Genomic DNA, 144179 nt, shown 5'->3' with positions numbered 1-144179 from the left:
CATGGTCAGACTGCTTTCTAGACTTCACGATCACATCATCCACATACACCTCGATTTCCTGGTGTATCATATTATGGAATATTGTTGTCATCGCCCTCATGTAGGTTGCCCCAGCATTCTTCAAGCCAAATGGCATGACCTAATAGCAGTACGTTCCCCACGACGTGATGAATGCCGTCTTTTCTCCATCTTCCTCGTCCATTAAGATCTGATGATAACCCGCATAACAATCTACAAAAGAACCAATCTCATGTTTGGCGCAATTATCAATCAAGATATGGATGTTCGGCAATAGGAAATTGTATTTTGGACTCGCCTTGTTGAGATCCCGATAATCGACACACACCCTGGTCTTGCCATCCTTCTTCGGCACAGGCACAACATTGGCTAACCAAGTGGGATACCGGGTGACCAGAATGACTTTGGCATCGTTGGTGACCTCTTCTTTGATCTTTACACTCACATCCGTTTTGAACTTTCTCAGCTTCTGTTTAATAGGAGGGAATGTCGGGTCAGTGGGCAACTTGTGAACCAATCAGTGCTTAGACCCGGCATGTCGTCATATGACCATGCAAAAACATCTTTGTATTCGAACAATGCTTTAATTATCTCCCCCCTGAGTTAAGGTTCCAGATGGACACTTATTTTAGTTTCACAGACATTATCTTGGTCCCCTAGATTAACTACTTCGGTATCATTCATATTAGGTTTGGGCTTTTTCTCAAAATGACTTAGTTCCTTACTAATTTCTTCATAGGCCTCATCATCATCAAATTCCAACTCGTCATCACACTCAATTTCTTGTATTATTATTTCAAAGTTAGATTGGCTTTTAAAACTGGGCTGGAGATTCCTCATGCATGTCATGTCATTGATATGAGCATAAAAAGAACTGTACAAAAGAAGAAAACAAAAATAAAATTAGAAGACATGAAGGGAAAAGAACAATTGCTTTTCATTGAATATAAAGATAACAGGGTTTTAACACATCCAACTGGACGGAACATAATATCTGAATTACAGACCCTAGAATAATCCAGACAACTAAAAGAAAATCAAAATTCCACTACCAAGACTCCATTCGGATAGGAAGAGGAGTAGTTTCCCAGTTGTTGACTTTTGCACGTGGACCCACGTATTTCACATCTGCCCTGCTGGGCCCTTCCCCAGCCTGAACCATGTTAACCTCGGCGAATAACCTTTTGAAGCCCTTCTCCAAGTCACCATTGGCACCAATCAGTGATCCAGGAACTTTTGACAACAGTTGCTTTCTGATACCCGGTCTGACAAATGATTTGGACAGATGCGGGATTGGCTTTGGCAATGCCCATGCTTTCTGTTTCATTTTTCTAGCTCTTCTCACATCTGCAACGGTAGGATTGAACCCCATACCAAAAGTATCCAGATTCTTTGGAAGAGTAGCTGGTTGCACGATACCTTGCAGAGATCCACCCAAACCATTGCCCGGTACGAAACCATTTTTCAGCATTTCAACAGCTACCATAACTGATGCAGCAGCCATATTTGGAGTTGGAGCGCACTTTCCTTCCGTAATTTTCTCTACCGATACTGTGTCGAAAACCTGATAGATCCAGGGTCATCCCAACAATAGATTGTACGAAACAGCCACATCGAGCACCTGGAATTCCATAGTAAATTCAACTGGCCCTATTGTGAGCTCAAGCACTATGTCCCCGACTGAATCTTTACCCCCACCGTCGAATCCCCGAACGCAAATACTATTCTTGTGAATTCTTTCATCCTCCACTTGCAGCTTGTTCAATGTGGAGAGAGGAAAAATGTTCGCGCTGGACCCATTGTCAACCAGTACCCGAGTAACCACGGAATCTTCGCATTTCACCGTCAGATAGAGGGCACTATTGTGCTCGGTACCCTCCACGAGCAACTCATCATCAGATAAAGTGACTCTATTTACCTCAAATATCATGTTAGCTATCTTTTCCAAGTGGTTTACTGAGATTTTGTCAGGAAAGTGAGCCTCGTTCAAGATCTTCATCAAAGCTCGACGGTGCTTGTCGGAATAGATCAATAATGACAATAATGAAATCTGAGCTGGTGTTTTCTCCAACTGCTCCACAATGGAATAGTCCTGCACTTTCATTTTTCTCAAGAACTCCTCTGCTTCTTCCTTAGTCACCGCTTTCTTCACCAACACTGGATTATCTTTTGAGGTCTTAGCTTTTCTCAACTCTTCGGGGGCAAAGCATCTCCCTGATCGAGTCAAACCATGAGTCTCACACACTTCTTCTTTAACCACTTTCCCTTTGTAAGTCATGGTCACTCGTTCATAATTCCATGGGAATGCCTTACTGTCAACTATCGGTAATTGAGTTACCGGTTTGATAATGACAGGATCAGTAGGGGCGCCCTTCACAACTACCACAGGCTTGTTCATCACTCTCGGCACAACCACTTTTGCTTTTTCATGTTTTCCTACAACGTTACTTGGGGACCCCCTCTTGACCTCCACAGATGGTTCATTATTTTCCCTTTTCAACTTGATCACAGACTTCTCACTTGTTGACTTTTCAAATGGCCTGGCTTCACTATCCCGAATCATCATGACGGTTTGCGAAGGCTTCTTAGGCTCCCATCCCTTATGTATTATCTCAATCATATTTGTTTCATGATGGGCTGGCAAGGGATTCTGATTGATATTGGGCGCCTCCAGAGCTTGGACCTCAATCCGATTGGTGTCAATGAGTTCTTAAATGGCTATTTTCAATTTCCAACATTTCTCTGTATCATGTCCCGGGGCCCCTGAACAATACTCATAGCTCACCGAGCGGTCAAGATTTCTGGGAGGGGGATTCAGCAATTTAGCCTCGATCGGATTCAACATACCCAACTGTCTTAGTCTGTGGAATAGGCTAGCATACGATTCTCCCAATGGAGTGAAAGTCCTTTGCTTCTGCAACCTCTCATTCTTAAAGGCTTGGTTGGGTCGAAAACCCGTTCCAGGAGGAATTCTGTGTGCTTTTGAGGGTGGGTAGTTATTTTGTAGCGCTTGGTATGGGTTTTGTGGAGCTGGCGCATGCCATTGTGAGTGAGCGGGCGGCTGGGTATAGGTTTGTGCATGATGGACAACAAAATGGGGATCTGGTGGTGGGTAATAGTGTTGTGGTGGGTTATATGGAGTTTGGGGGTAAGTTTGGAGATAGGGTCGCGGATGGTTGTAGTAACGGTGAAGGTTCCTGGATCCAACCCAAGCTCCCGACTCAATTGTCGCAACATCCTCCTTCTTCTTCTTCCCGAGCACACCCCAGTACCGTTTTGAATAACCTGAGTGGTCGCCTTGATTGCTGAATAACTCATGATCTTGTTGGACTTGAGTCCCTTTTCAACCATACCTCCCATTTTCATGACTTCATTAAAGGACTTACCTACTGCTGACACCAAGTGACCGAAATAAGTGGGTTCCAAGGCCTGCAAGAAATAATCAATCATCTTGCTTTCTTTCATCGGAGGGTCAACCCTCACTGCTTGATCTCTCCAATGGAATCCATATTCCCTGAAGCTCTCGCCGGGCTTCTTCTCAAGCTTTGTCAACAATAGACGATCCGGGATAATTTTGAGGTTGTACTGAAAATGGCAGGCGAAGGCTTGGGCCAAATCGTCCCATGTGTACCACCTGTTGTGATCTTGTCTGGTATACCATTCTAAAGCCGATCCACTCAAACTTTGGCTGAAATATGCTATCAGCAATTCCTCTCTTCCACCTGCTCCTCTCATCTTGCTACAAAATCCTCTTAAGTGTGCTACCGGGTCACCATGCCCATCGTACAGATCAAACTTGGGCTTTTTGAACCCTGCTGGAAACTGAACATCTGGGAACAGACATAAATCCTTATAGGCCACACTCACTTGACCTCCCAGCCCTCTCATATCTCGGAATGATTGCTCTAAGATTTTGACCTTTCTGATCATCTCTTCATGCTCGGGATTTTTGGGCGGTTTCTCGGTCTCTGTCGGGATATCAAGATGAGGGGTGTAAGGATATGGTTATGGAACTTTGAAAGTGGGTTCAGGGAGATAGTGCTGGTTGTCGTGAGTTTGGAACAGGGGTTTACTGGAATATCGGTGTAATAAAGCAAGTGGAGGTGCCACAAAAATAGGTGTAATTGGTAGAGGACAGTATGGGACTTGTTTGGGTGGTGGAGCTTGAGAAGTATGGGAAGTGGCGCCATGGCATTGTTGGTAGAGAGGAAAGGCTGGAGATGAGTTCATAGTGGGAGGCTCCGGAGGTTGGGCTGATGGTGGGATATAAGCAGGGTTGGCGGGATAAACTAGTGGTGGATGCCCCTTCGCTCAGGCTTGGTACATTTCAGCCATCTGCTGCTTCAGCTTATACATTTCTTCCCTCATCGCATTAACGTCCATTTCTTCCACCTCTTTTGATGGGTCGACAATACTTGTTTCCGGTTCCTGGTCGACTATATTCAGCCTGTATTTCGATCGGGTGTTATAGGAGTGAGTTTCCAGAATGCCAGTCAACTAACCACATGCCTGGGCTTAATACATCAAACAACAACCTTGTTACTGATTAGGGTTTAACAGATTGGTAACCGCACATTGGGCATGAATGACCTAAACAGTTAACCGTCTCTATTATGTATTTGATCAGTTGCATGCGTCATTCCGGCCTTTTCTTACTTTTGATTGCAAACCTCCCCCTTTTCTTTCTTTTTCTTTTCCTTCCTTTTGTTCTCTCTTTGTCTTTATTCTCTCTTGATTTTTACTTTCTCTCTTTTCTTTCTTGTTTTTCCACTCTTTCTTTCTCTCTTTTATTTGGTTACGGTCGAATCCTATGGAGATTGCCTACGTATCATGACCCCTCACGAATCAGACTAAGCGTAGTTCTTGGGGATAAGTGTGAAATAAAATAAAAGCATTTTGGGATTTTCCGTTTTCATATATAAAAATGCTATTACAAAGACTAAAACTAACAGACTCGAGATACAGACCCAAAAACGAACAACCCACATACTCTGATAACAGAAATACAGACTCCAAAACAACTGGCAGACTTTAACGGAAAGAAAATATAGACTCAAGAAATCATGAATACATCAATGCCTCAATTGTCCCAGGGACCCGCGGGGTGTCATTCGGCTTTGCTGCGGGCCGACTCGCTAAATCCCTTTGAAGGTGGTAGAGATCTTCCATTACCCGGCGAACAAAAATCATCACAGTAGCGAAGAACATAGATCTCGTCATATCCTCACAGCTACTGCACTTCATTGTGATATAGTTGGCGACCCTTTTGACTCGCTCTCTTATGATGCCCTTCTCTTGCAACAAACGCCCAATTTGTTCGGTTCTGGCTTCCAAAGTTTGTTCGGCTACCTGGTTCTGCTCTTGGAGTTGTTGCAAGTCCCTTTCTAGCCGTGCCATTAAGGCATAACAATGTTTTATTTCAGCCTTAAAATTTTTGGCTTGTTTAGCCATTTCACCCTCGAGGTTGCCAATTGTCTTTTCCCAACCCGTGACCCCTTTTTCATATCTTTCTTTCATATGTTGAACGAAAGTTGCACGCCCTTCGACGCTTTTAGCCAACCTTGCCCGTGCTTTTGCTAGTTCAAACTCAGCTTTCTGCAGGTCATCTTCATAGTCATGTACCTTTTGAGTGAGGTTGTAAATGAGCCTCTCATCTTTCCTGCTTCGGCCTGGGTTCTCGGCTTCAATTTTCAACTGTCAAACCTGAGCTCTGATGGCTTCATTTTCTCGCACCAATCTTCTCCTTTCACCTTCGGCCTCTTGTTCCTACCAATCATTTTTGAAGGTGACATTTCTTAGTTCTTCTCGTAGACCATGGATGATGGCCTTATATTCCATTTCCTTCTCCCCCCAAGCTAACCTCTATTGAATTTTATCATCAAAGTCTTGAACATGAGGCATTTTGGCGGTCCTCTCGGGCTCTGGCTCGTTGTTTACATAAGACATTTTCTCAAACCAAGCAACATAATTTGGATCTACTTTTCCCTTGGCGATGTCTGGTACCTGGGTGCCATTTTTTAGATAATGACAGCTACTCCAATCCTGCTGAACTACAGCCTCAGGCAATGCAGCTTCTGGAAGTAACTCTATGACCCGGGTGCTTAGATCTTCATCTTAAGGCACAATCTGATACTTTCCTAATTTCCTCAAGACCCTATGCGGTGCATATGGTTGAATACTCCTTAAACCCATTATCCTTAGGTATCCTTGGGTAGCAGTCATATAGATGGCCTCTATCTTCGGAAGCCATCCTATAGTCCACTCGACCTGACCTGCGTCAAGAACTTTCAAATGAGAAACCCATGCTTCAAATCCTTCTGGTGTGTTGTAATCTTTTATCCTCTCCTAGTAACTAATGATGAAGTTGTTTGGGCTCGAACCGTAACTCATGAATCTGGGATGGTGGTGAAGATGCTCGATCAACCACATTTGCAGAATGATACTGCAACCTTCAAAAAATTGAGCCCCTACTTTGCATAAAGTCAATGCTCGATAGATATATGCCAGCACCAACGGGGCAAGTGTATGATTTTCCTTGGTAGTAAGGATTTGTGCAATTCTAGCCATACGAATATCCACCGCCCCTTTCTCATTTGGAAAAACCATGATCCCCAAGAATGCCACAATAAATGTGAACCGACGATGAACTTGCCAAAGGCCCTTCTTTTTTTTATTGCTTAGACCATTTTCGTGCATTTCAAAACTAGCAGAATGCCCGAACCTGAAGTATAAGAAATGGAAAGCACAACACTCGTTGCTCACACGTTCCTTATTTGTCTGTTTACTATTATTCAAGAGGTTAAAGAACATGTGCACCGATGAAGCCCTTGGAAATATAAGTTGTTGCTTCCTCAAGTCCCGTACGAATTCAATGTACCCGGCTATCTCCTCCAAAGTAGGGGTGATCTCAAAATCTGAGAAACGAAAGACATTATGGACAGGATCCCAGAAAGTTACCAAAGCTTTGCCCAGATCTTCCCGAGGTTTGATTTCAAAGATGTCTATAAGAGCACCCAAGTGCTTTTTCACCCATTTCTGACCATCTTTCTCTAGATCATTCCACCGCATACGCAAGTGTAGCCGAGCCTATTCCCTGACCACTTCGGGTGGTTCCTGGATGGTATTCATTTGTTCCCTGCAGAAGATTAAGGTTAAGGTTGACTCGAGTTGACCCTTTTGTAAACAGTTTTTGAAGAAGAAAAGAAAAATGAAAAAAAGAAGAAGAAAAGAACCATAATTTCTTCCCTTATATGCCAACTTTAGCCAAATGGCTGTTTTTGCAAATGCGGCCCCTTCCCAATTTTATGCGAATTTTGAGGCCGAGGGGAATTATTTTATGACCCCTCATAAACTTGTCCATTCTTTTATGAAAATAGCCTTTCGACAACTAAAAAATACTCTGAGGCTATCTTGGCAAGAACGGTTTAAGGCATTGCCGAAGCTGGATCGGCTTATTTTGACCAAAAATCAAGATCGCGTTCACTCGACCACCGACTCTCTTTTCTTGTTTTTCTTTTTTTTTTCAAAAATAAGGCCGAACCTTATGTAGGTTGTCTACGTATCCCACATCCGGTGAGAATCAGACCTGTGTAGTTCGGTCAGTTTTGACACATTTGGAAGAACACAGTGTTTGACACTTTTGAAATAAATTTTGCTAAAAAGTTTAGGCAGAACTTCGGGAAATTTTTTCAAATACCGGGGTTTTCTTTAGAATCGGGCTTTATTTCCTTCCCTACATCACTCTTGGTTTTTCTTTTTGCATTATTTTCCCTAGCCGGTCAGCATGCAAGCCAAAACAAATAAATGTTCACATAGCACATAGAATGCATCAAGATGGTCTGTTATTTCGGGCACACCTGTCCTAGACGGACCCAACCCCTGTGTTGAGTCCCCTAAGTCAAATGTACATGATGCAAACAAACATTCCTATTAGGGATCCGGCATGAAGCTGTGTTTTTCTAGGTTTAACTCCTGGGGTTTTAGTCTAGACTTGGGGTACCCGAGGGGACAAGTGGGGCCGAAGAGGGGGCAACGTACCGGGAGAACTGAAGTCTACTTTGTCGCTTGCCCAACCTCGTTCTATTTGGTATAATTTCTAAAGAAAAAGCGGTCCACACGAACGTGTGCACCATTTTTTGAACACTCAGAGGGGGTGGCGTAAAAAGACAGTTATATACAATTCAAACAATATTAAAGCGGTAAACAGATAGTATTTAGCACAAAAAGGTTCACAGAATACAGTAATATCAACAATAAATAAAGCCAAGCAAAATCATATTAATAAGCTCGAATTCTGAACCCTGAACAAGAGATTCTGGGTTCGATCCCCAGCAGAGTCGCCAGGGCTGTCACACCACCTTTTTACCTACACCCCGTAAAGGGTATAAATTCAAGGGAGTTTTTCCAATTGAAGGACAATCGAAACGGGATTTGTTTAAAGACTTAGAGTCCCCACTTGGGATAATTTAGGGTGTTCCAAGTCACCAGTTGAAATCCCGAATCGAGGAGAATATTGAACCTGTACTACAGTCCACGAACCAGAAATCCGAGTAAGGAATTCCGTTAACCCGGGAGAAGGTGTTAGGCATTCCCGAGTTTCGTGGTTCTAGCACGGTCGCTTTGATCATACTTGGCTTATTACAATTGTTTAATTACTGACTTTAGATCCTATGTGCATTTACCCTTTACCGCTTTTAAATTAAAAATTATCTTGAAATAGGTCACACGTATGTGTACCCATTTGTTTGGCGCGTCAAAAATCATGTCACGTGAACGTGTCGATAATTAATAACGTTTTGTTATTGCCAAAAGTTTGGCCGAAGTTACGCGGACGTATACACAATCACGATAGTGTATTAAATGTGCCTAGAGCAAACTACCAACATTTGTCATATTTTTTATCTAGATTATTAACATGAGGGCCATGAATAACTAAATTGTAGATGGCACGCTTCAAAACTTGTAAAATTGATTAGAGGCCTATTAGCAATTGTTTCTATTGTTAAAGGATATTGTTCGAAGTTGCGCGAACGCATACTCCAATTTTATTTTTAGAAACCGTAATCATGTCATGAGAACGTGTCCACAACCACGATAGTCTTTTTAAACGGACCTAAAGGTTTCTCTACGAATATTCAACTTTGTGAAGGCCATACAAATCCAGCTAAACGACATGCCTGGTTACTAAGGATTCAAGTTAATGAAGTGAGGATCGTTCCTATTGCCTGTGTGGGTATCATTTTCATTGGCTTTCAGGCTTTGGACCGTGCCTATTGCAGATGAGATTGGCAGCAGCGGTCAAATGAGAACTGGGCTCAAATGATCCAAGGAATGGACTGCACGCACCCACTCCGAAATGGGCTATGAGTCCAGGCCCAAGTGGGCTGTAGCGTGCTATATGTGTCTATGACACAACACTGATGGAGAGATCTGGGCTCCAGACTAAGCCCATAGATAGAGGAGAGCCAAATGCCATGGCCCAATGCCAAATCGGGCTCAAGCCAATGCGTTGGGTCAGAATCATATGCCTTTATTCATTTTCACAAAATAAAACAACAAGAAGCAAAGAACTAAACTAATCTGAGAATCATCAAGTTTAAAAATTAGACCCTATATCTAGTTGAAAGCCTTTATGAATTTATTCATGCGTCAAGCAAAACTAGGTAACAAACTGAAGTACTGAGCTTATTCAAAAAGCTAATGTACGGACAACAGAATACAAACCAGATTTGCTGAGGAAAAACGAATAAAAGAAATATTTTGAGGGATGCTTAAACACTGCTAAAGAAAAACATCTTCAAAGTTTAATGAACTTCAGCTAAATCAGGCTAAACGAGTCATAGTCATCAACTCATACATGTCATCCTAAACCTAAGAACATTCTTGAGTTCAAACATCATTCAAACCACATATTCAGGCCTTGTACCAAAATACCATGCTAACACATGAGCGAAATATACAGTGCAAAGCTAAACACATAAAATACAACACATTCGAACAATTACTCGACAGTAGAGAGCTAGCTTTGGTCATTTCTTTTCAATTTGGTTACATGGCTCACATTAGCACTTCATGTGTTAATCGAGAGTTAATACATACCTGGTTCTAAAGAGCAACAACAGAAGAGAAGAAATCAGTAGCCAGCAACAGCAGAGAAGCAATGGAACAGTGATAGAGTCAGCCAATTAAACCCAAGGAATTCAGGCTGAAACCCAACTATACAGTACTCCACACGAACAAACTCAAACCCAGCTTTCGAACCCAAAATGAGGTGCAAAAGCCCCAAAAACCAATTTTAGTTGAACAACAACCCAACAGAAATCAAACCCAAACTCTAAGACTCGAACTCAATCCATTTCAAACCCAAATAAGCAAAATTGCCTCAGGAATTGAAAGCCTCAGGGTTTCAAAGTAGGAAGTTCAATGGAACAGTGTTTGTTTTTCAAAAAATTTTAACTGCTTGTGATTTTTCTGAGCTTTTCTTCTTTTCAGCTATTGGGTCTGCCTTGAAAGGCAAGAAAAGCTGCCTTTATAGGCAAGCTATTAGGGCAGACTTAGTTTTTGCACTTTGCCCCCCCCCCCCTTTTAATTTCATTATAGCTTAGACACCCTCATAAAAAAAACAGAAAATCAGAACCAACCCCTTCCCCCAGCTTCCTAGAAGCTTCCTAGTCTGTTATAGCAAGATTCCTTTAGGTGACTTACCCAATTTACCCCTATTTCCCCTGCATTTTACCTTGAAGCCCGACCAGACTTGAACATGGGCTTTGAATCCCCAAAAGGGCTAAATGCATAATTAGACATGGGCTCAGACTCATGCCAAATAGAGTGCCTTTAACATGAGATCTTATACTGACCTCAAAGCCCAAAGACGAAACCCGAAACGAACTCAGAAAAATTAAAAACCAAACAAATCAACTAATTAACAATCACAAATAAATGGGGAACTAATTAAGCTCAGTGACCAAAACAAAGACAAAAATGAGAAATTTGAGTGTGGCACTAATGAAAAATTAACCAGACCATAAACTTAAAAAAAACCTGAAAAGCCAATGACACAGATACGAACGCAAAATGAACCTTAAGAGAACCTAGGTTCAGAACTTTGTTCGAATCTCAGTTAAGGTAAAAAACTTAAACAAAGGAAGAAGAAAAGAAGAGGAACAGAAGGTAAACTCAGATAGAAAAAAAAAGGGAAGGAAACTTACCCTAGCAAACCCGAAATGGCGTCGGACACCTTGATTTAAACGGAACTGATGCTAATCACTTGTTCTTTGTCAAGAACAAATGAGCAGCATCAATTCGTGTTGAATCAGACTTCAAACATGAGCAAATCAGAGGCTTAAGGTCATGCATGCCCATAGCTTTGACGAAATTTTTTGGGTTCAAACTCAGATTTGACATTCGGAGAGTTCTGGGGTGATTCGAGGGAATCTAAATGGGGATTTAGGGCGAGGGAGAGACGGGGGTTAAGGGGTGTGATTTTGGGGTCGAATCGAGGCGCCACCGGAGAACACAGGGGCGACGCTAGTTTTTTTTTTCAAATCGAGATTCGATACGTTATGGGCTTGTTCAATGGAAGGTGCTTGTAGATTTGGACTGAGGGAGTTGAGGAGTGTATTTGGTGTTAATCTCAGGTCGTGTCGTGGGGGCGCCACCTCCGGCGGTGGGGGGATTTAGAGGCGGCGGCGTTAGGGTTTGCAGGGGCGGGTTGTGAGGGAGATGAGTGAGGGGTAGGGGGGCAAGTTTAGACATTTAAATACTAAGGGACCTCGGCTTCAGGCCCGTCCGATCAAGAAACCTCGACGGTCCTGATCTGTTGCCCATGAAACGACGTCGTTTTGGTTTGGGGGGGAAACCGGACCGGGTTAGGGTGGTTTGGGCCGGGTATTGGGTGATTTTCATTTGGAATGGGACAATTAAATTGGTTTGAGCCCAGATTTGAATTTCCTTTCTTTCTTTTTCTTTTTCAATTTCACAATTCTTTTCTTTTTCCAAAATTAAAATAAATTCTATATTAATTAATAATAATTTTTAAACTAAATTAACCTACCCATTTAGATTAATCACTCATCATGGTATTTACAATAGTTAATTAAATCCTAAATTTAAAGAAAACTATACAATTCAAAATTAAAAAGTAAAATTAAAAAATGAATTATTTTTGTGATTTTCCTTTTTTGTAAACAAACTAATTTACTAATTAACCTAAAAATATAAACTTAAATCCTAAATGCAGATGCAACACATTTTTTTTATTTTTCATGAATTAAATAAAATAAACGTGTACAGACAAATGCAAATAATTAATAGAAAATGCCACAAAATCCAACAAAATTGTGAACACTAAAAGAAATTATTTTGTTTTGAATTTGTTGGAGTAATTCATATAGGGAAAAAATCACATGCTCACATTGAGTGGGTCAAAACCCGCTTGGAGCAATTAAGTCTGATTGATGAAAAGAGATTGACAGCAGTGTGTCACGGCCAATTGTACCAACAGAGAATGGCGAGAGCATATAACAAGAAGGTACGTCCACGGAAGTTCGAAGTGGGTTAGTTAGTGTTGAGACGTATCTTGCCTCATCAGGCTGAAGCAAAAGGAATGTTCGCCCCAAACTGGAAGGGGCCATTTGTCGTAACTAGAGTGTTGTCCAATGGCGCATTATATTTGACAGATGTAGAAGGGAAATGTGTAGAAATGGCTATCAATTCTGATGCAGTCAAGAGATACTATGTATCATTTCTTTGTTTGATTGTACTTGTTTGTATTTGGCTTATCTTGAAGATTGAAATGACGAAGGCGTTTTGTTCTGCTATCTAAACACTTTATCCCTCGTCACCCCTTTTGAGCCTTATTTATTTTCTTTCTTACCCCTCTTTCGAAATCCGTAGTGAATATCAGAAACACAAGCGTGAAAGATAAGAAAAGGAAGAAAAGAAAAAGAGAAAGAAAGGAAAGAATGAAAAAAAAAGAAAGAGGAAAAGAGAAAAGAAGAAGAAAAACAATAAAAAGAAAAAAAGAGAAAAGCAAAAGAGAAAAAAAAAGAAGAAGAAGAAAGAGAAAAGAAAAAATCACAACAACAAAGTAATTTTTATGACATGAACTACGTTCGACCTGATTCCTTTTAAGGATACGTAGGCAGCCTCACGGTTCGGTCCCGTCAAAATAAAAACCCAAAAGCCCCCAAGAAAGAAACTGGGGCAGAAGTTATGGTTGTTGTAAGAAATATGAATCCGAAAGTTGTAATTTTGAACCCATTTGAATTGTTTTGAGCCTTTTATACCCTTTCTTTCTAACCCTGTCCAAAAGCCCACATTACGGTCCAAAGAAAGACCTTCTGATCAGTTTTTGAGAAATGCCAAGTCGAGCGAGTAAAGGTAATTCATGTCAGGGGAAACACTCTGGTTCAAGCAGGAAAATAAAAATGAGAGAGTGTTATTGGTGAAAACCCTCGCGGGCACCATGAGGCGACAAGAGCTGAGAGAAATCAAAGAATGAGAGAGTCTTATTGGTGAAAACCCTTACGGGCACCGTGAGGCAAAAGTAAGCTGAGAGATGAACGAATGAAAGAGGTCTGCTGGTGAAAACCTTTCAAGGGACCACAGGATGAACAAGGTCAAGGTTTGGGTCAAGTAATCAGGTCATGGAAATTCTGAGGCAACGAAGTACGACGACTGAAAGTTGATTGGTTGGACAGATTGGGCCGATTAATCCGAAATGCATGTCATGATCATTGGTACCAGCTGTTCCACTCAGATAAGTTTCTTTTTCTTTTTCCCTTTGTAGCGGTCATCTGGTTTTGGATTCTTCTTATCCTTAACCCACAAAGTCATTGCATTTCATTTTCTTTTGGGTTTTATTTGTCTAAGATGTTCTAATGTCAGTCTTGTCCCAAGTAAGTGGAAAAGAATTTCAAAGCTCACTACCAACATCCAAAATTGCAAATCACAACATGGTTAGAGCATACTAAAGACAGCATGATGTAAGGTGGGATACAGGGGATCACCAGAAGTTTCACCGGTGGAGTGATTTGGTAATGTCATGGGAGATACGAAAGATAAAGGGGTCAGAGGTGTGAAACAACAACATGAGTATAGAAAACTCGGTTCGTCAAAGGTCATGGGTTTTGAAAGTTAGCCAGAAAGTCAAAGCGGTTCAGGGCCAGTTCGGGAAAGCCATTCAGAACAAAACAATGCAGGGGAGAGATCTTCAGCAAGAATGCCATCAGCTAACCACCACTTTAAACTGACAAATTTTTTCTGATTGAAACAGGGGCAGAAAATTCGTTTGTTTTGGAGAAACTCTCCGTAGGGGAAAGAGCAAGCATCAAAACATGAGTATAAAATAGGACCCTCCTGGAAAATGGGACCCAGTTTAAATGTTCAGAAATAGCATAATATAGCATAAATGCATCCTAAAGGAATATAAGTTGGCTTAGAAGGTTGCATGTTCGAGATATGATTCAATTAGGAGTTTTCAGGACCCTCCTAAATAATGGGACTTAGCTTTAAGATTTCAATTAGATAATATCATTTAGCGTAAGTTCTGCTGTAGGGTAGTATAATTCAGCCATGAAAGTTGTCACTCTTAAGATAAAACTTGACTTTTGATTTTCAGGACCCTCCTGGATAATGGGGAGTAGTTTAAGACCCTCTTAGGTAACAAGATTTAGCAAAAGTCACATCTTTATAAGATATAACTTAGATTTCAAATTGTCATTTAATTAAGAGTTGTCAGGAAACCCCCCCTAGATAATGGGACCTAACTTTCAAATTCTTAGTAATACTTGGTAATATGATTTAGTTTTACACTCACATCTGTGCCCAGCCACCAAACTGGGGCAGAAAAGTTTCTTGGTTTTGTCTATTTTGAAGTCAGGAGCTCGCCTGGAGAGCAGGGAGCACATTTCAAGTTGAAGTCAAGAGCCCGCCTGGAGAGCAGGGAGCACATTTCAAGTTGAAGTCAGGAGCCAGCCTGGAGAGCAGGGAATACATTTCGAGTTGAAGTTAGTAGCCTGCCTGGAGAGTAGGGAGCACATCTCAAGATGAAGTCAGGAGCCCGTCTGGAGAACAAGGGAGTACAATTCACATTTTAGCTTTCAAATTCTTTGTTCTATCTATTTGGAAGTCAGGAGCCCGCCTGGAGAGCAGGGAATACATTTCAAGTTAGTAGTGAGGAGCCCGCCTGGAGAGCAGGGAATACATTTCAAGTTAGAAGTCAGGAGCCCACTTGTAGAGCAGGGAATACATTTCAAGTTAGAAGTCAGGAGCCCGCCTGGAGAGCATGGAATACTTTCATATGCAGCAGTCAGGAGCCCGCCTGGAGAGAAGGTAATACTTTAATATGCAGCAGTCAGGAGCCCGCCTGGAGAGCAGGGAATACTTTCAAATGCAGCAGTCAGGAGCCCGCCTGGAGAAAGGGAAGCATCTCAGTTTACAATTCAAGGCGGCAACAAAGGAATTTTACCAAGAGAATACAAGACAACAAGGAAACAAGAAACACAAGAGCAAGTTTGAAGATCTAGATAGGATTTTGTAAAGCATAGAACATAGTCTAGTCTAGCTTCTTTTATTTTTGACATGGTGCAATAAGGGGTCCAGTAAGCAGTAGCAGCAACAGCAGCAACAGTGAAATCACAGCTTCATGGTAGTCCCAGCTACCAAAAATTCCCGAACTACACTGACCTGATTCCTTTTTAGCCAAGGATATGTAGGCAACCTCAGAAGCAGGGTGCGGTCAAATTTTTCAAAAATGCTTCCCACGGAGTATTCAAACGGGCAAATATTGCTCATATCCGCTCACTTTATCTTTGCACGAAAACTCTTCGTGTTTCCGGGAAAAGAGGGGCAGCTGTGAGCACGTGATTTTTGCCCTATATGAATTATTCCAACAAATTCAAAACAAAATAATTTCTTTCAAGTGTTTGCAATTTTGTGGATTTCATGGCAGTTTCTGTTAATTATTTGCATTTTGTCTGTGCATCTTATTTTGTTTAATTAATGAAAAATACAAAATATGCTGCATTTAAATTTAGGATTTCATTTTTGTATTTTTGGACTAATTAATAATTTAGTGTTTTATAAAAATGAGAAAATCACAAAATAGTTCATTTTTCGCATTTTAATTTTAATTTTTTGAATTTTTGTTAGTTTTCTTTAATTTGGCACTTAATTAGGGGTGATGAGCATTATTTAGAGTTAGGTAATTCAATTTGATAGGATAATTTGGTTAGGAATTAATTTAGTTCTCATTTTAATTTTAATTTTTAATTTTTAAATTTGATTTTAAAAGAAATTAGAAAATAAATCAAAAGAAAGGAAGACCCTGATTTGGGCCATCTGTGTTTGAAATTCCTCAGGCCCAAGTCGTCCAAACCCCCTCACCCGCCCAAACCACCTTAACCCAGTCCGGTCTTCCCCCCTTTAAATCAAAACGACCCCGTTTCGTTGGCAACAGATCAGGACCGTCGAGGTTTCTTGATCGGACGGTCCTGAAGCTTGGGTTAGTTTGATATATCAGTGTCCAAACGTGCCCCCTACCCCCTCTCATCTATTTCACCAGACTCTCATCATCCCCGCCGGAACCGCCGGGTGGAAATCGTCTCCGCCGGCGGCGGTGCTCCGATCGATCCCAAATTTACACCCTTGATTCCCCTTTATCTCCCCATTCCAAAATCCCAAGTCATCTCCCTCGAATCCAACCAAAACTCTTCGAATCTCGGATTGAAGAGGACGACCGAAACCCTAATTCGTCCAATCGGGTCCAAACTCACACCAGAGCTCCCCTTCCCCTTCCTTATCATGAATCCACCATCAGTTCCTTTCGAATCCCACCGGAACCCCTCAAAACTCTGAAACCCTAGTCGCTTCCCTTGTTTGCTCCGGTGGCGGCGCTGCTACCAACCACCACCAAATTTACACCCCATTACCTCCTTCATCTCCTCTACCCTATCTCGTAGTTAGTGTTCCCCAAACATGGCTTGAGCCCTTCGAATTTCAAAAATAGGGTTCGAGTTCAGGAGCCTGAGGTCGGAATCATGCATGCAAGCCATTTTAGGAATTCTCCGGTTGTTTCAAGTCTGTTTTGACACAAAATAGTGACGCTCATTTGTTCCTCACCAAGAACAAATGTTTGCCACTATGTTGGGTCGAATCATACCTCAGTTTTTTATTTCAAGTCTAGCTGGTAAGGCCCGTTCATCTTTGTTTTTAAAATCGTCTATGTGTCACCTCTATTCTTTTCCTCTCTTTTAATTTATTTTCTGATTTATTAACTATCCTGTTAGAATTTTTGGTTTGGTCACTGAGCTTAATTAGTTAGCTTAATTAGTTCCCCGCATGTTTGTGATCGTTAATTAGTTGATTTATTTGGTTTTTAAGTTTGCTGAATTTGTTTGGGTTTCATCTTTGGGCTCTGAGGTCAGTATAAGACCTCATGTTAAAGGAATTCTATTGGGTTTGAATCTGAGCCCATGTCTGTTGAGCTATTGGGTCAATATGACCCATTTGGTTCTCAAAGTAAAAACAAGGAACTTGAAGGGTAATTTAGGAAATTAGGGTAAGGAATCTTGTTCTAACTAACTAGGAATCTTCTAGGAAGCTAGGGAAGGGGGTGGTTCTGAATTTCTGTTTTTTTAATAAGGGTATCTGAGCTATAATAAAAATTCAAAAGGGGCATATGTGCAAAGATTGATATCTAAAAATTGCCCTAATGCCCTGCCTATAAAGGGGTGATGACTTACTATTCAAGTTAGATTTGGAGAGGGGGTTTAAAATTTTTAGAAAACAGAGGAACTACTGGTTTTCACTAAGTTTTTTTTGAAGATCTCTTTGGATTTTTGAAGCAATTTTCTGATTCACATAGATTTGACCTGGTTTGAGGTTAATTTCTTGGAATTTTTGGGTCAAGCTGTGTTAAAGTCATTGTTCTATTGAGTATTATCGATTTTGGGGTTTTCAAATTCTTTAATTTGGGGTTGTATTCTAGCTGGTGTTGTTGTTCATCTGCTGAATACGATTATGTTGTGCTGATCCCAATTTTACTCTTATTTTGCTTTCCAGGTATCTCTCTAGCCCATGAACAACGAGTGAATGTTTAATATGTGTTTCGAGCGTAAATCTGGTTGAGCACAAGCTGTATTTGATCAAGTTCCTCCTGTTTCTCTTACTGTTTCAATGTCTGCGAGTCTTGTTGATGAATAATTAAACGTGTATATAGGTTTAAATTAAGGACTCATAGCTGGATCAGTTGATCCAGAGTATACGTGTTTTTTGCTAACAGCTCGTTCCTCTGACAAGTAAAGTTTATAGCTATGACTAACAAGCATACCCTGTATTTTGCATTTTGCTCTTAATTGAGTGTAGAATGCCTGAGAACTGTATTGAAAGCTTAGTGAGATTTATGGAATTTATGTATAATTGGATCTTAAATTGTTAGTTTTGGTGCTTTCCTCGTGAGTAAAAATGGGAAGTCAGTATAAGTATTAGATTTAGCAAAGAATTTGAATTAGTGTCATCCGTGTGAATCTGTTGAGAACCAATGTTTATTTCATGCTTAATATAGTCGCTTGGAAACTGTGTGCTGATTTAAATTCTTTGAGATAACTAACTAATTGGTTTTAGACTCTGTTATTCAATGTAGGAAATTGAAAACTGAGTTAGTAATCAGGTATCGGAATTAAGTGTTAGCTTCACTTCATAATTTCACATAGTTATGGTTGATTGGAATCTAATGCACCCTACACAAAGCATTGGTTCTGAAAATTGGGCTAAAATATGGTCCAGTTATGGTGTTCAGGCATGCAGAGTTAGTTTGTATGCTCATGGGCGTCCCTATTTGGTAAGGTTGGACTCGTTTGATCCCAAGCCCAAACCTTGTAGTATTCCAGACGGGTCTAGCCAGTGGTCGTCCGTTAGGATAATTCGCCTTTGAATTATTTGGCCTTTAACAAAATTTTATTAGTAATAAGTACGATCAAACTCTTAGTTTCGAAATAATTAGAATTCCCTCAGAGTTGTCCCTTAATTGTTGAATCCCTAAAAAACGGGAACGGGGTGCACCGTGTCAAATAAAATCTTAAAACGCATGGCCCTCCCTAATTTCTTATGATTTAGATATAAAATAACAAATGTTCGTAGTTTGCTTTAGGCCCGTTTAATATACCATCGTGATCGTGGACACGTTCGCGTGACACGATTGTGATTTCTAAAAACAAAATCGGAGTATACGTTCGTGTAACTTCGGCTAAACTTTATTAAAAATAATAAGAACTATTAATTGTGGACACGTTCGCGTGACATGATTTTTGACGTGCCAAACAAATGGGTACACGTACGCGTGACTTGTTTCAAGATAATTTTCTTAATTAAAAAGCGTTAAAGGTGTAAATGCACATAGGATCTAAAATCAGTAATTTTAATAAGCCAAGTATGATCAGAGTATCCGTGCTAGAACCACGGAACTCGGGAGTGCCTAACACCTTCTCCCGGGTTAACAAAATTCCTTACCCGGATTTCTGTGTTCGCAGGACGTAAATAGAGTCAATTTTTCCTTGATTCGGGATTTTAAACCGGTGACTTGGGACACCATAAATTATTCCAAGTGGCGACTCTGATTTTTATAAATAATCCCATTTCGACTGTTCTTTAATTGGAAAAACTCTCTTATATTTATACCCTTTACGGGGTGCAGGTAAAAAAGGAGGTGTGACGGTGAATATATTCCAAGATAGTCTCAGATGTCTTTACAAGTGAAATTCTCTCTCCTTATGTATAGGTTTACACTTATAATATTTCTTTCCATTTATGGCTAAATCATTACGAGCTTTAATGGTATTGATGATCTGTTATAATTGGTAATTGTAATTATCCATGAGATTTGTAACGATTCTGATTCTCCACCTCATTTATTGATGGTTCACGAATCTTCCCTTTTTGATATGTTGATTTAATATTTTCCAGCTGTTAGACTCTGTTCTTCCTCGTGGTGTTTGCCTCCCGTGCCTTCTCTTATTTTTTCAATTAAGACTGCCACGTGTTGCTATATAATTTCTCTTATGTGTTGTGCCATGTCACTAATCCAATATTCCACGTGTAGCTCTTTTTCACCACCAATACACATACGGGGTCTTGTTTAGAAGAGACCCGATCATGCACCTATTTATCAAATAGCAAGTAGTATTCACTGCCTCATCCCAAAAATTCTTTAGTACACCACTGTCAAGTAGCATCGTCCTTGCCATATCTTCAAGAGTCCTATTTTTTCTCTCCACGGCACCATTTTGTTGGGGTGTTCTAGGAGATGAAACATTATGACTTATATCATTTTTAACATATAATTCATCAAGTTTTATATTTTCAAACTCGGTACCATGATCAGATCTTATGCTTACAACATTATGGCTCATCTTCACTTGAATCTGATTCACAAAGGCAGCAAAAACTAGAAAACTCTCATCCTTGGTTTTGAGGAACAAGGTCCATGTGAATCTGGAGTAGTCATCCATAATGACAAAGATATACTTCTTTTCTCCTATACGGGCAGCCTCATATGTCCACACAGCTCCATATGGCGAAGACCTAGTGGCCTTGAAGTTCTTATTTCCTTCTTTTACTTGAAGGACGACCTGACTTGCTTCCTTTTCACACATGCATCACATACCTTGTGATCCTTGAACTTTGACTTTGCCATCCCATGAACCAAGTCCTTCTTGAATAGCTTGTTCAACAATGAGAGGCTTAAATGTCCCAATCTCCTATGCCATAGTTCAACATCATCATCAACAGCACTCAAACATGTAAGATCTCCACTGTTTAGAGACTCAAAGTCAGCAACATAGATGTTTTTGAATATATTCGCTACCACAACCCCTTCACCTATTACAAGATTGGTGACTGTGCAAGACTTTGATAAGAACTCCACTTTGTTTCCTTTGTCGTAGATTTGAGAGACACTCGGCTGGCTGTATTTCAAGCCATTCACATAATACATATTCTCAATTTTAGTGAGTGTCTTCCCAATTTTTCCAACTCCCAGAATGTATCTCATTTTTCCATTGCCAAAAGACATACTCCCACCTTGAAGGGCTTTGAGTGAAAGGAAATCGTCAATACTTCCAGTCATATGTTTAGAGTAGCCGCTATCCCTGTAACATCTTTGGCTTCTTCCTTTTGCTACTCCCTGCACAGAAAAATTAGAGATTAGACTTAGGAACCCAAGAACGTTTGGGTCCCTTATAATGAGGAAAAGGGAGAATTAGGCTTCTTCTTATCCAATCAGGTATCACACATTTTTTATTATATGAACCAGGTTCCCTAGCAGTAGATACTTTTTCAACAAAAACTTTTTTTTTCTGTTGGGACTGAAACCTAACTTTACAGGAATCTTTAAAATGACCAGTGTTACCACAATAAGTGTAAAGCCAGTTATCAGATACAATAATGTACTCTCCATTATAATGAGCCTTTTCCTTTTGGAACCCAATTCTCTGCATGTACTCCCCATCACTTTTATAAATAGAAGTGATTGTATCAGAAGACTAGATCCACTTTAGATATTTATATAGGTCATTTTTAACCCTGCTCAGATCTTTCTGAAGTTATTTATCTCTTCCATGTTTAGCACAAAGACTCAATTTTACCTTTTTGAATTCATTTTCAAGCTTAAGGTGCGGCTCACTCGCCACTTCCATTCTTTTTAAAGAGTTCACGCAATTTTTTGTTGAAGCATTTACAGAAATGTTGTCCCTTTTTAATTCCTATACTATTTCCTTCATATCCACAACTACTACCAACAAGTCATATCTTTCATGTTCTACCTTTTCAATTTTCTCAGTTAGAACATCCTTTTCATTCTTTAAATCCTCAATGGTTTCTTTGAAATCAATGACTACAACCAGTAAATCATCTCTCTCATGCTAATTCCTCAGTTAAAACATTTTTACCATTGATAAGCTTATGGTAAGCATCAATTAAGACATTAGTTAAATAAGCTTCTTTTAAGATTAATACTTCAAATTTCTTTGAACCTCTAGAATGATTAACTTATCTTCATCCTCATCAGATTTTGCCATCAGGGCGAAAATGTAGTCATATTCCTGCTTCGCTTTCAACAACCATCATGGAGGTGTCACGTTTTCCATCATCACACTCAGATTCACTAGAGGAATCTCCCCATGTAGCAAAAGATTGCTTTAGAATATTATCAGCGGCATATTTTCTCTTGAATTTCCTGTCGGGAACTGGGTTCCTCTTAGCCATCTTGCCAGTGTTGTGCTTGTAATGATCATGTTTGTGGAGAGGAAAATCTTTTATGAAATGTCATGGCTTCCCACATTTATGACAACAATCATATCCATTTGTTCTGCTAGAGCTTCCCTTTTTTCAGAATACCTCTATTTAAGTGAACCATTTTTTGAAACCTCCGTGTCAAAGAGACCATCTCAGCATCATCACAATTCGAGTCAGTGTTGTTTGCTATGAGAACCAGGTTCTTCTCCTTTTTGGGTTCTATTCTTTCATGGTCCTTATTCTTCTTCAATTCATAGGTCTTCAAATTTCCAATGAGTCCATTAATCATCAACTTTTGCAAGTATTTTGCCTGCATAATAGCATTGACTTTGCTCTCCCAAGAACCAGGCAACACACTGAGTATTTTTATGACTATTTTGTTCTTTGTAGTGATCTCTCCTAGAGAATAAAACTCATTGATGATGGAAGTGAAGAGAGTATGCATGTTCTAAATGGACTCATCATCCTTCATCTTGAAGAGTTCATACTCATTAGTGAGCATGTCGATCTTTGACTGGTTGACTTGAGTTGTTCCTTCATGTGCAGTTTGGAGCGTCTCTCAAATCTCCTTGGTAGATTGACAAGCTGAGATTCTATTGTACTCATCTGGTCTAATACCACAGACGAGGATCTTCATTGCTCGAATGTTTTTCTCGATAGCTTTGTGATCGACATCATTGTACACCTTCCTTGTCTTTAGGAATGTCATGCTGTCACGCCAATGGTCTCCATAGGGACGAAGGGTCCATTACAAATGACATCCCAAAGCTCTGAATCTTCAGCCATGATAAAATCATGCATTCTTGTCTTCCACCAGCCATAATATTGTCCATTAAATCTTGGTGGTCTGTAGGTTGATTGACCTTCTTTAAAGTTTGGTGGAGCAGCCATGTAGATACTTTCTAGGTGTTATCCATATAGAAAGAACCTGCTCTGATACTAATTGATGTAAATTAAGAGTCCACCAAATAGTATAGAGAACCTGGTCCTCTATTAGTTCCCACAGAACACACACACATCGACAAGTAAATAACACAACAGTATTTTACGTGGAAAACTCCCAGCTTAGGAGATTAAAAACCACGACCTACACATTCACTAACTGAGCAACTTTAGATTACAATCTATTGTAATCTTGGAATTAAACTCTTAATTCCTCACCTATTTGCAACAACTCTATTGCAAGCCTCTTTATAATAACTCTATTACAAACTTTCCATTTTGACTAACTCTAGTAAAACAAGAACACAAGGTTTATGGTTTACAAAGATATCCTACGATATGCTTCTAACTAAGCTAAGCAGGAACTACAAGTGAATAACATTAACCAAGATACAACAATACTAAGGACACATGATGAACTTAGTGTTGGGATCTGGTCCTTTGTTCTATTGCTACTTTGTTCTTCAAGCCTTGGAGTAAATGAAGGCAGTTGCACACTTGAGAGAAAATAATGCTTTAGGGTTTGCAAGTGTGTGTTATCTCTTGCCTCATGTTGATAATTTATATGTGAGGTCATTATGATGAGGCAAGCAAGTATCCTGGTATACAACATGCATCAATAGTGATTGTTGCATTGTTGTGTCTGCAGTGCAGCAACTTCAACAGCTGTAAAAAGTTGACTTGTACTATCACCGGAGGAATTGATAGCCATTTGTTCAATTTGTTATTCCCTTGAATGATATCGTTGGAACTTGCGTCAAACATGTGACTTGTTGTTCCGAGCACAAAGAGGCTTTGTGTCAAGTTCCCTATCTGCTTATATGAAGTTTGTTAAATCATCAAAATACATATACACATAACTTATCATAATGGTTTATGTCGTAAGGAATTTGAATGATCTATTATGCACAAAAGTAGTCCAAAAGGTCATAATTTGAATATCATCACATGTTCAATTATTATTGACCTAGCAAGAACAAAAGGTCACCTTTAGAATTGTGATGACCCAAAAGGTCATCACTAGTTTTGAAAGTAAATTCTGTGTTCCAAGGCCTTAAAAATCTCTTTTTGTCTCACTTTGATTTGCGTGCGCAGTCCGGACGTGTTTCTGGAAAGCTTTTATGTGAAATCTAAATAAAATAAGGAAATTGGTCTTTAAAATTGATTAAAGTTGACTTTAGTTAATATTCTTGGTAAACGGACCCGAACCCATGATCTGACAGTTCCGTAGGGTCCGTAATAAAATATGGGACTTAGTCGTATGCCCGGAATCAAATTCCGAGGTCCCAAGCCTGAAAAAAGAATTTTTAAAGAAAAATTATTTTGCTTGAAAATATAAAAGTTTTTTAAGTGAATTGATGTAATTCTTGATGGTATCGGACCCGTATCTTGGTTCCGGAGCCCGATACTAGTTTAAATTATAATTTCGTTGAGTCTGTGGAATTTGGTAAGAATCGGAGTTCGTTTGGTATAAAACAGACCTACGGTTGAGAAAATAAAAATTTCAATGTTCTTGGGTGATTTCATGAATTTGAGGTTTAATTCATAGTAGTTGATAATATTTTGATGATTTGATCACACGAGCAAGTCCGTATGATATTTTTGGACTTGCGTGACTGTTTGGTTTGGGGCACCGAGGGCTCGGATGAGGTTTGGATAGCCACAGAGTGAAATTGGACTTAAGAAAATTGTTGGCATCTGGTTTTTTTGCCCAGGCCTCTGATCTCGCAATTGCGAGATCAGGATTCGCAAAAGAGAAGTTCTCAGGCTTGGAAAATGCGACGCAGGAGTCGCTAATGCGAACAAAGCTTGGGCAGGCCATGCTCGCAAATGCGACATTTTGGTCGCAAATGCGAAAGGGGCAAGGTTGTAAATGCGACTATTTCTTCGCAAATGCGCAGGTGACAAGATTCTAAAAGGGTTCACAATTGCGAACCCTGGTCGCAGTTGTGATATCTGAGACCTGTTAAATTAATTTTTGACGGGATTTCACCCATTTTAACAACTCTTCAAACTCTAAAACATCTTTGGGTGATTTTTCAAAGGCACATACTCTTTTAAATCATTAGTAAGTCATTTCTAACTCATTTCTTTCAATGTAATCCATCTTTTTACATGATTTCATTTCAAAATCAAGGGGTTTTCATGGGAAATTGGGTGATTTTGGTTAGAATTTAAGATTTCCAAATTTTGGGGATTTGAACCTCGATTTCAGGTCTGAATTCAAAATAAATCATATATTTGAGTTCATGGGTGAATGGATGATCGGGTTTTGGTTCGAACCTCGGGTTTTGACCAAGCGGGGCCGGGGTCAATTTTTGACTTTTTGGGAAAATCATTAGAAAACTTATTTTAATGCATTAAAATTTATTTATTTAGCATTTATTAATGTTATTAAAAAAATTGTGGCTAGATACAAGCGGGTTGATGGTGGAATCAGGAGGTAAAGCGGTAGTTGAGGCTTGATTGTGTTCTTGGCATTGAGGTAAGTGTTTGGTCTAACCTTAGCTTGAGGGAATACGAGTCTTGGTCTTATTTGCTATGCATTAATTGTTGAGTACGACGTATAAGTGTGGTGACGAGTATCTATACGTTGGTTTCAAACATGCCCGTGAGTCTTATACTATGATTGTTGTGACTCTGTTATGTATTGTTCATGCTTAATATGATGATTATCAATGTTGAACAAAGCTTATGGAAGTATTCTTGGTAATTGAACATTGTAGAGCATTGGTTCAAGTTGAGATTTATGTTGTGAAGTGAATGTGGAAATGAGGAGAGGTTTATGATATTGTTTTCCTTTGCCGGGAGGTTATTGTTTATGATATTATTTCCCTTGCCAGGATGTTATTTCTTATGATATTGCCTCCCTTGCCGGGATATTATTGTTGTACTATTGTTCCCTTGCCAGGATTCTATTGTGATTTTATTGATTCCCTTGCCCAAATTGCTTGTTATTGTTGCTTGGGTAAGGAAGAGTGTAAAAGCACGAAGGGTGATGCCGTGCGTGATATTGGTGAGCGAGTGTTAATGCATGAAGGGTGATGTCGTGCCGGTATTGTGAATGTAAAAGGACGAAGGGTGATGTCATGCCATGATATGAGTTATAAAGCACGAAGGATAATGCTGTGCCATGATTATGTGAGGTAAAAGCATGAAGGGTGATGCCGTGCTAAATCTATTGATTTTATGGTAAGAACGAGAGTAAAAGTACGAAGGGTGATGTCGTGCACTTGTTACTGTTTTCCTTATTCTTGCTCATAACTGAATTATGGTGTTCTTTGTGATTCTCTACTGAAATTTTCTTAGTACTTGGTATCCCCCACAACATGTTCCCCCTTCCCATCTTTAACTACTAGTTTCCGTTGTTATTATTTGTTGTATATGATATAACTGCACATGTTTATTTGCTAGTCTTGTCCTAGCTTCGTCAGTACGTCGCCGAGGTTAGGATTGACACTTACCAGCGGATAGGGTCGGTTATGCTGATAATACACTCTGCATTGTGTGCAGATCCCGGTGCTGGAGCATTTGGACCATAGAGAGGTTGCTGCCTTCAGTCCAGCGGAGACCCGAGGTAGTCCTGCAGACGTTCGCAGGCCTTGTCGTCCCCTTCTATCTTTTCCATTCTATTTTTATGTATTTCATAGACAGAATTGTATTTTCCATTCAGACCACTGTTTGTAGTATTTGTAGATGGTCCATGACATTGTGACACCAAATTCTAGATAGAGTTGTATTCTGGATTTTTGTACTAGTATTTAGTTATATTATCAAATTTCGTCTTTCGCATCTCTTTTATTATTATTGTTATTCCGCTATTGATCGCCTGTTAAATTGAATTGTTAAAAGGGTAATAAAATATGTAATACTCAGTTTGCCTAACTTTCATGAGTAGGCGTCATCACGACTTCCGAGGGTGGAAAATCCGGGTCGTGACTAGTTGGTATCAGAGCTCTAGGTTGCGTAGGTCTCACAATTCATGGACAAACTTAGTAGAGTCTGAGCGATCGGCACAGAGACGTCTGTGTATATCCCAAGAGGCTACGGAGTTTAGGAAAAACTTCACATCTATTCTTTCCTGTTGTGCGACTTGATTTCTCAATGCTAATTGAACTTTCACTCTGTTCTTTCGTAGATGGTGAGAACACGTACTGCTTCATCAATTAACCAGTAGACCCAGCCCCCATTAGCAGCTCTTGCGAGGGGCAAAGGCCGAGGCCGTGCTAGGGCCGGAGGCATAGGCAGAGCTCAGCCCAGAGCTCGAGCAGCAGTACCAGCGGCGGAGCCTCAAGTTGAGTTTGACGATGGGGTTCCAGCCTAGAAAGTTCTAGCAGGACCAGCTCAGGTCCCAGAGGGATTCATCGCCACCCTAGTACTTCAAGATGCTCTGGTCCATCTAGTGGGCCTTATAGAAAGTGTTACCCACGCAGGCTTACTTCCGGTAGAACCAACCGTCTCTCAGGCTGGGGGAGGCGTACAGACTCCTACTACTCGCACTCCGGAGTAGATGACTCCCTAGTTTTAGACCCCAACAGCTCAGCCAATTGGGTTAGTTTAGCAGGGTTTTGTGACACAGACCGGTGAGGGGCCAACTATGTCTGCTGATGCATTGTCGACATCTATCATGATGTTCTACGGAACATGGGGAAAGTGGAGACCAATGGGGTCGACTTTGCTACTTTTCATCTGTCTAGATCCGCCAAGACTTGGTCGAGGGATTACTGTTTTGCTAGACCAGCTGGGTCACTGGCTTTGACTTGCGATGAGTTCTCTCGGCTATTTCTGGACAGGTTTCTTCCTATCACTCAGAGGGAGAACTATCGGAGGCAAATCGAGCGTCTCCAGCAGGGTTCTACGACTGTCACTTAATACAAAACTAGATTTATTGACTTGGCCTGTCATGCTCTTCTTATACTTCCCACTAAGAGAGAGAGAGAGAGAGTGAAGAGGTTCAATGAGGGACTCGTTCAACCTATTCGATTGCAGATGGATAAGGAGACGGGGAGTGAGATTTCTTTTTAGGATGCGGCCAATGTGGTCAGGAGAGTTGATATGGTTCTATCATAGGGGAGTGGTTAGGGGTCTGATAAAAGGCCTCGTCATTCGGGCAGGTTCAGTGGTGCCTCGTCTGGAGGCAGTGATTATTTTGGCCTCTGCCATCCTTCCAGGCCATTTCATTCAGCACTACACGCTTCTTACGGTGCTCCAGGTGGCTATGGTTCTCATATGCAGTATTTTGATGAGCTTCCCTACAGTGCATCGCCAACTCCTATCAGTGCACCTCCGCTACAGAGTTTTAGGGTAGCCGATGGCTTGTTATACTTATGGCAACACGAGGCACATTGCTAGATTTTACCCTCGAGCACCGAGCAACTCTCAACATCAGGGTTCTTGTGTCACAGTTCAGGCACTGAATGTTCCACAGCCCGCTCAGCCAACTAGAGGTTGAGGTAGAGGTGCTAGAGGTGTAGGTAGATGTATTAGAGGTAGAGGTCAGGCTGCTAGAGGTGGAGGTCAGCCAGCAGGAGGCTGTCCCAGAGATGTAGTTCAGAGTGGTGGGGCCCAGCCCCGATGTTATACTCTTCCAGCTAGGCCTGAGGCTGAGGCCTCCGATGTAGTTATCACAGGTACTGTTCTGGTTTGTAGTAGAGATGCTTCAGTTTTATTTGATCAAGGATCTACATACTCCTATGTGTCATCTTATTTTTCACCGTATTTGGTCATGCCTAGTGATTCCTTGAGTTCTCATGTATATGTTTCTACATCGGTAGGTGATTCTATTATGGTAGATCGTGTCCATCGTTCATGTATAATAGTTATTGGGGGTCTTAAGACCCGAGTAGACCTATTACTTTTGGATATGGTTGATTATTATGTCATATTGGGGATGGACTGGTTATCACCTTACCACGCTATCTTGGACTGTCATGCTAAGACTGTGACCTTAGCCTTGCCGAGGTTTCCCTGTTTGGAGTGGAGAGAGACTCCTGATCATTCTACCAGCAGGCTTATCTCACATATGAAGGCTCGGCGTATGGTTGATAAGGGATGTTTGGCCTATTTGGCATATGTTTGTAATTCTAGTGCCGAGGTTCCTTCTATGGATTATGTGCCTGTTGTTCGTGCGTTTCCTGAGGTATTTCCTTCAGACCTGTCGGGTATGCCACCCGACAGGGATATTGACTTTTGCATTGATTTGGCTCCGGGCACTCAGCCCATTTCTAGTCTGCCATATCGTATGGCCCCATTGAGTTGAAATAATTAAAGGAGAAGTTGCAAGATCTGCTTGATAAAGGCTTTATTAAACCTAGTGTCTCGCCTTAGGGTGCGTCGGTGTTGTTTGTTAAGAAGAAGGACGGATTTATGAGGATGTGTATAGATTATTGGCAGTTGAACAAGGTCACAATCAAGAACAAGTATACATTGACGAGGATTGAGGATTTGTTTGATCAACTTCAGGGTGCCAAGGTATTTTCGAAGATTGATTTGAGATCTAGCTACCTTTAGTTGAGAATAAGGACATTCGATGTCCCTAAGACAGCTTTCTGCACTTGGTACGGGCATTATGAGTTCTTGGTGATATCATTCGGGTTGACAAATGCCCCAGCAGCTTTCATGGCTTAAATGAACTAAGTATTCAAGCCTTGGATTCCTTCATGATAGTCTTCATTGATGATACTTTGATCTATTCCCGTAGCCGGGAGTAGCACAAGCAGCATCTTCGAGTCGTTCTCCAGACTTTGGGACAGTGAGTTATATGCGAAGTTTTCGAAATGTGAGTTCTGGTTGAGTTCAATTTTATTCTTGGATATGTTGTATCAGCAGAGGGTATTTAGGTGGACCCTAAGAAGATTTTGACAGTTAAGGACTGGCCTAGACCCGCATCAGCTACATAGATCGGGAGTTTCTTGGGTTTGGCAGGCTATTACCATCGGCTTGTGGAGGGGTTTTCATCTATTACAGCTCCAATGACCAGGTTGACACAGAAGGGTGCCCAGTTTAGATGGTCGGATGAGTGTGAGGCAAACTTTCAGAAGCTTAAGACAGCTTTGACTATGGTGACGGTATTGGTATTGCCTACAGGCTTAGGGCCATATATAGTGTATTATGACGTATCTCGTATTAGACTTGGTGCTGTGTTGATGCAGGATGGCAAGGTCATTGATTATGCTTTATGACAGTTGAAGATTCATGAGAATAATTATCCAGTTCATGATTTAGAGTTAGCAGCCATTGTTCATGCGCTGAAGATTTGGAGGCACTATTTATATGGCATGTCATGTGAGGTGTTCACGGATCACACGAGTCTGCAGTACTTGTTCAAGCAGAAGGAGCTAAATTTGAGGCAGAGAAGGTGGTTGGAGCTATTGAAATACTATAATATCACCATCTTATACCATCCGGGGAAGGCCAATGTAGTGGTCGATACTTTGAGTAGAAAGTCAGTCAGCATGGGCAGTCTTGCGTATATCCCGGTCAATGAGAGACTGCTTGCTTTGGATGTTCAGGCTATAGCCAATCAGTTCATAAGGTTGGATGTTTCTGAGCCTAGTCGTGTGTTAGCTTGTACAGTCGCTCGTTCTTCATTATTTGAGCGTATCAGAGATCGGCAGTATGATGATCCTCATTTGTGTGTCCTTAGGGACACAGTGCAGCACGGGGGTGCCAAGCAGGTTACAGTTGGAGATGATGGAGTTTTGAGGATGTAGGGTCGTATTTGTGTGCCTAATGTGGATGGAATTCATGAGTTGCTTCTAGATAAGGCCCATAGTTCCCGGTACTCTATTCATCCGGGCACCGCTAAGATTTATCAGGACTTGCGGTAGCATTATTGGTGGAGGATAATAAAGAAGGATATTGTTGCACATGTAGCTCAGTGTTTGAATTGTCAGCAGGTAAAGTACGAGCATTAGAGACCTGGTGGTTTGTTTTAGAAGATTGAGATTCCTGAGTGAAAGTGGGAGCGTATCACTTTGGACTTCGTTGTTGCACTCCCATGGACTCAGAGGAAGTTTGATGCAGTGTGGGTTATTGTGGATAGGCTAACCAAGTAAGCGCATTTCATTCCTGTGGTAGTTTCCTATTTTTCTGAGTGGTTGGCAGAGATTTATATCCGGGAGATCATTCGTCTTCATGATTTGCCTGTATCTATCATTTCTGACCAAAGTACGTAGTTTACCTCACATTTATGGAGGGTAGTTCAGCATGAGTTGGGCACACGGGTCGAGTTAAGCACAACATTTCATCCTCAAATGGACGGGCAGTCCGAGCATACTATTTTGATTTTGGAGGATATGCTCTGAGCTTGTGTTATTGACTTTGGAGGCTCGTGGGATCAGTTCTTGCAATTGGTGGAATTTGCCTACAATAACAGCTATCAGTCGAGCATCCAGAAGGCTCCCTATGAGGCATTATATGGTAGGCGGTGTCAGTCGCCGATTGGATGGTTTGAGATGGGAGAGACTCGGTTGTTGGGTACAGATCTAAGACAAGATGCCTTGGACAAGGTTAAGATCATTCGGGATAGGTTTTGTACAGCTCAGTCCAGGCAAAAGAGTTATGCCGACCGTAAGGTTCGTGATGTGGCATTCATGGTCGGCGAGTGAGTGTTGCTTTGGGTGTCGCCTATGTAGGGCGTGATGAGATTGGGAAAGAGGGGCAAGCTAAGCCCTAGATTTATTGGTCCTTTTGAGTTTCTTGATCGAGTGGCAGAAGTGGCTTATAAACTTGTGTTTCTGCCATGTTTATCAGTCGTGCATCCAGTGTTTCATGTGTCCATGCTTCGGAAGTATCACGACGATCTATCCCACGTGTTAGACTTCATCACTGTTCAGTTGGACAAGGAATTGTTCTATGAGGAGGAGTCGGTAGCTATTCTAGATTGGCAGGTTTGTTAGTTGAGATCGAAGAGTTTTCCTTCAGTTCGTGTTCACTGGAGAGTTCAGCCTGTTGAGGCAGCGACCTGGGAGTCCCAATCCGATATGCAGAGCCGATATCCCCATCTTTTCTCCGACTCAGGTATTTTTCTAATGTCTGTTCGAGGACTAATGGTTGTTTTAGAGGTGGAGAATGTGATGACCTGTTTTGAAAGTAATTTTTGTGTTTCGAGGCCTTAAAAACCTCTTTTTGTCTCACTTCAATTTGCGTGCGCCGTCCGGACGCATTTCCGGAAAGCTTTTATGTGAAATCTAAGTAAAATAATGAAATTGGCCTTTGAAATTGATTAGAGTTGGCTTTGGTAAACAATCTTGGTAAACGGACCTGGACTCGTGATCCGACGGTCCCGATGGTCCATAGTAAAATATGGGACTTTTGCGTATGCCTGTAATCGAATTCCGAGGTCCCAAGCCCAAGAAAAGAATTTTTAAAGAAAATTGTTTGCTAGAAAAATATAAAGGTTTTTAGAAGTGAATTGATGCAATTCTTGATGGTATCGGGCCCATATCTTAGTTTCGGAAACGGTACAAGTTTTAAATAATAATTTGGTTGAGTCTGTGGAATTTGGTAAGAATCGAAGTTCGTTTGATATAAATTGGAGAGACAATAGAAATTTCAATGTTCTTGGGCGATTTCATGAATTTGAGGTTTAATTCATAGTTGTTGATGTTATTTTGATGATTTGATCGCACGAGCAAGTCAGTATGATGTTTTTGGACTTGTGTGCATGTTTGGCTTGGGGCCCGAAGGGCTCGGGTGAGTTTTTGATAGGCCACGAAGTGAAATTAGACTTAGGAAAATTGCTGGTATCTGGTATTTTTGCCCAGGCCTCTGATCTCGCAATTGCGACATCAGGCTTCGCAAATGTGAAGTTCTCAGGCTTGGGAATTACGACCCAGGCATCGCAAATGCGAACCAAGCCTAGGCAGGCCATGCTCGCAAATGTGACTATTTCATCGCAAATGTGAAGTTGATAGGATTCCAAAGGGGTTCCCAATTGCGAACCCTGGTCGCAATTGCGACATCTGAGACCTTGCTATATGAATTTTTGACGGGATTTCACCCATTTTTACAACTCTTCAAACTCTAAAACATCTTTGGACGATTTTTCAAACGTACATACTCTTCCAAATCATTAGTAAGTCATTTCTAACTCATTTCTTTCAATCTAATCCATATTTTTACATGATTTTATTTCAAAATCAAGAGTTTTTCATGGGAAATTGGGTGATTTTGGGTAGAACTTAGGATTTTCAAATTTTGGGGATTTGGACCTCGATTTGAGGTCCAATTTCAAAACAATTATATATTTGAGTTTGTGGGTGAAGGGTGATCGGGTTTTGATTTGAACCTCGGGTTTTGACCAAGCGGCCCGGGATTGACTTTTGGCTTTTTGGGAAAATCATTAAAAACTTATTTTCATGCATTAGAATTGGTTTATTTAGCATTGATTAATGTTGTTAAGTTAATTGTGGCTAGATACAAGCAGGTTGGTGGTGGAATCAGGAGGTAAAGCGGCAGTTGAGGCTTGATTGTGTTCTTCACATTGAGGTAAGTGTTTGGTCTAACCTTAGCTTGAGGGAATAGGAGTCTTGGTCTTTTTTTGCTATATGTTAATTGTTGAGTACGACGTATAGGTGTGGTGATGAGTATCTATACGTTGGTGTCAAGCATGCCCGTGAGTCTTATACTATGATTGTTGTGACTCCATTATGTATTGTCTATGCTTAATATGTTAATTATCAATGTTGAACAAAGCTTATGGAAGTATTCTTGGTAATTAAACATTGTAGAGCATTGGCTCAAGTTAAGATTTATGTTGTGAAGTGATTGTGGAAGTGAGGAGAGGTTTATGATATTGTTTCCCTTGCCGGGATGTTATTGCTTATGATATTGCCTCCTTTGCCAGGATAGTATTGTTGTACTATTGTTCCCTTGCCGGGATTCTATTGTGATTTTATTGATTCCCTTACCCGAATTGCTTGTGATTGTTTCTTGGGTAAGGAAGAGTGTAAAAGCACGAAAAGTGATGCGGTGCGTGATATTGGTGATCGAGTGTTAATGCACGAAGGGTGATGTTGTGCTAATACTGTGAATGTAAAAGCGCGAAGGGTGATGCAGTGCCATGATATGCATGATAAAGCACGAAGGATAATGTCATGCCATGATTATGTGAGGTAAAAACATGAAGGGTGATGTCGTGTCGAATCTATTGATTTCATGGTGAGAACAAGAGTAAAAGCATGAAGGGTGATGTCGTGCACTTGTTACTATTCTCCTTATTCTTGCTCATAATTGAATTATGGTGTTCTTTGTGCTTCTCTACTGAAATTCTATTAGTACTTGGTATCCCCCACTGTATGTTCCCCTCCCATTATTTCTGCGTTATTTCTTTATTTACTGTTGTTGTCACTAGCATGATTATACTGTTCAGGTTATATGTGGGTGTCTTGTCCTAGCCTCGTCACTACTTCGCCGAGGTTAGGCTCCACACTTACCAGTACATGGGGTCGGTTGTACTGATGTTGCACTCTGTACTTTCTGTGCAGATTTCGGTGCTGGAGCATTTGGACCATAGAGAGGTTGCTGCCTTCAATCCAGCGGAGACCCGAGGTAGTCCTGCAGACGTCCGCAGGCCTTGGCGTCCCCTTCTATCTTTTCCATTCTGTTTTTATGTATTTCAGAGACAGACTTGTATTTTCCATTCAGACCACTGTTTGTAGTATTCGTAGATGGTCTGTGACATTGTGACACCAATTCTGGGTAGAGTTGTATGATGGATTTTGTACTAGTATTTAGCTAAATTATCAGATTTCGTCTTCCGCATTTCTTTTATTATTATGGTTATTCCATTGTTGATCACCATGTAAAATTGAATTGTTAAAAGGGTAACAAAATCTGTAACACTCTACTTGCGTAGCTTTCATGAGTAGGCACCATCACAACTCTTGATGATGAAAAATCCGGATCGTGACAAGAATGAGAAAAGCATCTTAACGATAAAGAGGGAAGCGTAAAAGAAACATCGAAAAGTTATGTTAAAAGAGATTAGTAAGAGACTAGTGCAAGCAATACATATGTTGAAAAAGTGGTTTATAATTAGTAGTCAGCTTTCTTTCTCTATCTATTACCCAATAACATCGTAATCTACAATATCTCATACTATACTAATGGGAACCTCTAAATATCAAACTTGAGTTACCAAATTATCTATTAAAAGTTAAGTGACAATTTTTGCCCTTTTCTAAAATACTATTCATATAATAGTTTTATACTAAAAAGTAAATTTACCTTCAACCTATTTATATACTAAATTAAAAGTACGAAATATCTTAGCAAAAAATTGTTTGTCTTTTTATCACTTAAAAATTAATTTCATATTAGATAAATTGATTATTTAATTATTTTTCTAATACTTACGAATAAATATTTAATTATTTTTCTAATACTTAAGACTTCTTTCTATCATTTTTCTCTCTCTTTTTTTTTTTGGTTTGGTAGCATTATAAAACACTTTTTCCGTCTCTAGCATTATAATCATTAACAAAACCTAGCAGTTGGTAGGATAAAGCCTCCACCGACCAACTGTAGCTTTTTTGTTTATTTTTCATACTTCATGCATCAAAATTCATAACTCAAAATCTCCGAAAGGAAGACATCAAAAGAGCAATTCATTCAAGGAATATTCTGTATTTAGAATCAATCTTCCTGCACTTTTAACATGATCATAGATACTTTATTTTATTTTTTAAAAATTATGCAAAGATGACAGGTTTGATTTTCGTATTGAATTAAGCCAGATTGTCTTAAGTGACCTATTAGTTTACAAACTCGATTATGTAGTCTTGTGTGGTTTTTTAAGACTACCTATTGGTATACCTAATGTATATGATTTTGGCTGATCTCTTAAATTTTATTGTGGTTCTGTGTTCTTGGTAGACATTGATACTTTATGTGTAGTGTTTGTGTTTATGGCTTTGGGAAATTAACTTTGAATAATTTGGAAGTGTTAAGATAGAGAAATAGCTCTTAGGGTACATTTGTTCTTTTTCCTACTTGTGGATTGTCATGGTTTTACTTGTAATTAATGGGGAAAAAAAATTGGTTGGTGTTGGTTAATGCCATGACTCATTGTGCTGCTTAGGTCATCAAAATTTTCTATATTTGTCGACTGTATCTTATCATTCAGCATTAGTATTTTTTCATGCAGAATTCCGATTCTGTTAAAGTTGAATTAGTACGATTGTGTTAGTTTGTTCGTAACTAATTTGGTATGTTGCATTCACTGGTGTTAAATTGCTAATTTCATGTTTTCTTTTGTTGCAGCAGGAAGAAATTGACGAGGAAGATATTATTATATATATTACCTGAGAAGGTTTTGTCATTAATAAGAGAATAACTGAGGAAGTTAGAAGTCATAACAGCTAATCCAATAATAAGTCATTTATTTAACTATGAAGGAGACTTGAACGATATAGAGGTAATTATCCATTTAGATTTTAAAAAAAAATACAATTTTTTATAAATAACTAAGTTTGTGAACTGCTTGTCGTACAAAAATAATTTTGAATTTTTGTGTCATGGCCCAAAATCCGTTAAAGGTCGTGATGACGTCGGATATCACTGTTAGACTAGCCAACACTACATAATTAATTAAATTCTCATTTTAATTTTTTTAAATCATAAATTTTCTTCAATTTAACTAGTAACAGATGATCTTTACAGAATAAATAATAATGTTCTCCAATTTCAATACTGAATATCCCATAATCATCCCATAACCCGGTGTCACAAGTGCATGAGCATTTACTAGGAAATAAAATAAAATACAGCAAATGTCCGGAATATAAATTAGGACAACAAAAAAATGTAAGTACTCTGAAGGAGACTCTGCTGGGTGTGGGTCGTAATATGGAATGCAGTCCACCTAAGTCCTCGTGTCAATCATGACGCTACGCCCACTAGGCCACTAGCCATACATGTACTTGTACAACAAAATGTACAGTAAGAGTAGTATGAGTTCGAAAACAACGCGTACCTAGTAAGTATCCAGTATAATCTCGAAGAAGTAGTTACGAGAGGTCGACTCCGACACTTACTATGGCCAACAATAATATACCAATAATATGATTAATTATAGATTTTATAAGGCGACTGTAAACTCAATAACATAAAGCAGGTAAACAGTTCTTTTGTTAATAGGAGATTTCTAAATTTATTTTCATCGTCTAACAATTTATATCTCCGGCCAATGAGGCCACATCAATTATCAATAACTCCAAAACAATCAATTAAGTCATGCACAAATCATGTCGAAGTCGTACGACCCGATCCAACATATAATTTAAAATGTACTCTGACGAGGGTCGAACTGCGCGAACCACAGAAGCATCTATTTAATCTGCCGAGGCGTTGGGCACGTTCCACAAAAAGGAAAACACAATCAAACAGTCAATCAAGAATTCATCAAGGAGCAATTATCCAAGGAAATGACAATCCTCTTTTATCGGTCAAGAAAACAAAGTTTTCACCTTTTAGAAATTTATTTACCATGTTGGATACGATTAAAGTAACTTAAATTGATAATGGGCTGCAAATATCGCAAGTATAACACGCCTTTGGGTCATAGACTACCCGGACTTAAGTATAATAGTAGCTACTCACGGATTCTCGTCACCTCGTGCATACGTAGGCCCCACAAATAGAAGCACATATCCAATTAATTCACCTATGGGGACAATTCCCTCTTACAACGTTAGAAAAGAGACTTATCTCGCTCTGAAGTTCCAAAACCAACTCCCAAGCCCTTTCGACCACTCAAACCTATGCCCAACGCTCTAAAACTATTCAATAATTGTGCAAGCCCATAAATATATACTCAAATACTCATAACAATTCAATTTATATCAATTCCAAACTCCACTCGAAAAGTTGAAAAAATAGCCCTCGGGTCCACGTGCCCAGATTCCGAAATTTTTCGAAGATAAAGTTTACCCATAACCTCACGAGCTCAAATATATTATTTATTCTCAATTCAACACCCAAATTCATGGTCAAAATCTAAAAATACCAAATTCTAGGTTTTCTTTTAAATTTCATAATTTATACTAATTTTCATGTCTAAATCCATATATAGACCATGTATTTAAATTGGAATAGGTGGGAATCACTTACCTTGATGTAGATGATGAAGATGGAGCTCCAAAATCGCTCCAAGACCTGCTCCCATGGAGGAAATGAAGTGAAAATGAGCCAAACCCTCGTTTTAAAGAAACACACTGCCCAGCCCGTCCTTCGCACCTACGGTCCAGTAGCCGCTTCTATGCTCCGCACCTGTGGAAATTCCATCGCAGGCGCGGCTCCAGATCGACCAATAGTTCTCGCACCTGCGCCCCATGTAGCGCATCTGCGCTTCCGCTTCTGCGCTCCTGGTGCGCGTCTGCGCTTATGCACCTCTACATTATCGCCCGATTCTGCAGCCCAGGCCTTTTGGCCATCCTCCGCTTCTGCGCTTGTTTGGCTGCTTTTGCGGCGTCGCAATTGCAGCACTTTTTGTGCAGGTGCGATTACACAAGAACTCAGGCCCTTCAGCATCCCTTAGTCCAAAACTTGCTCCGTTAACCATTCGGGACCCACCCGAGGCCCCTGAAACCTCAACCAAATATATCAACATGTCCCTGAGCACATTACGAACTTAGTCGAGCCTTCAAATCACATCAAACAATGCTAAAATCATGAATCGCACACTAATTGAAACTTAATGAACTTTAAAACTTAAAACTTCCACATTTGATGTTGAAACCTATTAAATCACGTCCGATTGACCTCAAAATTTGCACACAAGTCACATTCGATATTACAGACCTACTCAAACTTCTTGAATCGGATTCCGACCTTGATATCAAAAAGTTCACTTCCGGTCAAACTCCTCTAAAACCTTCAAAATTCTATCTTTCACCAAATGACCCCAAAATGACCTACGAACCTCCGAATCTACTTCTGGACGCGCTCCCAATACCAGAATCACCATATGGAGCTATTCCCAGACTTGGAATCCCAGGCGGACATCGATAACATTGAAATGCACTTCAACCCAAATTTATAAAATTATTCCAAAATGCTAACTTCCACAATAGGCGCCGAAACGCTCCCGGGTCATCCTAAACCTGATCCGCGCATACGCCTAAGTCCGATATCATCATATAAACCTGTTGGGACCTTCAAATCCCAATTCCGAGGTTGTTTACTCAGAAATCCAACCTTAGTCAATTCTTCTACTTTAAAGCTTCCGAAATGAAAATTCTCTCTCCAATCAACTCCAAATAAGTCATAATACCCAAAGTGAAGCTACTCATGGCCTCAAACCGTCGAATGACACGCTAGAGCTCAAAAAGACCGGTCGGGTCATCACATTCTCTCCCAGATAAACATACGTTCGTCATTGGATGTGCTAAGGACTACTGTAGAGTTGTCTGAAATCACTATTTAACACCTCGTGAACCTACCCGTGGTACCACAACTCAGTTGAGCACATTTGCCCGAGATAATCTAAAGATTTTCCTTTTTTCTTAGCCAAATTGGCCTTAGAGCCCAATTCTAACATCCGAAATTCTCTGCCAGGCCTGTTTCCATCATACGAACACCGTATCAATCTCTATGCGATACACCAATACATGATTTCATACCTTTGCTGAATCCTTACAATGCACTGCATAACTCGCATGACCATAATAACATCATCTGATAACAATAGACAAATTTTCACGAATCCGATCCTCACAATGCATCTCATGACTTATATAAGTCTTGTTCCAACTCTTGCAATACCGCCACGATAGAAAAGATGTGTAGAAATTCATAACCAACTACCGAGTCAACAAATCGCTGAGTCTCTCCTCCTGGTAGGAACCATTACCTCATTATGAACCAAATAACAATATTTGCTCTTTAATATGCTTCATATATTCCGATTGCACTAATCCCAGATCCAATAATCCCGTCTCACCCAATACGAGCTGCTCAAGCAATAAGTCACCCTGGACATGACCAAAAGTCTCATATAATGCCACAATGTGCCAACAAGCTACCAACTTGAATGTGATACATATGGAAAATGAACTTTAGAATGGACTACTCGACCCACGTAACTAGTTAGACAACCGAAAAGGTATTATGAACCTTTCTCAGAAAATGGTAAACAAAACACATAACGATAGATATGGGGGACTGTATTCAACATCACACTGTTGCGGCGTGCAACCCGATCCACACATAATACCATATAAGGAAATACTTTACCGAGCTAAAATGCTCATAACTATGAAATACCCGAATATCGGCCACAAGCACGCTAAGTGCATAATACCATCCCTGGGGAGACAGATAGTGCCATACACTACAAAACTTATGCACAACTAAAGTGCGATATAAGATATAAATCTCGAGAGCCATCCTGCTCACACAACACCATCGCTACGCGAAACCTCCACACATATAAAATTTGTCAAGTTGTTTCCCAACTCACACAACACAATATAGTATTACATGAAATAGCCGACGACGAAACAAAATCCAACGTTCGAATACTCCTCCATAAGGAGCGCTATGCTGAAATGAATACATCTACCCTAATATAGAGCACACATTCACATTTAGATCCATCCACAGACCTTAAGCCGATTCTGATCATACTGCACTAGGATAGTAACCTTTCAAGGATCCACAATAACCCTTCTTCCCATGACACACAAGAACAACCGTCGATCCAGAACAAACTTCCACAGTCCATAACCAATTGAACCAAGTGCCCTTTAGGCATAAATTCTTACATGAACGATAGTAACACAATATCCATACTTGGCTCCAATCTTCGATCAATCAAGTGACTACATGTCACACTTATACAATCTTCTCGTGGGACATGCTCTCACAACCTTCTACACCAGGTAAAAAGCCTGCACATCCATACCACCGGCCGCACTAATGCTGTAAAGCAAATTAAAAATCCAAAATCAGTACTCAAAGCCTCTTACACAAGACACTGATCTCAGGTGATGCTAAACGCAACACCAGCTTACTCTAACCATCTGAATCCTTTTTCCCTATTCATCTGAGCTGGCGGCATTCTTGTCGGCACCAAACTGCAACCTTGATTCTCAACTTCCAAATACCATGTGTTGATACCTAATTTTTCCCTATATATTCTAAAATATGCATAGATACTTTCAAATAGCATATATATACATGTATAACCATGCACAAGGTTTTTATAATTTTTTCCATAATTTTAAGGGTTTAAATTGATTTATTTTCTCCTTTTTTATTCATAAAATCCCCAATAATTATTTTCAAAATTATTGTTATGATAATTTATTCATTTAATTTCTATACTTATGCAAAAATATGGCTAATATATTTTTTATGTATTTTTATAATAACATTTGGTATTTTTAAGCTAAAGTGCATATAATTGCAATGTTAGCCCATTTTAATGTATAATTATGTTTTTATGTGTAAAATTGATCCCTATATGTTTAAAATGATAATTATATATTTTAAATTATTTTTGTATAGAAAATTATTTTTCAGAAAACTATTTATTATTTATTATAAATTAAAATGGGGAAAAGTGGCTATTTAAATTATAGCCAGATTTGGCTTTCAATTTTAGCCTAATTTTAACCCAACCCCAGCCTAATTCCTAATCATATTACCCGACCCAGGCCCTAATTACCCCTACCCAACCCAAAGCTATCTTAAATCTTGGTCATTGATCTAAAAGATCAACAACCCTCATCCATTTTTTCCTTCTTAATTCTAAATGACCCCTAACCCTAATCAATTTTCCATACCCACCGCCTTCAGATGCCCTCATCCTCTCTCTTCTCTTAACCTAACCCTAACCTTCTTCAACCGCCGCCTCCCTCTACGGTCATCTCCGGCGACCACTTTTCAACCCCAAGCCTCCAATGATTCCTCCATCGCCTTGCTCATCATCTCTAAGGCCTTCAAGAGCCCTGGGCCATGACAACTTGTATCTAGGGTTGCTGTTTTGGTTGTTCATGGCTTCTCCGGTGTGATTTTGGTAAAAATCACACCGTATTTGTTACGATCTATGAAGTTCTAAGAACGTTCTTCTATCTCTACCTGAGTTTCCTTTGAAACCCTATTTTTCGTTTGTGTTTCTTAGATCTGGGCCATTTTAAACGCTTCAAGCCTGTTTATTTTATGTTATACACTGGTCTTAAACCTCTCTTGAAAAATCTTCAACTTTAAGCTGTTTTACTTTCTTTCAAAAATTAGGGTTTTTTTGGAACTTCTCCTACACTTTGTTTAAATTGATTCTTTATGTTTAAAACTTCTATCCTTGCATATCTTGACTGATTCTATGTTCTTACTGCCTTTTCAACTCACCTATGTTAAAAGCCCTACTTTTTTCAGATCTTCTTTGTTTTGGTTCTGTGTGTTAGCATGACTACTCGACTCTTGTTAAGTTTCTGTGGTTACCATGCTTCAAATGGGAATTTATTGAGTCCTTAGCCTACTTATATCACCTCTATGTGATTGTATTCATCTTGATTGTCCAAAACTTGCCCCTTTCTGTCGATATTGCGGACCTTGCCTGTTTGCTACGTCTGTTTGTTCTTCTCTATTTATATGTTGAAGTATAGAATCATGACTCCATCTTGATTGATCCTGATTCCCTTATTTAATGGTTTGATTGAAAGATTTTCTTTTAAAACCCTAAAACTCTGCCTCGTTTGTTTAATTTGACTTATTCCCTACCTTATTTGTCGTGGTACTTTGTTCTTACTAAATCATTCCTTAATTGGAGTTTTCTGAACCTAGTCCGAATTGACTACTCTATGCTTACTGAACTTTGATTCTTTCCTTATTAATCATGTACTGATCTTTCTTGCCTTATATACCGGTTCTTACCGTTTGAATTAACTCCCTTAAATTAAGGGAGTACTTGCCTTGATTTTCTGACTGATTGATTCTGAGTTCCTTAATTACCATGCTACTATGATTCTTACTTTATTTTCTACCTATTTTCAAACTATAAGTACTCTAGCCTTTCTTTAACACTGACACGAACACTTGGGTTCAAAAAACTATCTCTCATACTAAAAAATCTCTGCTCTCTCTCTTGTGCTATTTGCTACTATCTAAGTTAGCCGGCTGCAAGCCAAGACTAACAATTTGTGCTCTCTTGGTCTTTTCATTCTACTTACTCTCCTCTTCACTGGTATGTCTTAGTTTCAATTCAAAGTTCAAACAATAACATGCTTCTCTTATTGTTTCAGTTTCTCTTATTCCTAGTTTGCTTCTATTTATGGTTCTGTTGTGAAACTTGTAGTTATGATTTACAATATCAGCATGTTATTATGCCTTTCCCGTCCTTTAGATTAGTATATTCCTTGTATTTATGTTGCTGAGCATGTATTACCAATAATCTCTACTTGTTGTGTACTTACCATCCTATATCCTATGAATCCCCAAATCCCTATCACCCCTCTATGTGGTTGTGTTCTTCATGACCAGTTTTGTGACTATACTAGTGTCAGCTGTTTCTGAGCATGTCTAAACCAGTCCTAGACCTTTGCTGGATTATGTGTTTGCAGTCAAATGTTCTATGTATCCTAAACCCCTTGACCCTTGTGTGTGACTAGTGAATTTACTTGGTTTTGTGAACTAGCTATGTGTAAACCTGTCCTAAGGTGTTTTGACTTCTGTTCATCTCTTCAAGCAAGTCTCTATTGGTTTACTACATTATTTTCAAAGGAAAAGACTTTGGTTAAATACAGTTTCTTGTGTCCATCACTTCTCACTCTACTCTTAGTCAATAAGTTCTGCCCCCTCTAGTATGTGTATTGCCTTGGGATCCATTGGAGAACCATCTAAACTCTGGCATACTGAGGCTGGCCTTTCCACACTACACTTGTTCAATATTTGGTTACTAAATCTAGGTGTAAGCACGGCCCAGGATCCTTGAGATCCTTACGGAACTTTAATGCACCTAGACTCTGATTTGTCTATGGAATTGAGGCATATGAGGCCATTGGAGGCTTTGGGAAACCTGGTCCTAATTGAAGGCTCCCTATAGAATAGCTTCTTCATTTTCTATTTTAGTTATGTAATTCATTCACTGGCCTGTAATATTTTGTAAACAGGTATTGGGGTATTTAGTAAAAAAGGGTGGGTAGATGCATACTTTATGGGCTAATACGGGTATAAATCCTGTTCTTAGGACCTTACTTTTAAAGTCTGATTGCTTTCCTAAATAGAAAACATGCTCATAGGGTATCACTTTCTAATCTGATTGCTTGTTAATAGAAAACATGCCCATAGGACTTTACTCTTTAATCTATTTGCTTTGCCTAATAGAAATCATGTCTATAAGGCTTTACTTTTAAGTTTGTTTGCTCATCAAGTAGAAACCATGTCTATAAGGTTTTACATTCTGTCATGTTTAGAAACCATTCATATAGGTTCCAAACAATCATGTCTTAAATATGTTCAATAATAGATGCCATTCCTTTAAGACTTAATTCAGATTCAGTTATAACGAGTATTTCTGTATGTTGTTGCAAATCGATTAAAATCAGTAATCTGCCTAGATATCATGCCTATAGGGAGCTCTACTTGCAATATTTTCTGATAGATTAATTTAGTCTAATAAATCGACTTAATCACGCCTAGTTCATTTCTGAATTGGTTTTATTAAGTATTAAGTATTTCCTGAAACAAGTTCCTTCAAACTATCTCATTAGATATCATGCCCATAGGTATTAAAGGAGTCTATTTCAAAATCTGTTTGTTTCTACATTAATATAGACATCAGTACTTCTGCTTATAGGCAAGCCTTTAGGGCATTTTCAAAACTGCATTCTTTGAAACTATCTCTATTGCTTAACATTTTCTGATCCTAACAGGCTTTTAAAAGAGTCTGTAGGCAACTACTAGAGTGCAACTTCTGAGTCTAAGATAAGGATTATCTGTTTTCTACATATTCACATAGATATCCTGCTTTAGGACATTGTCTAATAAAAGACCTTAACTGTGCTTGAGTCATGCTACTTATGTGTTTGTTTAAGGAGGAAACTCTGAGCCTCTTAATTGCTCCAATTATGTGTGAAAGTCCTAAATGTTTTTGACCATCGCTAGAATTTTCGCCTTTATAAACCTTAGGGATACGTCTAGAACTACCTATAGATAGAGGTCCTACCTCTCTCCGGGACCATTAAGAAAGGATGGGTGGCAGAACACAATAGGAATCATTGACCAACCACTCGCTTTGTATGACCAATAAGGGGATGGGAAGGGTAGACATGTGATATGATGACTACGCGTTAATGTCATGTGTAGCCCCTCATTGAGGAGTGTTTATCTGACATTGCGTGGGGTGATCCTATAGGATAACCAACCTAGGACCCCTCTTTATCAAATCCTTTCTTTATTTAAACCTTTGTTTTGCAACTTGTTCAAACCTTTATCTTACTACTGGAATTATCCAACGTGCTTTACTTGCAACCTATTTGATTCAACTCCTTACTTGTAATGGACTAATTTGTGAATATAAGTTTGATCGGGACCCACAGCAGTGGACCAAAAGGGGTGCCAAACACCTTCCCCTCGAGGTTACTTCGAGCCCTTACCTTAATCTCTGGTAATGCAAACCAACCCAAGAGTTAATCGCTCTAGGTTCCCTAACGCACCATAATCCATTAGGTGGCGACTCTTCAAATACCCAATTCCCAAAAGGAAATGAGTCATTACATCCCGTAAATGTCGAAACCCGGACCTCTTCCCCGTAAACAAAGGGAGGGAAAAAGGGGTGCGACAATATGGTGACTCTGCTGGGGATATTTTTAGGCTCTTACCATAACGAACTTGTCTTTTACAAATTAGTCCAAGCATGCTTATCCTGTACCCTTCTCCCTTATTTGAATTTAATTGTCTAATTTTCAAGCATTTATGATTTCTTTATAGCCATGAAACTGACTTGTCTCTTTGTTTTCTTTTTCCTGTAACTGTCTTTTAATCTTTTAAATGTTGTATTTATTTTTCCTACGTCAAAACACTTGACAACATGTTATTAATTGCTGCATAAATCATGGTCCGCATCATATTCCACTCGTGCGTCTCAAATTCTATAGCAACGCTTTAATGAGTGGTTGCGCTCTTCCCATTTACTACCCTTAAATTCGAAAAGGCTTATTTGCGGTAAAACCAGTCGATCATCGGTGCAGTCGACGGTTCTGTGCCTTCCCCCTCAAGTTGTCCGCTTGAGGGTACCAGTCTAACCTAGTCGGAATAGTTATGTTCTCCACATAATGATCCTTTAAGATAAGCCTTATCCAAAGTCCATCAGGTTTTCCATAATCCCAATGGGTGCAACCATGTTTTGTGCATTAATTTGGAGAACTAAATGCTGATATGTTGATCATAAATGTATAAATAGTCGAGTCCGGTGGGGGTAAGGTCTAACCCTTTTGTTTTACAGAAAATGAGGAACGAGGTCCCCAGCTTCAGTATGGTTAGCACACCCTCACTCTTGCTATACTGGTGGAAGAATCTTCCATCAGACGACCAAATCAATGAATGGAAAGAAAAGGCTGCCAAATCTAGCAAAAAGCTGGAATACCTGGAATACAGCCTATTGGAATTGGAAGGAAAAGTGAGGAAGAGAGTCACCGACTGCCAGACCACTAAGGGAAACGAAGGAGGACATTTGGCAAAGGCATTCTTACTGGTGAATTTACTCGAACTGGAGGATTTGATCAACGAGAACATTCAAGCTGAGGAAGGTCCTTCTGTGACCAAATAGATTAGATTTACTTGATTTTATTAAAATGTAATAAGGTCGAGTGCCAGTAGCAACTTGTTTTATTAATATGTTAGTGTCGTTTTGGATTCCTCTACTTTTATATTATGAAATGAAGCATTTATGGGCAATTGAAGTTCTTCAAATTTATTTGTCGCTAGGCCTACCTTGGGCACAATGAGGCTCCCAAATTAGGATATGAGTTTATATTGCGCAATATGTTTTTACATACTGCAAACATTTCAGAATCTTCACTAACTTGTTACCTTTTAGTTTTTGTTTATTTTTTATTATTATTCCCATCCCCTTACGTTGGTTCGTCTATACTGGCCTCATCAGTATATCATACCAGATCTAGAGGCCCTCCACCTCCTCCTCCTCCAAGAAACACAAAAAACATAGGGAAAGCAAAGATGGATGATTTAAGTGGAATCTTAAAGGAAAACGGTGAGAATGCAGAGACTTCCGACGGTCGCAGTACTCCGACCCCGAATGACCTAGTTTTGAGACTGGAACAGAAGATACTAGAACTGCAAGGATAACTTGAGCAGGTCCGCAATTTGGCAAACATGTCACTCACCCACCAACAGAAACAAAGAACCCAACACCTCCTCAAAACACACAAAACCAGCAGCCACAAAATCCTAGCGCACAAAATCAATACGCAACTCCACCACAAAATATCAACCCATTTCCAGTACCAACTCCACCACAACAACATCATCAACCAATTCCATACCCACCAACCACCACTTACCACACTCCACAAATACACCACCACTCATTCTCGACCCACAAAACTTCGTCAATGACCATCACTATACCCAAGTCCCTGGCACCCATCAGAGCAACCCCATATACGTGGAAACTATACCACATTCTGCCCAACCAATCTCCTGTGCACCGGAACCCTCTAAAAAGGACCTGCTCATTAAGAACACGGCCGAAGAACTCAAGAAGTTAACAAGCTGAGTTCAAGGTGTTGAAGGTGATAGAGGAATAGAAGGTTTGACCTATGAAGATCTGCGCATACAGCCTGATGTGGAATTTCTAGATGGTTACAAACCTCCCAAGTTCGAACTGTTCGATGGTACAGGTGATCCCAGGGTTCACCTAAGGACCTACTGTGACAAGCTTGTTGGGGTTGGAAAGGATGAAAAGATTTGAATGAAGCTCTTTGTGAGGAGCCTTACTAGGGACGCTTTGTCCTAGTATATCAGCCAGAATCCCAATAAATGGTCCAATTAGGTAAGCATGACATCGGATTTCATGGATCGGTTCAGGTTCAACACGGAGAATGCACCAGATGTCTTCTACATTCAGAATCTCAAGAAGAAACCTACTGAGACCTTTCGTGAATATGCTACTCGTTGGAAGTCAGAAGCCGCCAAGGTCAGGCCCTCTTTTGATGAAGAACATATGAATAAATTCTTTGCCAAGGCACATGATCCACAATATTATGAGAGACTGATGGTCATCGAAAATCACAAATTCTCTAATATCATCAAGCTCGGGGAAATGATCGAGGAAGGAATCAAGAGCGGGATGGTAACGAAATTCGAGGCATTACAAGCCACGAATAAGGCACTCCAATTAGGTGGAATATTGAAGAAGAGAGATGTTGGGGCAGTAATGGTAGCCCAGGGCCTAAAAACTCCACTCACATATCAAACACCTCTACCTACCTACGAGACACCTCCACCCACCTATCAAACACCTCCAACCACATACCAAGCATCACCACCTACATATCAACCTTCATCTCCTAGATATTTTCAACCACCCACTGTCCATAACACCTACAATTCCCAACCATCCCACTTCCAATCACCACCAATTTGCCAAAATTATCCAAGACCAAGACCCAACTTCGACCGCATGCTGCCCAGACAACATACCGCCATTGCTGAGCCCATCGACCAATTGTATGAAAAGTTAAAGGCCGCAAGTTACGTCACTCATGTTCCCGCCGTGGCACTAGAAAATCCATCCCAATGGGTCAATCCGAACAAAACCTATGCATACCGCTCCAGTATGAAAGGGCACACCACTGTTGAGTGCCGAACATTGAAGGATAAGATCCAGACACTCATTGACAACAAGGTCATACAAGCAAAGGAAGTCGCACCTAATGTCCGCAACAATCCCCTCCTTGATCATAGAGGTAATGGTGTACATGTTATAGAAACAAATGAAAAATGGGACCCTGAAGGGTCAATCGGCCTTATTCAAGAAGGCGATAACTTTAAGGTTGCAGCACACTTACTCCTATCGTGGTTCAGACTCAGGCACCTATTGATGTTGAGGTAACTATATCAGTTCCATTTGAGGTAGAAGTAGCTTCCCCCGCAGCCACCTCCGCTCCATTTGAAGTAGAAGTGGTCACACCTTTTACTGTGACGGTGTCAACCACACCCCCATTCAACTCAAAAGCAATACCCTGGGATTATGTCGTCGAGGCTCGACGAAAAAGGAAGACTAAGATAGAGGAATCTAACACTACACATGGGATGACTAGAACTGGAAGAGTCTACACACCTGAACACCTGGGAGGTTCAAGTAAGGATGCCACTGCTAGGCAACCTGTCATTGAGACCGGGCTGGATGACCTGTAGAGGAAAGTACATGCGAAAGAGTATTGTATTGTTGATAACTTGAACAAAGCCCCTGCTCATATATCTATCCTGTCACTATTGCAGAATTTAGAGGCATATAAGAATGCCTTGATGAAAATACTGAGCGAGGCTTATGTACCTAATATTATCACTGGTGGAGAAATGGCCAACATGGTCGGTCAGGTGCTAGATAGCCATAAGATTATCTTCCATGAAGATGAGCTGCCACCCGAAGGTCTGAATCACAATCGAGCACTGTATATTACGATACAATTTGAAGATAAGTTCATTTCTAGGGTCCTTGTTGATGGAGGTTCGAGTCTAAATATTTGTCCACTGGATACCCTGAAAATGTTGGACAAAGGTTTCCATGAAATATGGACATGAAACATGAATATGAAGGCTTTTAATGGGTCCCAAAGGGCCACGATAGGGGAAATCAACCTTTGCTTGTAGATGGGACCAACTTGGTTCGATGTTGAATTCTAAGTGCTTGACATACCAGCCTCATATAATCTTTTGTTGGTCTGCCCATGGATCCATGCTGCTGGAGCCGTACCCTCCACACTACATCAAGTCATAAAATTCGAATGGAACCATCAAGAGGTAATCATTCATGGAGATGGGAGTAACCCTATCTACACTAGTCAAACCATTACGGCTATTGGATATAGAAGAAGGTTGGGAGGGGAAACCTATCATCACATTGAACGAGTCAATGCCATCGAGAAGGATAAGTGGTGGAGTAACAAAATAGAAAGCATACTAGCATGGTTCGGATATGAACCCGTCAAAGGGATGGGGAAGAACCTCCAGGGTATCACCAAGCCGATACGGCTGAAAAATCATGGTACCACCTTTGAGCTCGGATACCAGTATACATGGCAAGAGTACAATGTTTGGTTGCCTCAATGGCGTGGACCGTACTACCCTCTTGAGTAACTGGTACCACGTTTAGAACAAGCTTTGCATCATGCAGACACAATATGGGAACTGTAGAAGAAGAAGCACTGGCTGGGCTGAAGGATCTGTTCTTGGAAGACGAGAACATGGATTATTGTGCCATAATTGAGAAGGAGGAAGAAGGCCTCACCATTCAGACTGCGGCAAAAGGAGCTATTCTCAGAAACTGGATCGCCACACCATCCCGAGTCGGCCGAGTCCCTGGGTAGCTTGGTAGAATTTATAGCCGTTCTAGGCATTTTAAATTTCCAGCAATTTCATTTTAAGATTTCTTTGTTTCAAAATAAATGCTCGATCCACCGAGCTAAGCTTTGTTTGAACAATTTTCTCAGTTTTAATCAAATGCATTTGTCCTTTATCATTATTCATTACTATTTTTATACTTTTCCCTTCTATAGTGTTATTTTTACTTTTCCTGATGAACCATTGACTGTGATATGTACTGAGGCAACGCAACATGAGAATAGCGACTCAGAGTAAAAAGATGAGATACCCGAGGAAATTGTTAGAGAAGTTGAGAATTTTGAGAACAAACCCAAATCCAACTTGGACGAAATAGAAGCAGTAAATTTGGGAGACACCGAAACCGTCAAAGAGACCCGTATCGGCATTCACTTGCCGCCAATAAAGAAGGAAGTGTACATCCATTTTCTAAAGGAATATGAGGATATCTTCGCATGGTCGTATGACAATATGTTCGGTTTGAGCACATCTATAGTAGCTCACAAGTTGTCTACCAATCCCGTGTGCCCGCCAGTCAAGCAGAAACTTAGAAAATTCAAACCAGACATGAGTTTGAAAATCAAGAAGGAAGTTACCAAGCAGATCAAAGCCAAGGTTATTAGGGTGGTTGAGTACCCAACATGGTTATATAACATTGTGCCAGTTCCGAAGTATGTGTTGATTATAGGGATTTAAACATAGCATGTCCCAATGATGATTTTCCACTGACAAATATACACATCCTGATCAATAACTGCGCCAAGCATGAACTCCAATCCTTTGTAGATTGCTTCGCAGGTTATCACCAGATCTGGATAGATGAAGAAGATGTAGAGAAGATAGCTTTTATTACGCCTTGGGGTGTATACTGTTACAAGATGATGCCATTCGGTCTTAAGAATGATGAGGCCACTTACATGAGATCCATGACAACCATTTTCCACGATATGATGCACAAAGAAATATAGGTGTATGTGGACGATGTCATTATCAAATCCAAGAGGGACGCAGATCACATAGCAGATTTGAGGAAATTCTTTGATAGGCTTAGAAGGTACAATTTGAAGTCGATATCCGCAAAGTGAGCATTCGGGGTTCCCATAGGACAATTATTGGGATTCATTGTCAGTCGTTGAGGGATCGAGCTAAATCATACTAAAATCAAAGCTATTTAGGGGTTGCCACCACCTAAAAGCAAAAAGGACGTGATGAACTTTCTGGGACGGCTCAACTACATCAGTTGATTCAGAGCATGGTCTATAGTAATATGTGAACCCATCTTCAAGATGCTGAGAAAGGATGTCGAGACAAGTTGGATCGAGGATAGTCAGAAAGCTTTTGACAAGATCAAGGAATACCTGTCCACACTGCCAATTCTGGTCCCGCCAGAACTAGGACAACCTTTGCTACTCTATTTATCTGTATTAGATGGAGCCTTCGGATGTGTTTTGGGACATCATGACAAGACTAGAAGAAAGGAGCAAGCCATATATTACTTGAGTAAGAAATTCACACCTTATGAAGCACGGTATTCTCTACTTGAATGTACTTGGTGTGCTATGACCTAGACATCCCAGAAAATAAGGCATTATTTCTGCGCATACACTACATACCTCATATCCAGGATGGATCCTCTGAAGTACATATTTCAGAAGTCCATGTCTACTAGGAAGTTGGCTGAATGGCAGATACTACTAAGTGAGTTTGACATCATCTATGTAACTCAAAGGTAGTCAAGGGACAAGCATTGGCAGATCACCTCGCTGAAAATCTGGTGGGATGAGAATACGAACCCTTGAAAACGTATTTTCCTGTTGAAGAAGTATCATTCGTAGAAGAAGACATTATTGAAGCATATGACGGTTGGAGGATATTCTTTAATGGAGTCGCAAATTTCAAAGGAGTAGGCATTGGAGCAGTTTTGGTTTTAGAAACGGGTCAGCATTATCCCGTATCTGCTAAACTCAAATTTCCCTGCACCAACAATATGGCAGAATAAGAAGCCTACATATTAGGACTCAACATGGCAGGCGACATGAACATTCAGGAATTGTAGGTGATTGGTGATTCAGATTTGCTTGTGCACCAGGTACAAGGAGAGTGGGCCACCATGAATTCCAAGATATTGCCATATTTGCACCATGTACAGGAATTGAGAAAGAGGTTCGCAAAGATAGAATTCCGACATGTGCCCAAAATTCAAAATGAATTTGCCGACACATTAGCCACTTTTTCATCCATGATACAACATCCAGATAAGAACTATATTGATCCCATCCCGGTGAGAATCCATAATCAACCGGCATATTGTGCTCATGTCGAGGAAAGGCAGATGGCAAGCCTTGGTTCCATGACATCAAGAAGTACTTATCAAAAGGAAAATACCTGGAGCAGGCAAATCACATTCAAAAATGCACACTCCGGAGATTGTCAAATCACTTCTTCCACGGCGGAGGGAACTTGTACAGAAGAAATCCAGATTTGGGTTTACTAAGGTATGTCAACGCAAAGGAAGCTTCTAAGCTATTTGAGGATGTGTATGCTGGGACCTGCAGTCCACACATGAACGGTTTCGTCTTGGCTAAGAAGATACTCGAGCCAATTACTTCTAGATGACCATAGAGACTGATTGTATTCAGTATGTCCGCAAATGCTTTTGATGTCAAGTGCATGCCGACATGATAAAAGTGACAACAAATGAGTTCAATGCAACATGCTCACCTTGGCCATTCGTCGCCTGGGGAATGGATGTTATCGGTCTAATTGAGCCTACTGCTTCGAACATACACTGGTTTATTCTTGTAGCCATTGATTACTTCACAAAATGGGTAGAAGCTGCATTTTACAAAGCTGTAACCAAGAAAGTCATTGCAGATTTTGTCAAGGATCGTATTGTCTGCCGATTTGGAGTTCCTGAGTCCATTATTACTGACAATGCCGCCAACCTCAACAGTGATCTAATTAAAGCTATATGTGAAACTTTCAAAATCAAGCACAAGAATTTCACCACCTACAGACCTCAGATGAATGGAGCCGTAGAAGACGCCAACAAAAACATTAAGAATATACTAAGGAAAATGGTAGAAAATCACAAACAGTGGAATGAGAAGTTACCCTTTGCTCTGTTAGGGTACCGCACCACAATTTGCACATCAATCGGGGAAATCCCCTACATGCTGGTTTATGGTACCGAGGTTGTCATCCCAGCTGAGGTGGAGATTCCTTCTTTAAAAGTCATTCAGGAAGTTGAACTCAGCGATGCGGAATGGATAAGAAACCGCTATGAAAAATTGGCCCTCATCGATGGAAAGAGGATGAACGCAGTATGCCACGGCCAACTCTATCAGAACAGAATGTCTAGAGCTTTCAACAAAAGAGTCAAACCAAGACAGTTCGCACCAGGGCCGCTGGTATTAAAGAAAATCTTCTCGCATCAAGATTCTCTCCCAACTGGAAAGGTCCATACATGGTTCACATGGTCCTGACAGGAGGAGCACTCATACTTGCAGAAATAGATGGAGAAATAAGGCCAAAACCAATCAATTCAGACTTAGTCAAGAGATACTATGCCTAGATTATCTCACGTTTCTTTTCTGATGTAATTGAACTACGCTTGACCTCATTCTTGTTTAAGAGGTGATACGTAGGCAGCCTTATGGGTTCAGTCATATCATAATGAAATTTTCATTTCCCCCAAAAATTAGAAACTGTGGCAGAATTTTGAGGAGGGTCCCCAAAATTCCGAAGCAAGTCCAGCCAGCGACATCACATGCCAAGAAGTCAGCAATCAATCAAGAACTGAGGCAGAATTTTTAGAAGGATTCTCAAAATTCTGAAGAAGATTTAGCAGGGTCCGCCATCCACAAACAGTTAAGAATCATCTACCAAATTGGGGAAATTTTTTGAGGAGGACCCTCAGAATTCTAACATAAGATAGCTGCAATGCCTTTGAAATGAGTCACAATCGCTAGTTCATCAAAAATTACTTGATATATCAATACGCTTCCAAAACAATTCTATTTTTTTCGATGAATGAATATTTTTTGAAAATTCTATTTTTCATAATAGTCAGGTGCTACCTAGGGGAATTCGAAGAGGGCTTCTAGAGCGGAGTAGAGCAAGGTCGGCAGACAAAACAAGAACCAATGCCCCCTCATAAAACTTATGATTTTTCTTTGAACACATGCACATTTGACGTAATAGCAGCATTCATGAAACATGTATATACAAAGCAAATTCACCATCCATCCGTCCATCACACACTGAATATACCCTAGCTAAGACATACACTACCCATATCTACTATTCGCTCTTTGCATGAGTCTAATCTCTGACTCCATATCTGTATAAGGCTAAGCATTGCCTTCCATTTCCATAGGACTAAACCCTGTCTCGAATCTTGCATGAGGTTAAGCTCTACCTCCATATTTGCATAAGGCTAAGCACTGCCTTCTTTTTGCACGAGGCTAAGATCTACCTCCATATTTGCATAAGGCTAAGCACTGTCTTCTCTCTGCATGAGACTAAGCTCTGTCTCCAATATTGCATAAGTCTATATCCTAGACTCCACATTTACATGGGACTAATCCCTGTCCCCCATATTTGCATGAGAGTAAGCCTTGCCTCCATATCTTCATAAGGCTAAGCATTGCCTTCCATTTGCATGGGACTAAGCCCTTTCCTGAATCTGGCATGAGGTTAAGCTCTACCTTCATATTTGTATAAGGATAAGCATTGCCTTCCATTTGCATGAGACTAAGCCCTGTCCCGAATCTTGCATGAGGTTAAGCAATACCTCCATATTTTCATAAGGCTAAGCATTGCCTTCTCTCTGCATGAGACTAAGCCATGTCCCGAATCTGGCATGAGGTTAAGCTCTACCATCATATTTGCATAAGGCTAAGCATTGCCTTCCATTTGCATGGGACAAAGCCCTGTCCCGAATCTTGCATGAGGTTAAGCTCTACCTCCATATTTGCATAAGGCTAACCCCTGCCTCCCTTTTGCATGAGTCTAATCTCTGACTCCGTGTTTGCATCCTTGACTCCATACTTGCACGAGTCTAAGCTCTGACTCTATATTTGCATGAGGCTGATCCTTGCCTCCCCACTTGTATAAGGCTAATGTTTGCCTCCCCACTTGCACGGGACTAATCCATGTCCCTCTTTGCACAGATATTGCTCTATTTCTGCTACTATCTACCTGCTTTTCAATCGGGCTAAGCTCTGCCCTCTATTTCACAAGACTAAGCCTTGTCTTGTTACATCATATTATTGCATCTCATGGTTTGAAATATCTCCAATCTATCAAAAGGCATCATAGTCTAAAGGCACCATCCTCATAGCCAGAAGACACCATGTCATGGCTTGAGGATCTCTCGAACTTGCATATCATTATTCAAAGTCATCATGGTTCAGAGGAACCATTTTCATGGCCCAAGATCACCATTTCATGGCCTGCGAATCCCTCACTAAACAATTCATCGCCTAGGACGTCATGGTCTGAGGACGTCATCTTTAACCGTCTGAAGACAACCTTCATGGTCCAAAGGGAATTTGCATCATGTTTAAATTTTCGCAAACACGTTTGTAGAATCTTTTATCTGTAGGTAACCAGTAAGAAACCACTATCCTAGCCGGAGCAATCTCTCTCCAATTCCCTCCAACCGTCCCGAGCCTTAACTGTTCACCGTAGCCGCTTTCTCATCTCATGTCCGTTCTTGCCATAATTTCATCGGCCTACTCCACGGGTGAATCCGAAACTACACATGGCTTGATTCCTGTAAAATCAGGGATATGTAGGCAACTCGAAAACCAGAGTTTGACCTCCGTCTTTCAAAACACCCCATCCGGTCAAAATTGGTCATCATTTCTTTACTCAAAAACTCTTTCATCCTTCGCGGGTAAAGATGGGCAGTTGTTGATACCCAATTTTCCCTATATATTTTTAAATATGCATAGATACCTTCAAATAGCATATATATTCATATATAATCATGCACAGGTTTTTATAATTTTTTTCATAATTTTAAGGATTTAAATTGATTTATTTTCTCCCCTTTTATTCATTAAATCCCCAATAATTTTTTTAAAAATTAGTGTTATGATGATTTATTCATTTAGTTTATATACTTATGCCAAAATATGGCTAATATATTTTTTATGCATTTTTATAATTACATTTGCTATTTTAAGCTAAATTGCATATAATTGCAATGTTAGCCCATTTTAATGTATAATTATATTTTGTATGCGTAAAATTGATCCCTATATTTTTAAAATAATAATTATATATTTTAAATCATTTTTCTATAGAAAAATTATTTTCCGAAAACTATTTATTATTTATTATAAATTAAAATGGGGAAAAGTGGCTATTTAAATTATAGCCAAATTTGGCATTCTATTTTAGCCTAATTTTAACACAACCCCAGCCCAATTCCTAATCAGATTACCCGACCCAGGCCCCAATTAACCCTACCCGACCCAAAGCCATCTTAAATCCTAGCCGTTGATCTCTTAGATCAACGACCCTCATCCATTCTTTCTTTTTTAATTCTAAATGACCCCCTAAACCTAATCACTTTTCCATACCCACCGCCTTCAGATGCTCTCGTCCTCTCTCTTCTCTTAACCTAAACCTAACCTTCTTCAACCGCTGCCTCCCTCTCCAGTCATCTCCGGCGACCACCTTTCAACCCCAAGCCTCCAATAGTTCCTCCATCTCCTTGCTCATCATCTCTGAGGCCTTCGAGGTCCCGGGGACATGTCAACTTGTATCTAGGGTTGCTGTTTTGGTTGTTCATGGCTTCTCCGGTGTGAGTTTGGGCAAAATCACACCATATTTGTTACGATCTATGAAGTTCTAAGCAGGTTCTTGTATCTCTACCTGGGTTTCCTTGGAAACCCTATTTTTCGCTTGTGCTTCTTAGATCTGGGCCATTTTTAAACGCTTCAAGTCTATTTCGTTTATGTTGTACAATGTTCTCAAACCACTCTTGAAAAATCTTCAACTTTAATCTACTTTACTTTCTTTCAAAAATTAGGGATTTTTCGGAACTTCTCCTACACTTTATTTAAATTGATTCTTTATGTTTGAAACTTATATCCTTGCATATTTTTACTGATTCTATGTTCTTACTACTTTTTCAACTCACCTATGTTAAAAGCACTAATTTTTTCATATCTTCTTTGTTTTGGTTCTGTGTGTTAGCATGACTACTCGACTCTTGTTAAGTTTTTGTGGTTACCATGCTTCGAATAGGTTTTTACTATGTCCACAGCCTACTTATATCATCTCTGTGTGATTGTATTCATCTTGATTGTTTAAAACTTGCCCCTTTCTATCGATATTGCTGACCTTGCCTATTTGCTACGTCTATTTGTTCTTCTCTATTTATATGTTGAAGTATAGAATCATGACTCCCTCTTGATTGATCCTGATTCCCTTATTCGATGGTTTGATTGAAAGATTTTCTTTTAAAACCCTAAACCTTTGCCTCGTCTGTTTAAATTGACTGATCCCCTACCTTATTTGCTGTGGTACTTTGTTCTTACTGAATCATTCCTTAATTGGTGATTTCTAAACCTAGTCCTAATTGACTACTTTATGCTTACTGAACTTTGATTCTTTCCTTATTAATCATGTACTGATCTTTCTTGCCTTAAATACTTGTTCTTACCGTTTAAATTAACTCTCTTAGCTTAAGGGAGTACTTGCCTTGATATTCTGACTAACTGATTCTAAGTTCCTTAATTACCATGCTACTATGATTCTTACCTTATTTACTACATGTTTTCAAACTATGAGTACTCAAGCCTTTCATTAACACAGACACAAACACTTGGATTCAAGAAACTATCTCTCATAATAAATAATCTTTGCTCTCTCTCTCTCTTGTGCTATTTGCTACTGTCTAAGTTAGCCGGCTGCAAGCGAAGGCTAACCATTTGTGCTCTCTTATTCTTTTCATTCTGCGTACTCTCCTTTTCACTAGTATGTCCTAGTTTCAATTCAAAGTTCCAACAACAACATGTTTCTCTTATTGTTTCAGTTTCTCTTGTTTCTAGTTTGCTTATATTTGTGGTTCTGTTGTGAAACTTGTAGTTAATATTTACATTATCAGTATGTTATTATGTTTTCCCCTTCCGTTAGATCAATATATTCCCTGTATGTATGTTTTTGAGCATGTCTTACCAATAATCTCTACTTGTTGTGTGCTTACCATTCTTTATCCCATGAATCCCCAAATCCCTATCACCCCTCTATATGGTTGTGTTCTTCATGACTGGTTTTGTGACTATGCCAGTGTCAGTTGTTTCTAAGCATGTCTAAACCAGTCCTAGACCTTTGCTGGGTTATGTGTTTGCTGTCAAATGTTCTATGAATCCCAAACCCCTTGGCCCCTGTGTGACTACTGAATTTACTTGGTTCTGTGAACTAGTTATGTGTAAACCTATCTTAAGGTGTTTTGACTTCTGTTCATCTCTTCAAGCAAGTCTCTTTTGTTTTACTACATTATTTTCAAAGGAAAAGATTTTGATTAAATACAGTTTCTTACTAAAACCTTTTCAACTTGTGTCCATCACTTCACATTCTACTTTTAGTCAATAAGTTCCGCCCCCTCTAGTATGTGTACTGCCTAGGGATCCTTTGGAGAACCCTCTGAACTCTGGCATACTGAGGATGGCTTTTCCACAGTGCACTTGTTCCATCTTTGGTTACTAAGTCTAGGTGTAAGCACTTCCCGGGATCCTTGAGATGCTTAGGGAACTTTGATACACCTAGACTCTGATTTGTCTATGGAACTGAGGCATATGAGGCCATTAGAGGCTTTGGGAAACCTGGTCCTAATTGAAGCCTCCCTATAGAATAACTTATTAATTTTCTATTTTACTTATTTAATTCATTCACTGGCCTGTAATATTTTGTAAACAGAAATTGGGGTATTTAATAAAAAAAGGGTGGGTAGATGCATACTTTATGGAGTAATACAGATAGAAATCCTTCTCTTAGGACCTTACTTTTAAAGTCTGATTGCTTGCCTAAATGGAAAACATGCTCATAGGGTTTCACTCTCTAATCTGATTGCTTGCTAATAGAAAACATGCCCATAGGACTTTACTCTTTAATCCGTTTGCTTTGTCCAATAGAAATTATGTCTATAAGGCTTTACTCTTAAGTTTGTTTGCTCATCAAGTAGGAACTATATCTATAAGGTTTTACATTCAGTCATGTTTAGAAACCATGCATATAGGTTCCAAACAATCATGTCTTAAATCTGTCCAATAATAGATACCATGCCTATAAGACTTAATTCTGATTCAATTATAACGAGTATTTCTATATGGTACTACAAATTGTTTAAAATCATTAATCTGCCTAGATATCATGCCTATAGGGATCTCTTCTTGCAATACTGTGTGATAGTTTAATTTAGTCTAATAAATCGACTTAATCACGCCTAGTTCATTTCTGAATTGGTTTTATTAGGTATTAAGTATTTACTGAAACAAGTTCCTTCAAACTATCTCATTAGATATTATGCCTTTAGGTAATAAAGCAGTCTATTTCAAAATCTATGAGTTTTTGCATTAATGTAGACATTAGTACTTCTGCATATAGGCAAGCCTTTAGGGAGTTTTCAAAACTGCATTCTTTGAAACTGTCTCCATTGCTTAACGTTTTTTGATCCTAACAGTCTTTTAAAAGAGTCCCTAGGCAACTACTAGCGTGTAACTTCTGAGTATAAGAAAAGGGTTATATGTTTTCTACATATTCACTTAGATATCATGCTTTAGGACATTGTCTAATAAAAGACTTTAACTGTGCTTGAGTCGTGCTGCTTATGTGTTTGTTTGAGGAGGAAACTCTGAGCCTCTTAATTGCTCCCATATGTGTGAAAGTCCTAAATATTTTTGATTGCCGCCTTAGAATTTTCGCCTTTCTAAACCTTAGGGGTCGTCTAGAACTACCTATAGGTAGTTGTCCTAATTCTCTCTAGGACAATTAAGAAGGGACGGGTAGCATTACGCAATAGGAATCATTGACCAAACACTCGGTTTGCATGACCAATAAGGGGATGGGAAGGGTAGACATGAGATATGATGACTACGCATTAATGTTACGTGTAGCCCCTCATTGAGGAGTGCTTACCGGACATTGCATGGGGTGATCCTATAGGATAACCAACCTAGGACCCCTCTTTACCAAATCCTTTCTTTATTTAAACCTTTGTTTTGTAACTTGTTCAATCCTTTATTTTACTACTTGAATTATCCAGTGTGCTTTACTTGCAACCTATTTGATTCAACTGCTTAGTTGTAATGGACTAATTTGTGAATATAAGTTCGGCCAACACCCACAATTGTGGACCAAGAGGGGTTCCTAACACCTTTCCCTCGAGGGTACTGTGATCCCTTACCCTAATCTTTGGTAACGTAAACCAACCCAAGAGTTAATCGCTCTAGGTGTCCCAATGCACCATAATCTGTTAGGTGGCGACACTTCAAATACCCAATTCCCAAAAGAAAATGAGTCATTACACCCCGTGAATGTCGAAATTCGGACCTCTTCCCCATAAAAAAGAGAGGGAAAAAGGGGGCGCGACACCATATACTTGATGCACTTAATAATGCCAATGCGCAAGAGTACAAGAATTTTATCATAACTCCTAAACAACTAATAGGGTAAACACTTCATCATATAGAAACCTTTTACTTAGCTCATTTCAAGAGAACCATTGCAACACGTGACTAAATTTTCATATCCGTAGAAAATACCAACCTCAAGGAGTGGTCTAAACCACCATAACTCTTTCGGGATCCATCTACACATAACATGCCACAATACTCGAAAGCCTCCAAATAAAATCAATTACGACGACCATCAAACCTCGCATGTACCGTCACAAATAACGCGAGTAACTCAACACACTGAAGGAGATGATCATTGCTATCATTATGCCAATTAAACAATTTCTAACCAATCCAACTACTCCTAATTTACCCTGGACTTGCCTTAGGAATAATAATAACTCCATTCAAAACATAACGAACTCAATCTGCACTCGTCCTGAGAGACCCCATTCCACGATACCACATTGTTTTAAAACCCACGAACCATTTCATACCCTCCCTATGTGCACACTCGCATCTTCAAGTGATACATCCATTCTAATAATTCCTCTTTGATTCCGAAGTCATTTCTCTCATTCCTCGCATTCTACACCGCAGACAAAGATAACACAGAACACTTCAAACCCCTTTTCATAATCCGCTGCACAAGCTCGATACTCAACCATACCATGGACTTGAAACCCTCAGACACCACATTTTAACTTTTGAATCCACTAGGACTGTTGTTGAGAGTCACTAACTCTGGCTTGGTCCCAAATATAATCAACTCCAAGGCTCCGCTAGCACATGACCACCCTCTTGAAGAAGCACCTGGCCGAATCTCCTTCCTGTAACTCACTTCTTTACTAAGCATAAATCCTGAGTATTCCCCAAGCCTGAACATGAATCAATAAGGGCAATTATAAAACACATTTCTCAAATTCTTTGCTCACATTACCATTGATAATCTCTTTCCTTAGTCGCAATAACCCATCAATATGCCGATAACCACAAACCACATAAGTAAACAACCATGCAATCCAGTTGTAGGTGGTGGGGCTCTCCCACTTAGCTTGAAGCTGCCATTACATAACTCTGGAACCTACTATGATTCCTTCTTCGTCACTGACATGACCTCGCACAACCGACCCACCAAATTCCTCGAAATCTCCCTGTTAACAAATTCATGAATGCTCTGAATCACTAGCCATATTCACATGTTCGACCTCTTACCAAATAACCAGTAGAATTCTTCGCAGAAGCTTCATCAACACCATACAACCGTTAGCCTGCTCATAAGAGGTAACCCACATGTGGAAATTCTATGTCGACATCTTCCAACAATACTGCACCATGTATAATTACTGCCAAACTAATAAACCATCCTGAACCTGTGTTCATTCACTAGTTGTACAAGTCTGTCCACTCCTCATGGACATCAACTAAAGGTGCGACAATACATTACCATTTATAGATAGTGTTGTCAAACATTGTTACTGTGAGCACGTGATTTTTGTTTCGCACGACAATCGCTCCAAAAAGAAATAAAAAATAATAATTGGCCCTGCTGTACAATTTTTGGATTTCTGTGCGGCACCTTGTTGATTTATTTGTGGCTTCGGCCCATTTTTATTTATTTACTTTATTAAAACAAAATTCAAAAAAAAAAAAATGTGACGTGTCATGCATAATCTAAACCGTAACATGGTTTAAATAGAAAAGCATAAAACAGGCATCTTTGTCCGTGATTTTGTTTGGTTTAATTTTACTTGTTTTGAAATATTTTAGTGTGTGTGCAAATAATTGTATTAAGTATGTATTTAATTTTAATTTGATTTTTTTGTTTAGTTTTAAAATAAACAAGAAAAAAGAAATAAAAAAAAAGAGAAAGGACCCCTTCTTCTTCCGGATTGGGCCAATTTAATAAAATTGGCCCAAACAAACAATGCCCAAAACCCAGGCCTGCCCGGTCCAGACCACTTAGTACCCAGGGTGTCGAAACGACGTCGTTTGGATCGTGCTTGATCTGGGCCGTTGATCTCAGAGTGATCAACGGCCAAAATCAATCCCCCATAACCCATCAACAAACCCGACCCGTCTCACCCAGACCGAACTCAAACCCTCAAAACGACATCGTTCCATTCAAGCCTCCAGATCCAGACCGTAGATCTAGATTGATCTAACGGTCGAGGTTCACCCACCCACTAACTATATAAACCCTTTACCATACCCTGCCCCCCTAGCCAACACCCCTGCCTTCGTCTTCACCAAACCCATCCCCTTCAAACCCTAGCCGCCCCTGCACACCTTCACCAGAAACCCGGCGGCCTGAACGCCGGTGACCTCCACCTGAACACCATAGAACCCCCATGCCATCCTGAACCTAAATCTACCAACCACACACTTCGAATCCTATCCCACCTTCTCGAATCTTCATTTGAAGATTCGAGTCGGAACCTAATCTACACCGATCTGCCGTAAACTCATACCAGACACTCCCCAGACCCCCCTCGTGACCAAACCATACTTGGTTTGGTCCGAATATAACCAGGGAAGCACGAATATTAGATCTGAGTTTTGAAACCACAAGGTCCCTCGTCACTGGTTCAAACCGGTTCAAACCAAAGAGTTTAAGGTCTAATGGACTTTAATCAAAGTGTTTCTCATTTGAGAAACACTTCGATTAAAGTCCGCTCAGCCTTAAGAAAGGCCTGGCTAGGTCCGAGTTTAAAGTCTTGATTTTCAAGGTTTAAGGTGAGTTCTTTCTTTTCTTTATTTGTTTTGGTTCGTTTGATTGTTGTAAGGGTCTGTTCGTTTCCTGTCCTTGACTTCTATCAACTGTGCTTCAACCGCTTTGCCTGAACTTCTGTTTGTTTGTCTAAGATCCCCCCTCCTATTCTGATAAGACATATGTATTTGTTGTACAATAATTGAGCTTCAAATGTTGACTAAGCAATTGGTTCCTCGAGTACCACTTTGCTCAGTCAGTATAATTCGAATTATGGGTCGATACTGTTAAATGTCGGATTTTTGGTTACGATTGTGTATGTTAATGCTAATATAGTCGAGTCGACATGTGTCGTCAATTAATTTCAACTGTCCGAACAATAACAAATTGATTTACTTCTGCTAACCATTTGTTGAGTCAATTAAGAACCAGTTTTTGTTTACTTATAGTTGTTTGAATTGATCAGTAATGTAAAAAGATTTGTTTGGTTTAAATTCTGAATTGGAAGGCATGTGCACTCGTGCACAGCATGTGCATTAATGCACCTCATGTGCTTTGTGCACAGCCTGTGGCCTGCATAAAGGCCTTTGTTAAGTTAAAAACAATTTGACAGCATATGCTGTCAGATACATTCCACTGCCCATACTTGGCTTTAGTTTAAAGAAGTATTTAAACCTTTTAAAAAGTGAAATCTGCTAGGGAATGTTGATGGGGTTTAATACTTAATTAGCTAAAGTTGGAATTGAAAATGGAAGGCACATGGGAGGGGTACTGGGGTGTTCTGAAAAACAGGCTGTTAAAAGAGATAGTTTTTGAGGTTTATAAGGGGATGGACATACAGAATTAGGGGAGGATACAGATTGAACCTTAAGAGCTGAAAAGGAAAAACAAAAACACAGATAGAGAGAGGTTAAGGGATAGAAGCTATACAACCAACAATCAGAAACTTTTTCCTCCTATTATTATTGGTTTTCAGCTGCTCAACTTGTTCAAATCAATTCTGATTCTTTGAAATTCCAGTTGTGTCTGTTAGTCGAGTGTTTCCATTGGTTTACTACTGGTTTGGTCTGTCTAGAGTTTTGATTCTACTCCATTGGGTGTTGCTGTTATTTGGCTATTGCTTTCTATTGGCCATAGTTGCATCTCTGCACTCAAGCTTGTTTCTTGCTGTATTGTTTTGCCTGCTGCTATTCTGCCCTGCTGCTACTGATAATGCTGTAATTGCTGCTGCATTTTGTTGTCATTGTACTCTGCTGACTGCCCCTTTGCTTCAATTGTCAAATATTTCCAGGTACACAACCTCTGAAACCTTGTATTGTTGAAAGTTTGAAGTTGAAGCAGAAATAAAGAAAACGAACAGATGTTCATGTTATAACATTGGTGTTAAAAATAGGTCGAATGTTAGTTGGGATTGTATTTTTACTGCAAACTGCAAATACTCTGTATAAACTAGCATACATTCTGTTTGAGATGGACTGTTAGATAGCACTGTTCAATAGTAATGACAGTATGACATAGACAACATGTTTGATTTAGTATACATTCAGTTCAGTATAACGCTGTTTGGTTTAATTACGACTGTATAACATAGAGTCATGGCAAGCACTTGTATATTTTTGCCTAGACCACTGAATTGACAAATCTGTGGTATTAGGTCTGGGATAGATGTATCCCAAACAAACTCTCATGCAGTCATATTAAGAGTCTGGCTATGAATGCCAGTTCGCTTGTCAGTTTATTTGTTCCAATGCAGGTTCGATATCGGGTTTCGGTACAGGTTCTTTGTTTCAAAATAATGTGATGATTGTTGAGAGAAACTAATAGTCATTTTGAGTTCAATTAGTAGTAATTTTCCTAATAAACAGCCGATTTCATTTATCAATTTCAAATAGGTTAGAGTGTTAAAGTAGAACTAGGAGGTCGTTAAACATAACTCAATATATGTTGTCAGTTTGTTTGCAATCTCACTTAGCCAATTAATAAGCGTATTTACTCGATGAAGACAAAGCATGAGGTAACCCTCACCTCATAAACAATCAATCAGGTAATCAAACAAGTTTAAGTTCGGCAAACATAATAAGAATTCAGTCTGTATTTGTTCAAACAAGCAAAGTTCGGCATCATCCTTCTCTTTAAAGATAAACGTAGTAGAAATGTAGCCACTGTAGGGTACCCTTTCTAAAATAATGAGACGAGCCTCGCCGAATAAAAATGCAAATTGCGGGGCCCTCAATAATTGATCATGATAAATACTTAGAATTTGGGACGGACTGTTTAGTGAATTCCACTGCCGTCCCCAAAGATAATAACGCGTTTAGATTCTTTAGGCGCGACTTTAAGTGAATTATATTCTTAAAATCGGGTGCACATTGATGTGACCCAAATCCAAGTCTCAACGGAGTCAAAGTGTGTTAACAACTACGGGTGCATTGATTGTGACTTGGTTCGAGACGCATTTTCACGACGTTGCAATCCTATAAAATAAATGATAATAATAAAAGTGGTTTAAACTTAATAAAAGCACATAAGTCACAACCTGTATTTAAATCAGATATTTAGCCATTATAACAATTTAAGCGACCGTGCTAGAACCACGGGATTCGAGGGTGCCTAACACCTTCCCTCGGGTCAACAGAATTCCTTACTTAGAATTTCTGGTTCGCAGACTTCATTTGGAAAAGTCGAAAATTTCCTCGGTTTGGGATTCAAGATAAACCGGTGACTTGGGACACCAAAAGCCAAACCTTTCCCAAGTGGCGACTCTGAATTAAATAAATAATCCCATTTCGAATATTGTCACTTAAATTGGAAAAACTCCACCCGCACATCCTACCCCTCGGGGTGGGGTGCGCAAAAAGGAGGTGTGACTCTGGCGACTCTGCTGGGGAAGTGTGACCCAGAACTACTGGTTCAGGGTCCAAGAATTCGAGCTTAGAATAATTGTTATATTTGGCTTTATTATCTGATCTTTATTACATGTTTTGCATAAAAATGCTAAATGTTGTCTTTTACCGCTTTTGATATTATCTGAACTGTATATAAACTGTGCCGAAACCCTTCTTTTCTTACCTCCGGGGAGAAGCTCGCTGGTCGAGACTCCCTATTCTGTTAGTGTCAATACCTGAAATAAGAAAGAGGTCGGACAAGTTACAAAGCCGGACGATCTCGCGGGTCCCCGGTACGTAGCCCCCTCCTCGACTCGAGTTGTCCGCTCGGGTACACAGTCTAGAACAAATACCAAGGTTTAAACCTAGTATAACGAAACTTCATGCCGGATCCCTAGTAGGAACGCTTCTTTGCATCATATTGCATTTGACTTAGGGGACTCAACACAGGGGTTGGGTCCGTCTAGGACAGGCAACCTGAAATGGAAAAGACCATCATGCTGCATTCCTATCTGTGTTGTGCATTTATTTGCTTCGGTTCCGCATGTCGACCAGTTCCTAAAAAAAGAGGAAAATAGCAGCGTAGGGGAGATAATTGCTTATTTTTGGAAAATAAAACCAATGTCCAAATAGTGTCAAAACCTCGCCGGAATTTTTCTAAAAAAAAAAAACTGTCTTGTTTATTTAGAGTTATTAAAAAATATATATATAAAATTTTTCTTTTATCACTTTCAAAAAAGGGGTATTTATTTAAAAAAAAAAATCGAAAATTCAAAAAAAAATGTTTTGTTTCTTTCGTAGTACCCCTTTTATGAATTCAGACTAAATAGTCCAAATTTTTCCACAAAAAAAAAATAATAATATAAAAAATAAATAGTTTCTTTTAATCTTTATCTCTTTTCAAAAAAAAATATGTAAAAATACGCATTCCTGATTTCTAGGTTTATTCGATTTTTTCCTATATGCCCGAACTACGCCGGTTTGATTCTCACTAGATGCGAGATACGTAGGCAACCCTCGTCGGGTTCAACCCCATTTTTTCTAAAATAGCCAAAAATCAAAAATATGTTTCAAATTTTTAAAGAGTCATAAATAAGTCAGGTGATGCTGTTTTGTCATAAATAGCCGAATGTTCCCGAAAGGGACGCCGGAAGGCTGACTTTACATAAATAGCCACTTTTGGGTTTTGTTTAGCATTTTTAGACCCACACAGCCTTAAAAGCTTCGTCTTCGAAGTGCTTAAAGGCCGCGTTCAAAACTTGGTCCCCTCTGTAAAATATTTTGAGTCAGTCATTTTTGTTAAAATCACCTTAATAAATGTGCAGGATGAGCACGATGCAAAGTGAACATTTTTCGATAATGACCAAAATCCCTGTCAAGTTACGGCTATGGTGGAACGATCTAGGTGTTGAAGGACAAAATGAGGTTAAGAAATATCTGAAAGGTCTTGTGGGTCTGTTGGAAATCCAGCCTCGGGGAGATATCATAAGAGCTTTGGTTACCTATTGGGACCCGGCGCACAATGTTTTCCATTTCTCTGATTTTGAGCTCACCCCAACTTTGGAAGAAATGGCCGGATACATCGGGAATACTGAACTTCCATTAAAGGAAAAATACTTGGTCGCCCCAAGAGTCGTCACGGTACATCGGTTCCTAGATTCATTGAAAATACCTAGAATAGTCCACAACCCGGATTTAACAGCCGGATTCTGTACTCCATGCTTCATATATGATAGGTACGGTCATGATGGGGGATTCAATAATCCAATCAACAAACTGTGCATCAAAGGGGTTCGTCAGAAGTGGGACGAGCACAAACGGGTAGCATTCATGATGATGTTCCTGGGCCTTCTGGTATTTCCAAGGAAAGATGGAAACATCGATTTGAAGATATCTGGGGTCGTCAGCACTTTACTCACGCAAAATGACAGTACTCTCACGCCAATGGTGGTATCTGACATCTTTCGAGCTCTCACAGCTTGTAAAGCTGGGGGAAATTTCTTCGAAGGTTGTAATTTGCTCCTGCAGATATGGATGACCAAGCACCTCTGCCATCATTCCGAGATTTTGAGCCATGGTTCCCCGGGAAAGACCCGCATAGAAGAATCTTACACGAAAACCAAAGAGATCATTTGGCCCAAAAGAGTCCTGGCATGGACCTCGTTCTTGCAAGCTCTTACTGCCAGCCAAATACAATGGACGTCGGGATGGTTGCCTGTTGATGAGATCTTATATATGTCGGCGGCTAAAACTCATTTCTTGCTGATGGGGCTTAAGAGCATTCAACCTTACGCACCCGGCCGAGTTTTGAGACAATTCGGAAGATGCCAGACAGTACCTCATGAGGAAGATCTTAGCGCTCAAACAGTTGAGATAAGTCCTAACGGACAGTTCCCAGAAGCAAAGATTCGCCAAATCTGGAATGAGGGTCAACTTTTGAAATCAGATACTTGCGTACGGGATCGAGCCAAAGGAGAAACGGCGCCAGGTTACCTTGCATGGTATAGAAGGGAACTCGAGCATGAAAGGCCAGCTAAGAGACCCCACATCCGGGATTTCACCGAGTCATCGCAAAGGCATTGGGATTGGTTAGCAAAGGAAAGAGGTTATTATGCCGAAATCAGCAGATTAAAGCAACAAGTAGAAGGCATGAAATACGAGCACAGCGTGCAAATTGCTACCGATCTGGGAGAGCGGAACAGGTTAATTCAAGAAAATGAAATGCTCAGAGCCCAGATCAAACAGATAAGGTTGGATGCAGATAGACAACCAAGGCGTCGATCGGACGAGTAGCTGATAAAAGGGCTAAAAGGTGAAATCAGGGAATGGCGAGATGGTTTGGAGAAATCTGAAAACATCGTAGCAGAGCTCAGGGCACAGTGGGATACAAGAGCAGATAAGCATCGTTGATACCTGAATCAATTGGAAGGCGACCACGAGAAAACTGTTGCTAAAATAAAAAGAGAGATGGCTGCACTTGAGATCAAAACAGTTAATCAGGCCAAGGATTTCCAAATTGAGAGCAGATACTGGTACGACTCGATAGCCCAGATGAAGTTGGAAGTACGGCGACTGAAGCATCAGCATGTACAAGATACTCAAGTCTTCAAGACATGCAGCGATCAGATAAAATGCCTGCTCGCAGAGAAGAAGCAAACCAGAGATAGGATCAAGGCCATTGCCCATGCCATCACCAGACGATGTCTACGATGTGAGAACATGTCCAGTGTTACCTTCCTCTCGGCAGTAATGGTTTATGTTAAGCAGAATATGCACGAGCTGGAGCAACTTGAGAGGGATCTCACGCCTAGGACCGTGGCGAGGCCGAACGATGTCCCGCGGAAACCAATTTTTAAAACCATAATGCATTCATAGGTCAAATCTGTATTTTAGCATCTTCTGCCTGTTTTTTCATCAAGGTGATTTTCAGTCTATTTTGAGTCTAGGTTTATTTTCAAAGTTTGCTCTTTCTTTTGCAAAATGTAGTTTGTAATAGAACGTTTCAACAATAAAGAGGTTGTTTCTTTTACGCTCATTTGTGTTTTTCGAACTACGTAATGATCTGATTCACGCAAGCATCGTGATACGTAGGCAATCCTCATCGGATCCGGTCACATTTTCTTTTACTACAAAAATAAAAACAAAAGAGAAAAAGAAAAGAAAAGAGAAAAGGGGAAATAAGAGGAAAAATACCGGAATGACGCATGCTCTCGTAGCAGACATATAGTAATCCACTTAACTGTATAGGTGCATCATGCCCAACGTGAGATTAACTATCTGTTATTTGCTTCAAATTAACCGTGCGTTTGTCATTGAGCATTTTTTCCAGGTTTTTGAAAAGACGGTTGGTTTGGTGAAAGTCTGGCCTCGCACTCATACTTCACGAGGTCAAGGAGAGGTGTTCAACTACCTGTTGTTAGGACCAGAAGCAGTACTCACACTTACTTCACCAGGTCAAAAGGAAGTGTGGAAATGTCTTCGGAAATTCCATTGCAAACAGTCCCCGTCTCTGAGGAGAGCTCAATCTCAGCCGTCCTCACACCTGAATCCGCAACTGCGGAGGAAAATAGAATCCTACGGCTCCGCATGTTGGAAATGCTGGATGACTGGAACAATGGGAAAGAGCCGCCAAGTGTCGTCCCCGGATTCCCTGAATTATTCTCCAGGTCAAGTGGGACTTCTAATATCCCCATAAATTACCCTGCTACCCCATTTGGATACCCGACCACCTCCGCCTTCTCTGCAGGATCACCTTCTGAGCCTCATCCCCGAATGTCGGCCACTGATGCAAGCATGAACATCTTTACTGCATCGCCTTGCCCAGCTACGGCACAACCTGCCACATACAAGCCAAGCTTTGACTCATCCTCTTTTACATTCCAAGCACCATCGTTCTCAATGGAACCAACCAGGTTCGCTACCAACACTAATGCTCTACCGCCTCAGTGCGAACTCGCACCAGGGCAGGATCAGAACCCCAGAATTGCAGAACAAAATGAGATTGCTAAGAGAATGAGAAGCCTCGAACAAAGTTTGAAGAATATGCAAGGATTGAGTGGGCAAAAGAGCGTCTCTTATGCCGACTGTGCATGTTCCCTCACGTGCACCTACCAACAGGTTTCAAGACCCCCAAGTTTGAGAAATACGATGGGCACGGTGACCCCATTGCACATCTTAAGAAATACTGCAACCAATTGCGGGGAGCCGGCGGAAAAGAAGAACTGCTAATGGCATACTTTGGAGAAAGTCTAGTAGGGATAGCTTCGGAATGGTATATGGATCAGGAAATGTTCCGATGGCATATATGGGATGATCTCGCCAGAGATTTTGTAAAACAATTCCAGTATAACATCGACATTGCGCCAGACCGAAACTCTCTGTCAAATTTGAAAAAGAAGCCTTCAGAAAGCTTTAGAGAGTATGCTATTAAGTGGCGAGAACAGGCGTCGAGAGTGAAGCCTCCCATGGATGAAGTGGAAATGGTTACTACCTTTCTCCAGGCTCAAGAGTCTGACTATTTCCAAAACATGATGTCGGCCATGGGTAAGCCATTCGCGGAAGCGATCAAGATTGGAGAGATGGTGGAAAATGGGTTGAAAACGGGAAGGATTTTGAGTCAAGCGGCCATAAGGACAACCTCTCAGGCCGTCCAAAGCGGGTCTGGAGGGACGACAAGGGGGAAGAAGAAGGAAGAAACGACTATGGCAGCCTCTGAAGCAAGGGAGTATCGTCATCCCAGGCCCTATTTTCCGGAAAGGGCCCCACAACACTACTACCCCCACTCAAATGTGGCATATGCTCATCAACCTTATATGGTCATGAATGCCCAACCTTATAACCATCCACCACAACAAGCCAACCGAGGCCCAGCTCCACCTCCCAGAAATCAGCCTCCTTACCGCAACCACTATAACCCACAACCCCCGCAGAATAACTATCGCCCCCAGGAGCCACCTCGACGGCGGACTTTCACGCCCATCGGTGAACAATACTCTACATTGTTCCCTAAGCTAGTCCAGTTGGGTTTCTTGCAACCAATTCCCCAAACGAGGCAAAACTCGACATCTCCTTCTTACAAAGCCGGAGTCAGATGCGCCTATCATTCAGGGGCCGAAGGACATGATACAAACGACTGCTGGTCATTGAAAAGAGTGGTCGAAAATTTGATCGAGCAAGGGAAAATAGTGCTAAGGGACGAGGAAGTCCCGAACGTAACTAACAATCCATTACCTGCTCACAATAATGGGCCGCTGATCGGAATGATTTGTGAAGACAAAGAGTTCGATCCTGCTTTGAAAGCTATAATCGCCATTGTCAACACGGGGAAGAGGCCTGAAATGGACCAGAAACTAGAAATGGGGGAAGGGGTCAAGGCTATAAAGAACAAGCCTGAAAAGAAGGTAGAGAAGAAAGTGGTACCTGTGAAAAATGAAGTTCTTTACATACCACGAGGTCGAGCTGAGAAGACGCAGAACTTCGGGATCAAAAAGACAAAACCTATGTACATGCCAAAAGGGGCCTATGTGGTCCGGGGGACGATTCAACCACCTCGGCTGAATGAGCCAGTGGTTATCGGACGCGTGCCACAAAAGCCGATGACCAACCCGTCCACAGTGCCGTGGAATTATCAAAAGACTTTGGTAATGTACAAAGGTAAGGAGGTCATGGAAGAACTTCCAGAAAATACTTTCGTTGGAGGGTACTCAAATACCCAAGAACTGAACAACGCCACGCAAAGGCGCTTCCCTCCAAAGAAGCCCGTGAGTGTTGAAGAAGCGGAAGTGTTCTTCCAACAAATGAAGATGCCGGATTACGAAGTGATAGATCAGCTGCGCAAGCACCCTGAGCAAGTATCCATGCTGTCATTATTAATAAGGTCAACCGAGCATCAAAAGATCCTGCTGAAAACCCTGAATGAAGCATATGTACCGGTCGAAACCTCGGTGGAGCAACTAGAGCGGATGACAGAAAGATTCTTCGCCGTCAACCAAATCTCTTTCAGCAAGAATGATTTACCCCCGGAAGGAGCAGCACACAACAAGGCCTTGCACTTAACAGTTAAATGCGAGGACTACTATGTCAAGCGGGTAATGCTAGATGGGGGATCAGGTGTTGACATTTGCCCGCTCTCCACGCTACAAAGAATGGAAATTGGGGCAGGAAGAATCCGACCCAACAATGTCTGCGTGAGAGCTTTCGACAGCATCAAGAGAGATACCATGGGAGAAATAGACCTGTTGTTGGTCATAGGACCAGTCGAATTTCGAGTAACCTTCCAAGTGATCGACATGGACACATCCTACAATTTTCTCCTTGGCAGACCTTGGATCCATGCGGCAGGAGCCGTACCTTCCACTCTTCACCAGATAGTAAAGTTCGAGTATGAAGACCGAGAGATTGTGGTCCACGGGGAAGATGAGCATGCCATTTATCGGGACCCATCCATCCCGTACCTTGAACCGAGAGAAGGGAGCGAACATACGGTCTATCAAGCTTTTGAGGTTGTACTGGCAGAGCACCACGAAGAGGGAATACCTTGCCCCCAGCCTTTCTTATCTAACGCCTCAATCATGGTGGCCAAAGAGATGATCCGGCACGGATTTAGGCCAGGGAAGGGACTTGGACGAACCCTTCAGGGAATAACAGAACCCATTACTTTGCCAGTCGTCAAGAAACCTTTTGGACTAGGTTTCAAACCTACTCCAGCAGACGAAAGATGGGCAAAGAAAAGGAGAAATGAGGGCTGGAAGTTGCCTCAACCACTGCCGGATTTATATGAAACTTTCGTTAGGCCAAAGTACGCTGAAGAAGAAGATGATGAGGTCTTCGCAGCTGAGGAAATCGAGGAAATATGTGGGGCGATGAGAGAAATGCTTTACGAGGTCCATATGGTTCAACCAGGCGAAGGCACAAGCACTGCTGAGATGATGTACATGGGGCCAAACGCCAAACTCCAAAACTGGGAGGCCACGCCATTCCCGACTAGACGGAAGTCCGGGTAGACCTGTCCTGCCACCTTTCCTGTGTCACAAGTTATCTCCAGGACATAACTTGAACGTTTTCTTCTTTTTGTTGTTTTGAATCCCTAGTTGTAAACATTGTTGTCTTCCAACTTTCCAAAGAAAATATACAAAAAAAAATCATCATTGCTTTCATATTCTTTCTCTGTTCTGATTTTTATTAGTTTTCCTTTCATCTTCCTTTTCAGTCCTAATAACGCGGCTTTAAATATGACATGCTTGCGGACTTCACGCCCAGATCACAATGAGCTATTTAACTGCGAATTAATGAACCCAGAACCAGAATATGATGCGGAAGAGGCTTTTAGGGAGATAAACCGAGAGTTGGAATATTTCGAGAATAAACCTAAGCCAAATCTGAATGACACTGAACCGGTAAATTTAGGAACCCCGGAAGAAGTCCGGGAGACCAAGATAAGCATTCACACGGACAAGAAAACGCGAGAGGCGATAATTCAACTTCTTCTTGAATTCAAAGACGTGTTTGCTTGGTCATATGATGACATGCCGGGACTAGGTGTTGATCTAGTGGTTCACAAATTGCCAATTCATCCTGATTATCCTCCAGTTCAACAAAAGCAACGAAAGTTCAAAACTAAGGTCAGTGACAAGATTAAAGAGGAGATCACCAAGCAGCTGAAAACGGGAGTGATCCGGGTAGTCCAATATACAACATGGCTGGCGAATGTGGTTCCAGTACCGAAAAAGGACGGGAAAACTCGGGTATGTGTGGATTACCGAGATCTGAACAGAGCAAGTCCTAAAGATAATTTCCCGCTGCCTAACATCCACATCCTCGTTGATAATTGCGCCAAACACGAGATACAATCTTTCGTAGATTGTTACACTGGATATCATCAGGTGCTGATGGATGAAGAGGACGCCGAGAAAACTGCTTTCACCACGCCTTGGGGCACCTACTGTTATCGGGTCATGCCATTTGGTCTGAAGAATGCTGGGGCTACTTACATGAGGGCCATGACTGCCATTTTCCATGACATGATGCATCAGGAAATAGAGGTGTACGTGGACGATGTGATAGTCAAGTCCAGGACGCAGGATAATCACATCCAAGATTTGAGGAAGTTCTTCGAGAGGCTAAGGAAGTATGACTTGAAGCTGAACCCAGCCAAATGTGCTTTCGGAGTTCCGTCGGGCAAACTTCTGGGCTTCATTGTAAGCAGGAGAGGTATCGAGCTAGATCCAACTAAGATAAAATCCATCAGAGATCTGCCTCCTCCAAGAACAAAGAAAGACGTGATGAGTCTTTTGGGCAGGTTGAACTACATTAGTCGGTTTATTGCCCAGCTGACAAGCACGTGTGAGCCCATATTTAAGCTCTTAAGGAAAGATGCGGCGATTAAGTGGACAACTGAGTGTCAAGAAGCCTTTGATAAAGTCAAAGAATACCTTTCGAACCCCCCAGTCTTGGTCCCTCCAGAACCAGGGAGGCCACTTTTCTTGTATCTGACAGTCTTGGAGAACTCTTTCGGCTGCGTCCTCGGGCAACACAACGTAACCGGAAAGAAGGAGCAAGCAATCTACTACTTGAGCAAGAAGTTCACCGGCTACGAGGCCAAATACACTCTGCTGGAAAGGACATACTACGCTCTCACATGGGTTGCACAAAAGCTGAGACATTATCTCCAAGCCCACACTACATTCCTCATAAGCAGGTTGGATCCTTTGAAGTATATATTTCAGAAACCAATGCCTACTGGGAGACTGGCTAAATGGCAAATCTTGCTTAAGGAATTCGACATAGTTTATGTCACCCGCACGGCGATGAAAGCCCAGGCGTTAGCAGATCATCTGGCCGAAAATCCGGTTGATGAGGAATACCAGCCATTAGATACCTACTTTCCAGACGAAGAGGTAAACACCGTAGAAGTGATCTCGGAGGAAGCACATGCTTGGAAGATGTTCTTTGACGGAGCCGTGAACGCCAAGGGTGTAGGGATTGGGGTAATTTTGATCTCGCCTTCCGGTCAGCATTATCCCGCCACAGCTAGACTTCGTTTCTTCTGCACAAATAATACAGCTGAGTATGAAGCCTGCATTATGGGCATGCATATGGCAATCGATCAGGATGTCGAAGACTTACTGATTATGGGAGATTCTGACCTGATCATCCGGCAAGTCCAAGGTGAATGGGAAACTCGGGATGTCAAACTTATCCCATACCGACAACATGTGGAGGACCTCAGCAAGCGCTTTACCTCAATAGAGTTCAGGTATATTCCGAGGTGTCACAATGAACTGGCAGATGCACTTGCTACTCTGGCTTCTATGCTACCCTACCCGGGCAACGCCCACGTCGATCCTTTGGAAATCCAAATCAAGGAAAGACACGGTTACTGCAGTGTAATCGAGGCGGGATCAAATACGCAGCCTTGGTACCATGACATCAAGAGGTTCTTGAAGACGCAAGAATACCCCGAGCACGCTACTGGAGATCAAAAGAGGACCATTAGGCGACATGCAAGTGGTTTCTTTCTGAGCGGTGAATTGTTATATAAGAGAACTCCGGACCTCAATCTCTTAAGATGTGTCGATATCGAGGAAGCGAGAAAGATCATGCACGAAGTACACGCAGGTGTGTGCGGACCTCACATGAACGGGTATGTCTTAGCGAAGAAGATCCTTAGAGCGGGTTATTACTGGATGACCATGGAAAAGGATTGCTTTAGCTTTGTCCGGAAGTGTCATCAGTGTCAGGTGCACGGTAATTTGATTCATGCACCTCCCACGGAACTGCATCCCATGTCCGCACCTTGGCCATTTGTCGCTTGGGGCATGGACGTCATTGGACCAATTGAACCAAAGGCTTCGAATGGACACAGGTTTATACTGGTTGCCATCGATTACTTCACAAAATGGGTAGAAGCTGTCACTCTCAAGTCGGTCACCAAGAAAGCTGTAGTGGATTTTGTACACTCAAATCTTATCTGTCGCTTCGGTATTCCTGCGACCATCATTACAGATAATGTAGCAAATTTGAACAGTCACTTGATGGGAGATATGTGCGAGCAATTCAAGATAACACACAGGAATTCCACTCCTTATCGGCCAAAAGCCAATGGTGCTGTGGAAGCTGCAAATAAAAACATCAAGAAGATTTTGAGGAAAACAATACAAAGTTCCCGACAGTGGCATGAGCAGTTACCTTTTGCATTATTGGGGTATCGCACTACGGTACGCACATCGGTGGGAGCAACTCCTTATCTTTTGGTTTATGGGACCGAGGCTGTAATACCGGCAGAGGTAGAAATTCCTTCGCTTCGAATCATTGTCGAAGCAGAAATCGAGGATAGCGAGTGGGTTAAGACTCGGTTAGAGCAATTGACGTTGATTGATGAAAAGCGGATGGCTGCAGTTTGTCACGGACAGTTATACCAACGAAGGATGGCCCGTGCTTACAACAAGAAAGTCCGACCCTGGAATTTCGAAGTAGGTCAGCTGGTACTGAGGCGTATTCTGCCGCATCATGAAGAAGCAAAAGGAAAGTTTGCCCCAAATTGGAAAGGCCCATACATTGTAAGGAAGATACTGCCGCGAGGAGCATTGTATTTAGGTGATATCGAAGGAAATGACCCCGACACAGCAGTAAATGCAGATGCAGTCAAGAGGTACTACGTCTAAATCATACTCCAGTGGTCCTGACACATTTGAAAATGGCGAAGGGTTTATTCCCCACTACTCCCCAAACACTACCCAATCCTCTCTACAAAAAAAAAAGAAAAAGAAAACAAAAACAAAATTTGATTGAGGCCTGAACTACGTTTGACTTGATTCCGAAAGGATACGTAGGCAGCCTCTCCCTGAGGTTCAGTCACACCAACAATAAAATCCCATTCACCCTGAAATTGAAAACCGGGGCACGTCGAGCAGTTGAGAAGTTGGTATCACTACCTCTCTTTACCAAGCACAAGCCTTCAAATCAATTACTAAATATGGTGGGGAATCAATAAGCGTCACAAACGAAGACCATCACACTCTGAATTAAGAGAGATAAAATGAGAGAGTCTCGGCGGTGAAAACCTTCGGGCACCACGAGGCGACGGGAGTAGAGAAACCAAAATGAGAGAGCTTGTTTAGTAAAAACTCGCAAAGGGTGCTATCAAGCGATGACAGGAAGAGAAATGAGAGAGGTCAGCCAGCGAAAACCCGCAAAAGGGCGTTGTTGGCCGAAAAGAATGACTCCATCCCAAGGAAGTTTCGGCAGAGTGCCACCAGTTTGGAATCACAGATCCGTTCTGGTTCAGGAAAACGCAAGCTCTTAGAAGGTCAGACGTCCAGTCCAAAGAGCATGTCATGTCATTTAAAGCCAGCGTTATCTTCCTCAGATAAGTTTTCCTCGTCCCGAGAAAGGTGTTCCTTTTCTGATTTATTTTCCCCTTTCTTTGTTTCTTTTCGAATCCTTTTTGCATGTTAACCCCGAGTTCAGGGCACACCGGAAAGGACAGGTGGCATGGTTTGTTTGCATGGAATCCCGTCTCATGAAGGAAAACGCCTCATCTCATTGATATGATTGCCCAAGCATGATGAATCATGACGTTTGATGGTGTCCCGGAGTAAAGAAAAGAGAGAAATCTTGAAATCTCCCCCAGCAAGTCCACCTTCGGACAAATCCCCACAGAGTCTCCCCTTGTACAGAACCCCACAGAGTTTCTCTTTTGTACAATCTCCCACAAAGTCTCCCCAGTATAAAAAATAAAAAAAAAATCCCCGATGGAATTTCATCAGCACATCCCCAGCGAGTCTTTTTGTAAATATTCCCCAACAAGCTTACCCCAACAAACCTTGGGAAAACTCATTTTGAAATAAATCCCCAGCCCCATTGTACAAAAATCCACACAAAGAATCCGCTTTGTAAATATTCCCCACAGAGTTTCTTTTGTTGTACAAATTCCCACAAAATACTTCCAATAAAATACCCGTTAAGAACCTCCTAGCAAAACGGGACACAAAAAAAAGGGCCTTACGAAGCAAGTCATCACAGAATCCGGAAATACAAGCCTGTGCAGTCTAAAGGTTTCGCCATTCGAATCAAATCAATGGCGGGACTTCGCAACAGAAGTAAAGACGCAACGAAGCAATTGGGAACGATCAAGGTCACCAAACCGACCGTCATTTTCGAACTAACAATTGTTCTTTGTCTGAGAAGTTGAAACAGGTGTTAATCCAAGACAGCCGTGCAAGAAGCAGGTGTCGCCCAAAGAAGAAGGTACACGGGTACAAGAAACATTTTGGCAATAAGGAATTCGCTCAAAAGGTAAGTTCCCGCAAAACTCCCTTTTATCTTCTATTAAAACAAGAAAACTCAAAAATTGATCGTGTAGTATTCTCGAGCTTTATCCCCAGCCAATCAGCATTAGGGTTTTAAACCCTAAACTGAATTTCCCTTTTAGTCAGCATTAGGGTTTTAAACCCTAAACTGAACTTTTCTCTTTCAGCCAGCATTAGAGTTTTAAACTCTAAACTGAGCTTTTTCATGCAATCAGCATTAGGGTTTTAAACCCTAAACTGAATTTTCCTTTTTAGTCAGCATTAGGGTTTTAAACCCTAAACTGAACTTTTTTCCTTTCAGCCAGCATTAGAGTTTTAAACTCTAAACTGAGCTTTTCCATCCAATCAGCATTAGGGTTTTAAACCCTAAACTGAATTTTTCGTTTAGTCAGCATTAGGGTTTTAAACCCTAAACTGAACTTTTTCCTTTCAGCCAGCATTAGAGTTTTAAACTCTAAACTGAGCTCTTCCATCCAATCAGCATTAGGGTTTTAAACCCTAAACTGAATTTTCCTTTTAGTCAGCATTAGGGTTTTAAACCCTAAACTGAACTTTTTTCCTTTCAGCCAGCATTAGAGTTTTAAACTCTAAACTGAGCTTTTTCCCGTGCAATCAGCATTAGGGTTTTAAACCCTAAACTGAATTTTCCTTTTAGTCAGCATTAGGGTTTTAAACCCTAAACTGAACTTTTTCCTTTCAGCCAGCATTAGAGTTTTAAACTCTAAACTGAGCTCTTCCATCCAATCAGCATTAGGGTTTTAAACCCTAAACTGAATTTTCCTTTTAGTCAACATTAGGGTTTTAAACCCTAAACTGAACTTTTTCCTTTCAGCCAGCATTAGAGTTTTAAACTCTAAACTGAGCTCTTCCATCCAATCAGCATTAGGGTTTTAAACCCTAAACTGAATTTTCCTTTTAGTCAGCATTAGGGTTTTAAACCCTAAACTGAACTTTTTTCCTTTCAGCCAGCATTAGAGTTTTAAACTCTAAACTGAGCTTTTTCCCGTGCAATCAGCATTAGGGTTTTAAACCCTAAACTGAATTTTCCTTTTAGTCAGCATTAGGGTTTTAAACCCTAAACTGAACTTTTTCCTTTCAGCCAGCATTAGAGTTTTAAACTCTAAACTGAGCTCTTCCATCCAATCAGCATTAGGGTTTTAAACCCTAAACTGAATTTTCCTTTTAGTCAGCATTAGGGTTTTAAACCCTAAACTGAACTTTTTTCCTTTCAGCCAGCATTAGAGTTTTAAACTCTAAACTGAGCTTTTTCCCGTGCAATCAGCATTAGGGTTTTAAACCCTAAACTGAATTTTCCTTTTAGTCAGCATTAGGGTTTTAAACCCAAAACTGAACTTTTTCCTTTCAGCCAGCATTAGAGTTTTAAACTCTAAACTGAGCTCTTCCATCCAATCAGAATTATGGTTTTAAACCCTAAACTGAATTTTCCTTTTAGTCAGCATTAGGGTTTTAAACCCTAAACTGAACTTTTTCCTTTCAGCCAGCATTAGAGTTTTAAACTCTAAACTGAGCTTTTCCATCCAATCAGCATTAGGGTTTTAAACCCTAAACTGAATTTTCCGTTTAGTCAGCATTAGGGTTTTAAACCCTAAACTGAACTTTTTCCTTTCAGCCAGCATTAGAGTTTTAAACTCTAAACTGAGCTCTTCCATCCAATCAGCATTAGGGTTTTAAACCCTAAACTGAATTTTCCTTTTAGTCAGCATTAGGGTTTTAAACCCTAAACTGAACTTTTTTCCTTTCAGCCTGCATTAGAGTTTTAAACTCTAAACTGAGCTTTTTCCCGTGCAATCAGCATTAGGGTTTTAAACCCTAAACTGAATTTTCCTTTTAGTCAGCATTAGGGTTTTAAACCCTAAACTGAACTTTTTCCTTTCAGCCTGCATTAGAGTTTTAAACTCTAAACTGAGCTCTTCCATCCAATCAGCATTAGGGTTTTAAACCCTAAACTGAATTTTCCTTTTAGTCAACATTAGGGTTTTAAACCCTAAACTGAACTTTTTCCTTTCAGCCAGCATTAGAGTTTTAAACTCTAAACTGAGCTCTTCCATCCAATCAGCATTAGGGTTTTAAACCCTAAACTGAATTTTCCTTTTAGTCAGCATTAGGGTTTTAAACCCTAAATTGAACTTTTTTCCTTTCAGCCAGCATTAGAGTTTTAAACTCTAAACTGAGCTTTTTCCCGTGCAATCAGCATTAGGGTTTTAAACCCTAAACTGAATTTTCCTTTTAGTCAGCATTAGGGTTTTAAACCCTAAACTGAACATTTTCCTTTCAGCCAGCATTAGAGTTTTAAACTCTAAACTGAGCTCTTCCATCCAATCAGCATTAGGGTTTTAAACCCTAAACTGAATTTTCCTTTTAGTCAACATTAGGGTTTTAAACCCTAAACTGAACTTTTTCCTTTCAGCCAGCATTAGAGTTTTAAACTCTAAACTGAGCTCTTCCATCCAATCAGCATTAGGGTTTTAAACCCTAAACTGAATTTTCCTTTTAGTCAGCATTAGGGTTTTAAACCCTAAACTGAACTTTTTTCCTTTCAGCCAGCATTAGAGTTTTAAACTCTAAACTGAGCTTTTTCCCGTGCAATCAGCATTAGGGTTTTAAACCCTAAACTGAATTTTCCTTTTAGTCAGCATTAGGGTTTTAAACCCTAAACTGAACTTTTTCCTTTCAGCCAGCATTAGAGTTTTAAACTCTAAACTGAGCTCTTCCATCCAATCAGCATTAGGGTTTTAAACCCTAAACTGAATTTTCCTTTTAGTCAACATTAGGGTTTTAAACCCTAAACTGAACTTTTTCCTTTCAGCCAGCATTAGAGTTTTAAACTCTAAACTGAGCTCTTCCATCCAATCAGCATTAGGGTTTTAAACCCTAAACTGAATTTTCCTTTTAGTCAGCATTAGGGTTTTAAACCCTAAACTGAACTTTTTTCCTTTCAGCCAGCATTAGAGTTTTAAACTCTAAACTGAGCTTTTTCCCGTGCAATCAGCATTAGGGTTTTAAACCCTAAACTGAATTTTCCTTTTATTCAGCATTAGGGTTTTAAACCCTAAACTGAATTTTCCTTTTAGTCAGCATTAGGGTTTTAAACCCTAAACTGAACTTTTTTCCTTTCAGCCAGCATTAGAGTTTTAAACTCTAAACTGAGCTTTTCCAATGCAATCAGCATTAGGGTTTTAAACCCTAAACTGAATTTTCCTTTTAGTCAGCATTAGGGTTTTAAACCCTAAACTGAACTTTTTCCTTTCAGCCAGCATTAGAATTTTAAACTCTAAACTGAGCTCTTCCATCCAATCAGCATTAGGGTTTTAAACCCTAAACTGAATTTTCCTTTTAGTCAACATTAGGGTTTTAAACTCTAAACTGAACTTTTTCCTTTCAGCCAGCATTAGAGTTTTAAACTCTAAACTAAGCTCTTCCATCCAATCAGCATTAGGTTTTTAAACCCTAAACTGAATTTTCCTTTTAGTCAGCATTAGGGTTTTAAACCTAAAACTGAACTTTTTCCTTTCAGCCAGCATTAGAGTTTTAAACTCTAAACTGAGCTCTTCCATCCAATCAGAATTATGGTTTTAAACCCTAAACTGAATTTTCCTTTTAGTCAGCATTAGGGTTTTAAACCCTAAACTGAACTTTTTTCCTTTAAGCCAGCATTAGAGTTTTAAACTCTAAACTGAGCTTTTCCATCCAATCAGCATTAGGGTTTTAAACCCTAAACTGAATTTTCCGTTTAGTCAGCATTAGGGTTTTAAACCCTAAACTGAACTTTTTCCTTTCAGCCAGCATTAGAGTTTTAAACTCTAAACTGAGCTCTTCCATCCAATCAGCATTAGGGTTTTAAACCCTAAACTGAATTTTCCTTTTAGTCAGCATTAGGGTTTTAAACCCTAAACTGAACTTTTTTCCTTTCAGCCTGCATTAGAGTTTTAAACTCTAAACTGAGCTTTTTCCCGTGCAATCAGCATTAGGGTTTTAAACCCTAAACTGAATTTTCCTTTTAGTCAGCATTAGGGTTTTAAACCCTAAACTGAACTTTTTCCTTTCAGCCTGCATTAGAGTTTTAAACTCTAAACTGAGCTCTTCCATCCAATCAGCATTAGGGTTTTAAACCCTAAACTGAATTTTCCTTTTAGTCAACATTAGGGTTTTAAACCCTAAACTGAACTTTTTCCTTTCAGCCAGCATTAGAGTTTTAAACTCTAAACTGAGCTCTTCCATCCAATCAGCATTAGGGTTTTAAACCCTAAACTGAATTTTCCTTTTAGTCAGCATTAGGGTTTTAAACCCTAAATTGAACTTTTTTCCTTTCAGCCAGCATTAGAGTTTTAAACTCTAAACTGAGCTTTTTCCCGTGCAATCAGCATTAGGGTTTTAAACCCTAAACTGAATTTTCCTTTTAGTCAGCATTAGGGTTTTAAACCCTAAACTGAACATTTTCCTTTCAGCCAGCATTAGAGTTTTAAACTCTAAACTGAGCTCTTCCATCCAATCAGCAGTAGGGTTTTAAACCCTAAACTGAATTTTCCTTTTAGTCAACATTAGGGTTTTAAACCCTAAACTGAACTTTTTCCTTTCAGCCAGAATTAGAGTTTTAAACTCTAAACTGTGCTCTTCCATCCAATCAGCATTAGGGTTTTAAACCCTAAACTGAATTTTCTTTTTAGTCAGCATTAGGGTTTTAAACCCTAAACTGAACTTTTTTCCTTTCAGCCAGCATTAGAGTTTTAAACTCTAAACTGAGCTTTTTCCCGTGCAATCAGCATTAGGGTTTTAAACCCTAAACTGAATTTTCCTTTTAGTCAGCATTAGGGTTTTAAACCCTAAACTGAACTTTTTCCTTTCAGCCAGCATTAGAGTTTTAAACTCTAAACTGAGCTCTTCCATCCAATCAGCATTAGGGTTTTAAACCCTAAACTGAATTTTCCTTTTAGTCAACATTAGGGTTTTAAACCCTAAACTGAACTTTTTCCTTTCAGCCCGCATTAGAGTTTTAAACTCTAAACTGAGCTCTTCCATCCAATCAGCATTAGGGTTTTAAACCCTAAACTGAATTTTCCTTTTAGTCAGCATTAGGGTTTTAAACCCTAAACTGAACTTTTTTCCTTTCAGCCAGCATTAGAGTTTTAAACTCTAAACTGAGCTTTTTCCCGTGCAATCAGCATTAGGGTTTTAAACCCTAAACTGAATTTTCCTTTTATTCAGCATTAGGGTTTTAAACCCTAAACTGAACTTTGTCCTTTCAACCAGCATTAGAGTTTTAAACTCTAAACTGAGCTTTTCCATGCAATCAGCATTAGGGTTTTAAACCCTAAACTGAATTTTCCTTTTAGTCAGCATTAGGGTTTTAAACCCTAAACTGAACTTTTTCCTTTCAGCCAGCATTAGAGTTTTAAACTCTAAACTGAGCTCTTCCATCCAATCAGCATTAGGGTTTTAAACCCTAAACTGAATTTTCCTTTTAGTCAGCATTAGGGTTTTAAACCCTAAACTGAACTTTTTCCTTTCAGCCAGCATTAGAGTTTTAAACTCTAAACTGAGCTCTTCCATCCAATCAGCATTAGGGTTTTAAACCCTAAACTGAATTTTCCTTTTAGTCAGCATTAGGGTTTTAAACCCTAAACTGAACTTTTTTCCTTTCAGCCAGCATTAGAGTTTTAAACTCTAAACTGAGCTTTTTCCCGTGCAATCAACATTAGGGTTTTAAACCCTAAACTGAATTTTCCTTTTAGTCAGCATTAGGGTTTTAAACCCTAAACTGAACTTTTTCCTTTCAGCCAGTATTAGAGTTTTAAACTCTAAACTGAGCTCTTCCATCCAATCAGCATTAGGGTTTTAAACCCTAAACTGAATTTTCCTTTTAGTCAACATTAGGGTTTTAAACCCTAAACTGAACTTTTTCCTTTCAGCCAGCATTAGAGTTTTAAACTCTAAACTGAGCTCTTCCATCCAATCAGCATTAGGGTTTTAGACCCTAAACTGAATTTTCCTTTTAGTCAGCATTAGAGTTTTAAACCCTAAACTGAACTTTTTTCCTTTCAGCCAGCATTAGAGTTTTAAACTCTAAACTGAGCTTTTTCCCGTGCAATCAGCATTAGGGTTTTAAACCCTAAACTGAATTTTCCTTTTAGTCAGCATTAGGGTTTTAAACCCTAAACTGAACTTTTTCCTTTCAGCCAGCATTAGAGTTTTAAACTCTAAACTGAGCTCTTCCATCCAATCAGCATTAGGATTTTAAACCCTAAACTGAATTTTCCTTTTAGTCAACATTAGGGTTTTAAACTCTAAACTGAACTTTTTCCTTTCAGCCAGCATTAGAGTTTTAAACTCTTAACTGAGCTTTTTCCCGTGCAATCAGCATTAGGGTTTTAAACCCAAAACTGAATTTTCCTTTTAGTCAGCATTAGGGTTTTAAACCCAAAACTGAACTTTTTCCTTTCAGCCAGCATTAGAGTTTTAAACTCTAAACTGAGCTCTTCCATCCAATCAGAATTAGGGTTTTAAACCCTAAACTGAATTTTCCTTTTAGTCAGCATTAGGGTTTTAAACCCTAAACTGAACTTTTTTCCTTTCAGCCAGTATTAGAGTTTTAAACTCTAAACTGAGCTTTTTCCCGTGCAATCAGCATTAGGGTTTTAAACCCTAAACTGAATTTTCCTTTTAGTCAGCATTAGGGTTTTAAACCCTAAACTGAACTTTTTCCTTTCAGCCAGCATTAGAGTTTTAAACTCTAAACTGAGCTCTTCCATCCAATCAGCATTAGGGTTTTAAACCCTAAACTGAATTTTCCTTTTAGTCAACATTAGGGTTTTAAACCCTAAACTGAACTTTTTCCTTTCAGCCAGCATTAAAGTTTTAAACTCTAAACTGAGCTCTTCCATCCAATCAGCATTAGGGTTTTAAACCCTAAACTGAATTTTCCTTTTAGTCAGCATTAGGGTTTTAAACCCTAAACTGAACTTTTTTCCTTTCAGCCAGCATTAGAGTTTTAAACTCTAAACTGAGCTTTTTCCCGTGCAATCAGCATTAGGGTTTTAAACCCTAAACTGAATTTTCCTTTTAGTCAGCATTAGGGTTTTAAACCCTAAACTGAACTTTTTCCTTTCAGCCAGCATTAGAGTTTTAAACTCTAAACTGAGCTCTTCCATCCAATCAGCATTAGGGTTTTAAACCCTAAACTGAATTTTCCTTTTAGTCAGCATTAGGGTTTTAAACCCTAAACTGAACTTTTTCCTTTCAGCCAGCATTAGAGTTTTAAACTCTAAACTGAGCTCTTCCATCCAATCAGCATTAGGGTTTTAAACCCTAAACTGAATTTTCTTTTTAGTCAGCATTAGGGTTTTAAACCCTAAACTGAACTTTTTTCCTTTCAGCCAGCATTAGAGTTTTAAACTCTAAACTGAGCTTTTTCCCGTGCAATCAGCATTAGGGTTTTAAACCCTAAACTGAATTTTCCTTTTAGTCAGCATTAGGGTTTTAAACCCTAAACTGAACTTTTTCCTTTCAGCCAGCATTAGAGTTTTAAACTCTAAACTGAGCTCTTCCATCCAATCAGCATTAGGGTTTTAAACCCTAAACTGAATTTTCCTTTTAGTCAGCATTAGAGTTTTAAACCCTAAACTGAACTTTTTTCCTTTCAGCCAGCATTAGAGTTTTAAACTCTAAACTGAGCTTTTTCCCGTGCAATCAACATTAGGGTTTTAAACCCTAAACTGAATTTTCCTTTTAGTCAGCATTAGGGTTTTAAACCCTAAACTGAACTTTTTCCTTTCAGCCAGTATTAGAGTTTTAAACTCTAAACTGAGCTCTTCCATCCAATCAGCATTAGGGTTTTAAACCCTAAACTGAATTTTCCTTTTAGTCAACATTAGGGTTTTAAACCCTAAACTGAACTTTTTCCTTTCAGCCAGCATTAGAGTTTTATACTCTAAACTGAGCTCTTCCATCCAATCAGCATTAGGGTTTTAGACCCTAAACTGAATTTTCCTTTTAGTCAGCATTAGAGTTTTAAACCCTAAACTGAACTTTTTTCCTTTCAGCCAGCATTAGAGTTTTAAACTCTAAACTGAGCTTTTTCCCGTGCAATCAGCATTAGGGTTTTAAACCCTAAACTGAATTTTCCTTTTAGTCAGCATTAGGGTTTTAAACCCTAAACTGAACTTTTTCCTTTCAGCCAGCATTAGAGTTTTAAACTCTAAACTGAGCTCTTCCATCCAATCAGCATTAGGATTTTAAACCCTAAACTGAATTTTACTTTTAGTCAACATTAGGGTTTTAAACTCTAAACTGAACTTTTTCCTTTCAGCCAGCATTAGAGTTTTAAACTCTAAACTGAGCTTTTTCCCGTGCAATCAGCATTAGGGTTTTAAACCCTAAACTGAATTTTCCTTTTAGTCAGCATTAGGGTTTTAAACCCAAAACTGAACTTTTTCCTTTCAGCCAGCATTAGAGTTTTAAACTCTAAACTGAGCTCTTCCATCCAATCAGAATTAGGGTTTTAAACCCTAAACTGAATTTTCCTTTTAGTCAGCATTAGGGTTTTAAACCCTAAACTGAACTTTTTTCCTTTCAGCCAGCATTAGAGTTTTAAACTCTAAACTGAGCTTTTCCATCCAATCAGCATTAGGGTTTTAAACCCTAAACTGAATTTTTCGTTTAGTCTGCATTAGGGTTTTAAACCCTAAACTGAACTTTTTTCCTTTCAGCCAGCATTAGAGTTTTAAACTCTAAACTGAGCTCTTCCATCCAATCAGCATTAGGGTTTTAAAACCTAAACTGAATTTTCCTTTTAGTCAGCATTAGGGTTTTAAACCCTAAACTGAACTTTTTCCTTTCAGCCAGTATTAGAGTTTTAAACTCTAAACTGAGCTTTTTCCCGTGCAATCAGCATTAGGGTTTTAAACCCTAAACTGAATTTTCCTTTTAGTCAGCATTAGGGTTTTAAACCCTAAACTGAACTTTTTCCTTTCAGCCAGCATTAGAGTTTTAAACTCTAAACTGAGCTCTTCCATCCAATCAGCATTAGGGTTTTAAACCCTAAACTGAATTTTCCTTTTAGTCAACATTAGGGTTTTAAACCCTAAACTGAACTTTTTCCTTTCAGCCAGCATTAAAGTTTTAAACTCTAAACTGAGCTCTTCCATCCAATCAGCATTAGGGTTTTAAACCCTAAACTGAATTTTCCTTTTAGTCAGCATTAGGGTTTTAAACCCTAAAATGAACTTTTTCCTTTCAGCCAGCATTAGAGTTTTAAACTCTAAACTGAGCTCTTCCATCCAATCAGCATTAGGGTTTTAAACCCTAAACTGAATTTTCCTTTTAGTCAGCATTAGAGTTTTAAACCCTAAACTGAACTTTTTTCCTTTCAGCCAGCATTAGAGTTTTAAACTCTAAACTGAGCTTTTTCCCGTGCAATCAGCATTAGGGTTTTAAACCCTAAACTGAATTTTCCTTTTAGTCAGCATTAGGGTTTTAAACCCTAAACTGAACTTTTTCCTTTCAGCCAGCATTAGAGTTTTAAACTCTAAACTGAGCTCTTCCATCCAATCAGCATTAGGATTTTAAACCCTAAACTGAATTTTCCTTTTAGTCAACATTAGGGTTTTAAACTCTAAACTGAACTTTTTCCTTTCAGCCAGCATTAGAGTTTTAAACTCTAAACTGAGCTCTTCCATCCAATCAGCATTAGGGTTTTAAACCCTAAACTGAATTTTCCTTTTAGTCAGCATTAGGGTTTTAAACCCAAAACTGAACTTTTTCCTTTCAGCCAGCATTAGAGTTTTAAACTCTAAATTGAGCTCTTCCATCCAATCAGAATTAGGGTTTTAAACCCTAAACTGAATTTTCCTTTTAGTCAGCATTAGGGTTTTAAACCCTAAACTGAACTTTTTTCCTTTCAGCCAGCATTAGAGTTTTAAACTCTAAACTGAGCTTTTCCATCCAATCAGCATTAGGGTTTTAAACCCTAAACTGAATTTTCCGTTTAGTCAGCATTAGGGTTTTAAACCCTAAACTGAACTTTTTCCTTTCAGCCAGCATTAGAGTTTTAAACTCTAAACTGAGCTCTTCCATCCAATCAGCATTAGGGTTTTAAACCCTAAACTGAATTTTCCTTTTAGTCAGCATTAGGGTTTTAAACCCTAAACTGAACTTTTTTCCTTTCAGCCTGCATTAGAGTTTTAAACTCTAAACTGAGCTTTTTCCCGTGCAATCAGCATTAGGGTTTTAAACCCTAAACTGAATTTTCCTTTTAGTCAGCATTAGGGTTTTAAACCCTAAACTGAACTTTTTCCTTTCAGCCAGCATTAGAGTTTTAAACTCTAAACTGAGCTCTTCCATCCAATCAGCATTAGGGTTTTAAACCCTAAACTGAATTTTCCTTTTAGTCAACATTAGGGTTTTAAACCCTAAACTGAACTTTTTCCTTTCAGCCAGCATTAGAGTTTTAAACTCTAAACTGAGCTCTTCCATCCAATCAGCATTAGGGTTTTAAACCCTAAACTGAATTTTCCTTTTAGTCAGCATTAGGGTTTTAAACCCTAAACTGAACTTTTTTCCTTTCAGCCAGCATTAGAGTTTTAAACTCTAAACTGAGCTTTTTCCCGTGCAATCAGCATTAGGGTTTTAAACCCTAAACTGAATTTTCCTTTTAGTCAGCATTAGGGTTTTAAACCCTAAACTGAACTTTTTCCTTTCAGCCAGCATTAGAGTTTTAAACTCTAAACTGAGCTCTTCCATCCAATCAGCATTAGGGTTTTAAACCCTAAACTGAATTTTCCTTTTAGTCAACATTAGGGTTTTAAACCCTAAACTGAACTTTTTCCTTTCAGCCAGCATTAGAGTTTTAAACTCTAAACTGAGCTCTTCCATCCAATCAGCATTAGGGTTTTAAACCCTAAACTGAATTTTCTTTTTAGTCAGCATTAGGGTTTTAAACCCTAAACTGAACTTTTTTCCTTTCAGCCAGCATTAGAGTTTTAAACTCTAAACTGAGCTTTTTCCCGTGCAATCAGCATTAGGGTTTTAAACCCTAAACTGAATTTTCCTTTTAGTCAGCATTAGGGTTTTAAACCCTAAACTGAACTTTTTCCTTTCAGCCAGCATTAGAGTTTTAAACTCTAAACTGAGCTCTTCCATCCAATCAGCATTAGGGTTTTAAACCCTAAACTGAATTTTCCTTTTAGTCAACATTAGGGTTTTAAACCCTAAACTGAACTTTTTCCTTTCAGCCCGCATTAGAGTTTTAAACTCTAAACTGAGCTCTTCCATCCAATCAGCATTAGGGTTTTAAACCCTAAACTGAATTTTCCTTTTAGTCAGCATTAGGGTTTTAAACCCTAAACTGAACTTTTTTCCTTTCAGCCAGCATTAGAGTTTTAAACTCTAAACTGAGCTTTTTCCCGTGCAATCAGCATTAGGGTTTTAAACCCTAAACTGAATTTTCCTTTTATTCGGCATTAGGGTTTTAAACCCTAAACTGAACTTTTTCCTTTTCAGCCAGCATTAGAGTTTTAAACTCTAAACTGAGTTTTTCCCATGCAATCAGCATTAGGGTTTTAAAACCCTAAACTGAATTTTCCTTTTAGTCAGCATTAGGGTTTTAAACCCTAAAATGAACCTTTTCCTTTCAGCCAGCATTAGGGTTTTAAACCCTAAACTGAGCTTTTCCATGCAATTAGCATTAGGGTTTTAAACCCTAAACTGAATTTTCCTTTTAGTCAGCATTAGGGTTTTAAACCCTAAACTGAATTTTCCTTTTAGTCAGCATTAGGGTTTTAAACCCTAAACTGAACTTTTCATTCCAGCCAGCATTAGGGTTTTAAACCCTAAACTGAACTTTTCCTTCCAGCCAGCATTAGGGTTTTAAACCCTAAACTGAATTGTTCCTTCCAGCCAGCATTAGGGTTTTAAACCCTAAACTGAGCTTTTCCATGCAATCATCATTAGGGTTTTAAACCCTAAACTCAATTCTTCTTTTGTTCGGCGTTAGGATTTTAAACCCCAAACCGAACCTCTCCCCAGCTAGCCGGTGTTAGGGCTCCAACCCTGAACTGAGCATGCATATCCTCTTTTATCAATTTTATGAACTTCCTGGTGAATAATTAACGAAATTTTCCTAGTGAAACTGGGGCAGAAAATTTCGTTCGTTTGTTTGTTTTTTTTCCCCCGCAGTTCTAACCTCGAGCCACACGGATCGAAATGACCCACGAGATGAGTCTCAACTCAGAATCAAAGAAGAAAAAGAGATGTCCCAAGATTCGGAGTAAATGGAAGGCGGATTGACTCCAGCATTTAATTGAGGTCTTGAACCCTACCAATCGCGCCTCACTCAGTATCCCAGAGATTAAACAGGTCACCACAACTCGCAAGCATCAAGATTCAGATCGGAGTCTACAAGCAGAATCAGCTAAGACCCAAGATCAAGTCGTAAAAGAATCATCGATAGGAATCTTGTAACTAGCAGTTGACATACACATAAGTAGTTAGCTCAGTTTCCAATTTCCATTTGGTTGTAATAAGGCGGTCAGTAACGTAGCAGTGACAACAGCAGCAGCAGTAGCAGCAAGCATCGCAATCCCATGGTAGTCCCAGCTACCAAAACTTCCCGAACTACATTGACCTGATTCCTGTTTAGCCCAGGATATGTAGGAAATCTTTGAAGCAAGATTCGGTCAGATCTTTCAAAAAAAAAAACATGCTTCATACGGAGTGGTCTATAGGTAAAAATCGCTCATACACGCTCACTTTATCTTTGCACGAAAACCCTTAGTGTTTCCGAACAAAGAGGGGCAGCTGTGAGCACGTGATTTTTGTTTCGCACGACAATCGCTCTAAAAAGAAATAAAAAATAATAATTGGCCCTGCTGTACAATTTTTGGATTTCTGTGCGGCACCTTGTTGATTTATTTGTGGCTTCGGCCCATTTTTATTTATTTACTTTATTAAAACAAAATTCAAAAAAAAAATGTGACGTGTCATGCATAATCTGAACCGTAACATGGTTTAAATAGAAAAGCATAAAACAGGCACCTTTGTCCGTGATTTTGTTTGGTTTAATTTTACTTGTTTTGAAATATTTTAGTGTGTGTGCAAATAATTGTATTAAGTGTGTATTTAATTTTAATTTGATTTTTTTTTGTTTAGTTTTAAAATAAACAAGAAAAAAGAAATAAAAAAAAAGAGAGAAAGGACCCCTTCTTCTTCCGGATTGGGCCAATTTAATAAAATTGGCCCAAACAAACAATGCCCAAAACCCAGGCCTGCCCGGTCCAGACCACTTAGTACCCAGGGTGTCCAAACGACGTCGTTTGGATCGTGCCTGATCTGGGCCGTTGATCTCAGAGTGATTAACGGCCAAAATCAATCCCCCATAACCCATCAACAAACCCGACCCGTCTCACCCAGACCGAACTCAAACCCTCAAAACGACACAGTTCCATTCAAGCCTCCAGATCCAGACCGTAGATCTAGATTGATCTTACGGTCGAGGTTCACCCACCCACTAACTATATAAACCCTTTACCATACCCTGCCCCCCCTAGCCAACACCCCTGCCTTCGTCTTCACTAAACCCATCCCCTTCAAACCCTAGCCGCCCCTGCACACCTTCACCAGAAACCCGGCGGCCTGAACGCCGGTGACCTCCACCTGAACACCATAGAACCCCCATGCCATCCTGAACCTAAATCTACCAACCACACACCTCGAATCCTATTCCACCTTCTCGAATCTTCATTTGAAGATTCGAGTCGGAACCTAATCTACACCGGTCTACCGTAAACTCGTAACAGACACTCCCAGACCCCCATCGTGACCAAACCATACTTGGTTTGGTCCGAATATAACCAGGGAAGCACGAATATTAGATCTGAGTTTTGAAACCACAAGGTCCCTCGTCACTGGTTCAAACCAGTTCAAACCAAAGAGTTTAAGGTCTAATGGACTTTAATCAAAGTGTTTCTCATTTGAGAAACACTTCGATTAAAGTCCGCTCAGCCTTAAGAAAGGCCTGGCCAAGTCCGAGTTTAAAGTCTTGATTTTCAAGGTTTAAGGTGAGTTCTTTCTTTTCTTTATTTGTTTTGGTTCGTTTGATTGTTGTAAGGGTCTGTTCGTTTCCTGTCCTTGACTTCTATCAACTGTGCTTCAACCGCTTTGCCTGAACTTCTGTTTGTTTGTCTAAGATCCCCCCTCCTATTCTGATAAGACATATGTATTTGTTGTACAATAATTGAGCTTCAAATGTTGACTGAGCAATTGGTTCCTCGAGTACCACTTTGCTCAGTCAGTATAATTCGAATTATGGGTCGATACTGTTAAATGTCGGATTTTTGGTTACGATTGTGTATGTTAATGCTAATATAGTCGAGTCGACATGTGTCGTCAATTAATTTCAACTGTCCGAACAATAACAAATCGATTTACTTCTGCTAAGCATTTGTCGAGTCAATTAAGAACCAGTTTTTGTTTACTTATAGTTGTTTGAATTGATCAGTAATGTAAAAAGATTTGTTTGGTTTAAATTCTGAATTGGAAGGCATGTGCACTCATGCACAGCATGTGCATTAATGCACCTCATGTGCTTTGTGCACAGCCTGTGGCCTGCATAAAGGCCTTTGTTAAGTTAAAAACAATTTGATAGCATATGCTGTCAGATACATTCCACTGCCCATACTTGGCTTTAGTTTAAAGAAGTATTTAAACCTTTTAAAAAGTGAAATCTGCCAGGGAATGTTGATGGGGTTTAATACTTAATTAGCTAAAGTTGGAATTGAAAATGGAAGGCACATGGGAGGGGTACTGGGGTGTTCTGAAAAACAGGCTGTTAAAAGAGATAGTTTTTGAGGTTTATAAGGGGATGGACATACAGAATTAGGGGAGGATACAGATTGAACCTTAAGAGCTGAAAAGGAAAAACAAAAACACAGATAGAGAGAGGTTAAGGGATAGAAGCTATACAACCAACAATCAGAAACTTTTTCCTCCTATTATTATTGGTTTTCAGCTGCTCAACTTGTTCAAATCAATTCTGATTCTTTGAAATTCCAGTTGTGTCTGTTAGTCGAGTGTTTCCATAGGTTTACTACTGGTTTGGTCTGTCTAGAGTTTTGATTCTACTCCATTGGGTGTTGCTGTTATTTGGCTATTGCTTTCTATTGGCCATAGTTGCATCTCTGCACTCAAGCTTGTTTCTTGCTGTATTGTTTTGCCTGCTGCTATTCTGCCCTGCTGCTACTGATAATGCTGTGATTGCTGCTGCATTTTGTTGTCATTGTACTCTGCTGACTGCCCCTTTGCTTCAATTGTCAAATATTTCCAGGTACACAACCTCTGAAACCTTGTATTGTTGAAAGTTTGAAGTTGAAGCAGAAATAAAGAAAACGAACAGCTGTTCATGTTATAACATTGGTGTTAAAAATAGGTCGAATGTTAGTTGGGATTGTATTTTTACTGCAAACTGCAAATACTCTGTATAAACTAGCATACATTCTGTTTGAGATGGACTGTTAGATAGCACTGTTCAATAGTAATGACAGTATGACATAGACAGCATGTTTGATTTAGTATACATTCAGTTCAGTATAACGCTGTTTGGTTTAATTACGACTGTATAACATAAAGTCATGGCAAGCACTTGTATGTATTTTTGCCTAGACCACTGAATTGACAAATCTATGGTATTAGGTCTGGGATAGATCTATCCCAAACAAACTCTCATGCAGTCATATTAAGAGTCTGGCTATGAATGCCAGTTCGCTTGTCAGTTTATTTGTTCCAATGCAGGTTCGATATCGGGTTTCGGTACAGGTTCTTTGTTTCAAAATAATGTGATGATTGTTGAGAGAAACTAATAGTCATTTTGAGTTCAATTAGTAGTAATTTTCCTAATAAACAGCCGATTTCGTTTATCAATTTCAAATAGGTTAGAGTGTTAAAGTAGAACTAGGAGGTCGTTAAACATAACTCAATATATGTTGTCAGTTTGTTTGCAATCTCACTTAGCCAATTAATAAGCGTATTCACTCGATGAAGACAAAGCATGAGGTAACCCTCACCTCATAAACAATCAATCAGGTAATCAAACAAGTTTAAGTTCGGCAAACATAATAAGGATTCAGTCTGTATTTGTTCAAACAAGCAAAGTTCGGCATCATCCTTCTCTTTAAAGATAAACGTAGTAGAAATGTAGCCACTGTAGGGTACCCTTTCTAAAATAATGAGACGAGCCTCGCCGAATAAAAATGCAAATTGTGGGGCCCTCAATAATTGATCATGATAAATACTTAGCATTTGGGACGGACTGTTTAGTGAATTCCACTGTCGTCCCCAAAGATAATAACGCGTTTAGATTCTTTAGGAGCGACTTTAAGTGAATTATATTCTTAAAATCGGGTGCACATTGATGTGACCCAAATCCAAGTCTCAACGGAGTCAAAGTGTGTTAACAACTACGGGTGCATTGATTGTGACGTGGTTCGAGACGCATTTTCACGACGTTGCAATCCTATAAAATAAATGATAATAATAAAAGCGGTTTAAACTTAATAAAAGCACATAAGTCACAACCTGTATTTAAATCAGATATTTAGCCATTATAACAATTTAAGCGACCGTGCTAGAACCACGGGATTCGAGGGTGCCTAACACCTTCCCTCGGGTCAACAAAATTCCTTACTTAGAATTTCTGGTTCGCAGACTTCATTTGGAAAAGTCGAAAATTTCCTCGATTTGGGATTCAAGATAAACCGGTGACTTGGGACACCAAAAGCCAAACCTTTCTCAAGTGGCGACTCTGAATTAAATAAATAATCCCATTTCGAATATTGTCACTTAAATTGGAAAAACTCCACCCGCGCATCCTACCCCTCGGGGCGGGGCGCGCAAAAAGGAGGTGTGACAATATCAAGCAAATATTTTCTGTCGTAACCAATCTCCCGCCGTATAATAGCCAATATTCCAAATTTAAGTCCATAGACCTAGTCGCTGTCTACTATGAATCTGAAATCACTCTAAACTTTTCTCAAGGCGTGTAGTCATCCCACAACAAAACCTATATGCTACTCTACCCCTCTCCTACTTTGGTCAAACTTACTCCTTTAAGCAACTACTCGACTCATGTTTCTCACTCTTGGCCTTCAAGAAGTTTATCCACCGCAAGACACCTCCCACATGTCCGTCCTCATCTTTCGCTACCCAGTTCTTGCCTTAAGTCAAAATCCATCTCTATAGCATTTGAACTAATAGATCGCTAACAACTTTAAACCCTTTCAAAGATCATCTTTCTCGAGCCATCAATACCAGGAATACTAATTCAATCCTGAACCACCGCATATCGCGATCTCTGATAGCCACTTCTTTGATACTATTTCATGCTTCTTTGCCCAGAGGGAGATTTGATGAAGACCATAATACCAGCAAACATAACACGTTCGATCAAGGGCGATGCCACCAAATTATTGATGAAAATTCCTCCACGCTTGAAAATACCAAGTCTCATTGCTTCATCAACCTAAACCTGAACATTTATAGTTCGATTGCCTTTCGTCTGCCAGAAATAAAATACTGAATCTCTGAATCATGCACTGAGTAAACCTCCTTTTAGGTCATTCACTGCACCGACACATAAACAAACATCATACCATCACATCAATACTATGCGATAACAACTCATGAGCATCATAGCAACCTGTGCATAGCCTCTAAGCTGTCAGAAGTACAACTACTAAGTTGAAATGACAAAATATCTTTCTGCAAGGTGACGACAATAGCCCAATCAACTACGCAGGGAGAAACATCCCGCACCACATCTGTAGTACCATTACAATTCTTCAATTCCCGATTTATAACCAGCGCTTCACGTCGCAGAAGATTGAATGGGAAGGAAATGAAAGCATAAGTTTCAAAGGAATGAAATCGCACGATGAGGAATTAAGAAGGGAAGTGCTCCTAACAGCCGTTTAGCCTCTCGAAGATAAGTACAGACGTCTCACCGATCCGCAAAACTCTACTAGACTTGCTCATAACTCGTGAGACCTAACTGAACCTAGTGTTCTGATACCATGTTGTCACGACCCAAAATTTGTTAAAGGTCGTGATGGTGCCGGATACTAATGTCAAGCTAGCCAACACTATATAGGTAATTAAATTCTTTTTTAATATTATTTTTTTGAAATCATAATTTTTCTTCAATTAAACTAGTAACAGATGATCTTTACAAAATAAATAATAATGTTCTCCCCTTTCAATACTGAATATCCCATAATCATCTTAGAACTCGTTGTCACAAGTGCATGAGCATTTACTATGAAATAAAATGAAATATAGCAACTATCTGGAATATAAATTTTGACAGGAAAGAAAATGTAAGTACTCTGAAGGAAAATCTGCTGACCGCGGGTCGTAATATGGAATGCAGTCCACCTAAGCCCCCATATGAACCATGCCGTTGTTCTCACTAGGCCACGAGACATACATATGCCTGTACAACAAAATGTAAAGCAGGTGTAGTATGAGTACAAAAATAACGCGTACCCAGTAAGTATCCAGTCTAATCTCGAATAAGTAGTGACAAGAAGTCGACTCCGACACTTACTGTGGTCAACAATAATATACCAATAATTTGATTAAATATGGATTTCATAAGGCGATTGTAAACTCAATAACATGAAGCAGGTAAACAATTCTTTCATTAATAGGAGATTTCCAAATTTATTTTCATCGTTGTACAATTTATATCTCCGGCCAATGAGGCCACATCAATAATCAATAATTTCAAAACAATCAATTAAGTCATGCGCAAATCATGCCGAGGTCGTACGACCTGATCCAACATAATATTTAAATTGTGCACTGACGAGGGTCAAACGACGCGAACCATAGATGAATCTATTTAATCTGGCGAGACATTCGGCCCGTTCCACAAAAAGGAAAACACAATCAAAGAGTCAATCAAGAATTCATCAAGGAGCAATTATCCAAGAAAATGGCAATCTCTTTTACCGGTCAAGAAAATGAAGTTAAACCTTTCCGAAATTAATTTACCAAGTTCGATACGATCCAAGCAATTTAAATTGACAATGAGGCTGTAAATATCACAAGTATAACATGCTTTTGAGTCCTAGACTACCCGGACATAAGCATAATAGTAGCTACGCACAGACTCTTGTCACCTCGTGCATACGTAGCCCCCACAAATAGAAGCATACGTAGCCCCCACAAATAGAAACATGTATTGATTTAGAAAGGAGACTTACCTCGCTCTGAAGTTCCATGGCCGCCTCCTAAGCCTTTCCAACAATTCCAATTGATGCCAAATGCTTCAAAACTAATCAATAATTGTGCAAACCCATAAATATATATTTAAATATGTCACAACCCGGAATTCCCACCCTCGGGAGTCGTAATGGCCCCTACTGGTGAAAGCTAGGAAAGCCAACCATTTAGATGCTATGCAGTAATAATCATCCCAAACAAATATAAATAGTAACTAAAACTAAATAGATGAAAAGAGCGAAAGAGTTATAACAAATTTCAAATAATCAAAAACATGTCTACCCACGAATCTAGTGTCATAATTTCACGAACAACTAAGATTTTTACTACAAACACAATTCTAGAAAGAAAAGTATAACTGTTCTGGGGATGAAAAAAGACAGCAGAAAGCTAAAACAGGGAAGGGGGACATTAGGCTTTGCGAACGCCAGTAGATCTACCTTGATCTCCCTGGACTTAAGGAAGCTACCTCGAATTACTCACCAAGTATGGTACCAAAATCTGCACAAAACAGTGCAGAGTGTAGTATCACTACTCTCGGCGAGGTAGTGACGAGGCTAGGAACCATATAAACCTGTGCAGTTAAATCATATACAAACAAAATCATAATAATAGGAATCAATAGAATAGGATTGGAAGGGGACATGCTGTGGGAGGTTATCAGATTCTAACAAAAACCAATAAATAAGCATCAATAAAGAAGCATAATGAACATCGTATCTATATCCACAAGAATAATGCAACGGCAACACATGCACGACATCACCCTTCATGCTTTTACTCTCGTCCTCACCATATAAAACAACAGAAACGGCACGGCATCACCCTTCATGCATTACCTCTCATAATCATAGCACGGCATTACCCTTCGTGCATTATTCCTTACAATATTAGCACGACATCACCCTTAGTGCATTAACTCTCAAATCATGGCACGACATCACCCTTCGTGCATTAACACTCATAATATCGGCACGACATCATCCTTCGTGCATTAACACTCATAATATCAGCACGACATCACCCTTCGTGCATTACACTCACTCACAATATCATGCACGACATCACCCTCCGTGCTTTACACTCTTCCTCACCCAAACAATAGACACAATATGTCCCGGCAAGGAAATCAACAATATCAACAAAACTATCCCGGCAAGGGATTCAACTATAACCAATCTCGTTTTCAACAATTACGTTACAAAATTAAACTCAACTTGAGTCAATACTCAACAATATTCAATTATCAAGAAACTTTCATAATCTTTGTTCAACATCGATAATTGTCAATTCAAGCGTGGACTATGCATAATAAAGTCATAACAATCATGGTATAAGACCCACGGGCATGCTTGACACCAACGTATAGATACTCGTCACCACACTTATGCGTCGTACTAATACTAGCACATAGCAAATAAGATCACAACTCCTATTCCCTCAAGCTAAAGTTAGGCCAAACACTTACCTCGATTCCACAGACAAGATTAAGCCTCAATTACCGCTTTACATATCGGTTCCACTTTCAATTCGCTTATATCTAGTCATAATTTACTTAATAACGTTAATAAATGCTAAATAAACCAGTTCTAATGCATGAAAATAGATTTCCCATTGTTTTCCCCAAAAAGTCAAAAATTGACCCCAGTCTCGCATGGTCAAAACCCGAAGTTCGAACCAAAACCCAATCACCCACTCACTCACGAACTCAAATATGCAATTAGTTTTGAAATCGGACCTCAAATTGAGGTCCAAATCCCCAAAAATTAGAAATCCTAATTTCTACCAAAAACACCCAATTTCCATGAAAAACCATAGATTTTGAAGTGAAATCATATAAAAAGATGTTATAGATTGAAGAAAATAAGTTAGAAATCATTTATCTATGATTTGGGGAAGAACTCTCTTCAAGAAAATCGCCTATGAGAGTTTAGGTTTTGAGAAAGTTGTAAAATGATGAAAATTTCATCTGAAATCCCGCTTAACAGGTGCAATTATGGCAATTGCGATCATGGCTTCACAATTGTGATCCCTGGAAATTTCTTCTATCTTCGCATTTGTGAAGCAAAACGTCACAATTGCGACCACTAGCCTATCTGGATAACCTTCGCACTTGCGAAGTATATCTCGCATCTGCGAGAAAGGCTGGCCCTGAGGTCTTTGCATTTGCGACGCAAAAGCTCGCATTTATGGTCTCTGATTACATTGCAATTGCAATGCATTACAAGTTCAAGGGCCTGCTACACAGCTGCAACATACCAACAATCTTCCTAAGTCCAAAATCACTCAGTGGCCTATCCAAAACTCACCTGAGCCCTCAGGGCTCCAAACCAAACATGCATGCAAGTCTAAAACATCATACAGACTTGCTCGTGCGATCAAATTATCAAAATATCATCAACAAATACGAAACTTTAACCTCAAATTCATGAAATTCCTTAAGAACATTGAAATTTTTATTTTCTCAACTAAAGGTCCGATTTATATCAAATCAACTCTGATTCTTACCAAATTTCACATATTCGACTTAATTATTATTTTAAACCTGTACAGGGCACCGGAACCAAAATACGGGCTCGATACCATCAAGAAAATGCATCATTTCATTTCAAAAAGTATTTATATTTTCCTGCAAAAAAAATTTCTTTAAAAATTCTTTTCTCGGGCTAGGGACCTCGGAATTCAATTTCAAGCATACGCCCAAGTCCCATATTTTACTAAGGACCTTAGGGACTGTCAAATCACGGGTCCGGGTCCATTTACCAAGAATGTTGACCAAAGTCAACTTTAATCAATTTTAAATGCCAAATTAATTATTTTTCTTAAATTTCACATAAAAGCTTTTCAGAAACGCGTCCGGACTGCGCAGTAAATTGAGCTAAGACAAAAAGAGGTTTTCAAGGCCTCAGGATGCAGATTTGACTTCTATAATAAGAGATCACCTTTAGGATCATCAGATTCCCCACCTCTAAAAAAACTGTTCGTCCTCGAACGGACTTAGAAAAGTACCGGAGTCGATGAAAATATGAGAATAACGGCTTCGCATATCGAAATCGGACTCCCAGGTCGCTGCCTTAACATGCTGACCTCTCCACTGCACACGAATTGAAGAGACATTCTTCAATCTCAACTGACGAACCTGCCAGTCTAGAATGGCTACCGGCTTTTCATAGGTCAAGTCCTTGTCCAGTTGGACAGTGCTGAAGTCTAACACGTGGGATGGATTGCCGTGATGCTTCCGAAGCATGGACACATGAAACACTGGGTGCACAGCTAATAAACTCGGTGGCAATTCAAGTCTGTAAGCCACCTCTCCCACTCAATCAAGAATCTCAAAAGGACTGATGAATCTAGGGGCGACAATCGAAGCAATACTCTCTATCTGATATGAATGCCACATCGCAAACCTTAAGGTCGGCATAACTCTTTTGCTTGGACTGAGTTGTACGAAGCCTATCCTAAATGATCTTAACCTTATCTAAGGCATCTTGTACTAGATTTGTACCCAACAACCAAGCCTCTCCCGGCTCAAACCATCCAACTGGCGACCGACACCGCCTACCATATAATACCTCATAGGGAGCCATCTGGACGCTCGACTGGTAACTGTTGTTGTAGGCAAACTCTGCTAATGGCAAGAATTGATCCCCTGAACCTCCAAAGTCAATAACACATGCTCGAAGCATATCCTACAAAATCTGAATAGTACACTCGATTGTCCATCTATCTAAGGATGAAATGTTGTGCTCAACTCGACCCGAGTACCCAACTCACGCTGAACAACCTTCCAGAAATGCGAGGTAAACTACGTACCTCAGTTAGAAATAATAGACACTGGCACACCATGAAGAAGAAAAATCTGTTGGATATACATCTCTGCCAACCACTCAGAAGAATAGGAAAATGCCACAGGAATGAAATGCGCTGACTTAGTCAGCCTATCCATAATAACCCACACTACGTCAAACTTCCTGAGTCCGTGGGAGTCCAACAACGAAGTCTATAGTGATACGCTCCCAATTCCACTCTGGAATCGCAATCTTCTCAAACAAACCACCAGGTCTCTGATGCTCGTACTTTACCTGCTGACAATTCAAACATCGAGCTACATATGCAACAATATCCTTCTTCATCCTTCTCTACCAATAATGCTTCCACAAGTCCTGATACATCTTTGCGGCGCCCGGATAAATGGAATACCGGGAACTATAGGCCTCCCCTAGAATCAACTCACGAAGTCCATCCACATTAGGCACACAAATATGACCATGCATCCTCAAAACTCAATCATCTCCAACTGTAACCTACTTGGCACCCCCGTGCCGCATCGTGTCCCTAAGGACAAGCAAATGAAGATCATCATACTACCGATCTCGGATACACTCAAATAATGAAGAACGAGCAACTGTGCAAGCTAGCGCACGGATGGGCTCAGAGATATCCAACCTCACGAACTGATTGGCTAAAGCCTGAACATCCAAAGCAAGCAGTCTCTCACCGACCGAAATATAAGCAAGACTACCCTTACTGGTTGAATTCCTACTCAAAGAATCGACCATTACATTGTCCTTTCTCGGATGATACAAGATGGTGATATCATAGTTCTTCAACAGCTCCAACCACCTCCTCTACCTCAAATTTAGCTCCTTATATTTGAATAAGTATTGCAAACTCTTGTGATCCATGAAAACCTCAAATGACACACCATATAAATAATGCCTCATAATCTTCAGTGCGTGAACAATGGCTGCTAGCTCCAAATCATGAACTGGATGATTCTTCTGGTGGATCTTCAACGGTCGCGAAACATATGCAATAATCTTGACATTCTGCATCAAAACCACACCAAGTCCAATACGGGATGCATCACAATACACTGAATATGGACTTTAAACTATGGGCAAAACCAACACCGACACCGTAGTCAAAGCTATCTTGAGCTTCTGAAAGCTCGCCTTACACTCGTCCGACCACCTGAACTGGGCACTTTTCTAGGTTAACCTAGTCATCGGGTCTACAATAGATGAAAACCCTCCACAAACCGACGGTAATAGCCAGCCAAACCAAAGAAACTCCAATCTTTGTGGCTGATGCGGGTCTAGCCCAGTCCTTGACTGCCGCAATCTTCTTAGGATCCACATGAATACCCTCTACTGATACAACATGACCCAAGAATGCAACTGAACTCAACCAAAGCTCATATTTCGAAAACTTACCATATAACTGGCTATCCCTCAAAGTCTGGAGAACGACTCGAAGATGCTGCTCATGCTCCTCCCTGCTGCGGAAATAGATCAAAATATCATCAATGAAGACAATCATGAAGGAATCAAAATAATGCTTGAACACTCGGTTTATCAAATCCATGAAAGTTGCTGGGCCATTTCTCAACCCAACTGACATCACCAAGAACTCATAATGCTCGTACCAATTGCGAAAAGATATCTTAGGGACATTGGATGCCCTAATCCTCAAGTGATGGTAGCCAGATCTCAAATTCAATCTTCAAAAACACTTTGGCACCCTGAAGCTGATCAAACAAATCATCAATCCTCGGCAATGGATACTTATTCTTGATTGTGACCTTGTTCAACTACCGATAGTCTATGCAAATCCTCATCGATCTGTCCTTCTTCTTAACAAGTAACACTGGCGCACCCCAATGCGAGACACTAGATCTAATAAAGCCTTTATCAAGTAGGTCTTGCAACTATTCTTTCAATTCTTTCAACTCTGGTGGGGCCATACGATATGGCAGGATAGAAATGGCTGAATGCCCGGAGCCAAATTAATGCAAAGATCAATATCCCTGTCGGGTGGCATCCCTGGTAGGTCTGAAGGAAATGCCTCTAAAAACTCACTAACAATGGGCAAAGAATCCGTAGAAGGAACATCGGCACTAGAATTGCGAACATACGCCAAACAGGCCAAACATCCCCTACCAACCATACGCCAAGCCTTCATATATGAGATAACCCTGCTGGTAGAATGATCAGGATTCCCTCTCCACTCCAAACGAGGCAACCCCAGCAATGCTAAGGTCATGGTCTTAGCGTGACAGTCCAATACCACATGATAAGGGGATAACCAGTCCATCCCCAAGATGACATCGAAGTCTACCATATCGAGAAGTAGGAGATCTACACGGGTCTCAAAACCCCCAATAATAACCACACACAAGCGATAGACTCAATCTACAATAATAGAATCACCTACCGGTATAGACACATATACAGGTGCACTCAAAGAATCACGAGGCACAACCAGATAAGGGGCAAAATAAGATGACACATAGAAATATGTAGACCCCAGATCAAATAGAACTGAAGCATCTCTACTACAAACTGAAACCATACCTGTGATGACTGCATCGGAGGTCTCAGCCTCAGGTCTGGCTAGAATAGCATAACATCGGGGCTGGGGCCCACCACTCTAAACTACATCCTGAGGACAGCCTCCTGCTGGCTGACCTCCACCTCTAGCTGCCTGACCTCCACCTCTAACAGTTTGACCTCCACCTCTAATACCTCGACCCCTACATATAGCTGGTTGAGCGGGCGGTGGAACACTCGGTGCCTGAGTCATGGAACGGGTGCCCTGATGCTAAGAGTTGCTCGGTGCTCTAGGGCAAAATATAGCAATATGTCTCGTAACGCCACAAGTATAACAATCCTTCGGTTGCTAAGACTGCTGACTCTGAAGGCCTGAATAACCACCCTAAAAACTCTAGAGCGGAGGTGCACTGAGAGAAGCTAGTGGCGCACTGTAAAGTAGCTTACCTGAATAGTGCATATGACAACCACAGCAACCCAGAGCACCATGAGAAGCCTGAAACGCTGAATGAAATGGCCTAGGAGAATGGCCCCTACCAAAAGAATCCCTGCCTCCAGATGAGGCACCACTGAACCTGCCAGAATGATGAGGCCTCTTGTCAGACCCCTGACCAATCCTTTGTAACAGAACCATCTCGACTCTCCTGGCCACATTGGCCACATCTTGAAAAGAAATCTCGCTCCCCGCCTCCTTAGCCATCTGCAGTCGAATAGGCTAAGTGAGTCCCTCAATGAACCTCCTCACCCTCTCTCTATCTCCCTCTGAGTGTTAGGCAGAAACTTCTCCAGAAATAACTAAGAGAACTGATCCCAAGTCAAAGCCGGTGACTCAGTTGGTCTAGCCAAACTATAATCCCTCCACCAAGTCTTGGCGGAACCTGACAGACGAAATGCAGCAAAGTCAACCACATTGGTCTGTATTATCCCCATGTTCCGCAGAACCTCATGACAGTTGTCAAAATAGTCTTGGGATCCTTTGAAGATATACCGCCATATGTAGTAGTGAAGAGCTTGGTGAACCTGTCCAACCTCCACAAAGCATCAGCAGACATAGCTGCCTTATCATCGGTTTGAGCCACAACACCTGCCTGAACTATCCCAACTGGTTGAGCTGCTGGAGTTTGAAACTGGGGAGCCATCTGCTCTAGAGTGCGAGTAGCGTGAGTCTGTGCTCCTCCCCCAGCCTGAGAGATGGCTAGTGCTACCGGAAGTAAGCCTGCTTGGGCTGCACTGTCCATAAGGCCCACTAGATGGACCAAAGCATCTTGGAGTACCGGGGTGGCGATGAACCCCTCTAGGACCTGAGCTGGCCCTATTGAAATGGTCTGGGCTGGAGTCTCCTCCTCAAACTGTACCTAAGGCTCCACCGCTGGTGCTGCTGCTCTAAGTTCAGCCCTGCCCCTACCTCGGCCTCGTCCTTTACCCCTTGTAGGATCTACCACTAGGGGTCGGGCTGCTGATCAACGGATGAAAAAACACGTGTTCTCGCCATATGGGAAAGAACAGAGTAAAAGTTCAATTAGCATTGAGAAGTCAAATCGCACAACAGAGAAGAATAGACGTGAAGTTATTCATAAACTCTGTAGCCTCTAGGAATAACCACAGACGTCTCTGTACCGATCCCTCATACTCTACCTAGCTTGATCATGAAATATGAGACCTAACAACTAGAGCTCTGATACCAACTTGTCACAACCCGAAATTTCTACCAGCGGGAGTCGTGATGGCACCTATTCGTGAAAGCTAGGCAAGCCAACCATTTAGATTCTATGCATTAACAATCATCCCAAACAGATATAAATAGTAACTAAAACTAAACAGATGAAAAGAGCAGAAGAGTTATAACAAATTTCAAATAATCCAAAACATGTCTACCCACGTATCCGGTATCACAATTTCACAAACAACTAAAAATTTTACTACAAACACAAGTCTGAAAAGAAAAGTATAACTGTTTTTGGGATGAAAAAAGACAACATAAAGCTAAAATAAGGAAGGGGAACTTTAGGCTCTACGGACGCCAGCAGATCTACCTTGGTCTCCCTGGACTGAAGGCAGCTACCACCAATTACTCACCAAGTCCGGTGCCGAAATCTACACAAAAGAGTGCCGAGTGTAGTATCAGTGCAACCGACCCCATGTACTGAGTAAGTGTCGATCCTAACCTCAGCGAGGTAGTGACGAGGCTAGGACACGACAACCATATAAACCTGTGCAGTTAAATTATATACAAACAAAATCATAATAACAGGAATCAACAGAATAAAATGGGAAGGGGACATGCTGCGGGAGGGGATATCAGATTCTAAAAAAATCCAATAAAGAAACATAATGAACATCATATCTATATCAACAATAATAATAAAACGGTAACACGTGCACGACATCACCCTTCGTGCTTTTACTCTCATCCTCACCATATGAAACAACAGAAACGGCACGACATCACCCTTCGTGCATTGCCTCTCATAATCATGGCACGACATCACACTTCATGCATTATTCCTCACAATATCGTCACATCATCACCCTTCATGCATTAACTCTCAAATTATGGCACAACATCACCCATCGTGCACTTACACTCATAATATCGGCACGGCATCACCCTTCGTGCTTTACACTCTTCCTCATCCAAACAATAGAAACAATAAGTCCCGACAAGGGAATCAACAATATCAACAAAAATATCCTGGCAAGGGATTCAGCTTTAAACAATCTAGTTTAAATATTTACGTTACAAAATGAAACTCAACTTGAGTCAATACTCAACAATATTCAATTTCCAAGAAACTTTCATAAGCTTTGTTCCACATCGATAATTGTCAATTCAAGCATGGACTATGCATAATAAAGTCATAAAAATCATGGTAAAAGACCCACGGGCATGCTTGACACCAACGTATAAATACTCGTCACCACACTTATGCGTCGTACTCATACTAGCACATAGCAAATAAGATCACAACTCCTATTCACTCAAACTAAAGTTAGTCCAAACACTTACCTCGATTCCACGGACAAGATTAAGCCTCAATTACCGCTTTACATCTCGGTTCCACTTTCAATTCGCTTATATCTAGTCATAATTTACTTAATAACGTTAATAAATGCTAAATAAACCAGTTCTAATGCATGAAAATAGATTTCCCATTGTTTTCCCCAAAAAGTCAAAAATCGACCCCAGTCCCGCTTGGTCAATACCCGAAGTTCGAACCAAAACTCAATCACCCATTCACTCACTAACTCAAATATGCAATTAGTTTTGAAATCGGATCTCAAATTGAGGTCCAAATCCCCAAAAATTAAAAATCCTAATTTCTACAAAAAACACCCAATTTCCATGAAAAACCTTAGATTTTGAAGTGAAATCATATAAAAAGTTGTTATAGATTGAAGAAAATAAGTTAGAAATCGTTTATCTATGATTTGGGGAAGAACCCTCTTCAAGAAAATCGCCTATGAGAGTTTAGGTTTTGAGAACGTTTTAAAATGATGAAAAATTCCATCTGAAATCCCGCTTAACAGGTGCAGTTATGGCAATTGCGATCATGGGTTCGCAATTGGGAACCCTGGGAATTTCTGCTATCTTTGCATTTCCGACATCTAGCCTATCTAGACAACCTTCGCATTTGCAAAGTATATCTTGCATTTGCAAGAAAGGCTGGCGCTGAGGTCTTCGCATTTGCGGTTCTGCAATGCCTGATCTCGTAATTGCGAGATCAGGGGCCTGCTACACAGTTGCAACATACCAGCAATCTTTCCAAGTCCAAATTCACTTCGTTGTCTATTCCAAACTCACCTCAGCCCTCGGGGCTCCAAATAAAACATGCACGCAAGTATAAAAATATCATACGGACTTGCTCGTACGATCAAATCATCAAAATAACATCAACAAGTACGAATTTAACCTCAAATTCATGAAATTCCTTAAGAATGTTGAAATTTTTGTTTTCTCAACTGAAGGACCGATTTATATCAAATCATCTCCAGTTATTACCGAATTTAATAGATTCGACTTATTTATTATTTTAAACCTGTACCAGGCTCCGGAACAAAAATACGGGTCCGATACCATCAAGAAAATGCATCATTTCATTTCAAAAAGTCTTTACATTTTCCAACAAACAATTTTCTTTAAAAATTCTTTTCTCGGGCTAGGGAACTCGGAATTCGATTCCGGGCATACGTCCAAGTCCCATAGTTTACTACGGACCCTATGGGATCGTCAAATCACGGGACTGGATCCGTTTACCAAGAATGTTGACCAAAGTCAACTTTAATCAATATTAAAGGCCAAATTCATTATTTTTCTTAAATTTCACATAAAAGCTTTCCGGAAACGTGTCCGGACTGTGCACGCAAATGGAGGTGAGACAAAAAGAGGTTTTCAAGGCCTCGGGATGCAGATTTGACTTCTAAAACAAGAGATGACCTTTAGAGTCATCACAAAATACCCATTAAAATCCTATTTACAATAATTTCCATCTTCGCTTGAAAAGTCGATAAAATCACCCTCAGGCCCACGTGCCCAGATTCTAAAAAATTTCGAAGATAAACTTTACTCATAACCCCACATACTCAAATATATAATTTATTCTCAATTCCATGCCCAAATTCAAGGTAAAAATCTAAAGATACAAAATTCTAGGTTTTCTTCCAAATCCCACAATTTCTACTAATTTTCATATCTAAATCTATATATAGACCATGTATTTAACTTAAAATAGGTGGAATCACTTACCTTAACATAGATGATGAAGATGGAGCTCCAAACTCGACTCTCACGGTGTAAATGAAGTGAAAATGAGCCAAACGCTCATTTTAAAAAACACACCGCCCAGCCCGACCTTCGCACTTGCGGTCCAGTAGTCGCTTCTGCGGCTCCGCACCTGCGAAAATTTCATCGCAGGCTTAGCTCTAGCTCGACCAACAGTTCTCGTACCTGCGCCTCATGTAGCACATATGCGCTTCTGCTTCTACGGTCCTGGCGCGCTTCTGCGCTTGCACACCTTCGAACTGGCACCTTCTTCTGCTGCCCATGCCGTTTGGCCATCCTCCACTTCTGTGCTTGTTTGGCCGCTTTTGCAGCATCCCACCTGCGGCCCTTTTTGCGCAAGTGCGATTACACCAGAACTCAGGCTCTTCAATACCCCTTAGTCTAAAACTTGCTCTGTTAACCATCCGGGACCCACCCAAGGCCCTCAGAATCTTAACCAAATATACCAACATGTCCCAGAACACATTATAAACTTAGTTGAGCTTTCAAATCATATCAAACAACGCTAAAATCATGAATCACACTCCAATTCAAGCTTAATCAACTTTAACACTTCAAACTTCTACATTCGATACTGAAACCTAACAAATCACGTCAGATTGACCTCATATTTTGCACACAAGTCACGTTCGATATTATGGACCTATTCCAACTTCTGAAATCGAATTCCGACCTCGATATCAAAAAGTATACATCCGGTCAAACTCCTCAAAAACTTTTAAATTTCTTACTTCCGCCAAATGACCCCAAAATGACCTACGGACCTCTGAATCTACTTCCGGACGCTCTCCTATATTAGACGGCTCTCAGCTATTCACATACTCGGAATCCCAAACGGACATGGATAACATTGAAATGCATTTCAACCCAAATTTATGAAATTCTTCCAAAATGCTAACTTCCACAATAGGCGCCGAAACGCTCCTGGGTCATCCTAAACTCGATCCGAACATACACCCAAGTTTTAAATCATCATACGAACCCGTTGGAACCTTCAAATTCCGATTCCGAGGCTGTTTACTCAGAAATCTAACCTTAGTCAATTCTTTCATTTTAAAGCTTGCGAAATGAGAATTCTCTCTCCAAATCAACTCCGAATTTCCCGAAATTCGATTCCGACCATGAGTACAAGTCATAATACCCGAAGTGAAGCTATTCATGACCTCAAACTGTCGAACGACGTGCGAGAGCTCCACCGATCAGGCCGTTACATTTTATTCATCTTTTAAGTTATAGCAATATAATCTAGATTTCACGTTGTACATGCACAAAAGGAAAATATTTACTATTATTGAATTCACTTGGTATGTTCACATTTTGTTGGTCGCATCTACAAAACTGCTTAAACATATCTATCAATGCAAAATGTTAATTGGTTTTTTTACTCTTCAAAATAGAATTCATATTCGACAAAATTATTCCTAATCTATTTTGTAATAGTTGAAAAAGTTAGATAACTTAAGCTAACTTCATATTTGTACATAAAATATTTATTTAGAATCTTGATATATCAAAATTAGGGTGTAGTTTTTAATATTCTAGAAAATGGAAAACTATTTCCTGATTAATTAGAATGAAGCTGAAATATCTATTAATTCCTTAATTACACGATAATTATTACAATAAAAATAAAAGTTTGTACCCCATTTTATACCAACTACGCCAACTTGTGTAAAAAAACTAGAGTGACCATGATTTACAATTAATGTTAAAATACTTCATTATTTTCTTATATTCATTACTTTCTTTTTATTAGTTAAAGATTATTAGTATAATTGTATTGGGAAAAAACTGAGTTTATATTAAAGATGATGTGGCATGACACGTGGATTAGTTAAATGGTCAAAGCGCAGCAATTGACTAAGAGACAGCCACGGGAAGAAGAATTTAAATAGGCACGAGACGACGTATAGATACGAGTCTCGTACCAATTTAAATTCTTTACAGCCAACGGATTAGAAGGCATTGAAGACAAAGATCTGATGACAGAAAGGAGTCCAAATTCATTATTAAATACTTGATACGTTACAAAATTGGTATTTAATAGGAATGATTAAATAACGACTTATTTAATGTCATTTATTACTCATGATTATATCATTAAAGTTGAGGCTTCATTCCTTTACCTAGAATTATCTATAAAAGGAAGAAATATCATCATTTGTAAGGACACGGAATACTATTGAGAATTTATTGAAATACACATCTATTTGCTTTTTTACCATCATTCTCAAAAGTATTTTATTTTTGTTTCCTGATTATTAGTAACCCGAATTTCTTTTTAGCTTTGACCAAAGACTCAGATTTTTGGTTAAACAAATTGGTTCCGTTACCGGGAATCTGATAATCTTTCCTTTTAAGCTATATCTTATCTATTGTCGTCACCATGTCAAACAACAACGCCGACAACAATAGTAATAACACATTGGGAAACCATGAGAATCAAATACATCAAAATCAAGATGACGTGGTTCCCTCTCCTCTAAATTCACCACGTCAATCTCGTGAAGGCACTCCTGTTACTGAATCTCGTGCTGATCAACAAGAGTAATCTGAACATTTTGAAGGAGTTACAACTGAAGCTTTGCAAAAGCTAATTGATGCACAGGTCGGCAAAGCTCTTCAGGCACTTGTTAGTCGATTGCCTGCTGCGCCACCCACACCAACTCCTAATAATAATACATTGGAGAATCCCCGTTCTGGTCTTGATAATTCTGGAAACGGAGCAACCCCCAATGAACCACAAGAAGGGGGACCAGGTAATTTAAATAATTCATATTTGCAAAATTTAGTACTAACCTTGCAGAAACAGCTTAAGGAACAAAATGAGTGTATTGAACAAATCCCTGGAGTTCCGCCTGTAATAAAAGGAGTAGACTTGGACAAATACTCACAACAACCATGGAAACCTAGTGCTGCTCCCCTTCCAATTCCGAAAAAGTTCAAAATGCCTGACATCCCGAAATATGATGGTACTACAGATCCACGTGACTACGTGACTGCATTTACAACCGGCGTAAAAGGCAACGACTTGACCAAAGAAGAAATTGAATCAGTGTTGGTCAAGAAATTTGGAGAAACACTCACCAAGGGTGCATTAACCTGGTATTCTCTTTTATCTAAAAATTCTATTAATTCTTTTGCTGAGCTTGCAGATTCTTTTATTAAAGCACATTCGGGAGCACAAAAGGTTGGGAAAAGAATGGAAGATATTTTTAAAATCAAACAAGGGGATTCGGAGTTGCTTAGAAACTTTGTTGATAGATTCCAGCGTGAAAGAATGACTCTACCTCGTGTGCCTGACAATTGGGCTGCTATAGCTTTTGCAAGTAATTTAAATGACAAAAGTTCTGAAGCCACGAGGCGACTCAAAGAAAGTCTTCGAGAATTTCCTGCAACCACATGGAATGATGTTTACAACAGGTATAGAACGAAGCTGCGAATCGAAGAAGATACCGTACCTAAGCTGCATCATGAAGAAAGGGACGGTACCCGAAGGTCATAAACCGAAAAAAGATCAAGTAAAAACAGGTACGATCCATATATGGGACCTGTAGGAAAGGACCCACGGTCGAAACAAGATAGTCAGCAATATGATCAAAAATCGAGGAACCGGGATTCTGGCTCTTCTTCAAAGTTCAGGAATGATCGGAACAGACAAGAATCACGAGATGATGACATGAGTTTAAAGGCACGATTCGGTGGATATAATTTTAATGTCTCTACCTCTGAGATTGTAGCTGTTTTAAGAAGCATGGGAGATAAGGTACGGTGGCCAAAAGAGATGCGGTCAAATCCAAGTAGACGCAATCCGGATCATTGGTGCGAATTTCACAACGATAACGGCCACAAAACTTTAGAATGTAGATTCCTGCAGAGTGAAGTGGATCATTTATTGAAGCAAGGGTACCTCACTGAGTTATTTAGTGAGAAAGGAAAACAAGCTTATATGAAAAACAGACAAGAGCCACCACAACCTCCTTCACCCAAGAGGACAGTGAATGTCATAAGCGGGGGAGAAGATATTCACGGCGTAACCTACACAGCCTCCAACAAGGTTTCTAATGTAACAATTACACACGGGAAACAGGTGCGGCAGGTCCTTGAAAATGAAAGTATTTCGTTCGATGATGCAGATACCGAAGGAGTGACAACTCCACAAAATGACGCACTGGTAATATCTTTACTTGTACATGATACTAATGTAAAACGAGTTTTGATTGATCCAGGGAGTTCTGTAAATATTATATTACTAAGGTTACTACGAGAAATGCAAGCTGAAGACAAAATGATACCCAAGGCACACACTTTGTCAGGCTTCGACAATTCAAGTGTAGTAACAAAAGGTGAGGTATTTCTAACAACTTTTGCTATGGGTGTTGTGAAGGATACTAAATTTCAGGTAGTTGATATGGAAATGGCCTACAATATGATCATGGGGAGACCATGGATACACGATATGGATGCTGTCCCATCAACTCTACATCAGGTTATTAAATTCCCATCACCATGGGGAATTTGCCAAATTCGTGGGGATCAGCAGATGGCTAAAAGTGTCAACGTTGTAACAAGTACGAGCGCCGCAAATAAAAAAAAGTAGCAATTACAGGAAACAGTTGAAGGTAAAAAAGATCAAACTTCAACTGAACAGGAAAAGTCGAATTTGGACTCAAGACCTGACACAATTCAAGAACCTGAAGAAAATGAAAGCATCAAAACGACAATTGAAGAGCTTGAGGCAGTGATGTTATTTGATCAATGGCCTGAACGGAAGGTTTATGTCGGGGCCAATTTAAGCACGAACATGCGAGGTATGATAATCGAATTTTTAAAAGCTAACTTAGACTGCTTTGCTTGGTCCCACGCTGATATGACAGGGATACCACCAAATGTGATGACTCACAAACTCAATGAGGACCCTTCTTTCACACCAATAAAGCAAAAGAAACGGAAACAAGGTGCTTTCAAGAACCAGGTGATTCAGGATGAAGTCCAAAAATTATTAAAAATCGGATCAACCCGTTAGGTAAAATATCCTACTTGGTTAGCTAACACGGTGGTTGTACCCAAGAAAAATGGTAAGTGGCGTGTTTGTGTAGATTATACCGATTTAAATAAAGCCTGTCCAAAAGATTCCTTTCCCTTACCGCATATAGACCAACTAATTGATGCAACCGCAGGTCATGAACTTTTAAGTTTTTTAGATGCATACTCGGGATATAATCAAATTAAAATGGGTCCTAGTGATGAAGAAAAAACTTCTTTCATCACAGACAGGGGGACTTACTGTTATAAAGTAATGCCCTTTGGTCTCAAAAATGCTGGGGCAACCTATCAAAGGTTGGTCACCAAAATGTTCCAAGAACATTTAGGGAAAACAATGGGGGTATATATAGATGATATGCTCGTCAAAACCCATCAATCTCATGATCATATTTCTCATCTATCTGTTACTTTTGAAATTTTGCGAAAATTTAATATGAAACTCAACCCAGAAAAATGTGCATTTGGTATTGCATCAGGTAAGTTTTTGGGTATTTTTGTTTCTAATCGTGGTATTGAAGTGAATCCTTCTCAGATCAAAGCAATAGAAAAAATCCCGGATATCCTTACTAATAAAAAGGAAGTACAAAGATTAACGGGAAGAATTGCAGCTTTGGGGAGATTTATTTCCAAATCCTCAGAAAGGTGTTTTAAGTTTTTCTCTGCACTTAAAAAGCAAGATCATTTTGAATGGAATAAAGATTGTCAACAAGCCCTTAGAAATTTGAAAGTTTATTTGTCAAAACCACCGTTGTTGGCAAAACCAAAGGTGGGGGAAAAACTTCTCATTTATCTGGCCGTATCTGAAGTCGCAGTAAGTGCTGTTTTAGTCCGCGAGGACCAAGGTAAAAAATCTCCTATTTATTATGTAAGTAAGTCCTTATTGGAAGCTGAGACACGATACCCACAGCTAGAAAAATTAGCATTAGCTTTGATCATGGCATCTAGAAAGTTAAGACCTTATTTTCAATGTCATCCCATTGTTGTAGTTACTGCTTTTCCGCTTCGAAATATTTTGCATAAACACGAACTTTCAGGAAGATTAGCAAAATGGGCTATAGAACTAAGTGAGTATGAAGTTATTTATCAACCCATGACCGCTATAAAGTCTCAAGTACTAGCTGATTTCGTGGCTGATTTTAGCCAGGGGATGCATTTGGAAGCAGAAAAAGAATTACTAGTTTTTAATGGTGCGAACCCGGGGACTTGGGTTTTATTCACTGACGGTTCATCTAATGTAAAAGGGGCAGGCCTAGGAATAGTCCTCGTACCACCTGCGGGTGAGACCATTAGACAGGCTATAAAATGTCATTCTATAACTAACAATGAAGCAGAGTATGAAGCTGTAATTGCAGGTTTAGAATTGGCACGAGAACTCGGCATAACATAGATTATAATTAAGAGTGATTCTCAACTCGTGGTTAATCAGATGCTGGGGACTTATACAGCCAGAGAGTCACGAATGCAAGAATACCTCGCAAAGGTACGGGAGTTAATAAAGCAATTCCAAACTTGGAAAGTAGTGCAGATCCCAAGAGATGAGAATGTAGAGGCAGATGCTTTAGCAAATCTTGCATCCGCAGCAGACGTGGCAAACAATACAGATGCTTCAGTCATACATCTATTTCATTCCGTTCTTGAATCTGATAAAAACGAGGTAAATTTTAATCATCTAACATGGGATTGGAGAAATGAAATTGTTGCCTTTTTACAGCACGGAACCGTGCCTAATGACAAAGGAAAGGCTCACGTGCTTCGCAAAAAAGCTGCACGATATTGTTTATATCAAGGAAATCTTTATCGAAAGATGTTCGGCGGACCACTAGCAAGGTGTCTCGGACCCTCTCAAACCGAATATGTCACGAGAGAAGTACATGAAGGACATTGTGGGAATCACGCAGGAGGACGGTCACTGGTAAGAACGTTAATTCGCACATGATATTATTGGCCTAAAATGGAAGAAGAGGAAACCAGTTTCGTGTCCAAATGTGATAAATGTCAAAGGTACGACAATAATATGCACAGACCAGCTGAGTTACTACATCCTGTTTTAGCCCCATGGCCCTTTATGAAATGGGGAATGGATATCGTAGGTCCACTTCCACAAGCAAAAGGTCAGGTAAAATTTCTACTTGTACTTACAGATTATTTCACTAAATGGGTAGAAGCAGGGGCATTTAAACAGGTACGAGAAAAAGAAGTTAAAGACTTCATATGGCGAAATATAATATGCCGCTTTGGAGTACCAAAGGAGATCGTGTGTGACAATGGACCACAATTCATTGGAGCTCAAATCACAGAATTTCTTCGAAGTTGGCAGATCAAAAGAATAACGTCTACGCCATATCATCCAGTAGGGAATGGACAAGCAGAATCAACTAACAAAGTTATTATCAATAACTTGAAAAAGAGGTTACAAGATTCAAAAGGTAATTGGCCTGAGGTGTTACCTGGAGTATTATGGGCTTATCGTACAACGACCAAAACAGGCACTGGAGAAACACCATTTTCAATGGTTTATGGTACGGAAGCCTTAATTCCAGTTGAAATAGGTGAGCCAAGCACACGATACGATCAGGCAACGGAGGAATCTAATAATGAAGAGATGTGGGTTAGCCTAGATTTACTTGAAGGAAGAAGAGAAGCTGCTTTGATAAGGATGGCGGCACAAAAGCAAGTAATAGAACGATATTACAATAGAAAAGCATGCCTCAAATTTTTCAAAATTGGGGACTCCGTGCTTAAAAAGGTGTTCCAATCTGCAAAGGCTGCTAACTCAGGAAAGCTAAGTCCAACATGGGAAGGACCGTACAAAGTTCGTGGCATTGCGGGAAAAGGAGCATACCAGTTGGAAACAATGGATGGTAAAGTTTTACCCTCACATTGGAATGCTGTCCACTTAAAAAGATATTACTTTTGAGAAAGTACCTACGGTCAGGTATCATCATGTTAAAATTTCTATCTTGGTTTATTAATATTTTACTAATGATTTTAGATGCTAGGCAAAATATCCTAACTAGTGCCAAAAGATGAGTCACAACCTGCAAGGCAAAATGGAGTATTTTTAAATTCCTAGCCCAGGGTTACAATTAATCTGATGGAAATACACACGAGTTAGGCGGTCTTCATCTATAATCGCACCTTCGGGTCCCGCAAATCTTTCTGTTTCAGGAAAAAGGGCCAAAGTAAAAGAAATAAACAAGTGCTCGAGGCTTCATACTTCACCGCTCAAACACTTGGGGGACTACAATATTGTACACAGATACGTGTATAAATGTAGATACGCAGATACGAATATCGAACGATGGAAGTCAAGTGTTGAGAAAAAATTATGAAGTCTTCAGCATTCATGAGAATAATAGAGTCATCTCTCAAAACTCATAAACAAAGTCACCTCTTAAACCCTTCTTAATATATAAAGATAGGGTCATGACTATGTACTAAAACAGGTTATGAAGAAAAACCTTGTTTATTCTATGTTATGTACAAATCTGTTACAAGAAAAACAGTTACGAGAAAGTTGTAGATGTATTGTAATACATGTAATAGTCAAACACTTGTTAAAGTTCATGAATAAAAACTTGCCAAAGTTGTTTCATACAAAACGTGTGTATTCCTATTTCTTTCATCGTATTATAAAACCATTATGAAGTTGAGACGTCTTCTTCATTAAGTGTCGATAAAATAAAAGGGCCCTCTTTTATAAGCCTCATGTTAATAAGTCATGAGAAGAATCATAAAGAATTTTCAAAGGATAAAAATGCTAAACTAGTCTATAAGTCCTAAATAAGTAAGGAAAAGGCAAGAATAGAACACATTGAAGTACTAACAAAACTTCTTAAAAATAAAGGTTTATACAAGTTCCCCGTTATGATAACTGGGGACTTTCACCAAAAAATCCCTTAAAAACTAAGGGATAATACCATCATCCAATTGAAGGGGTTAGCACATCAGAAGTTGCAATATTAATTTCATTTTCAGCCACAGGCACGGTGGCAACTTCTGAAGAAGCACCAACATGAACAGTTTCAGCTGAAGCAGGAATTGTAATCCCAATTGCTGCAGTAGTCACTTCTTCATTTAAAAGTTCTTCTGTTCCAGGAACTTCAAGTGCAGGAGAAGGAGTATCAGTAGACTGTTGGCTTTTCTCGATGGTATCTACGACTTTGGCCAGTTCAGACTGCAAGTCAAAACCTTCTTGAGCAGCTTCCGTCAAAGCATCACGACGAGATTTCAGAAAAGCCCAACTCACCTCTATGTTAAAATTTTCCTCCAGAAGTCCATATTCCTTTTCCCACATAGCAAGATCGTTTTTTAAGATTTGGTGTTCAGCTAAATGGGAATCAAGGGAAGCTTCAAGAGAGGCATGAGAACTCTTCAAGGCATGAATCTCGTCAGAAGAAGTCTGTAAGTCAGCCTGAGCTTGAGTCAAGCTTTGCACTAACTCTCCTGCATACTCTTCCTTCCTAGCCAAAAGTGCCTTCAGCTCCCTAACTTCTTCACTAGCCTTGGATAATTGTTCTGACAAAGAGCATTCCAAAAGATCTTTGTCTCTTTTCAATTGGCTTGAAGAAGCTTTGGCAGTTGCCAGTTTAGAAGCTAAACCACGGTTTTGCTGCTCCAGGAGATTTTTATTTTCTAGCAACTCCACTATGGTCCCTTGATCATTCTCAAACTGCTCCTTCCAATTGGTTGCTTCAAGCTGGGCTCCCCTAGCTATTTTTTCGGCCTCGTGGACAGTCTTTTCAGACTTACGGGCTTTTCTTTCCAGTAGGGAAATTCTTCCCATTAATTCCGTGCCAATAAGGTTAGCCTACAGAGATAAATCATAGAAATGAGTGATTGAAGATAATTAAAAAAAAACTTGTTGGTAAGAAGAAAAAATACCTTCAAAGTAGAATGAACTACGTCATTCATCAGAGTTAAGCAGCTATGGCTTTCCATCTTCTTCTTCTAGATATCTCCAATTAGAGGTTCGAGCCAAACATCGACTCTACCGGTCTTCCTCAAGAGGCTATGATTGGCAGGAACCTCCAAAGTAACACTTCTCATAGTCATACTTCCACTGCTAGAACCCGTCTCTATACGATGAACAGAGGGAAGAGGAGCAATGGAAGGAATGGAAGGAGAAGATGTAGAAACAGGAATGGAAGGAAAAGATGTAGAAACCAACGTAGGAGCGGAAGCAGGTGCGGTAGAAACTGCCAAGGGAACGGATATAGGAGCGGTAGAAACTGGCAAAAGAACGGAAGTCGTCAAAACTGGTAAAGAAATACTTACGGTTGGCAGAGGAATGGAGGAAATAGGAACAAATGAGGAAAGAGGAGCTTCATCAAAAACAGGGCCGAGCTCGCCACTCCCGAAACCACTGTCAAAAAGATGCTGAATTGACTCATTATTATCTCTTGGTTCGGTGTCCTCGTCAGAATGAATCAAAACAGGCTCGGTGGTGGAGGTTCGAGCAGGAGTGTTTTCAATTTCATCATCAATGATTATTCGTCTCCTGACCCTTGGCCTGGTAATTAGGGAGGTACCCTCCTCCTCTTCTTCAGAACATTCCTTTATAGCTTTCCTTTTTGGTAGCAAGGCTCGAGCCATATCCAAATCAAGAGCAGCATTCGCAGACATGCGAATGGCCATAGCTACTTCAGCCGTCATTCCTCTAATGCCAAATCCTGATTAAAGGATGGATATACATGATTAAAGTTGAGGAAAAAATACTTAACATGTAAAAAAGAACATATAAAACGGGGGATACCATGTGTTTTAACCTTCCAGCCATGTAAGGAAGAAATTGATTTCCAAGTTCTCTGCTCCCTAGAAGAAATCTTCAAAAGTGAGTCTACCCAACCACGGAAGTTGGGAATATGTTCCACATTTCCCATGGTTGCTACAAAAAACCAAGAAGAGACGAGGTTAAAAATAAACTTTCTTTTGAAATTCTCAAAAGTAGGTACGGTAAATAAAAGGAAAACCTACGTTCAAAATTCCACTTCTCAGGGAAGAGAATATTTGTTTCGCCAATCAAGTCCACCGTACGAACAGCAACGTAACGGATATACCATCCACGATCTTTGTCATCTTCAGGATTTACCAAAACTTTTTTGCTCCTTGCAGTTAAGGTAAAAACCCCATGGCGTATTAAGTTAGGATGGTATAGATGAATGAGGTGAGAAAAGGTGAAATTGACATTGGCCTTGGAGGATAAATATCTCAAACAAGCCACTGTTCTCCACACTAATGGACCGATTTGGGCCAAACAAATTGTAAAGAAACGACAAAAATCGAGAATAACTGGGTCAATCGGAGGATTAAAACCTAAAGTTAAGGGGTAAGTATAAACAGAAGAATACCCACTTCTAAAAGAGGAAATTCTTTGATTTGGGGAAGGAATTGACATTCGGAGACTATCCTTCCAGTTACAATCTCTTCTTATGGTGGGGATTGTAAGCTCGGTTACTATTGTGGGGTAAGTATCGGCTTTTTCTAAATTTGTAATTTGTTTTTGAAGAGACGTTTTGTCACTTTCAAAAGACAAATCGCTGGGAACTATTTCATCAACTGAGGGTTCTTGAGAAGAATCAAGAATTTTCCTACTTTTAGAAGAAGGGGCCTTTGGGATAGAACTCCTTGAAGAAGAACCAGAGGAGCTGCCTCGAGTAGATTCTAACCCTGTTCGAAGCCTACCTCCTCCGCCTCTTCTGTGTCTAACAGGGGCGTTGGGAAATTGATCGAGAATTGGAACTTTTTTACGGTTAGGGTTTGAAGAAGACATTGTTAAGAAGGAAGTGTGTGCTGAAGATTTGTGAAGAAGACAAAGGAAGAAAATGTTATGTGTAAAATGGGAACCGTCAACCTTAGAAGTGTAATTATGGAAAGCCAATAATAAAGGCAGCTATCACTTCGTAAATAGTGAGAATGAAGAAGTCTCGAAAAAGGGTGTGAATAGCGGAATCAATTAGAAAATGACACATGGGCAGAACATTAAATGGAAAAGACAACTGAGGCGTTAATACTGTCATGAGCATTAAATGTGGTAAAAATTCCTTTTTCATGAAGATACACTTCCCAAGTATTTAATTGATAAATAAATGGAAAGTGGGGGGACTATCTGTATTGGGAAAAAACTGAGTTTATATTAAAGATGATGTGGCATGACACATGGATTAGTTAAATGGTCAAAGTGCAGCAATTGACTAAGAGGCACGGATGGAGACAGCCACGGGAAGAGGAATTTAAATAGGCACGAGACGACGTATAGATACGAGTCTCGTACCAATTTAAATTCTTTACAGCCAACGGATTAGAATGCATTGAAGACAAAGATCTGATGACAGAAAGGAGTCCAAATTCATTATTAAATACTTGATACGTTATAAAATTGGTATTTAATAGGAATGATTATATAACGGCTTATTTAATGTCATTTATTACTCATGATTATATCATTAAAGCTGAGGCTTCATTCCTTTACCAAGAATTATCTATAAAAGGAAGAAGTATCATCATTTGTAAGGACACGGAATACTATTGAGAATTTATTGAAATACACATCTATTTGGTTTTTTACCATCATTCTCAAAAGTATTTTATTTTTGTCTCCTGATTATCAGTAACCCGATTTTCTTTTTAGCTTTGACCAAAGACTCAGATTTTTGGTTAAACAATAGTGTCATTAGGAATATAGTAAATCTCCATTTCAAGATTTTAAGTTAACTTGTCAAAAACACAATATACATATGCAATCACATACACAAAAGTTGTATGAATAAAATATAGGAGTTCTAACCGAGTAGAAGTCAGTAGGTGAAGAATAAGTGACGGCGATTCTACCAAAAGATTGCCTCTTCACTCTCAGTCTGATAAAATATCTGGAAGTTAGCTCAGTTTGACAAGAGTCTTTTACCAGACACATTCTTCTTCAATCTAATTTTGTGGGATATTCTTAGAAATATTACAAGGAACCAAAAACAATCTACTTGTGATAAAGGATTTCCATAGAAAAAGGATAATAATAAAACACATGACCTTGTATATGAGAATGAATATCCTGTCTAGTGGCGGGTAGCTCTAAGCCTTTGGGCAGTGAGGCAGTTGCCTTAGGCCCCAAAATTTGAAGGCCTTATTATTATATATTATTTAATTGATGTAAATAATTAGTATAAAGAAAAATATTATAATAATTTTTTTTTACTTGATTGAGGTTATTTTATATTAATAAATTATAAATTATGCTCATTAATTAGTATATTTGCTTCCCAAATTGATGGGTCGCGACGGACACCCGGTACCTTACTCAACCGAGTACCAACATAACGTATCATTTCGTATCATACTATTATAGATAACTGAGCCGGAGAGGCTACCGTGAAATACGTAGAATATAACATGTAATACTAATTTATACACAAGACATACGTGCCTATAAGGCCAAAATAACCACTCGTACACTGAATATAGGCCGACAAGGCCATACAATCTTTTACGTACATGATATCTGTCTACAAGCTTCTAAGAACACATATTTTTCATAAAGGTTAGGACAGAATCCGGCCACACCAAACTATACACATCTAAATCATACAAACCAAACAAGCAACTCTGAAGCAAATAGAGCGTACCAACATCTTCCGCTGAGCTGATAACCTACTTGGACGACTCTCGACCTGTCAATCGAGACCTGCGGGCATGAAACGCAACATCCCCAGTCAAAAGGAACGTCAGTACGAATAATGTACCGAGTAAGTAAGGCACATAAATAAGTACATAACGAACATGGAAGAAATATAGAGTAAATGACTCAACTTGTAAGTCTGGATAACTCTATAAATCATGAAATACTTATAGCATCATGCATATGTGTATGAATGTCATGTCGTGCATAGGTACATGTGTTTATAACATTATTAAGCTTCTGAGGGCATCCATCATATCATTTCGGCCACTGTGGGCAAATCATCAATGTATACCAGCTGATCAGGTGGTGGTGCGTATAAAATATCGTAACCTTTTCCCATATCCCATATACATATAATATGAATATATATATGCGTGTATAACACTATCTGGTCATGGGTCAATGTACATGTGTAAATGTATGAAATGCATAAATACTGTTTATAAGATTTTCTCGGTATGCCATAAAAATCAATATGCCTTTGTAACAACCCCACCAGTCGTTTTGAGCTTTTGGACTTCTCTTTCTAGTTCTCGAGCATGTATAGCCTCGTGTGATGTATTATGACTTATGTAAATCATCGGTTGTGGTTTTTATGGTAACCGAAATGAATTTTGAAGAACAGTTCTCAGTTTGAAGCTTAAAATTTGAAAGGTTTGACCAAGATCTGACTTGTAAGTAGATGACCTCTTATTAAATTTTTTATGATTTGGTTAGCTTCGTTAGGTGATTTGGGACTTAGGAGCGTGGTCGGAATGTGTTTTGAAGGTCCGGAATAGAGTTAGGCTTGAATTGGCGAAATTGGAATTTTGGCATTTTCCGATTGATAGGTGAGATTCTGGTATAGGGGTCGGAATGGAATTCTGGAAGTTAGAGTAGGTCTGCTGTGTCATTTGTGACGCATGTACAAAATTACAGGTCATTCGGACAAGGTTTGGTAGACTTTTTTGATCGAAAGCGGAATTTAGAAGTTCTTGGAATTCTTAGATTTTAATACGATGTGATTTTGGTGTTTTGATGTTGTTTTGAGCATTCCAAAGGTTGGAACAAGTTTAAATGAGGTTATGGGATATGTTGCCATGTTTTGTTGAGGTCCCGAGGGCCACGGGTGAGTTTCGGGTGGTTAAATGGATCAAATTCTTGGTTGCAGATTTCTTCAGATTAGTGTTGCAGAGTCTTGCTCTTCGTGTTCGCGATAGGGCTCACTCGTTCGTGAAGAGATGTTGAGTGACGTAGGCCAGTTTCCCTTCGCATTCACGATGTTTGTTTCGCGTTCGCGAAGGTTTAGTTTGATTGAGCATCGCGTTCGCGAATGAGGTAACGGGTTCGGGTAGGCTAAGCCGAGTAAGGCATCGCGTTCGTGAGGGTGTGTTCGCATTCGCGTAAGAGGAAATTTGAGCTGTGAATTATTTGTGCTTCGCGAACGTGAGGCTTTGACCGCGTTCGTGAAGAAGCAATTTTTGGCCTGGGAAGAATATTTAAATAGCCATTGTCCGCGATTTTGGGTCTAACATTCACCATTTTTGAGCGATTCTAGAGCTTTTTGAGAAGAATTGAAGAGGGAATCAAAGGAAAACACTTGGAGATAAGATTTTTGAACTCAATATTCGATCCTATGTTGATTTTTACTTGTTTAAACATGAAATATGTGGAAACTAAAGCCTAAAATTAGGGAATTAGGGCTTGAATTTGGAGAGTGTAAATTGAGAATTTGAGGGGCCACTTGAGATCCGATTTTGATGTTCTTGGTATGTATAGACTCGTGGGAGGATGAGGATTCCATTGATGTGATTTTTATAGGATTCCAAGACGTGGGTCCGGGTTTGGCCAATTTCGGGATTTTTGAGTTAATTTGATTATTTTCGCTTGGGCTTTGTTCCTTTTGCGTGTATTAATGATGTGGAACTGATTTTGGTTAGATTCGGAGCAACTGGAAACTGATTCGAGAGGCAAAGGAACCGCGGGCTAGAGTTTGGACCGGATAGAGGTAAGTAATGATTGTAAATTTTGTCCTAAGGGTTTGGAATCCCGGATTTCACATCGTTATGATATATTGAGGTGACGCACACGCTAGATGACGAGCGTGGGGTCATGCACTGCTGGGGATTGAGACTTAGTCCTTCTCGAATGACTATTTTACTGCGTATTTGACTGAATATTATTTGCTATCATCATGTTTTGGGCTGAATGCCATATTTGGGCCTCCTGCCAACTGTTTTGGACCCTTAGGGATTTTTATTGTTATTCGTCACTGTTTTGATTTTATACTTGTACTCAGTCATGCCATAATCTACTGTTTTCATAACTCAACCATTTTTACTCCCTTTTGACATTTTAAATGATATTTTGGGATGAGCATCATGTGTTACTGTTGCCGAGTGGCTTGAGAGATTTCTGACTGAGTGAAGTCGAGGGCCTATGTTGTGGGTATATTATGGGATCGGGCTGCGCGCCACAGTAGTGTGGTATCAATTTATGACTATGAGGCTGAGGACCTGATTTGTTATGCCACTAGGTGGCTTGATATGAGGTCGAGAGCCTGTTTGATTATGCCACGAGATGGCTTGATAGTGCGCTTAGGCCGTAAGGGGCCCCTCTCGGAGTCTGTACACCCCTAGTGAGCGCGTGTACCCTGAGTGAGATATATATTGATTATGCCACGAGATGGCTTGATATTGTGCTTGGGCCATATGGGGACCCACCCGGAGTTTGTACACCCCTAGTGAGCGCAGCTACCCAGTGTGATATGTGATATAGCCCGAGGGACTGAGTACGAGTGATTGCGAGGTAGCCCGAGCGGCTGGTTTTGTTGATATTATGCCCGAGGGGCGATTTATGATACATACTTTGCTCAAGGGGCTGCTTACGTTTCTATCATGTTTACTCACTGTTTTATCACTCGTTTGAAACTATTGAAAAAATGTTTTAAAAGGGTTTTTACCGGAACTAATCATGATTTACGAAGTAAATGATTTTTGTACTATGTTGGAACTATCTTGCCTTTGTTTTAGCATTTTGACGTGGTTTACATGTTTTCTTACTGTTCAGCTTTCATTACCTTTATTACTTACTGAATTGGAGTACTCACATTACTTACTGCACCTTGTGTGCAGATTCAGGTATTTCTAAACCCGGTAGTGGGTGTTGATTACTCAGCAGCAGAGTCATCGGAGTTTAACAAGGTAGCTGCCCGGCGTTCACAGCATTTGCTTTTCTCCCTCTTGTTTTCATTAGATTGTATTTAGTACATTTTCAGACTTTTTGTTGTATTCAGACCTTAGTAGATGCTCGTATCTTGTGACACCCCGATGTTGGGCTTGTATATTATTTCTATAATGTTCATTTAGACTTACATTATGAAACATTTGTTTAATTAAAGGCTTTAAAAAATGATTCTTATTAATTAATGGTTAATTTAGGAGTTGTGTCGGTTGGCCTAGTCTCACGATAGGCGCCATCACGAGCAGATCAGTTTTAGGGTCGTGACAAGTTGGCATCAGAGCCTAGGTTACATAGGTCTCATATGTCATGAGCAAGTTTAGTAGAGTCTCGCAGATCGATACGGAGACGTCTGTACTTATCCTCGGGAGGCTATAGAACTTCTAGGAAAAACATCACATTCTTGAATTCTTATCATGCATCCTTGATTCATCTTGAAATGTAACTCTTTGAATTCCTTCAATGCGTTTGTATGCGCGCATGAGCGCTCGGTCTCAGCTGTGTATTGACGACTTGTGATTCCCTGATCGTGGGGCGATATGTGATCTCTATTTGTTGATGTTGGGCCAGTCTGGAGGACTTAAGGCCAGATTTTGCTTATAGCTTGAGCTCTGAGGCGTTAATCGTGTGAGCATGTGCTTCTGGATCTATATGTCTGACAGTGTCCCTATTAGTAGGAGTGATGACTGTATAGCTACGTGACGAGGGTGATGTGACTGCGAGATGTGTTCATATGAATTGAATGAGACAAGAAGGGTCCTATTGGGGGTAGTAAGGAATATCCAGTGTTTGGTTTCCATTGTGATTTGATGTTTAGCCCGAGTTGTGGGCGTGTTCAAGGACCTTTTCATGTTCTCTAGTTGGGAAGTGATGTGGATTTCACGCAGTGATATGAGTTCAGACTTAGGAAGATTAAGTAATTATGTAATGTTTATGACAGCGGAAGGGTATATGGAGATGTTAGATTAAGGTGAGGAAGTTGGGCTATCTCCTGCGGATTGTTTTGAAGTTTGTGTGATCTTTTATGTCGTTTATTTGAAGATCTCTGTTACCAGGGAAATATATGTGTTGCAATTTTAACTTGGGTCGCCTAAGAGAGTGGGCTTGATTATTATGAGGGTGAAGGCGAGGATTGAAGAAGGTTTAAAGTACTAGATGGTCTATGTTTCACGAGCTTATGAAGGATTGAGTTTAATGTCACTATGGTATTATGGCAGTAATAGAGTATATGCATTATGAGTTATTGTGTGTTTTGATCTACGACTTTGAACCAAGTGGGGGAGTCTGCTATTGATTAGTTGATTGCACGATTATGTGCTATGTTGGTTCCAGTTTGAGGCGTACTGGTGAATCAGTTATGGCATACAGAGGTTGAGACTGAGGATGGCCTGAGTAAAGGAAATAAATGTTATGTTATGCTTTATGGGTATATAAGAATCATAGAATGACTTGAGTTGTTATGAGTAAAGGGTGTATGGTGCATGGAACAAGAAGTTGCTTGGTTGCATTAAGGTGAGGTTACATTCTGAGGTATCGGAGTGCTAATGCAGCACCGATCGTCCAGTCTGTTTGATCGGTCTAATTGCGGTTTGAGTAGAGTGGAGGGCTCTCGTAAATGGTTCTAATGGGTTCAGGATTTTACATGTAATAATTGGATATTTTCAGGTAGTGTAGTTGGTTAGAATCTGACCTTTGCATTGGAGGGTGTCAAGACTTCTGGTATTTCTATATCAATTAGGGAATTCTATATATTAGTATCAGGAAGGCAAAAGTAATGACTTTGGATTCATTGGACGTTTTGTCAGGGTAGGTATCTTGAATGTGGTGCTTTTGGGAATATTTAATAGAGTATTTAGCGGCTTATGAGCCTTTGACGGTATAGTTTTATGCTTGGGCCTCGCGTGGTGAGTCTGGGTTGAGGAATTGTGGTGTTATAGCAAGAAGGAGTATCAAGTTGAAGGTAAATCAGAAGGAAACTCGGATAGATAGGATAGCTTGGTAGTAGGCCGGATCGGCATGGTAAGGATATGATTAGTTCTTTGGATGCTTATGAGGTAATGAGTTTATACAAGTGTTTCACGACAATGCTCTTGGGTTTTAGTGGCCTGCGTAGCTTGGTCGAGTTATAAGGATTCAGTCCTAACGGTTTAGTTTTGTGCAAATGGAATTCAGAAAGTTCTTGATGGTTTCTACCACGGTTAGAGATGTATATTTTCTACGAGCGTGAGGAGCATGTGATGTATAGTGATTTTCTACTAGATGGGGTCAAATGGAAAGTTCTTAACTAGTTGAGTACGTAGCTACTTGCGGCGGAAGGGGTTATGACGTCCTTATATTTATCATAGGATGGCATGGTATATGTAATATGTTATGTAGGTTTGAAATTTGCACGTGTAAGGTCATGGTGCAGTTCTGAAAGGAAAAGTCATAAATTGTTAGACAGCACGGGCAACTTCAAATGAATGGGGAAATGATATTACTAAGTGTTGTAGCTTGATGAGGGTATACACTTCAGAAAAAGGGCAATGTGATTGAGTTGATAATACTGCATTAGTATTGCGGCACTCTCTTGTTGGATCAACTGCTGATATTCGAGTTTGCTTGGCGGCACATAAGAATTTTGGGAGTCCTTCTCGTGGAGCGATTGGGTATTAGAGGTGTGTTGTATATTCGGATAGTGGAGTTGGGATCGGATATGGTGATTCGCGTGCTGTATGGATTTGGAGACTAGGAGTTCTCATAAACAGGGTAGGTCGTGGTTGTGGACCGCGTATATCGATCTTGTGTGGTAACTATTGGAGGTTTGAAGACCCGAGTGGATCCTTTGTGGCTTGGTATGTTATATTTTGATGTGATATTTGGTATAGACTGGTTTCCACTGTGTCGTGTTATTCTTTACTATTGCGCTATGACGGCGACGTTGGCTGTGCCGGGGATGCCACGGATGGAGTCGCGAGGTTCGATGGATTATGTTCTCAGTAGGGTGATTTCATTGTTGAAGATCCAGCTAATAATTGGGAAGATTTGTCTTTCTTATTTGGCCATTGTGGTGGATATCAGTGCAGAGACTCCTACCATCGATTCAGTTTCGGTGTAAGGGGTTTTCCGGATGTGTTTCCTGCTGCCAGGCCTGTCACCGGACGGGGTTATTGATTTTGGTAATTTGTTTGGTGCCCAGCACCGTAGCGTATGGAACCGGTGGAGTTAAAGCAGTTGAAGGAACGACTTCAGGGACTCCTTGATAAGGGGTTCATTGGTAGACCTATATGGATGTGTGTTAGGCATCAAGTCGGCTTGGATATCTTCGAGTTGTATTGTTGAGGGTTGTGTTGATTCAATTGTTATTGAGCTTATTAGTGACCTGGGGAGATCTATGAGTTACCTTTCCATATTGCGAGGCATTGGGAATTGTTGGTTATAGGCACATGTGGTGCGGCTTTATTTGGGGTCTCTCGGTGGAATTCTAGCAGGAGGAGTATTGGGTATTGCGCGATGGATGTCGTATCGGTTGTGTCCTTTCGGGTTTGTGTAATGATATGTCAATTGCTTCGCAGTGGTTATGATGATTTGTTTTGGTTCTAAACATCTAATTGCGTGTGGTTGTCGGTTTGAGCATAGCGACTAGAGGTGTTTCATGTGGACCAGGGTTTGGATAGAGTCACGTATTGCAGCGAAGTTAAGTGGAGGTATGACCCTTCGGGTTAGATTCATGTGTTCTAGTTCTACAATGTGTGACAGGTACTCAGTATTATGTGTGGTGGTACTGGTGAGCTTGCGGTACAACTCTCTTATTTAAGTCATTCTCACGATTTGAGTACGTTAAGATCGTTGCGTATTGGTTCAAGGATTGTACAAGTTGTGGCTTTAGATTGTATTGATGTGTCATGTCACCAGAGTAGTTGTGTTGGTATTATATGAGATTATTGGGATCTAGAATGAATACAAATAGATTCGGTTTCAGCGTGTTGGAGGGATAATATCAATGTTCAGCTCAGAAATTTGCTATTGTCCTTGCTAAAGGAGAAGTGGCTTCCCGAATGGTTGATTTGAGGAGTGGTTATGACTTCTTATGTGTTTCATTTATCATTGGCAGTATATGAAAGTGTTGGAATGAGGCTTTATGTGATAAAAGGATTATTATTGAAATTCGGACGTTTTAAGCAACTGTTGTGATTAGAAGTTATCCCTACAAGTGTTTGAGTTATGTGGTACGTCATGTAATTGCACCTGAGGTTGCAGGTATGGGTTATTACAGTTGGTTCAGGCTTACCCAGAGTATAGATGTGAGATTCTGATCTTGTAGATGGTTTCGGAAGTAGAAATGTGGTTCTAAGGTTTATGGGCTAGGTTGGATTGTGAAATTTCAGTTACATTGTATTATCGGACCTATATGAGATAGGGTGACGTGGGATCACCCCCGAGTATCTGCATGGTAAGTCTATACAGCGACTTATTGGCTTTTGGAACAATTATGAGCACGTTCGAGGACGAACATATGTTTAAGTGGGGGAGGATGTAACGACCCGACCAGTCGTTTTGAGCTTTTGCACTTCGCTCGCCAGTTTTTGGGCATGTCTAGCATCGTGTGATGTATTATGACTTATGTAAATCATCGGTTTTGGTTTTTAGGGTAACCGGAATGAATTTTGAAGAACAGTTCTTAGTTTGAAGCTTAAAGTTTGAAAGGTTTGACCAAGATTTGACTTGTTAGTAGATACCTCGTATAGGAATATTTATGATTTTGTTAGCTCTTTTAGGTGATTTGGGACTTAGGAGCGTGGTCAGAATGTGTTTTGAAGGTTTGGAATAGATTTAGGCTTGAATTGGCGAAATTGGAATTTTGGCATTATTCGGTTGATAGGTAAGATTTTGATATAGGATTCAGAATGGAATTCCGGAAGTTGGATTAGGTCCGTTGTGTCATTTGTGACGTGTGTACAAAATTTCAGGTCATTCGGATGAGGTTTGGTAGACTTTTTGATCGAAAGCGGAATTTGGAAGTTCTGGGAATTCTTTGGCTTGAATCCGATGTGATTTTGGTGTTTTGATATTGTTTTGAGCGTTCTGAAGGTTGGAACAAGTTTGAATAAGGTTATGGGATATGTTAGCATGTTTGGTTGAGGTCCTGAGGGCCTTGGGTGAATTTTGGGTGGTTAAATAGATCAAATTCATGTTTTGAAAGTTGTAGATTTCTTTAGATTAGTGTTGCAGAGTCCGCAATAGGGCTCACGAGTTTGCAAAGAGATGTTGAGTGAGGAAGGTCAGTTGCCCTTCGCGTTCGCGATGTTGGTCCCACGTTCACGAATATTGAGTCTGATTGAGCATCACGTTCGCGACTGAGGTAATGCGTTCGCGTAGGCTAAGCTGAGTAAGGCATCGCGTTCGTGAGGGTGTGTTCGCGTTCGCGTAACAGGAAATTTGAGCTGTGAATTATTTGTGCTTTGCAAACACGACACTTTGACCGCGTTCGCGAAGATGGAATTTTTGGCTGGGACAGAATGTTTAAATAGACATTGTCCGCGATTTTGGGTCTAACCTTCACCATTTTTGAGAGATTTTGGAGCTTTTTGAGAAGAAATGAAGAGGGAATCAAAGGGAAATACTTGGAGGTAAGATTTTTGAACTCAATACTCGATCCTATGTTAATTATTACTTATTTAAACATGAAATATGTGGAAATTAAAGCCTACAGTTAGGGAATTAGGGCTTGAATTTGGAGAGTGTAAATAGGGAATATGAGGGGCCACTTGAGGTCCGATTTTGATGTTCTTGGTATGTATAGACTCGTGGGAGGATGAGGATTCTATTGATGTGATTTTTATCAGATTTCGAGACATGGGCCGGGGGGCGGGTTTGGCCAATTTCGGGATTTTTGAGTTAATTCGATTATTTTTGCTTGGGCTTTGTTCCTTTAGCGTTTATTAATGATACAGAACTGATTTTGGTTAGATTCGAAGTAATTGGAGGCAGATTCGAGAGGCAAAGGCACCGCGGGCTAGAGTTTGGACCGGATAGAGGTAAGTAATGATTGTAAATATTGTCCTGAGGGTATGGAATACTGGATTTCACATCGTTGTGCTATATTGAAGTGACACACACGCTAGATGATGAGCGTGGGGTTGCGCACTTCTGGGGATTGAGACTTAGTCTATCCCGAATGACTGTTTTACTGTGTATTTTATTGAAAATTGTTTGCTATCATCATGTTTTGGGCTGAATGCCATATTTGGGCTTCGTGCCAATTTTTTTGGACCCTTAGGGATTTTTACTACTACTCCTCATTGTTTTGACTTCATATTTGTACTAAGTCATGTTGTATTACACTATTTTCATAACTCAGTCATATTTACTCCATTTTGACATTTAAAATGATATTTTGGGTTGAGCATCATGTTTTTACTATTGCCAGAGTGGCTTGAGATAATTCTGACTGAGTGAGGCCGAGGGCCTGTGATGTTAGGAAATTATGGGATCGGGCTGCACGTCGCAGCAGTGTGGTACTGATTTATGATTATGAGGCCGAGGGCCTAATTTGTTACACCACGAGATGGCTTGATATTAGGCCGAGATCCTATTTGATTATGCCACGAGATGGCTTATTATTGCTCTTGGGCTATAAGGGTCCCCTCCCGGAGTCTGTACACCCCAATGAGTGCGGGTACCCAGTGTGAGTGATATGTTGCAGCCCGAGGTGTTGTTTTTGTTTCATATTGATGCCCGAGGGGCTGTTCTTGATATGTTTGCCCGAGGGGCGGTTCTTGATTTATGTTATGCCCGAGGGGCCGATTACGAGTGATTGTGAGATAGCCCGAGGGGCTAGTTCTGTTGATATTATGCCCGAGGGGCGGCTTATGATACATGTTCTACCCGAGGGGCTGTTTACGTTTTCCATTATTTATACTCGCTGTTTTATCAGTCATTTGAAACTATTGAAAGTTGTTTAAAAAGATTTTTATTGAAACTGAGCTTGATTTACAAAGTGCTACTTAATAGAATTTATTTTGACATATTATATTAGGTTATTTACAATTTATTTTAGATATTCACCAATTAGTGCTACTTAATAGAATGAACTACATTTATCGTTTAAACTGATCAGAAAGAGTAAATATTTTTGACACCGTCAATGCTTAAAACTTAAGCTATTACGTTATGTAGTTAATTTCTTTTTCTTGTTTGTGATGATACGATTATTAAAACTTTTACTTTGAGTTTGGGGCCTCAACATCCAATAGTCCACCACTATATTTTTTGTGCTCTTCTTTTTCTTTTTATTTTTTAAAGTCGCTTTTTGTCTTAAATGATTTATTTGTTATTTAAAAAGTAAATTTTATTGTTAGTGTAAATATTTTATGAAATAAAGTTAAGGGCATATCAATATGATTTTGCCTTAGGCCAGGAGATCCATTGAGCCGCCCCAATCTAGTGCAAAGACAGTGGTCATGTAAAGTTTTCTTTGCAAGCAATTTCTCAAGAAAATGCAACATTCACCGTTCAGAAACCGAAACATAATAGCTTTTCAAAAGTCATTAGTTTGGAACGACCGTTTTAAGTATTATCGGAAAATTGCTATTGGATCACGTTCACCCATAAAAGTGTTAATTAGCCTGTTCACCTATTAGTTAGTCCTCCTCCTGAACCCTATTTATAAGACATAAATACACCATTAGAGATGTTGAAAAGACATGGGTTTTCTTTAAGCGAAGACGGCTGTAGTTCATGAAGAAAATTCTCTACATGATATAGGCTGTGGATATAGGGGAATTGATCTATCTTGTGAGGATTCTTGATGACCTGTAATTTTGGTCGTGGTTGCTTCAGATCCATTTTCGCAAATTGCTTCAGACTTGTGAGGATTCTTGATGACTTGTCACGACCGGGCCGGTTTTAGGGTCGTCACAAGTTGGTATCATAGCCTAGGTTACATAGATCTCATGAGTCATGAGAAGGTTTATTAGAGTCTCGCGAATTGGTAAGGGGACGTTTGTACTTATCCTCGGGAGGCTGCAGAACCTTTAGGAAAACCTTTACATTCTTGAGTTCTTATCGTGCGTCCTTGATTCAGCTTGAAATGTAACTCTTTGAATTCATTCCACGCGTTTCTATGCATGCATGAGCACTCAGTATTAGATATGCATCGACAGCTTGTGATTCCCTGATCGAGGGGCAATGTGTGATCTCTGTGTGTTGATGTTGGGCCAGTCTGGAGGACTTGAGACCAGGTTTTGCCTATTGCTTGAGCCCTTAGGCGTTGATTGTGTGAGCTTGTGCTTTTGGATTTGTATGTCCGATAGCATCCCTATTAGTGGGAGTGATGACTGTATGGCTATGTGATGAGTATGATGTGACTATGAGATGTGTTCATATGATTTGAATGAGATGAGAAGGGTCTCCTTGGGGTAGTAATAACTATCCGGTGCTTGATTTCCATCGTGAGTTGATGTATGGCCCGAGTTATGGGCGTGTTGAATGATCTTTTCATGTTGCCTAGTTGTGAAATGAAGTAGCTTTCACATTTTGTTATGAGTTCAGACTCAGGAGGATTAAGTGACTGCGTAATATTTGTGCTGGTGGAAGGGTGTAAAGAGATGTTAGTTTGAGGTGAAGCAGGTGGGTTATCTCCTATGGAGTGTGCTAAAGTTCGTGTGATCCTTGTGTTGTTCGTTTAAAGATCTCTCTTACCAGTGAAATATATATATCGCAATTTGAATTTGGGTCACTTAAGAAAGTGGGCTTGACTGTCACGAGGGTGAACGCGAGATTTGCAGAGGATTTGAAGTACTAGATGGTCTGTGTTTCACGAGCTTATGAAGGATTGAGTTTAATCTCACTATGGTAGTATGGTAGTAATAGAGTATATGCATTATGAGTTATTGTGTGTTTTGATCTATGGCCTTGAGCCAAGTGGGGGAGTCTACTATTGATTAGTTGATTGCACGGTTATGAGCTATGTTGGTTCCAGTTGGAGGCATACTGATGAATCAGTTATGGCTCATGGAGGTTGAGACCGAAGATGGCTTGAGTAAAGGAAATTTCAATAAAGGTTATGTTATGCTTTATGGGTATATTAGAATCATGGAATGACTTGAGTTGTTATTGGTAAAGGATGTGCGGTGCATAGAACAGGAAGTTGATTGGTTGCATGAGGGTGAGGTTACATTCTGCGGTGTCGAAATGCTAATGGAACACAGGTTGTCCAGTTCATTTGAACAATCTAATTATGGTATGAGTAGAGTAGATGACCCTCAAGAATGGTTCTAATGGGTTCAATATTTTACATGTAGTAAATGGAGATTTTCAAGTTGTATATTTGGCTAGAAACTGAGTTTTTCATTGGAGGGTGTCAAGACTCGTGGTATTTCTTTATTGTTATGGGATTCTATATATCAGTATCAGGAAGGTGAAGGTAATGTCTTGGGTTTGCAAGGAGTCACTTCAGGGTAGGTATTTTGAATATAGTGCGTTTGTGAATATATAAGAGAGTATCCAGCGGCTTATGAGCCTTAGACGGTATGGTTTTATGCTTAGGTATCATGTTGTGAGTCTGGGTTGAGGATTGCAGTGTTATAGCGAGGAGAAGTATCAAGTTAAAGGTAAATCAGAAGGAATTGGGATAGATAGGATAGCCTGGTAGTAGGCCGGATCGGCATGGTATGGATATGACTAGTTCTTTGGGTGCTTACGAGGTAATGAGTTTCTACAAGTGTTTCATGGTAATGATCTTGGGTTTAAGTGGCATGCGTAGCTTGGTTATGTTGGAAGAGGATTCAGTCTTGACGGTTTGGTTTTGTGCAAACGGAATTCGGAGGGTTTTTGATGGTTTCTACCACGGTTAAAGATGTATATTTTCTACGAGTGTGAGTAGCATGGGATGTATAGTGATTTTTTACTAGATGGGATCACTGGAAAGTTCTTGGCTAGTTGAGTACGTAGTTGTTTGTGGCTCAGAATGGATATGAAGTTCTAATGTTTATCCTAGGATGGTATGGTATATCAATACCACACAAGAGGGGGGGTGATTTGTGTGGTACCCAATTTTCGCTTAACTGAACTATAGAAGGACCTGGTTCTTCTATGTGTTCCAACTACTACTATTTGCGGAATAATAAGTAAAGAGAATAAATAACACTGAGATTTTTATGTAGAAAACACCTGGCTCAAAAGGTGAAAAAACCATGACCTACTACTCAATAGGATTTTCCCAAACTTCCACTAAAATCACTGAGCCAAAAACTGCATTTACAAAAACTCTTTGTAAACTTAGGATTAACTCTAATCTCGTTGTGGCACACAGCCTCAACTGTTGCAACAACTTCAAGTTAACTCTAACTTGAAAACTCTAAGTACCTAATACAATTGATTCTATAAAAGGTGAAAGGTATATGTAAAATCACCTACTACAATTGAACTAGAATAAAAGATAGACACTTGGACATTGTTCTTCTATCTCGTTCAAGTAGCTTTAGGATTGCACACTTAAATAACACATAAATTGCTTGCAAAATTGTCTTGCTCTTTTGCTCTCAATTTAAGTTTAACTTCTGCTTATGTGCATTTCCTATAAAAGAGAACAACACTGATATTTAAAGGGTTAGTAATTAGAGATTGACTGGGATTTAGATACTACTCTTCTATCGTAGAAGAGTTCTAGTTGATCTTATACTCTAACACTATCTTCTTCCTAAACTGTGTTCTCTTCATGTAAGGAGTCTTTCTCTCCTTATCCAATATGCAATCTTTTCGATCAGATCAGGAGATATTACTTCTGATAAGTTAGATTTATCTCCTTCACGTGCATCTCACATGTTTGGGTTGATGATGACTGTGCTTCACAAGATGCACCTAGTCCATGTCTGAGTTCTTTTGTCAGTGTTCAAAACTTCACATGTACTTGGGCCAATAAATTCCCCCTTTTTGATGATGACAAACTCTGTGCATTTTACTTACTTGGATTCTATAAGAACTCAGCTTAACCATCAATACAAAGTGTAGAAAATTTACATATCATCAAGGACCAGGTTAATTAGGTTATAAATATCACTTATTCAGAATATGTAAAGCACAATATCTCTTCCCCCCTTTTGACATCATCGAAAAGTTTCATACAAAGTGTGAGTCCCAGCTTTTAATAATTACTCATGGCCTCTTGGGCAACTACAAGTGCAATCGTAGATTAAACATCACTAATCAAAGAAAGATTAACATTGAACAAGAGCAAAAATAGTAGATATCATAGATAGAAGATATGTTGCTACCACAATCCACAACCAGAAAGCAAAAACATTCAGAACATGAGCAAAAAGAAATAAAAAATCCATAATCCGGGTCACTGAAGGTGCTAGACGGGTTCAGGAGATAAATGCTATAATTCCTAAGGCTTGGGAGAGCTAGATGGTTGGTTTTGGGCTTGGATAAGATTCAACATATTGTGAAGAATTCCATCATTCTTCTCCTTTTCCTTGGTAAGCTCAGTTCTAAGAACATCCCTCTCAAATTCCACCTCTGCAACATGAGCCTTTAGCCTAGCTATCTCAGTATCCTTGGCTTCACTCTCCTGAACAAGAGCCCTGACTTTACTATTGATAGGAGTCTTCTTGGATGAACCAGGTTCATTTGGGATGGCATCGACTAAGTAGTCACAACCAAGCAGAGTATTGATACCAAAGTAATCCTTGCTTGTAGCCATTTCCCATTTCTTCATAGGCATATTGCACCTATCCAAAACTGTAGTCAGAATAAAGCCATAAGGGGTAGCATGAGCCTTGGTGCCATTGATAACCCTGTCCAGTAGTTTGATGATAAATGCAGGCCAATTGATTTGCCTTCCACTTTCAAGGCACTCCATCAGAACTAAGTCCATATAATTTGCAATATGCCTTCTCTCCTGCCTGGGCAGTAGGCACTTGTTGACAAACTCAAAAATGACTTTGTATTGTGGTTTCATTTCACTCTTGTGCACAAACTTAGCCTCATTCACCTATTCATCACAAAATCTCCTAGTGATTGTAATGGCAAATGGAAGGGAATCCATACTTGGCCATCTCTGCCTGGTGTAATCATCATATCCCTCAAAATGGATGTATAGAATCTCTCCCAGTTTCTCTGCATCAAATGTAACTTGAACTCCTTTGACTTTGCTTGTAACTCTACTATCTTTGGCTTCAGCATTTGCCATGAATCCAATGATTTCATTTTTGTCCAATCTCCCATCCATCTGAAGGACTATGTCCTTCCAACCCTGAACAGCCAGTGTGTCAACCAAACGAACCATCCCTGGTTCCACCAAATCTTTCAGCAATCTTCCCTTCAAAATTTTTCTTTTGCCAAATATGGCAAGCTTGTCTTGTTCACCATCAGTCCCATTTTCTTCTTCACCACTCCATTCCTCATCTTCAAAAACTCTAACTTGTTTACTTTTCACTGCACACCTTGTCCTCTTGACCAATGAAGGTTCAACAGCCTTAGACACAGAGGAAGACTTCTTAGAAGAAGTCTTGGGCTTTTTGGTCTTGGGGGTATGAACCTCCACTATTGGAAGTTTCCCCTGATGGACCTGTTCCATCTCCTCAACATCAACCGCTTCTAAGGACTCTACAACCTTACCCATTCCTTTAGCCATCCTTTTCTTCTTACTCTCAGCTGGAGCCTTTTGTAGATGACTCTCAATCTATTTCACCCTACTTCTTGTGGCTCTTCCCTTTGGCAAGGAAGTTTCAGTAGTTGTTGGGGATGAAGACTTTCTTTTCTTGGAGGGTTTAGGAGCACTGGGGGCTTTTGGTGTAGGAGTTCTTCTCTTCTTTGGATCGTAACTTGCCCTTACCTTTTTCAACAGGTCTGCTAGGGTCTTTTTAGTTGATGAACTACGTTCATCTCCCTGTGCACTTAGATTAACTAACCCTTCAGCAGCTTCACCAGAACTAGTTCCCCCTGACTTCTTGCCACTCTCTTCAACATTTTCTTGTTCAATCCCACAAATAGAAGGTACAGACAAATCAGCAGTGGGTGAATGATCAACCACTTTTTTCTCTTTTCCCCTCTTGTCACCACATTCACCCTCTCTCTCTTTTTCTTTTTCATATTTTTTTTTACCTCCACTCCTTCTTAACTCAGGTCATTCCACATCCCTAATAGGCCCAACTAAAACAAACCTATTTTCTAAACTCTCAGTCAAAGAAGAACTTACCTTAGAAGGGGATTCTTGAGCCTTCTCAGAGTCAGAAGACCCAGGTCCTTCCCCCTCACTAGTAGATTTGTACGACTCAGAATCAGAGTTAGCTTCAGAGTCTTGAACCTGAATTGCCTTTAATTGCTCATTAAATTTCTTTTAGAGAGCACCAGATGCCATCGTTTTGAGAGCAAGCATTTTTACTCTTCTTAGCCTGGGTTTAGGAGACATGCTAGGTAGAGGAGTGGTAGATGAATCAGAGGGAGTGGGCTGTGGAGAAGTTCCAGGATTGTCTTGTGGGTTTGCCATGATAGCTAATTTCTTGAGATAATTGGTAAGTTAGACCTTTGGAGAAGAAAGCAATTGAGTGTGAAGAAGGGTTTTGACGGTTTAGAATTAAGAAGATAGCAGGAGGTAATGACGCGTATTTAAGTAGAAATACTCATTTAATGTATAACGACAGCTTTAATAGTGGCCAATTAGAGGTCTAATCAACCTGAAATTTCAGGTTTGAATGAATGGTTAAGCTTCCCTAGATTTTAAGCAAATTTTGTGGTTTAGAGCTCTAATGCGGACAGAACTAGTTTAAAATCAAATGGATAGAATTTTCTAAGGAGTTGAACAATTGTAGGACTTTTGCTCATGATTTAAATATTTATATTTCTAATTGTGCAGAGTATAGAAAACATACCTTAGCATTCAGATAAACCAATACTGATGAACCAGGTTCTTCATTTAGAATTCTCTTGACCATGCCTCAATTTACCACAATAGAGAAAATTTTATAAGAGATCAGTGAGTCATATTAACACATGTCACAGGAGTATACTAATTATAGTATGAAGCTGAGTAAAAATTAATCTAGATATTTACACAAGTTCAGATTTCCTAGCCAAAAAATTATTTTTTCAATAATTTTTTTTTCATTTTACATTCTGAGCTAGTCCTATTAGGTGATCTTAATCATCCCTAATTCCAACTTGTTCCTTTCAAAGTTTTCTCTACTTAGTGCTTTAGTAAAGATGTCAGTAATTTGTTTATTAGTAGTACAAAATTTTATGGTAATCAATCTTTTCTCATAGTTATCTCTTAAGAAGTGGTGTCTAACATCTATGTGCTTAGTCCTCTTATGATGAACAGGGTTCTTTGTCATACTTATAGCACTAGTTTTATCACAGAAGATAGGAATTCAACCAACTTCAATACCAAAATCTATCAGCTGCTGTTTGATCCACAGCAATTGAGCACAACCAAGAGGCAACAACAACTTATTCAGCCTCGGTAGTGGATAAGGCCACTGAATTCTGCTTTTTAGTGGCCCATGATACAAGACATGAACCAAGAAAATGAGCCATATCTAAGGTGCTCTTCCTATCCACACGGAAACCTGCATAGTCAACATCAGCATACCCTACTAGATTGAAATTACTACCTTAAGGGTACCAAAGACACAGATCAGTAGTGCTTTTGAAATATCTCAATATCCTCTTGACATCAGTCAAGTGAGATTCCTTTGGGTTTGCCTGAAAATGAGCACAAAGCCCTACACTGAAAACTATGTCAGGTCTGCTGGCAGTAAGATACAAAAGTGAACCAATCATACCCCTATACAACTTCTGATCAACTGATGAACCATGTTCATCTATGTCTAATTTAGTAGTTGTTGCAATAGGAGTATCCATTTCCTTTAATTCATCCATTTTAAACTTTTGATCAACTATTTTGCATATTTATGCTAATGGATCATGGTTCCATTTGGGTTTTGTTTTATCTATAAGCCTAAGAAAACGTTAAGCTCACCCATCATACTCATTTCAAACTCACTCCCCATTTATTTGACAAAACCCTTACTTAGTTTGTTAGTGGTTGCCCTAAAAATTATGCCATCAACATATATTTGTACCACAAGAAAATCCTTACCTTTTTCCCTCAGGAATAGAGTACTGTCTATTTTACCTCTTTTGTAGTCATGTTCAAGCAGGAATTTGGACAGTCGTTCATACAATGCTCTAGCAGCCTGCTTGAGTCCATAGAGTGCCTTTTCTAATTTGTACACATGTTCCGAACACTCCTTGCTCTCAAACCCTGGAGGTTGTTTAACAAACACTTCTTCTTTTAGGTAGCAATTCAGGAAGGCACTTTTGACATCCATCTGATGAAGAGTGAATTCCATGTGTGTTGCAAAAGCTATGAGGAGCCTTATTTCTTCTAGTCTTGCAACTGGAGCAAAAGGTCTCATAATAATCAATACCCTCATCTTGGATATAACCTTGGACCATCAATCTTGCCTTGTTTCTTGTAACTGTTCCATCTTTATCAAGCTTGTTTCTAAAGACCCATTTAGTGTCAATTACTGATCTGTCCTTGGGTCTTGGAACTAGATGGAAAACTTGACTTCTCTCAAATTGATTGAGTTCATCTTGCATTGCATTTACCCAATCTACATCCTGCAAAGCCTCAATAACATTTTTAGGTTCAATAAGAGATATAAAAGCATCAAAAGCACACAAATTCTTTAATTATGATCTAGTTTTAACTCTAGAGGTTGGATCAGTGATTATGTTCTCAATGGGATGAGAACTTTGATACTTGTGAGGTTTCAGAACCAACTGATTTCTACTTGATGTTTCTCCTATGTTCTGTTACTGAGGAACAGGGTCATGAACAGGTTCCTTTAGGGGATTTGTTTCAGTTCCTCTTTGTTCAGTTCCCCCTGTCAGGTTTCCCTGGATGGAATAACCTGCTCCATCACCTATTCCTTCTTTTAGTGCAACTTTAGCTTGAGCTGAGACTTCACTCAAATCTATTACCAGCCCAATAGCTTCATCTCCATGTTTCTATCTCTCAGGAAGAGTGTTAGTTTCATCAAAAACTACATGTACACTTTCTTCTACATATAAAGTTCTTTTATTGAATACTTTATAAGATTTTCTATGTGAAGAATATCCCAAGAATACTCCCTCATCATTTATGGGATCAAACTTACCTAGGGAGTCCTTTCCATTATTGTGCACAAAGCACTTGCATCCAAATGCCCTAAGATGGGATATATTTGGTATTCTCCCTTTAAGTAACTCATAGGGAGCCTTCTCTACAAGAGGTCTAGTCATGCATCTATTAATGATATAACATGCAGTATTTACAGCCTCTACCCAGAAGCTATGGGGCAGTTTACTAGAAAGAAGCATAGTCCTAGTCATATCTTCAAGAGTCCTATTCTTTCTTTAAACTACTCTATTTTTTTGAGGAGTCCTAGGGGCAGAGATATTATGATCTATACCATGCTCATCACAAAATTCAGCAAACTTAGCATTTTCAAATTTAGTTCCATGATCAGACTTGGTTGATGCAAGTTGATTACCTAGTTGTTTCTAAGTTTTTCTAACAAAGGCAGTAAATATGTCAAATGTTTCATCCTTAGATGTTAAGAATAGTACACAGGTAAACCTAGAGTAATCATCAACAATTACCATCACATATTTCTTACCACCTCTGCTCAAAGTTCCCATTGGACCAGAGAGATCCATATGAACCAGTTCTATTGTCCTGGTTGTGCTTACATTTTCTTGCTTTTAAAGGATGATCTTACCTGATTCACCCTTGTAAAGGCCTCACAAACTTTGTCTTCCTTGAACTTGATGTTAGGTAACCCTATCACCAGGTCCTTGGAGACTAATTTGTTGAGTTGATTTAGACTTGCATGACCAAGTCTTTTGTGCCACAAGAGGGGATCATTGTCCAACACACTCAGGCAGGTGAGTTCATTTTCTAAGAGTGGACAAATCTACAATGTAATTATTGTTAACTCTTTTTCCCTGCAA

Source organism: Nicotiana tabacum, chromosome 18, assembly GCF_000715075.1.
Source record: "Nicotiana tabacum cultivar K326 chromosome 18, ASM71507v2, whole genome shotgun sequence".
Classification (NCBI taxonomy): Eukaryota; Viridiplantae; Streptophyta; class Magnoliopsida; order Solanales; family Solanaceae; genus Nicotiana; species Nicotiana tabacum.
This window is presented reverse-complemented; position numbering follows the sequence as displayed.